The sequence below is a fragment of the Oryctolagus cuniculus genome, chromosome 2 (assembly GCF_051225735.1).
Source record: "Oryctolagus cuniculus isolate XC-2025 breed Fujian yellow rabbit chromosome 2, ASM5122573v1, whole genome shotgun sequence".
NCBI classification, from domain to species: Eukaryota; Metazoa; Chordata; class Mammalia; order Lagomorpha; family Leporidae; genus Oryctolagus; species Oryctolagus cuniculus.
In genome coordinates, this window is record NC_142868.1 from 33457683 (window position 1) to 33572370 (window position 114688).

The 114688-nt window shown below is 45.6% G+C and overlaps 4 protein-coding genes across 10 annotated transcripts; 2 read left to right on the plus strand and 2 right to left on the minus strand.

The window, feature by feature from the left end:
- Window positions 1-2917: 2917 nt before the first annotated feature.
- On the plus strand, window positions 2918-46770 carry KLB (klotho beta). 2 transcript variants are annotated; one of them, XM_002709391.6, is made up of 5 exons: window positions 2933-3827; window positions 28875-29385; window positions 31022-31290; window positions 38313-39456; window positions 43859-46770. In XM_002709391.6, the coding sequence occupies exons 1-5, from the start codon at window positions 3006-3008 to the stop codon at window positions 44245-44247; spliced, it is 3135 nt and encodes a 1044-aa protein (XP_002709437.4). In that variant the 5' UTR covers window positions 2933-3005; the 3' UTR covers window positions 44248-46770. The 2 variants fall into 2 exon arrangements, with proteins under 2 accessions (XP_089181469.1, XP_002709437.4); XM_089325343.1 differs by lacking the exons at window positions 38313-39456; window positions 43859-46770 and adding an exon at window positions 31870-32676 and having other exon boundaries at window positions 2918-3827.
- Window positions 46771-46866: 96 nt separating this feature from the next.
- On the minus strand, window positions 46867-51284 carry RPL9 (ribosomal protein L9). 3 transcript variants are annotated; one of them, XM_002709392.6, is made up of 8 exons: window positions 51209-51284; window positions 50706-50752; window positions 50487-50602; window positions 49883-49978; window positions 49077-49209; window positions 47382-47462; window positions 47154-47270; window positions 46867-46943 (listed from the first exon to the last, which is right to left on the minus strand). In XM_002709392.6, exons 2-7 carry the CDS (start codon window positions 50749-50751, stop codon window positions 47164-47166), a joined length of 579 nt encoding a protein of 192 aa, XP_002709438.1. In that variant the 5' UTR covers window position 50752; window positions 51209-51284; the 3' UTR covers window positions 46867-46943; window positions 47154-47163. The 3 variants fall into 3 exon arrangements, with proteins under 3 accessions (XP_002709438.1, XP_051698434.1, XP_089181472.1); XM_051842474.3 differs by having other exon boundaries at window positions 51050-51231; XM_089325346.1 differs by having other exon boundaries at window positions 50971-51231.
- Window positions 51285-51287: 3 nt separating this feature from the next.
- Window positions 51288-71086, plus strand: LIAS (lipoic acid synthetase). 4 transcript variants are annotated; one of them, XM_002709274.6, is made up of 11 exons: window positions 51288-51489; window positions 52849-53021; window positions 53834-53927; window positions 55187-55267; window positions 56653-56809; window positions 56896-56953; window positions 59009-59137; window positions 62275-62420; window positions 65422-65492; window positions 66255-66366; window positions 69420-71086. In XM_002709274.6, exons 1-11 carry the CDS (start codon window positions 51445-51447, stop codon window positions 69476-69478), a joined length of 1125 nt encoding a protein of 374 aa, XP_002709320.1. In that variant the 5' UTR covers window positions 51288-51444; the 3' UTR covers window positions 69479-71086. The 4 variants fall into 4 exon arrangements, with proteins under 4 accessions (XP_002709320.1, XP_051698430.1, XP_089181471.1 ...); XM_051842470.3 differs by lacking the exon at window positions 59009-59137 and having other exon boundaries at window positions 51312-51489; XM_089325344.1 differs by lacking the exon at window positions 53834-53927 and having other exon boundaries at window positions 51344-51489.
- Window positions 71087-73751: 2665 nt separating this feature from the next.
- UGDH (UDP-glucose 6-dehydrogenase) lies at window positions 73752-100840 on the minus strand. Its single transcript, XM_002709393.6, has 12 exons — window positions 100685-100840; window positions 93110-93278; window positions 88755-88856; window positions 85126-85326; window positions 84815-85012; window positions 84200-84347; window positions 81217-81311; window positions 79718-79848; window positions 78239-78372; window positions 77778-77869; window positions 77565-77675; window positions 73752-74867 (listed from the first exon to the last, which is right to left on the minus strand). The coding sequence occupies exons 2-12, from the start codon at window positions 93269-93271 to the stop codon at window positions 74757-74759; spliced, it is 1485 nt and encodes a 494-aa protein (XP_002709439.1). The 5' UTR covers window positions 93272-93278; window positions 100685-100840; the 3' UTR covers window positions 73752-74756.
- Between the last annotated feature and the right edge of the window lie 13848 nt (window positions 100841-114688).

A 114688-nucleotide genomic window follows, 5' to 3' on the forward strand; every position in this document is an offset into this window, starting at 1 on the left:
CATATTCATGGTCCCTGTTTTGTTATTTAAGAGAGAGATTAGAGTCAAACTGAGGATACATAATTATTGTGATTTATTGTATGATAACAAATAAAACATGGGCTGCCATAGAAATATAGAAAGATTCGGGGCTGGTGTTGTGGCCTGGTTAAGTCTCCACCTGCAATCCCATATCGGCGCTGGTTCGAGTCCTGGCTCCTCCACTTCTGATCCAGCTCCCTGCGGGTATGCTTGGGAAAGCAGTGGAGGATGGCCCAAGTGCTTGGTACACACATGAGAGACCCAGAAGAAGCTCCTGGTTCCTGGCTTCAATCTGGTCCAGCCCTGGCCATTGCAGCCATTTGAGGAGTGAACCAATGGATAGAATATTCTCTCTCTCTCTCTCTCTCTCTCTCTCTCTCTCTCTCTCTCTCCTCCTCTTCCTCCTCCTTCTTTCTCCATAACTCTGCCTTTCAAACAAATAAAAAGTGAATCTTAAAAAAAAAAATAAAGAGATCGATCTAAATCCAAACGGTGGAGTCAGACTTTGCAGAGGAGGCACCAGATTTTAAGACACAGGCACAGGCCAGATGAAAGGAGAAGTACATCCTGTGCAGAGAGCACACACACCCAAGTACAGGTGAGTGAGCAGCGTGTGTCCAACTTGCTAAAAGTTGTTCACTGGGGGTCGGTGTTTGGTACAGTGGTTAAGATGACATTTGGGGTGCCTACACCCCATACCAGAGTGCCTGAGTTCAAGTCCCAGCTCCATTTCAATTCCAGCTTCCTGCTAATGTGCACCCTAGGAGGCAGCAGATGATGGCTGAAACACTTGGGTCCCTGCCACACTTGTAGGAGACCTGCATGGAATTCTGGGCTCCTGGCTTCAGCCTGGCCCAGCCTTGCTATTGCAGGCATTTGGGCAGTGTACCACTGGATGCAAAAATACCTCTTTCTTTCTCATCCTCTCTCTCTGCATTTCAAATGAATCTTTTTAAAAAAAGTGATTTGTTACAGCTGAACAGAAGGATACTATCAGTGATCAGTTGATAAGAAGTGAAGCTAAAGGCCGGCGCCTCGGCTCAATAGGCTAATCCTCCACCTAGTGGCGCCGGCACACCGGGTTCTAGTCCCGGTCGGGGTGCCGGATTCTGTCCCAGTTGCCCCTCTTCCAGTCCAGCTCTCTGCTGTGGCCCGGGAAGGCAGTGGAGGATGGCCCAAGTGCTTGGGCCCTGCACCCCATGGGAGACCAGGAGAAGCACCTGGCTTCTGCCTTTGGATCAGCGTGGTGTGCTGGCCGCAGCATGCCAGCCGTGGCGGCCACTGGAGGGTGAACCAACGGCAAAAAGGAAGACCTTTCTCTCTGTCTCTCTCTCTCACTATCCACTCTGCCTGTCAAAAAAAAAAAAAAAAAAAAAAAAAAGAAGAAGAAAAAGAAAAAAGAAAGAAAGAAATGAAGCTAAAAATGCAGGCAGGAGTCAGAACAAAGTGTCTTTTATGCTATTATGCTAAATCCTACCATCACTTCCTAAATAACGTTTCCCTTATGGATAAAAATAAGAGTAATGTTTACTGAGCACTTGCTTTGTGACAGTCTCTTCATTCTAAGTGCCTTAGATGTAACAATCCTCACAATAATCCATGAAGTGCATACTATTTTTAGCTTCATCATTGTTATTTTGCCTTTTCTTACAGAAGAGGAAACTAAAGTGCAGAAAGGTAACTTGTCCCAAGTCCCATTGCTCCACTTAAACTCAGGCAGTCTGACTTCAGAGGCCACACTACCCAGAGGCCACGCTCTCTTCTCATTGACATACAACACTTCAAATGTTTAAAACATTCAACTTCCAGCTGGCGCCGCGGCTCACTAGGCTAATTCTCCGCCTTGTGGCGCTGGGACCCCGGGTTCTAGTCCCAGTCGAGGTGCCAGATTCTGTCCCGGTTGCCCCTCTTCCAGGCCAGCTCTCTGCTGTGGCCAGGGAGTGCAGTGGAGGATGGCCCAAGTGCTTGGGCCCTGCACCCCATGGGAGACCAGGAGAAGCACCTGGCTCCTGCCATCAGACCAGTGTGGTGCGTTGGCCGCGGCAGCCATTGGAGGGTGAACCAACGGCAAAGGAAGACCTTTCTCTCTGTCTCTCTCTCTCACTGTCCACTCTGCCTGTCCAAAAAAAAAAAAAAAAAAAAAAAATTCAACTTCCAAAGGACGTTAAAAAGTCTGTACAATATTTATTTCTGTTTATTCTTATTCCACAATCATGCTGATTAAGTTGTTGGGCTATTTCTGTCTTAATATCTGAAGATATGCAGTCACTTGTTATTTTCTTTTTCAGGTCTTCTTTCCTTTTGTTCTACTTTATTTTTGTAACTAGTAGCTATTTATTCTTCAAGTGAACTGTCACAATAGTTTTGTCAAACTAAAATTTGGGATTAGAGGTTTTGAGTTAAAAGCTCATTAAGTTCATAAATTAAATTGGAAAATATTCAGTTTCCATTCAGAAAGTGTGCAGTATCTCTTCCTTCAAATCTACCGACACATTTTAATAGCTTTCTTAATACAGGTAACATTTATTAAAATGAATCTCAGGTATGTTGTGATTTTGTGGCCGTGTAGTGTTTTATTTATTATGTTTTTGAATTACTATTGGAATGTAGGAATGTGACTTACTCGGATATTAAATTGTTCTTCCTCACATGTGTGATAATAAAACCACGTCTCAAAAGCTAAAAAACTAAATAAAAAGGAAAATGTGTATACCTGATTCAATAATATTCAGCGGGAGAGGCTACAGAAAAAATTAGCCGTTTTTCTGCACTGTTTCAGTATGTTTGCGATCCATCTTTTTCCCAGAATGAGAGAGGACAGAGGACGGACCGTGCTCGTGGCCGCCCTGGGGCCACCTCCCTCAGATTACGTCGCTAGCCCTGACCCATCCCAAGTCGCCTGGTTCAAGCTAATCATTGACAGAGCTTTACAATCACAAGCTTTTACTGAAGCCGTGATAAGACGGTCCCGCAGTTCGTGGCAAATGAAGCCAGGCTGTGCGGCAGGATCTCCAGGGAATGAATGGGTTTCCTTCTGCACCGATGAAAGAAACAGACGCTGTAGGGAAACGATGTCCAGCGGACGCCTGCGGAGATCTGTCATGCTGTCAGCCTTCATCCTGCTGCGAGCCGTGACTGGGTTCCCCGGAGACGGAAGAGCTGTATGGTCGCAAAATCCTAATTTGAGTCCGGTAAACGAAAGTCAGCTGTTTCTCTATGACACTTTCCCAAAAAACTTTTTCTGGGGTGTGGGGACTGGAGCCTTCCAAGTGGAAGGGAGTTGGAAGAAGGATGGGAAAGGACTCTCTGTATGGGATCATTTCATCGCTACACACCTGAACGTCAGCAGCCGCGATGGCTCCAGTGACAGCTACATCTTTTTGGAGAAAGACTTATCGGCGCTGGATTTTTTAGGAGTCTCTTTTTATCAGTTTTCAATTTCCTGGCCAAGACTGTTCCCGGATGGCACAGTAGCAGTCGCCAATGCAAAAGGTCTCCAGTACTATAATCGGCTCCTGGACTCTCTGCTACTTAGAAACATTGAACCTGTAGTCACTTTATACCATTGGGATCTGCCTTGGGCGCTACAAGAAAAATACGGGGGATGGAAAAACGAGACGTTGATTGATTTATTCAATGACTATGCCACCTACTGTTTCCAGACGTTTGGGGACCGTGTCAAATACTGGATCACCATTCACAATCCCTATCTGGTGGCTTGGCATGGCTACGGGACAGGTCTGCATGCTCCGGGAGAGAAGGGGAATGTGGCAGCTGTCTACACTGTGGGACACAACCTGCTTAAGGTACTGTATGGTTGTCTTCTACTCACTTCAGCAGAAAAGGAGCAGGAGCTCCAAAGAAACAGTGGCTCATTCCCTTTATTGAATTCCGGGCATCTAATTTTAGGCTAAGTTCCAGCTTCCAAATTTATATGTAAAATAGCATGTTTTAATTACCAAAGTGATTATGAGTCAAAGGGGTTCCCTCAAAAGTGGCACTTTGGGACTATTTTTTGACTTACAATTGTGCATTTAAAAAGTATACAATTACAATTGTATACATAAAGTATACAATTATACTTTCATTCTGTGGAAAGCCAGTGCTTTATAAATTTAATTGTTGGGGGCTTTTCTGACAACATGCAAATCATTCCAGAATTACTGAAGGCATAATCATTTCAAATATGTACTTATTAGTATTGCTATTCCCAATGGTATTGATTATACTTACATAAAGAAATTTAACTAACTGATGCATATTAAATATAGAAAATGAAACAAATGCACTTCATGTTGGGTTTTACTTGTGTTCTATGGTAGAATAGATGAGGTTAATTGTAACTGAAGTTCTAGATGCTGTATTGTTTTAAAGCAGTATATTTCAAGATGCTAACATTCATGTTGGGAAATGTTAAAACTTATCAAAAATAGTGCAAATGTAAGCAAAAAATAGCTAAAATGTGTTGAGTGCTTATTAGGTATAGCAGATGCCATTAAGCATTATACCTGCGTTGTCCCAGTTGAGCCTCATGACACCCTTACGAAGCAGGTCCTATGACTTCTCCCTGTTCTGTAGAAGAGGAAGCTCTGTGGGATTAAACAACTTGCCGATGGTTACAGAGGAAAACGCAGCTGTGGTGAAGATGGGCTTTAGCAATGACAACATAATTAAACACCCTCTTTATTAAGAATGTTCTTCTAAAAGGCAGTCTTTCAAGAGATTTAGCCTCCCGTTGAGGCTAACATCCAGAATCGGATTTATCATCTCGAGTCCAGTAGTTTACTTGGGAAAAATAAATTGTCTGAAAACACCTGTTCCATGTTGAAAATGAAAAAAAAAAAAAACTTTCAAGGGGAGGTACCTCACTTTTTAACAATCAAATATTATACAGAGAGAAATAGAAGGAATGTCCAGGAACATAAAACTACTTCCTGGCTAAATTTGTACCAACATATCTGCTAACTCTTCTGTTCTTTAGGAACTTGCATTCTTATTATTTACATATACTGCTTGCAGTCAAAACTGATATTGTAGGAAACAGATTGCATTATGATATCAAGGTAATCTGCACCTATTCGAATAAAGTTGTGAACATATTAATATGTGGGCTTACTGTGATTTAGCAAACTGAGACCTTAAAGGAGTGGAAACTTCCAGCTGGTTAATAGCTATCAAGATTATGCATGTCAGAAAAATATTCTTTTTGTCTAATTCTTTTAATTACTAAAGCAATCTATGCTTAGGTAAATTTAAAAACAGCAGATTGTACCAAAGGACACAACTGAGAAACAGTCCCTCTCCCTCTCCACCTGACCTCTCAACCGTGGAAACCACTCTTCACTCTTTTTAATGATCTCTATGCAAAGGTATGCGTGCGTTATGTTTGTTTCACCTTTGCATAAAGGAAAAATATTCACAGTTGTTGAAAAGTTTGGTTACCTGGAAAAATGTTAATAATTGAAATTTTCATGGAAAACTGTTTTAATGATTGATTTAAAGCCTGCAAAACTTGCTATCTGATCATAAGAATGAGAAAAAGTTTAAACTAATAGATATTGCCTCCAAACTTCACTGATAAAATGCTGTATTTAAGATGGTTTTCATTTTCCTTTAGTTTGAGATAAACTCTGCCTTTAACACACAATTAGCTTCTGATAGTGAGATACATTTCATTGTTTTAAAAACTGAGGGATTAGGTTTTAAGTAACTGCTTGCCAAAAAAAATTTCTCCCATCACCTTAGAATTTCCAAAGCACTGGTCTCCATAAATGGTGCAAGGGGTGCCTTGAAATCACCCAGAAACTAACACACTTTGTGTGACCCGGGGCCTCTGGCACTGGGAGAACTTGCAATGGTCTGGGAGCCTGAGGTGAACTTGTTTTCCCCACATGTCCCCTCCCTGTTCCTACTTTAAATAGAAAAGATTCATGTGATGGTTTATGTTGCAATGAAGTATTTCTTCCTTATGCTCCTGCGATCCAGAAAAAGCATTCTTTAGGATTAGTTTTTGGTCTCTTTAACTTATTGAGTTAAACAAGCCTATTATAAAACTGGATTCATGAGTGGTTGGTTATCGAACACTTTATTCCTCAGTTCTCAAATGTTGAAAAGATTTTGTTGTGGCTAGTGGGATCTTTTGAGTTCTAGAAGGAGCCTAAAAGTTCTTTCTCAGTTTGAAATGTCCTTGTGTGCAGGAAACCTGAATGATCTAGGTCCAAGACTCACCTAGAATCTAGGTGCCACTTTATTACAAATATGGCTATGGCAGGTTAAAAAAATTCCCATAATTACATCTACTAATAGATACTCTACTCCTGAATTTTTAACAGTGCTTGAAACAAAACGGAATGAATTTTTGGGTTTGGCCGTCTTTTAGCATGGTGATCATCACTTTCAATATTATTATAATCTTGGTATCAACTTGCCAGACAACTGTTATTACCCCCACCAAACAGAGTGATATTTCTAATATAAATCATGTTGCTCCCCTGCATAAGGTCAATTAGTGGCTCTCCAAAGGTTTGGGGACAGAGTCCTGACGTTTAACCAAGATCTTTAAGCCACAACCCTGGACCTCCGGGTCAGCTTCCTTCCTGACCACTCTTACCCTACCTCCACCAAATGTGTCCTGGTTTTACTTCACTATCCCTGTCCACTCAGCCTCCACTCTTCGCTCTACCCAGTTAAAATGTTCTTCTTACTCTATTTAACCCATATAACATCTTTCTAGACTCACTTCTGACTGTAGCCATGGCCTCTTTTTTTTTTTTTTTTTTTTTTTTTTGACACGCAGTTAGAGAGAGAGAGACAGACAGACAGAGAGAAAGGTCTTTCTTTTTCCGTTGGTTCACCCCCAAAATGGCTGTCACGGCCGGTGTGCTGCACGGATCCGAAGCCAGGAGCCAGGTGCTTCCTCCTGGTCTCCCAAGTGGGTGCAGGGCCCAAGCACTTGGGCCATCCTCCACTGCACTCCCTGGCCACAGCAGAGAGCTGGCCTGGAAGGAGGGCAACCGGGACAGAATCCGGCGCCCCAACCGGGACTAGAACCCAGGGTGCCGGCACTGAGCCATGGCCTCTTAAGTTATTCTTAACCCTTTAGAGAGCTGTGCCTCTCTGGCAGGTTCCCATAAGATGTGCTTGTTTCTGTTCCAGCACTCACATACCCTATGTACCTTCCTGCCTCCCCAGGGGCACTGAGAGCTCCTAGGAAAGAGAGACACTTTTTCCTGTGTCTTTATATTCCCAGCACCTAGCACAGAGCATCTGATATGTACCGGGTATACACGTTGGTTGAAAGAGTGGTTTGAGAGTTCTATCTTAAATTTTGTTATCAAAAACCAATCTGAAGTTCACTCTTACTACTTCATTGCATTATTGCTAATTCTTGAAATATTGCTAATAAGAATCTAATGGTGGATTAGTCAGGATTCTTTTGGTTGCTAGTGACAGAAATCTAATTCAAGTTGGCTTAAGCAAAAAGCAATTTCCTGATCCAGTAACTGGACCACAGGGACGAATAAACTCAGTATCTTTCTCCCATGTACAGGTTTTCAAATCCCAGGACAGATTTCACCTTTTAGTGCTATCATCTTATTCCTCCTATCAGCAAAATTAGCAAAGGCAATAAAGGTGTCTGATTTCATTCAATAAATGAACATACTACCATAAATGCATGGATTTCCCCCTTCAGATGGGAAACGTTGGGGAAGATGAACTTGCTCATGAGAGTAACTCAGTTTATCATTCCACTAAATATTGGCAGCTTCCATGATAACCTTGAATATTTATTTCATGGTTTTCAAATGTTAGCATTTATAGACAAACACTGTTTGTATAGGACAAGAATTTCTCAACCTTGGCACTATTAATATTGGTGTTTGGTGCCAGATAATTCTTTTTTGTAGGAGTTATTTATTTATTTGAAAATCAGAGTTACAGAGAGAGAGAAGGAGAGGCAGAGAGAGAAAGAGAGAAGTCTTCCATCTGATGGTTCACTCCCCAGATGGACATCACAGCCGGAGCTGCGCCGATACGAAGCCAGGAGTCAGGAGCTTCTTCTAGGTCTTCCCATTTGGGTACAGGAGCCCAAGGACTTGGGCCTTCTTCTACTTCTTTCCCAGGTCATAGCAGAGAGCTGGATCGGAAGTGGAGCAACCAGGACTGGAACCAACACCCATACCGGATGCTGGCACTGCAGAACACGGCTTTACCCACTAGGCCACAGCGCCGGCCCCACAAGATAATTCTTTGTTGGGGGAGAGGGAGGGCTGTCCTGTGAATTGTAGGATGGTTAGCAGCATCCCTGGCCTCTGCCCACTGGTGTCTCCCATGCCCACGCCGATTTCCCAGCCCCCTGCCCCGACTCCTACTTCCAGGGTTCTGACCACCAAAACTGTCCCCAGGCACTGCCAAATGCTCCCTATTCTACCACCCTGGGAAACCACTGACTTAACACCTGTAACAGACAACTGACTAATGGAAGGAACCATGAAAGCCCAAGGGCATTGAAATATAACCAGCAGAGGGGCGGGCGCTGTGGCTTATCAGGTAAAGCTGCCACCTGCGGTGCCAGAAACCCATATGGGCACTGGTTCCAATCCTGGTTGCTCCACTTCCAATCCAGCTCTCTGCTATGGCTTGGGAAAGTGGTGGAAGATGGCCCAGGTCCTTTGGCCCCTGCACCCACGTGGGAGATCCGGAGGAAGCTCCTGGCTCCTGGCTTCGGATTGGCACATCTCCAGCTGTTGTGGCCAACTGGGGAGTGAACCAGCAGATGGAAGACCTCCCTCTCTCTCTCCCTGCCTCTCCTCTCTCTGTGTAACTGACTTTCAAGTAAATAAATCTTTTATAATATATATATATATACACACACATATAACCAGCAGAAAGAGCACAAAATTGATAAGATTCTACAACACTGTCCCCAAGGAGATTTTTGCCAGATCTATAAGCCATGTATATAAAATCAATATAGCCTATTTTGTTTTTAGAGAAGCAACACTGCTTTAAAAATGTTAAAAAGAGGAAATAGGACAGCAATTGGTACAGCGGTTAAGCTGCTGCTTGGGACACCCACATCCTGATTAAAGCAGACCCTCTGCTTCTGATCTGGTTTCCTCCTAATGTGCACCCTGGGAGGCAGCAGGTGATGGTTCAAGTTATTGTGTCCCTGCCACCCAGGTGGGGGACCCAAATGGAGTTCCTGGCTCCTAGCTTCAGCCTGCTCAAAGTCCTGGCTGCTGCAGACATTTGTGGAGTGAGCCAGCTCATGGAAAACTCTTTGCCTGTCTCTGTCTCTTTGCCTTTCAATTAAAAAAAAAAAAAAAAGAAAAAAATTTTTTTTCAAAAAGAGAAAATAAATAATCATCAACATAATTACAACTATTTCAACTTTTCATATGCTGGAAATAATGACTGTCTTTTGGCTTTGCATTATTTGTGAGATACTTGAAAGAGTCGCCCAAACGTTTCTCTCATATTAACCATTAACGATTTATCAGTAAAACACTAAACTTACGTTTAAAAACCTTGTCTCATCTGGGAATGCAGTGGACAATAGCTCAAGTGCTTGGACCCCTGCCACCCGGGTGGGAGACCCAGATGGAGTTCCAGGCCTGGCCCCGCCCTAGTGGTCGCCGCCATTTGGGGAGTAAACCCGTGGATGGAAGACCTTTCTTTGTTTCTTCCTCTTTCTGTAACTGTGCCTTTCAAATACGTAAATAAGTCTTCTAAACCTTTATCTCTTTTTTTTTTTTTTAGAAAGAATTCAAACAAAATGTTAAATAATTTTCACCCATGTTTGATATCAAAAGCTTATGTTTCATAGACTTTGAGCTTTGTGTATCACCTCGTGTTTTTCTGGCTTTTTAGTTTGTAGGCATATTTAAGGATCAGATGTACTGCTACTATTTACTGAAATAATTTTTTAAACATATTTTGAAAGGAAACTCCATATCATACTATAAATGAGGATACAGGTTTTTTGTTTGTTTGTTTTTGTTTTTTTTGGGCAGACAAAGAGAGAAAGGTCTTCCTTTGCCGTTGGTTCACCCTCCAATGGCCGCCGCTGCAGCCAGCGCACCGCGCTGATCCGATGGCAGGAGCCAGGATCCAGGTGCTTTTCCTGGTCTCCCATGGGGTGCAGGGCCCAAGCACCTGGGCCATCCTCCACTGCACTCCCTGGCCATAGCAGAGAGCTGGCCTGGAAGAGGGGCAACCGGGACAGAATCCGGCGCCCCGACCGGGACTAGAACCCGGTGTGCCGGCGCCGCAAGGTGGAGGATTAGCCTATTGAGCCACGGCGCCGGCCCAGGTCTTCCTTTTTCTGTTGGTTCACCCCCCCAATGGCCGCTGCAGCCAGCGCACCGCGCTGATCCGAAGCCAGGAGCCAGGTGCTTCTCCTGGTCTCCCATGGGGTGCAGGGCCCAAGCACTTGGGCCATCCTCCACTGCACTCCCGGGCCACAGCAGAGCTGGACTGGAAGAGGAGCAACTGGGACAGAACCGGCGCCCGACTGGGACTAGAACCCGGTGTGCCGGTGCCGCAAGGTGGAGGATTAGCCTAGTGAGCCGCGGCACCGGCCAGGATACAGTATTTTTAATATACTTAAAACAAACAAAATCTCAGCTTTATTCCACCTAATGTCATCTCCCACACAAAAAGTGGTTGATGTATCAGGTTTGGAAAACACAACTGAATATGTAAATGCTACTCAGCCTTTTAGTGTGCATTTAATATTGAAATCAAACATAGTATGTCATTTTAAAATATGGGTTGAAATGCTTTTTCCTCCATAGCTGAAATAATTCAGATAATGTACATTATTCATTAGAAAGGGAAATCCTAATGTTTATGTCTGTGTATTATGAGCATTTAAAATATTCAGAATTTATTCCATGAATATTTTACAGTTAAGTAAACTTTACCATGCAATCTTTAACAGATCTGTAGGAAATAAAGTAGAGGTCAACCAGTTTTTTGGATACCACACACAAATGATGAAATGATTTTTGAAATTTCTCAGGGGCTCAAGAGATTGCTTAATTGCTGTGGAAGAGGCTTTTGGAACAAGCAAAGTTGGGAAACTATTCTGGGTCAAGGCCTCACCACTTGCTCCTGGACCCTGGGATAAGACTGTTTATCCCTGCTTTTCTACCGCTTTCAGGAATTCTGTCAACATCTCTTGGCCTTGTTTCTTCAGAGGAGCTCACACAATGCTGACATGTGTTAGTTGACAAATAATGAAATCAGTTATATTTCAATATTAAAAAAAATCTGAGGCCAGCAATGTGGTACAGCAAGTTAAGCTGAAGCCTGTGATGCTGGCACCCCATATGAGCGTGGGTTCAAGTCCCAGCTGCTGCAGTTCCAATCCAGCTCCCTGCTAATGTACTTGGGAAGGCAGTAGAAGATCGCCCAAGTACTTGGACCCCTGCCACCCATTTAGGAGACCAAGATGGAGTTTAGGGCTCCTGGCTTTGGCCTGGCTCAGTTCCAGCTATTGCATCCATGTAGGGAGTGAGCCAGCAGAAAGACGATCTCTCTCTCTTTCCCTCTCCCTCTTTTTATAACTCTACCTTTTGAAGAAAATAAATAAATCTTTAAATATATATATATGTAAGGATGATCCACTTTGTCCCAGAAACAGCATTAAAACTTTTTTTTTTAATTTGATTTTCATTTTATTCAAAAAGAAGAGAGATGGAGACAGATAGGGATCCTCCATCCCCTGGTTCACTTCTCAAATGCTTGCAACAGCCAAGGCTGAGCTAGAACAAGGTCAGAAGCTGGGAACTAATTCTATATTTATTTAAGATTCATATATTTTATTTGAAAGACAGAGTTACAGAGAGAGGGAGGGAGAGAGAGAGAGAGAGAGAGAGAGATTGTCTATTTACTGGTTCATTCCCCAAATGGCTGTAACAGCTAGAGGACAGAAACCAGGAGCCAAGAGCTTCTTCCAGGTCTTCCATGTGCATACAGAGGCCCAAGCACTTGGCCCATTTTCTAGTGCTTTCCCAGACCATTAGCTGAGAGCTGGATGGGAAGTGCAGCAGCTGGGAATTGAACCAGTGCCCACATGGATGGCAGCACTTCAGATGGTGGCTTAAGCCACTACACCACAGCGCTGTCCCCAGAAGCAGGAGAAACTCAGTCTAGGTCTTCCACATGCATGGCAGGGACTGAAGTGCTTAAGCCATCACCTGCTACCTCCCAGGGCACACAGTAGCAGGAAGCTGGAATTGGAAGTAGAACCAGTACTTGAATCCAGGCACACATATATGGGATGTGAGCATCGTAAGTGGCATTAGCTGTTATACCAAACATTGACCCCAACAAAGTCTCTACACCTGCAGTGAAATAGAAGTGGATTGCAGACACACACACATTCTCTCTCTCTTTCTCCCCCTCCCTCTCTACCTCCCTTCCTCCTTCATAGGTATAAATGCTATATAATTTTTTCCAAAATATGCAAATCAAACATGTATGCCTATTTTTTATTTTAAAAATTTACATTAGGAGCCGGCGCCGTGGCTCAATAGGCTAATCCTCCACCTTGCGGCGCCGGCACACCGGGTTCTAGTCCCGGTTGGGGCGCCGGATTCTGTCCCGGTTGCCCCTCTTCCAGGCCAGCTCTCTGCTATGGCCAGGGAGTGCAGTGGAGGATGGCCCAGGTGCTTGGGCCCTGCACCCCATGGGAGACCAGGAAAAGCACCTGGCTCCTGGCTCCTGCCAGGATCAGCGCGGTGCGCCGGCTGCAGCGGCGGCCATTGGAGGGTGAACCAGCGGCAAAGGAAGACCTTTCTCTCTCTGTCTCTCTCTCTCACTGTCCACTCTGCCTGTCAAAAAAAAAAAAAAAAAAAAAAAGAAAGTAAAGAAAAATTTACATTAGGTGCCAGCACTGTGGCACAGGTTATCCTCCGTCTGTGGTGCTGGCATCCCATATGGACACTGGTTCTAGTCCCAGCTGCTCCTCTTCCAATCCAGCTCTCTGCTATGGCCTGGGAAAGCACTGGGCCCAAGGCCTTGGGCCCCTGCACCTGTATGGGAGACCTGGAAGAAGCTCCTGGCTCCTGGCTTCAGATCAGCCCAGCTCTGGCTGTCGCAGCCATTTAGGGACTGAACCAGCAGATGGAAGACCTCTCTCTCTCTCCCCCTCTCACTCTACCTGTTAAATAAATAAAATCTTTTAAAATTTTTACATTAAAAACTATCTTGAAACAAATTGCAAAATTTTGATGGCAGTTAAATTTGAGTGATGCGTTCATAAAAGTTCATTATATTATTATTTCTATTTTGGTGTATTATAACAATTTCCAAATGTAAAATTTTAAGATAAAATAAGGTGAGGGGAATATTTTATATTTAAAAGTAAGAGAAAATAAAACAATCATCTCAACATAATTCTCTTCTTAAAGGCTCTGTAGAAATTCTTGAGCAAAATTTAGTAAGAAAACGGCAAAAACAGCTGTGAAAAAGCCAGCACTCACATGATTAATAGCTAAGCTCCTGGGCCAACAGACTGTTGCAATGCTTTCTTGACTATCAGCAAGGTCACAGGGTTTCATAAGCACGTTTAAGAAGACTAAATGTTAAGACTCTTCTGTCCAATCCCACCCCAACGTCTTCCAATTTTGAAATGGAAAAACTAGCAGGAGCCTGTTTAGCTTGTCTTGGTTTTATAGAAGCAAAATCTTCAGAGATCAGAATTGATTTTTTTCTTTTGGTTAAAAAATGCAGAATTTTTAAAAGCCCTCTTTGTTGAAGTCAAACTGCAAGAAAATGGCATACCAAAACTTCCACTATGTAACATAGCGAAATTTCTGCAAAGTCTCCTGGCTAAAGTAATAGCCATGCTTTACTGTTAATAAAGAACACAATAAAGAGAATTAGAAAAATATAAATCTGTTATTTTCCATCACTTTATCCTCCCATAGGCCCCCCCAAATTTAAAAGAATGGTCTTAATTTTTAAAGCCAAACGAAGGATTGAGATACATATTACAGATAACTCTTTGACATTCCATTGTACTATTTTAATTAAATATTATTATAAGAAGACTTTTTTGGTGCATACCTACTACAGTGCTAGAAACATACCAGATATTTATCACCAATCATTCCATTTAATTCTCCCATCAACTGTGCTAGGTAGGTATTCCTAAATCCATTTTACAACTGACGAAACAGAAGCTCAGAGAAATTTGCCCAACGCTCCATAGCTGATAACTGTCAACTTTCAAATTTAATCTGTCTGAATTCGAGCTAGTGCATTTGAATCCCATTCACAGATGTCCAGTTCCTTTCTTTCTTTTTTTTTTCTTTTTTCCTTTTTTTTTTTTTTTTTTTTTTGACACGCAGAGTTAGACAGTGAGAGAGAGACAGAGACAGAGAGAAAGGTGTCTTCCTTCCATTGGTTCACCCCCCAAATGGCCGCTATGGCTGGTGTGCTGCGCCGATCCGAAGCCAGGAGCCAGGTGCTTCCTCCTGGTCTCCCATGGGGTACAGGGCCCAAGCAGTTGGGCCATCCTCCACTGCACTCCCGGGCCACAGCAGAGAGCTGGACTGGAAGAGGAGCAACCGGGACAGAATCTGGTGCCCCAACCGGGACTAGAACCTGGGTGCCAGTGCTGCAGGCAGAGGATTAGCCTAATGAGCCGTGGCACCGGCCCAGATGCCCAGTTTCAATGAAAAAGAACACTCCATAACTGCAAAACCCATGTACGGCACTGGTATTTGTGCTGACTCAGCAGATATTTGACTGTTCAAAGACTAAAACAGTGTGCAGGTTTTATTTGTCTACAAAAATCTATGAACCATTTACAGCAATTCATATATTAAACACAGGATTCTCCATTTGTGCCTAAGATTTTAATTTTAACTTTATTTTTTTAAGATTTATTTATTTATTTGAAAGTCAGAGTTACAGAGAGAGAAAGGCAGAGAGAGAGAGGTCCTCCACCCAATAGTTCATTCCCCAGATGGCCGCAAAGGCTGGAGCTGTGCCGATCCGAAGCCAGGAGCCAGGAGCTTCTTCTCCTATACAGGTGCAGGGGCCCAAGGACTTGGGCCATCTTCTACTTCTTTCTCAGGCCATAGCAGAGAGCTGGACTGGAAGAGGAGCAGCTGGGGTCTCGAACCAGCCAGCGCCCATATGGGATGCCAGTGCTTCAGGCCAGGGCGTTAACCCATTGTGCCACAGCCCTGGTCCCAATTTCAACTTTCTTAAAACGTTGAGTGTTCCATTGCAGTGGTGTTGAGTCACATATATGCTCCCTTGATCCTCTCATTTAGAGTTCAAGTAAATTAGTGATCCCAGTTATTCATGTAATTAGCTAAGGCACAATACCTACCTTATTATTATTAATTTTTTTTTGACAGGCAGAGTGGACAGTGAGAGAGACAGAGACAAAGGTCTTCCTTTGGCCGTTGGTTCACCCTCTAATGGCCGCAGCGGCCGGCGCACTGCGCTGATCCGATGGCAGGAGCCAGGTGCTTCTCCTGGTCTCCCATGGGGTGCAGGGCCCAAGCACTTGGGCCATCCTCCACTGCACTCCCGGGCCACAGCAGAGAGCTGGCCTGGAAGAGGGGCAACCGGGACAGAATCCGGCGCCCCGACCGGGACTAGAACCTGGTGTGCCGGCTCCGCAAGGTGGAGGATTAGCCTAGTGAGCCGCGGCGCTGGCCAATACCTACCTTATAATCCATACCCATCTTCATTAGGACCTGGGATACACCTAACGGGAAAAACAGGATCTCCTGATCAGACAGTTTGAATTAAGTGATGGAAACGGCCATGGAGAAGAAGTGCTAAAGACAGTGTCTACAATCACAACAGCATTGTTGGCTATGAGTCAGGTGAAAACCTATTTATAGGCTACAACTGGTATTCTAAAATCTTCAAGAGAGCAATATTTACTTTTTCCAATCATTAAGCAGAAAAAGTTATACTTAGTGAATGATTAACAGGAGCTTAAATAAATGTAATTATAAATGCTCGTAGAATAATATTGTGATCCTATTTAAACAGCTTGATTTGATAATAAACACTCTCATACATGGAAAATTAGGCCTAAACGGGAGACCAGAAAATATTGTAAAGAATGGAAATGAACTTAGGGAAACTTTATATTCGTTTATGGCATAAAATAAGTCATTTAGTTACATTTATAAATTCTTACAGGGAACACAATATGTAAAAAAAATCTATGAAAGAAAAAAGGTATGATTGACAACAACTCTGATGCTGAGTAGGAGTGCTGAGAATAGATCAGAAACTTCCAACTTATTAGCCAGTAAAGCGTGACTCACAGAATTGAAGAAGCCCTTGGTGACCTAGTGATGTTACTTGACAATGTTTTGGAGGAATCCCGAGGCTGATAAAAGCTAGGATCTTGCAGCATCTGAGGGCTTTCATTGCTGGGTTCTTCTCACTGTTCTGTCGGAGCTTATGTGACTGAGTCTGAGAGCAAGGGCTGGGGCTAACTGGCAGCAGCTCTTCTTTCGTGTGCTTCCTCCTTCCACCTTGGTTTGAACAGCACCATATCACTGAGCAAAAAAAAATAATAATAATAATAATAATCCTTTAATACAGATTGGAGTCCAAGTGACTAATTTTTATAGTCAAGTCCCTATTTTTCCCTTTGGGATTTCTAGTATTTGAGGGAAACTAAAGAGTGATAGCATGGGACAAGAAGTCACTGCCGAAAATTCGCTTTCAACAAGTTCTCTTGACTTTTTAAATAGCAAAATAATGCATTTTTATCGCAAAACATTCAAACGATACAGAAGGACATTAAGCTAAAAACGAAAGGTGTCTTTCCTTACACCTGGTCCCATGCCCTAGAACTACTAACAGCGACTTGTTCAAAGTTCAATTTTCTATGTATACATAAACACATGTGTAATATTTTCATAAAATTTTAATTGTACTATTACAATTCATCTGGGATATTTCTGATTAAGCAAAATATAAAGGAGGCTATTTTTATTTTAATTTTTAATTTTTGTTTATTTGAGAGGCAGAAAGCCAAAGAGAGAGAGAGAGGAAGGTGGGGCTCCCACGCCCTGTTCACTTCCCAAACGCCCGCAATGGCCAGGGCTGGGCTGGAACTCAGTCTGGGGCTCCCATGTGGGTGGCAGGAACCAATCATCTGAGCCACCACTGCTGCCTCCCAGGGTCTGCGTCAGCAGGAAGCTGGAGTCAGCAGCAGAGGCAGGCATCGGCCCGGCACTGTGGTGTGGAATACAGGCATCTTAGCTGCCAGGCCGGCTGGCTTCTGTGGCTCACACAGCATCTCCAGGGCAGAAACTATCATGCTCACCTTTTTTTAGACATGTCTGCTATGGTGCTGTATTTCTTAGCTAAATGTTTCCAGACTTGATTTTAAGTAAATAATCAAAGTAAATGGGTGAAGAGTGAAAAAAGGGATAAAATAATCACCAGAGATTGAAGGAAAGTTAGAAAAATCAAAATGATTTCCCGAGGCAGGCATTTGGCCTAACAGTTAAACCCACCAGCAGGGATGCTTACATCTCTCCTAGCAGAGTGGCTCAGGTCTGAGTCCTGGCTCTGCTGATGTGCGCCCTGGGACGCAGCAGGTGATGGCTCAAGTGGTTGGGTGCCTGTCACCCATAGGAGAGACTTGGACTGAGTTCCTGCTCCTAGCTACGGCCTGGCCCAGTTCTGGCTGTTGCAGATAGAAACCGTCTACATATGTCTACAGTCTCTCTCCCTCTCCTTCTCTCTTTCTCCCCTCTTGCCTCACATATTTAAAATAATAATAAAATAATAATTTATTTATATATTTATGTATAAATAATAATAATAGATAATTTATCTAAACAGTTTTGGCTAACCTGTGTAATGTTCTATAAGGAAAAAACGCAACCGAACAGAAAGTCATGCTGAATTGTCCATTTGGTCAGTACTAGGGTGGCGCTCCAGCTGGTGTGGTGGGGTAAAAGGACAATCAAAACCTCCAATGCCTCCTAAGTGCTTCTTAGAGGCTTTCTCAGGCCACTGTTCCTTGTTCTGGGGCGTCTGTTCCACATCCCTTGTACTTTCACAGTGTGTTCAATCACCTTCATGTCTAAGGTGAAAAGGTGTTTTAAAGGCACGTAATTTAATTTGCATGACATCCTATAAATGACTAATATACTAAGTCCCTGAAGGACTTAACTCTAACTCCACCTTTGCCATCTCCTGACACCTTGAGCAACTCACTTTGGGGGGTGGGGGTGCAGGGTTCAGCCACTCCATCTATAATGGAAATTTTTGTCCCATTGGACAAAATAACCTCTGAGGTCCATCGTCTACTTCTGATTGGCAGGCAAGATCACAGACTGAGGAGCAATGCAGCCTGGGTATAATCCCCCTCTTGAAATTGGACGTGTTCCCTAATCTGTCCACCCCCTCGGCTTCCTCACCTCAGAAGTGGGAAGGGGCCAGTCTCCGGCATAGCAGGTAAAGCCACCACCCACAAACCCAGAATCCCATTTTCTGGTCTCTCATGTGGGTGCAGGAGCCTAAGCAGTTGGCCCATCTTCCACTGCTTTCCCAGGCACATTAGCAGGGAGCTGGATCAGAAGTGGAGCAGCCAGAACTCAAACCGGCACCCATATGGGATACCGGTGCTGCGGGCAGCGGCTTTAACTGCTTCGCTACAGCGCCAGCCCCTATGTTAGTTCTTACTGTTTAGTGTGGGGAGCAACTCGGACTAGACTAAGTTACTGGAATTGGGACTTATTCTATGCATCTGCTCTCCCACAATATGGCGCTGGGAGAGAAGAAAACAGCTTCTACACAGCTGCCTCCAGTTCAGCCAATAAACTGTAGGACCTGCTCCTGATTGGAGGAGAGCAGCGTACTCGGCATGTGGGCAGCCGAGTTGGGATTGGCGGAGGAGGACTATAAAGGAGGAGAGAGACGGCATGTACCAGGAACATCTAAGGGGAACACCTGTGCAGCCCCCGAGAGAGCCGGCCGGCGGTGTGCCGCTCCCCTGCGGAAGTGGGAAAAGTGGCCAGGGGGAACCGCCCTTCCACGGAGGTGGAAGGGACAGTAGCCAACCCGGGAAGAACCAGCAGCAAACCCGGGGAGGGCCGAGCAGACAAAAGAACAGCGCAGGGTCCTGTGTCGCTCCTCCACGAAGAGGGGGAGCGACAGTTTAGATCATTGAATTTCAATGGTTCTGAATTTAACCACCACTATTTTGTATTTGGTCATGAAAGTCTCTCCTCTCTAAGATCCATATAACTATTACTTGAAGGTGGTGCTGCCCTAAATACTATGGGGGCACTGCGCCCCTGCCTTTTCAGTCTGACATTGGCCTTGGAGTGAAGATTACCATCCTCAAGGGAAGAGAGTCAAGTGTAGGGGTGGTGCCTAAGAGATAGTCTCTAACAGCACTGAGGAAAATATCTAATCCCAACGCTACTGGTTAGAAAAAAAGAGGCACAAAGAATTAAACAAAAATGCTGCATGCTGTACTAGACAACTGGACAAATACAATGGTTTTCAAAACATCCCACTGTGCTAGCAGGTCTTCCATGACCTTTCCAGGTAGTTTGGAATTCCATTCATGTGTGGATATTTTTCTCTCGGTATTTAAAAGTGGGATAAGGTGGTAGGCATTGTGGCCCAGCAGGTTAAGCCACTGCGTGGGCCATCTGCATCTGTATCAGAGTCCCTGGGTTCAAGTCCCACCTCTAACCCAGCGGCCTACAAATGCATGCCCTGGGAAGCAGCAGATGATGGCTTAAACACTTGAGTCTCTGCCACCCACATGGGAGACCTGGTTTGAGTTTCTGACTTCTGGCTTCATCTTGGTCCAGCCCTGGCTCTTGCAGGCTTTTGAGAAGTGAACCAGCAAATGGAAGATTTCTTTCTTTCTCTCTCTCTCTTTATTGTTCTGCCTTTCAAATACATTTTTTGAAAGTACGCTCCTTCTAGGACTCTAGATCTCTTAATAACCAAGTACAGCAGAAAGAAAATATAATTTTACAACAGTACCTTGGGGCTCATGTCGAATGGCCTTTCTCCAACAGTTTCAAAATGAGAAATAGCAGCACACTGAGAAAGCGGGATGGTACTGTCAAGTGATTGGAAAGGCCTAGATTCCACTCCTAGCTCTGCCACTCTCTGGCCTCTGTAAACTTCAATGTCTTCTCTAAAATGGGAAGAATAAAGCCTGCTTGCTGAAACTGTACTGCCAACACTGCCTAGCAGGTGGCCAACCAACTGGCTGATCCATTGAGGCCGTTCGTTCAGCAAGTGCTCTACAGCACGAGGCCCTTCCCTTCCCTGTGAGCAAAGAAGACACTGCCCCTGCACTCAAGAAGTTCCTAAGTGGACAGGTGTTTGGCCTAGCAGTGATGCCAGTTGGGATGCCCTCAGGCCACATCGGACTCCTTGGGTTTAATGCCCAGCTCCAGCTCCTGGCTCCAGCTTCCGGCTAAGGGGACCCTGGGAGGCAGTGGTGATGGCTAAGTAATTGGGTCCCTGCCACCCATATGGAAGGTGAGTTCCTGGTTCCTGGATTCAGCCCTGACTTGGCTCCAGCCAAGCCCCAGGCCCAGCCTTTGCAGGTTTGGGGAGTGAACAAATGGATGGGAGCTTTCTCTTCTCCCTGTCTCTCAACTAAATAAGCTCATGGGCCAGGAGTGGATCTACAGTTTGTGGACCTGAAGCTTCTAAAATCTGGAGGCCCTCTTTAAGGAAAAACATACACACTTATGAATGCAGAAGTTGACACAAATGCAAAGATTTAGAATGAGAAAAAAATATCACAAAAAATTACTACAGCCTTTGAAGATTCAGATTCCTATGGCCCTTTTAATGAATTTGCTAGAAATGCTTACCTAGCAATGCTTCCAACAAAACTTGGCTCCCCAGCCTGCCCAAACCATTCAGTGAGGTCCTGGGCCAGTAAGGGACCCGAAGCTTAAGCGCCATTAGGCCAGTGGTAACTCCGCCTTTGCTGTAGGCCCTGAAAGTATAGGTCTCCATTTTAAAATAGTAGGGGCAGGGCTGGCGCTGTGGTGCAGTAGGTTAATCCTCCACCTGTGGTGCTGGCATCTCATATGTGCGCCAATTCTAGTTCCAGCCGCTCCACTTCCAGTCCAACTTTCTACTATGGCTTGGGAAAGCAGTAGAGGATGGCCCAAGTCCTTGGGCCCCTGCACCCACATGGCAGACCAGGAAGAAGCACCTGGCTCCTGGCTTCAGATCAGTTCCAACCATTGTGGCATTTGGGGCGTGAACCAATGGGAGGAAGACCGTTCTCTCTGTTTCTCCCTCTCACTGTCTGTAACTCTACCTCTCAATAAATAAATAAATAAAATCTTTAAAAAAAAAATAGTGGCGGCTTTGCAATGGCCAGGTGGTTCCTACATTGACCTCCCTTAACTCTTTATTCCTGAATCCTGGGCAAAGGCTTCCAGTCACAAGCCCAGGCATTTGAGCTTCAGTTACACCCTAAGGTATGGTCCTTTTGCATGGAAAAATTATAACCAGGACCACTGTTGTTAATAACATAGAGCTCAAAACATCATTCCAACCTCTACAAAGTTGTCCTCAGGCAAAAGAACTTGGGTAACTCAACTATTTACCAATATTGATTTCTTCGAACCTCGCGTCTAAACAGGGAATCCCACAGATGGTCTGTTTAATTTAATTACGAACTATATTCCAGACCTTTAGTCCTTTGGATTGCCAGGTGTAGATTCTGGCTTAACTGTTAGTTAAATTTGGTACTATTACAAGTGGATTTAGAATTCTATACTAAAAGAATCCTTGTTTTGAAGGGACAAATATGTTAGAGGTGAGTTTTTACACGATTTTTATAGGGAAATCTTGAAACAACACAAATTGAAATAAATCAATAGCTTATTAGAATGACTTGAAAATAGGAGGAAAACTTATTTAAGTGTAATTACTGAGTTCAGAGAAAACATGAACATTGGACCACTAACAATGGGATGGGTAAATATTTTCTTTATAAAAGGTGGTAACTTTTGTGAATATTTAAATTCTCCGCTAAGAATAATGAAGGTAAAGTTGTTTCCATAACAACAGTCCCAGAAAACTTTATAAGGAAACAGTAGTTACATGATTTGTAGCAACTGCATACCTTAAACACCCAATAAATACTTGTGGGGTGTGAGACGGAGGCTAATCTGAAAGAACAGTATTGTAGCCAGCATAGAACTTGAACTAACACAAAAAAGTTCTATGTGGCTACAACATGAATCAAACTGAAATTAATCCCAGCCTGAAAGGACAAGGAATACAACTCAATCACCTGCAAATAATCAATGAAGACAAACATATGTAACCAGGACACTGGAGCAGTCAGGGCTTCAGAGCTACCTGCCAAACGCCCTTCATGCCCACACAGACTTTTACCCTCATTTGCACAGCAAGTTAAATTACCTTCTGCTTTCTCTTTCAAAGCACGTCACATCAACATGTGTGTGGTTTCCATGGGGTCTTCACATGCGAAGACTTCAGAGAGCTCATGGAAAATGCACACGATGGAACAAACATGCATGCATTTCAAAGGTTTTTTGCACCAAAATAAGCTTGTATTTTAATTATTCCGTTTTACCACATGCATTTCGAATTACTTTTGTATTGTTTCTTTCCGTCTTCACCATAGTTATCCAAGTGTTTAATGTTTAGCTCAGTAGAGTGAAGGAAGGAACTGAGTTCTCAGGAAGAAAATGATTTGTCCAAGGAGCCAGTGTCAGAACCTAGGTGTCCTGTGCTGAAAGCCAGCGTCATCCCCCTCTAGGGCCATGTGGGTGAGCAGCACCTTGATGTTGTTCTCCAAGGCCATTAACCTGCCAATAGAACTGTGTGATGTCTAAGAAGACTCACACCACAGTACAAATCTGGGAATATTGAAAACAACACGGTCTGTTTCTGGAATAAAAGAAAGGAAACAATTCAAATAAATTTAAAACTATATGTCCAAAGTTAGTTGTTGCAACATTATTTATAACAGGTGGAAAAAAAAGAAAGAAGAAAAAAAGCTTATTTCTAGAAAAGAGAGAGATGATGAAGAACGTCATATTTCGTCAAGTTGGTGCTTTGCAGCACTGTCAGGATCAGTATGAAGACTAAAAACAACATGAAAACCACTTGATTGTAACTAGAAAATGTTATTTGGGAAGGTTGGTGGGGAATGCAGAAATTTGAAAATATTTCATTAAGGTTGTGAGTTATTAAAAAAATTCTCATTCACCTTTTATTCACTACTTTGTTAAAGAGCTTCAATAGTCAACTTTACAGTTCACATGAAGATATTATGTGGTTACAGCAATGACCAATTTGGAAATCTGTTAGCAATGGTTGCAGGCCATCCAAGACCCATGTATGATGCATTAGGTTTGTTCACCTGTCTACAACCCATCCTTCCCACTGGCGGCCAGCGGTGTCTTCCTGACCTCTAACCCTGTCTCCACCTCTGTTTTGAAAGTTGTGCCTGCTATCTTATTTGCTTCCTCTCATGCACCAGAATTTATCTGAGTCTGCATTTCCAAGGGCATCAAAGGGAGCAGCCATGTTAGACTGGAGGGGGAAGAGAATGGGCTACTAGGCCCCCGGCTGTCTCTCGATGACATAGGCCCTGATAGCCAGCTCAACACGAAAAAGCAGCTCATTTCCCCTTTAAGCTATGGAATCTAAGGAACAAAGGTTGAAGCTCCCTTAAATCAATCATTCCAAAGGTTAGATGGCCTTGTACAAGGTAGAGGGTAACCCTGGAAAATGGGAGAATGGCTGTTGTGCAAGGTGGCAGGGCCCAGGTTGCATTGCCTTACCAAGCCCACTTTAGTTTTTTCTCACCAGGCGTCCTTTATGAGCATCAGACCAAAGAACGCCCATAGATAGCGCTGTTTCGTCAAGATTGATGTCAAGTTATAACGATGAGTGCTGTACAACCTCCCCCACATTCCCTACGTGAGAATGGAGAGGCTTTCTTCAGCTCAGAGCAAAGATAACCCTAGATACCTTGATAGCCTAGGCAAACAGCAGGTGACAGAGACCCAGTGGAACATGAAGGTCACCTTGGGGTGTGACAATGCCCGCATGTGTGTAATCCGAAGACTTACTTGAGAAGTATTGCAGAGTCATACCTGTTGTCTTCTAAGATACTACCAGTTCACATTCAAAGGCTGACATCACCAAGACTTTATCACCATTTGGGTTCTCTCTCAATAATCATAGAAATATGCAATAGAACATCTATTCTGAAGATGCCTCCTCCCAGCCCTCGGCCCCCTGCTTGCAGGACTAATGAACTCCCATTAGGACCGGGTTAATACATTTACCCTGATGCCATCTCACTCTCCCTTTAGTGTCTGGGGACCTAGCAAAGCAGCTAGGTCATGGCTCAGAATCTTGCAGGTGCTCAGTGCTTTGCTGGTCCCGCATCAGGGGCATCCAACAGCCCTGACAAGAGATGCCAATCGCTGTGTCTTCTACGGATAGGAGCAAAAGGCTCCCAGGGGTGAAGAGACCCCTAGAATAAAGCAGAGTGCCCCCCCCAACTTTGAATCCCAGCAATGCACAATTGCTTTTGTTTGGAATCAGAAGGTAGAAAAGCAGCTCTCGAGACTTTCCACTGGATAGTCCTGGAAAATTCCAGAATGCGTGGCTGAGACCATTTAAGGCAGAAGCTGCCCGGGGCTGCCCTGTGATTCCTTTCCGCAGCTGTACTCAGGCTGGGGGCAAGGCAGGAGGCCCTGGTAGAGCACTTCTCTGGGAGGAAAGCATTGCTAAGGAGCCTGGGGAACATGTGGGCGCTCAGTGATTCCAGACCCTTCCAGGGAAAAGCAGCAGGGACAGGCAGGTAAAGGTAACACCTCGAGGAGTCTGCCCTGCAGGGAAAGTGTTACGTGAGCTTTTCCGGCATACAGCCGGGCAGCACCAGTTTTGGAATCCTCACCCCTACCATCAACGCCTACCTGCCCCACCCAGACAGGATTCATGGAACACTTTTGGTGTCTGCAAGCTCTCTCAGGTCTGCATTCATTGCCCACATTTGCTTGCTTTTCACCTACAAAAAGGCAGTTTCAGATCAGTTCATTCTGATGCAAAACATTTCCAGTGAGGGGGGGAAAAAAAGCTAAGGAATAAAACTGAAAGCAAACTCTGTTGCTTGAAAATAATTAAGGTTTGGGGCCAGCGCTGTGGTGCATTGAGTAAAGTCACTGCCTGAAGCACCAGCATCCCATATGGGTGCTGGTTCTAGACCCAGCTGCTCCATTTCTGATCCAGCTCTCTGCTGTGGCCTGGGAAAGCAGTAGAAGATGGCCCAAGTCCTTGGGCCTCTGCACCTGTGTGGGAGACTTGGAGGAAGCTCCGGGCTCCTGGTTTTGGACTGGCACAGCTCCCGCCATTGTGGCCATCTGGGGAATGAACCAGCAGATTGAAGACCCCTCTCTCTCTCCCTTTACCTCTCTGTAACACTGCCTTTCAAATAAATCAATACATATTTAAAAAATGATAATTAAGGTTTGTGCATCTGTTTTAGATATAGATACGAAATAGAAAAGCCGGTGGGGTTGGGGGATTTGTTGCTATCAGAAGATTCTTCAAGCAATTTCTGTGTCAACCAATACAGATGTCTGTCTTTCTTCATTTGATGAAGGTCAAGGATCCAAACTTTTCCGAAAAGCTAAAGAGGCACCATTCACCCCCACAGGAATGGGGCAGGTTTTGCAGCAATTGGTGTATGCGGATTATACAAACTGAAGAGCAGGGGAAGTGCTAAAATGTCCCCGCACCGGATCCACATGCCGCACCTGATCTGTATGCACGCGGCAGCTCAGGCTTTGCTGTAGCCTCGAGTGGACTAGTCCATGTTTTAGGGATTCTGGGCGAAACCTAAACCTCAAAGGAAGAGACTGTAGCTTGGCCTTGCTGGAGATGCTTCCATATTCCATCTCATATTGAGGCTCCTTGTCATACTGAAAATAAGTAATTCAAGTAGATTTACACAATAACACATGGTATTTTGAATACTGACTTTTCTTGCAGGCTTGATTTGCCTGGTGACCAAAATATTAGTGACTAATAGGTCATGAAAGGGGAGTCAAGTTAACATAATGTCATATTTTCCACCTGGTGTAAAAATGTCCCCCTTCCAAAGTCCCTGCGATGAACGTAGTCCTAAAGAACTCAGCAGGCCACCCTGGAATTCACTCTCTGTTTGCTGCTGAATGTCCCGTGCTCTGGGTGTTGGGTAAGAGTCCTGTCTACTACCCCAGTTAATTCACTTTTTTTCCGCCTTCCTCATAGACTGGTTGTCTCTTGAAGAACTCTTTTTTGAAAAGTTCATGGAACATAACTTGTAAATCTTCCCACGCCTGAGGGGTGTGTGTGTGTGTGTGTGTGTGTGTGTGTTTAAAGGAAAGCCAGCAAACTTCTAAGACAGCTGCATAGTAGTATTTCAGAATCACACTTGTAAGTGTGAAACTAGTTATGGATTCCAGTTTAGCTCTTTTGCAATTGTAGAATTACATTTTTGCTGTTGTTATACTAGAATAATTTCTAAATGTCATGCTGAAATAGAAGCATGTATTTTAACAGCTGATACAAAGGTAAATTAACACTTTTAAAAATGTGTGCCGTATGTTTTATTTTCTCAGACTCACAAATATGAAAAATCACCTATAGTGGAAGTGATTAATAGTTTATGAGCAAGTTGATTGGTCACACATTATGCACAAATGTTGACATGCTACAGAATACATTATTGTACTTGTGAAATTCTCCTGTGTAACAGTCTGTGGGGATAGCATGGTCTGCATATTGTTATTAAAGCAAGTGAGGGAGCCGGCGCTGTGACCTATCAGGTAAAGCTGCCACCTGCAGTGCTTGCATCTCATATGGGTGCTGGTTCAAGTCCCGGCTGCTCCATTTCCAATCCAGCTCTCTGCTATGACCTGGGAAAGCAGCAAAAGATGGCCCAAGTCCTCAGGCCCCTGCACCCACATGGGAGACCTGGAAGAAGATCCTGGCTCCTGGCCCAGCCCTGGCCATTGTGGCCATCTGGGGAGTGAACCAGTGGATGGAAGACTTCTCTTTCTCTCTGCTGCTGCCTCTCTGTAACTCTGCCTTTCAAATAAGTAAATATATCTTTAAAAAAATAATAAAGTGAACACACTGAAAAAGAAAAAAGAAAAAAAAGGCTCACATAGAGACTGAGAGACCTAGGGGGAGACATCAAGAGACAAGGAAATCCACTGTGAGAGGAAGCACAGTGGCCATGTCACAAGTCCGTGACGGCTGGGACAGACAAGTGACCTTGGCCTAAACTTCTTCATTGCAGTCCTTAGGGTTCATCCCTGCTTTGACTAAGGCTCATGACTCTTTGCTGAACCAGGCCCTCTGTCTTTGAGTTATTTTTTAATTTAATGTCTTATTTCATGCAGCTTTCTCTCACATGTCTCTTCTGCACACTCAGTCTGAGTTTCCCAATAGGGAACTTTCTGAGGTCAAGTTCCTGCGCTATAGATTTCAGTTTCTCAGGGTGGAACAAGCTAAGCATTGAGTAAGTGCTGAGTAAGTACCTGTTAAATCACTGGAAACCATCAAGAGGCTGTGTTACAAGACAGCTCAGTTGGAAATGCAAACTCTGGGAAGAATAATACTATGCATCCATTGGTACATCCATTGGTACTTCTTCCTCTGTGCTCTGGCTGATGCTACATGTTTCATGTATACATAAGCTCCAAATCTGACAAAGGGCATCATCATCATCATTATTATTATTATTATTATGAACCTCATTCTGCAGCTGAAAATACCAAGAGATTTCAGAGAAGCTAAGTGTCTCACCTAAGGCCACACAGTAAGAACTTGAGCTTCAAGTCCAGGCGAGCTGACTCTACACCTCAACTCTACACACTGTTTTTCCACTTTGGGCAGGGCCTGCCACCTTTGCAAAGCATTGCAATAATAGCTAAGGCTTGTGTGGCGTTTTCCCTGGGCTCAGCACTGTTCTGAGCTGGTTACGTATGTTAATTTATACAAACCTCACAACAAGCCTAGGAGGTGGGCTCTATTATTCATTTACAAGCTGTGGAGCCTGAGTTGTCTTAGACTTCTGAGTGAGGATCAAAGAGAGATTCTGTAGAACAGGAAAGAACACCACTCTGTGTCTTTTCAAGTGGAGGAGGAAATCCTATAATCCACCTGGTATCTCACCTGCACCCTGCCCCAGGAGAGCTCAGGAAGGGAGCGAGCAGAGAAGCGAGACAGAGCCTGCACTAGGGACTAGGGCCCTTTACCGACTCCTCAGCAACCAACCAGGAGAAGCTGAGGCTGGAAGCACGGGAGAAATGAACACAGAGCAGCCTTTGTGGGCAGCCGGGGTGCTCGGCAGCTTCCTCCGAGTCCCCCTGTGCCTTGTTACTTTTGTCCGTGCAAAGACCCTCTCCCTGCCACGTTACAACCTTCGTCAAGACAATAAAGGGGCCGACGCCATGGCTCAACAGGCTAATCCTCCGCCTAGCGGCACCGGCACACCAGGTTCTAGTCCTGGTCGGGGCGCCGGATTCTGTCCCGGTTGCCCCTCTTCCAGGCCAGCTCTCTGCTGTGGCCAGGGAGTGCAGTGGAGGATGGCCCAAGTGCTTGGGCCCTGCACCCCATGAGAGACCAGGATAAGTACCTGGCTCCTGCCATCAGATCAGTGTGATGCGCTGGCTGCGGCGGCCATTGGAGGGTGAACCAACGGCAAAAGGAAGACCTTTCTGTCTCTCTCACTGTCCACTCTGCCTCTCAAAAAAAAAAAAAAAAAAAAGACAATAAAGGTTAATGGTTTTGTTCTTTCTTATTAGGCTCATTCAAAAGTCTGGCACAACTACAACAGGAATTTCCGTCCGCATCAGAAAGGCTGGCTGTCGATCACGCTGGGATCCCACTGGATTGAGCCAAACAGAGCGGAAAGCATCGTGGACATACTCAAGTGCCAGCAGTCCATGGTCTCGGTGCTGGGCTGGTTTGCCAACCCGATCCACGGGGACGGGGACTACCCAGAGGTGATGACAAAGAAGCTGCTCTCCGTCCTGCCCGCTTTCTCAGAAGCAGAGAAGAACGAGGTACGAGGCACCGCAGACTTCTTTGCCTTTTCGTTTGGACCCAACAACTTCAAGCCCTTAAACACCATGGCTAAAATGGGGCAGAATGTGTCACTCAATCTAAGACAGGTGCTGAACTGGATTAAACTGGAATATGGCAACCCTCGAATCCTGATCGCTGAGAACGGCTGGTTCACAGACAGTTACGTGCAAACAGAAGACACCACAGCCATCTACATGATGAAGAATTTCCTCAACCAGGTTCTTCAAGGTTGGTGACGCACTAGCTCAAGTTTTTAAAAGCTTTTTTCAAAAGATTTATTTATTTATTTGAAATGCAGAGTTATGAAGAGAGAGGGAAAGAGACAGAGAGCACTTCCATCTGCTGGTTCACTCCCCAAGTGGCCACAAAGTCAAGAGACAGGTGCTTTTTCCAGGTCTCCCACGTGGGGGCAGGGGCCCAAGCACATGGGCCATCCTCCACTGCTTTCCCAGGCGCATCAGCAGGGAGCTGGATCAGAGGTGGAGCAGCCAGGACTCAAACCAGATCCCACGTGGGATGCTGGCTCCGCAGGTGATGGCTTAACCCGCTATGCCATGTGGCTGGCCCAGAGAGAGAGGTTTAAAGTTTCCTGACAGTGGTACTTTATCCTAAGATGCAGGAAGCTTATCTTGAAATCGCGTGACTGGAGAGCTCTGACCCCTGCTTATCTCCTCTTCCCTTCCCCATTACCCGAGCAGTGGCATCTCCAGGGGGCTGCCCCAAATAGTGGCACACCCAACAAGCTCCGGTTGGGATGGAAGCCAAGGGGATTCTCTGTGTGTCCTTCAATGCTGTGGCTCTCTCTAGAACTCATGAGTCCACAGGAAAATTCCCCCCTTTTGCAGAGAAATCCTCAGGGAGGTCAAGACCCTGCTGCCCCAAATTCCATGAAAGGAGCGGCATGAAACAAAGCCTTGGCAGCCACAGGACACGTGCACTTGGGGCCTCCAGGGCAGAGGGCATGGCCCACAGAGCCTGGGTTGAATGCTACACACGTGGCCAGCATGGCATCCACTCCTGAGGGTTACCACTCTGCCTCTTCTCCGGACCCTACAGCACAAGGGCTAGAAACCAGGCCTGTTGAAATGTGCGTATCTTCTTAGAGTCTCTTGGTCTGGATTTTCCACCAAAATCCAGGAAAAAAGAATTGTCAGGGATAAAACCCCGAAAAGGCACAAATGAGGCACGCCGAGCAGGGAAATGAAAGCTTTAAGAAAAATGATTTGGTTCTTGTTTTCACTGCTGCCGTTGATTTTCATTTCATTTTTAAACTACGAGCTCTTGAGCCAGCATTTTAACGTGAGGCTGCTCCTGCAAAGGCTGATTTTCCAGTCCTGTCCGTCTGTGAATGAGGAAGCTGAGGCCACGAAGCTTGCAAGTCCTGGGCCCTTTGTCTTCAGCACGGCCAGCTCTCCACCGCTCTGCCTCTTTGCCCTCCTTTTAGACCCACATTCGCTGATGTTAATTCTAAGAGCCAATTTTGGTCCCTGTACGATCGTTTCCTACAATGGACAGTTTGTCCACAAACTGGAATCCATCCAAACTTGAAAGGAGAACTCCTGGGTCCTGAGCAGACATCTGCATTGGTCCCGAAGGATTCCAGAAACGAGCACGCCGCAGGACCCCGATTTGCACACTGAATCTTGAGAATATTTTATGTTTGATCCTTTGACTGTGACAGTCATTTCTCAGGAGGGGAGTTGGCGGGGGTGCCATTTTGGTGGAAAATAATTGCATTTTCTGTTTGATAGAACACATAGGCTAACAAGAAAAAAAAAAAAAAAGTCGGTTACACAATAGGCAGTCCCCTGGCAGGAGCTGGTGTTGAGACCTCTGACCATCCTGGTTTCCTTTCTCTGTGCAGCAATAAGGTTGGATGGAGTCCGAGTATTTGGCTACACTGCCTGGTCTCTCCTGGATGGCTTCGAATGGCAGGACGCTTACAACACCCGCCGTGGACTGTTTTATGTGGACTTCAACAGCGAACAGAGAGAAAGAAGGCCCAAGTCCTCGGCGCATTACTATAAACAGGTCATAGGAGAAAACGGCTTCATGCTCACAGAGTCCACCCCGGATCTGCAGGGGCAGTTTCCCTGTGACTTCTCCTGGGGCGTCACCGAGTCTGTTCTTAAGGTGAGTGTCCGCTTCTACACTGACCACTAAGTGGGGCACACAGCACCCAGGACTTCCTTTGATTTGCTCAGGGACAGTGGAGACTCGGTCATCGTGGTTATCTGGAGAAAGAAGGAGAGTGAGGTAGAAGGACACAGATGCTCACAGGAGCCCTCTGTGGGCCAGGACTCACACTCATGAGAAAGACAAACAGGCCGCCCTCAAGGAGTGTGGCCCAGAGGGCTCTCACAGCCATTCCTGTGAGGCATTGGCTCACGGTGTCAACATTATAGGGAAATTTTTTTTTTAAATTTTTTGGGGGGTTTTTGCCAATAGCACACTTTTTTTAAAAACAACCTTTACTTAAGTAATTAGTAGATTCGGGTCAGGACTTCCCAGTGGAGCCTCCCGACATGTGTCATTCGTCACCTCCTTCAGATGTTTTCTTGAACATCACCCTCCCATAAGGCCCCTCTCCACTTCCAGAATCATAACCCCGTCCCTCTCACCCCCATCCCTCTCTCCTGCCTCGTTTTCCCTCTCCACTGTGCATCACCACTTGAACCTTTTTCTTACTTATCACCCGTCTTCCCCTACTAGAACACAAGTTGTAGAGGGAAGAGCCCTTTGACACTTTGATGCCTGCTGTATGCCTTCAAGAGCAGCCCTGAGCACAGAGCAGCTCCTCACCCTTCAGAGCCAAAAGGAGATGAGCTCTCAGCACCAGTGAGGCCTCCCGCTACACGAGAGGAAAGAGACCAGTCAACTTGCCCAGGACAACACCAACCCATGAAGGGCAGTCCTCGGGCCGCCAGATCACAGACGCTCTTTCCGAAATAACAACTAATTTAAAGTTCTTCCGTGATGCCAAGCATCTCTCTACTTTGGCTTAAAACCCCCTTGTGGTCGTTAAAGGGACTGAGGATTTGGGAGGCTACATCACGTGCCCAGGCTACCTAGGTCTGTCTCGGGACCACTGTGCTACGGGACCTCACAGCACCACACAATCGCCTATGGAAAGGCATCCAGGTGTACAAGGGATGGGGCCAGACAAAACGGTCCAAACCGTGAGCAGGCAAAGTTCATAGGTTGTGAATCTCCACCTCTGTGGCTATTTAAACAAGCTCTAAGTAAAGGGTCAGAGGTGATAGAAGTTAGAGGCGCAGCATAAACACAGTGACTCAGCTTCGGCGCGCGCCCCCTGCAGAGAAAATGACTGCAGTTCCTACCTCCTCCTGCAGGAGGCAGACACAAGCTCCTGTTTCCTGCTACTGCCAATGGGTTCATAGTTTTCACTGCTTTGCTTTGCTCTTATTCTCTTTTAAATGTTTATTTATTTGAAAGGCAGAGTTATAGAGACAGGGGAAGAGAGAAAGAGAAAGAGAGAGAGAGAGAGAGAGAGAGAGAGAGAGAAAGAGAAATATGAGATCGTCCATTCATTAGTTTACCATTCATTGGTTTTACCATTGGTTACCATTCCCACACAGCTAGTGCTGGGCCAGGAGCTTCCTCCAGGTCTCCCATGTGGGTGCAGGGGCTAAAGCCCTTGGAACATCTTTCACTGCTTTCTCAGGCCATAGCAGAGAGCTGGATCAGAAGTAGAGCAGTCGGAACATGAACAGGTGCCCATATGGGATGCCAGGCATGGCAGGAAGTGCTTCACCCACTACACCACATCACAAGCCCTGCTCCTCCAATTCTTTTTTTTTTTTTTTTTTTTTACAGATAGAGTTAGACAGTGAGGAAGAGAGACAGAAAGGTCTTCCTTCCGTTGGTTCATCCCCCAAATGGCCGCTACGGCTGGAGCTACACCGATCTGGTCTCCTATGTGGGTGCAGGGCCCAAACACTTGGGCCATCCTCCACTGCCTTCCTGGGCCACAGCAGAGAGCTGGACTGGAAGAGAAGCAACCGGGACAGAATCTGGCGCCCCAACCAGAACTAGAACCTGGGGTGCCGGCGCCGCAGGCAGAGGATTAGCCAAGTGAGCCGTGGCGCCAGCCCCCCTCCAATTCTTTATTTTGAAAAATTCAAACTTGTACAGCAAATACACATATTCCCTTCATCAAGACTGAGCAAGTGCTGGCATGTCGTCACACTTGCTTTATCTCAGCCTCTCTCTTTCATGAACCACTGGTAAGTTAAAGACATTATTGAGGCGGTCAGTGCTGTGGTGTAGAGGGTGAGGCTGCCACCTGCAGTGCCGGCATCCCATGTGGGCACCTGTTGGAGACTCAGCTGCTCCACTTCTGTTCCAGCTCTCTGTTGTGGCCTGGGAGGGTAGTGGAGGATGGCCTGGGTCCTTGGGCCCCTGCATCTGCATGGGAAGACCCAGGGGAGGCTCCAGGCTCCTGGCTCCTAGCTTCTGGCTTTGGATCGGCACAGCTCCAACTGTTGCGGCCATCTGGGCAGTAAGCTGGTGGGTGGAAGACCTCTCTCTCTCTCTCTCTGCTTCTCCTCTCTCTGTGTGACCCTGACTTTCAAGTGAATGGATGAATCTTTAAAAGAAAAAAAAAAAGACATCACTGACACCCTACCCTCAAACATCTCAGCATCTTCTGTATCATGATATTATCATTATGATACTCAAGAAATGCAACATCAATTCAGTATTATCTAACATAGAATTGATAGTATATAGCATAGAACTCACAAATTTCCCTAAATGCTTCAAAAATGTCTTTTTATAGGTTACAAAATTCCTCTGCATCAAGAATGCAAAGATCCCACACTGGCTGACAACTATCTGTAGCCTCCTAAATTCAGAGTGATCCCCTAAGCCCGTGGTGCTGACATTTAAGAGTCCAGGCTAGTGGAGTGTAGAATGGCTCATGCTCTACGTTGCTCTGAAGGTTTCTTTATTAGACTCCATTTCTGCAGAGAATTCCACATCAGGGACATTGCATTTCTCAGTGCATCACGTCAGGAGGTACATGACGTCAATTTGCCTCATTACTAAAGATGTTAATGTTGTTCAAGTAGCATAATCAAATTCCATGGTTAAGATGGCATTTAACAGACCTCTTAAGCACACAGCACCTTTTCCATTTTTTTTAAAAGATATATTTGAAAGGCAGAGTTATACAGAGAGGCAGAGGGAGAGACAGAGAGAGAGAGATAAATCTTCCACCTGCTGGTTCACTCCACAAATGGCTCTAACGACTGGGGCTGGGCCAGGCCACAGCTAGGAACTTCTTCCAGGTCTCCTACGTAGGTGCAGGTGCCCAAGCACTTGTACCATTTTCTGCTGCTTTCCCAGGCCATTACCAGGGAGCTGGATTGGAAATGGAGCACCTGGGACACAAACTGGCACCCAGATGGGATGCTGGTGTTGCAGGCCGGCCTTGTAATGTGCATTAAAAAAAAAAAAAAAAGATTTTATTGGGTCAGCACCGCGGCTCACTAGGCTAATCCTCTGCCTGCGGCGCCAGCACCCCGGGTTCCAGTCCTGGTCGGGGCGCCGGATTCTGTCCCGGTTGCTCCTCTTCCAGTCCAGCTCTCTGCTGTGGCCCAGGAAGGCAGTGGAGGATGGCCCAGGTCCTTGGGCCCTGCACCCGCATGGGAGACCAGGAGGAAGCACCTGGCTCCTGGCTTCGGATCGGCACAGCGCACCAGCTGCAACACGCCGGCCGTAGCGGCCACCTGGGGGGGTGAACCAACGGAAAAAGGAGACCTTTCTCTCTGTCTCTCTCTCTCTAACTCTGCCTGTAAAAAATAAATAAATTTTTAAAAAAGATTTTATTTATTTGGAGGTAGAGTTATAGACAGAGAGATGGAGAGACAGACAGAAAGGTCTTCCATCCACTGGTTCACTCCCCAGATGGCTGCAAAGGCCAGAGCTAGGCCAATCTGAAGGCAGGAGCCAGGTGCTTCTTTTGAGTCTCCCACATGGTACAGGGACCCAAGCACGTTAGCAGAGATCTGGATTGGAAGTGGAGCAGCTGGAACTCGAACCAGCGATGCCCACACTGCAGGTGGCTATACCTGCTACACCACAGAGTCCCAGCTGTTCTGTTTTTAATTAAGTCATTATCAATGATACTTGGAGACTATATGTACATAATGTTTCCCAATAACAATTCACTCAATGGTATTAATATTCATTTATGGTCCCTGCCTTAAATATTACTTTAAAGATTGCAAGATGAGGGGGCTGGCACATGGTGTAGTGAGTTAAAACTGCTGCCTGCAGTGCCGGCATTCCATATGGGCACTGGTTCGAAACCCAGCTGCTCAACTTCTGATCCAGCTCTCTGATCTGGCCTGCAAAAGCAGTAGAAGATGGTCCAAGTGCTTGGGCCCCTGCATCCTTGTGAGAAACCTGGAAGAAGCTCCTGGCTGTAGATCAGCCCAACTCTGGCCATTGTGGCCATTTGGGGAGTGAACCAGTGGATGGAGAATCTCTCTCAGCCTCTGCCTCTATGTAACTCCGTCTTTCAAATAAATAAATCTTAAAAACAAAAACCACACACACACACACACACACACACAAATTGAGGGGCCAGCGCTGTGCACAGCAGCTTAAAGCCCCGGCCTGCAGTGCCAGCATCCCATATGGGCACTGGTTCAAGTTCCAGCTGCTCCACTTCCCATCCGGTTCCCTGCTAATGCACCTGGGAAAGCAGTGCAAGATGGCCTAAGTGCTTGGGCCCCAACACCCATGTGGGAGACCCAGAGGAAGCTTCTGGCTCCTGGCTTTGGATCAGCTCAGCTCTGGTTGTTGCAGCCATTTGGGGAATGAACAGTGGATGGAAGACCTCTCTCTGTCTCTCTTTACCTCTCTATAATTTGTCTTTCAAATAAGTAATACATTAATAATAAAAACATTTCAAGATGAGGAAATTTCTAGAGTGTTCCTTTTCCATTTATTGGCTGAATTCTTCAAGTTCAATGTTTTATAATTCATTATTGTCATTACATTATTCCTTTTGAAGTTCAAGTTGTTTCATAGTCAGTGGTCCTCCTTTAAGCTGCTCCCATGTCTTTTGACATTTCCCTTACTTCCTCATTCTCTGACACAGTGGGGCCCAACATGAAAAACAGAGGCAGGCATTTAGTGTAGGGGTTAGGATGCCACATGGGATACCCTCTTCTCAGAGTGCCTGTGTTTGATTCCTGGCTCCACTCCCGATTTGAGTTTTCTGCTGATGCACACCCCTAGAAGCAGCAGGTAATGGTTCAAATAGTTGAGCCCCTGCCACCCATGTGAGAGAACCGAAGCTGATTTGAAGCCAGGAACCAGGAGCCTCTTCCAGGTCTCCCATGTGGTGCAGGGGCCCAAGGACTTGGGTCATCTTCTACTGCTTTCCCAGGCCATAGCAGAGGGCTGGATCGGAAGTGGAGCAGCCAGGACTCAAACTGGAGCCCAATGGGATGCTGGCATTGCAGGTGGTGGCTTTACCTGCTTTGCCATAGTGCCAGCCCCCACCTCATTCTTTTTCTGCTGCAAACTTGGAAAAAGTCATTCTCCAAGAAGCCCAGTCCCTGTAGTGGGGAATGGAGTTTTAGCAACAAGCTTGGGGAGCTAGAGCTGGGCTTGGGGGCTCTCAATCACACCCACTTGCCACCTAAGACTAATGTTTTCTGAAGGCTTTTCTAATATAGGATTTTTTTTCCCTTTTCTGTCTCATGCAAGATTGTCTTTTGCAAGCTCCCCTTTGATACCACAATGTTCTGGCTTTCAAAACACTGAAACTGCTCACCTGCGCTAGGGGGATTTTACTCAATTAATTTTATACAGATTTAACTTCATGCTCACATGGTCAATGTTCTCTCGGTTTAATGTTCTAGATAAATGGATGGCAGATGGCAAGTGGGCAGTGATATGGTTTTGTAATTAGACTACGAAAGATGACACATAGGAAAACAACTAGGGCGAAAATATTTACCAAAGGTTTATTACCATTTTTCCTGGTGCATTTAAATTGTGATGAGATGAAAAAGTACTTTAAAACAAGTAGAGAACTGTGCCTTTTCCTTATTAATCTTGAATTTGGAAATGTTTTTCCTAAAGTTCCTGTTTTAGTTTAGACTCAGGAACCTAACAGGCATTTATGGCAACCAGGGAAACCCAGGCCCATGTCACGACCACCTCATGTTTGTGTAGTGCTTTGGTGACACAGGACACTTTCCCAGAGTCACTGCACCCTCACCACACACCTGCGGGGGTGGGGGGCTGAGACGGCTCCATCACTATACAGCTTCCATGCCTGAGTATCAAAGGGGCCGAAGAGCAAAGGAGCCCAAGGCTCTCTGCTTTTTGGAGAGGCCAGGAACAACGCCATCTGCTCCAAGAGTCAACTGCAGGGGTTTTGGGGTGGTGGTGGTGGTGGTGGTATTTTATGGTCCTTTCCACTCCTGACCCAAGTTCATCGCATGGACAAAGTGTCCAGCATTCTACTGGATGGATAACTCTGTGATCTCACAGGCACACAGGTGGTTGAGACAGAGTAGATGCAACTGGGATACAGCCTGGGCTTCTCACACAGGAGGGAGGGAACTGCATTCTCACATGCAAGCAGTCATTGCCTGTGCCATCCCTCCAGCCTCTTTCAGAAACTGTGGCCGGAGTCCACCAGCCTCCTCCAACCCCAAGTTCTGATCTCAGTGGAATCCTCTTCGGCTGAAATTTTCATGCTGTCTTCAATTTATGGCAGAATTTATAACCCATGTTTCACAATGGCTTTTAACTGAGGGTACCATGGCAACGTCCTGATGTGCCGGAACAGAATCCCTGAGACCCCAGTCTATGACCTGGGTTTTCCGGTCAAGCCAACTGGAAAATGGCTTCTCCGGTGTTTCTCGAGCTCATTTTCCAAGCCAAGCCCTGGGTGTGGTTCCTTGCCTGTGATTTCTGGTCTCCCTGGGAGACTCCCGGGCTGGGAGGGGGGAAGATCACTCAGGCCTTCGCTAAGAAAGCAGCAGGACAGCCGGAACCATGGGCTGTTAGGAAGAACCTGTGCACCACTTATCTTCCCTTTTCTTCCTGTTTGCTCGCGGCCTCTGCCTATGCACGCTTCACCCCAACGCTCTTGTGTCCCACAGCCCGAGTCGGTGGCTTCCTCGCCACAGTTCAGCGACCCTCACCTCTACGTGTGGAACGCCACTGGCAACCGAATGCTTCACCGGGTGGAAGGGGTGAGGCTGAAAACACGGCCCGCTCAGTGCACAGATTTCATCACCATCAAGAAACAACTCGAGATGTTGGCAAGAATGAAAGTCACCCACTTCCGGTTTGCTCTGGACTGGGCCTCGGTCCTTCCCACGGGCAACCTGTCCGAGGTGAACCGACAAGCCCTGAGGTACTACAGGTGTGTGGTCACCGAGGGGCTGAAGCTCAACATCTCGCCCATGGTCACCTTGTACTACCCGACCCATGCCCACCTGGGCCTGCCCGCGCCGCTGCTGCACAGCGGGGGGTGGCTGGACCCATCCACGGCCAAGGCCTTCCGCGACTACGCAGGGCTGTGCTTCCGGGAGCTGGGGGACCTGGTGAAGCTCTGGATCACCATCAACGAGCCCAACCGGCTGAGCGACGTCTACAACCGCACCAGCAACGACACCTACCAGGCCGCCCACAACCTGCTGATCGCGCACGCGCTCGTGTGGCACCTGTACGACCGCCAGTACCGGCCGTCGCAGCGCGGGGCGCTGTCGCTGTCCCTGCACTCGGACTGGGCCGAGCCCGCCAACCCCTACGTGGCCTCGCACTGGCAGGCGGCCGAGCGCTTCCTGCAGTTCGAGATCGCGTGGTTCGCCGAGCCCCTGTTCAAGACCGGGGACTACCCGGTGGCCATGAGGGAGTACATCGCCTCCAAGACCCGGCGCGGGCTCTCCAGCTCCGTGCTGCCCCGCTTCAGCGACGCCGAGCGGCGGCTGGTCAAGGGCGCCGCCGACTTCTACGCCCTCAACCACTTCACCACCAGGTTCGTGATGCACGAGCAGCAGAACGGCAGCCGCTACGACTCGGACAGGGACGTGCAGTTCCTGCAGGACATCACCCGCCTGGCCTCGCCCAGCCGCCTGGCCGTGATGCCCTGGGGCGAGGGCAAGCTGCTGCGGTGGATGCGGAACAACTACGGAGACCTGGACGTCTACATCACGGCCAATGGCATCGACGACCAGGCCCTGCAGAACGACCAGCTCCGCCAGTACTACCTAGAGAAGTACGTCCAGGAGGCTCTGAAAGGTGAGCTCGGGGCTCAGCGCGCTCGGGCGCTTCTGTAAACTGATCCGATCGGGGAGCCGAGCAGGTTCTTTTTTTTTTTTTTTTTTTTTTTTTAATTTTTGACAGAAGCAGAGTGGACAGTGAGAGAGAGAGACAGAGAGAGAAAGGTCTTCCTTTGCCGTTGGTTCACCCTCCAATGGCCGCCGCTGCAGCTGGCGCACCGCGCTGATCCGTTGGCAGGAGCCAGGATCCAGGTGCTTCTCCTGGTCTCCCATGGGGTGCAGGGCCCAAGCACCTGGGCCATCCTCCACTGCACTCCCTGGCCATAGCAGAGAGGTGGCCTGGAAGAGGGGCAACCGGGACAGAATCCGGCGCCCCAACCGGGACTAGAACCCGGTGTGCCGGCGCCACAAGGTGGAGGATTAGCCTATTGAGCCACGGCGCCGGCCCCCAAGCAGGTTCTTTAGCCACGGGCTCAGCCTGGTGGCACGAAGTCCTGTCAACGGGACTTTGTCCTAAAAACTGGACTTCTGGAAACAACTTTTCATTTTTTATTTTTTTTAAACTTATTTGACAGGTAGAGTTATAGACAGAAAGGTCTTCCTTCCGTTGGTTCACTCCCCAAATGGCCACAACAGGAACTGTGCCGATCTGAAGCCAGGAGCCAGGTGCTTCCTCCTGGTCTCCCATGTGGGTGCAGGGCCCAAGCACTTGGGCCATCCTCCACTGCCTTCCCGGGCCTCAGCAGAGAGCTGGACTGGAAGAGCAACCGGGACTAAAACCTGATGCCCACATGGGATGCCTGCGCCACAGGCGGAAGATTAACCAAGTGAGCCAGGCACTGGTGGAAATAACTTTTAATTATGAAAGTAATATTAGCTCATTATGGAAAATGTAGATGTATTTAAAATTACCTGAAGACAAGCACTGTCAGTATTTTTGGATGAATTCCTTCCAGTGTGCTTGCTACCCATCTTCAATACAATTGAGCTCACGGTATTAGTCTTTTTCCTTTAAAAAAAAAAAAAAAATGAGCAGAGAGTGAGCTCCTAACCTGCTGGCTCATTCTCCAGATGACCATCACGGCTGGCTCCCAGGTGCCTGTCAGGAGTGGAGCCAGCGGTGGAGCCAGGAGCTAGAGCTGGGTACTCCAATGTAGGGCACAGGTGACTTTCCCACTGTGCCTCTGTGGATAGCCTTGTTGCTACTAAGAAGCACCTTTGTATAGAAATCGTTCATTTCTGATTCCTTCAGGATGAACTGCCAATATGGAATTAGTAGGTCCAATGTTGTAAGCTGCAGCGTATCAGTCCTTATCTCAGCATCCTTCCTCGTATTATTATTTTTCTAAAGCTTATTTTTAAATGTTCATGATTCATTCAAACAGTAAAGTGACCAATACTTGTTGAGCACTTAATATGGACAAAGACTGTTCTAGTCACAGGACTACCTCTGGACAAAATAAAGATCGCTGTCCTCACAGGGCTTCTATTTCCATAAAGATCAACAAGAAAGACATAACATATTAGAGGTAAAAAGTTTTATGAAAATGGGGCCGGCGCTGTGGCGTAGTCAGTACAGCTGCCGCCTGCAGTGCTGCCATCTGACATGGGCGCCGGTTCGACTCCCAGCTGCTTCTTTGCTCTTTGCTATTGCCTGGAAAGGCAGTAGAAGATGGACCAAGTGCTTGGGCCCCAGTGGGAGACCAGGAAGAAACTTCTGGCTCCTGGCTTCGCATCGGCCCAACTCCGGCCATTTGGGGAGTGAATCAGTGTATGGAAGACTCTCTCTGCCCCTATGTAATTCTGCTAAAAAAATGTAAGTTCTATGAAGAAAAACAAATCAAAGAGGGTGCTGGGGTGGGGTATGACACAGGGGTTACAACTCTAAATAGGGTAGACAAGGAGGTGCTCAAAGATCTGGAGAGGCCAGAGGATCCAGAGAGAGCAAATGCAAAACCCTACCGTCAGGGCAGACCTGGTCTGTGTGAGGAGCAGGAATGGGGTCCAAACAGCTGGAGGATAGGAAATGGGGTGACAAAAGATGAGGTAATGAGATAAGAGGCAGACTGTGCAGGGCTCAGAAGGCCAGTCTAAGAATTATGGCTCTTACAGAGACAGGAAGGTACAAAAGGTAAATCTTCTTAAGATTTATTTGATAGGCAGAACGGGAGAGAAGGGAAGAAGAGAGGGAGATCAATCTTTCCATCCATGGAGTCCCTCCCCAAACAGCCGCAACAGCCAGGCTGAAGCTGAGAGCTTGAATCGCCATCTGGGTTCCACAGGTGGACGGCAGAGGCCTGAGTACTCAAGTCCTCCTCTACTGCTTTCCCAGGCACATTAGTGGGGAGCTGGACTGGAAGCAGAGCAGCCAGAACTGGAACTGGCGCTCCTAACTGATGCTGGCGTCACAAGCTGCAGCTTAACCTGCTGTGCCACACCACCTTGGACTGCAAGGTTTCCAATGCAAAGGTGACATGACCGAAATCAGGGCTGGGCCACCTAAAGCCTGCAGAATCACCTGGTCTGGCAATGCCAAAGCAACCACAGGTCTAATTCAAAATTCAGTCCATCTATACCAGGCTAATTTCTTTTTTTTTTTTTTATTTTTATTTTTTTACAGGCAGAGTGGACAGTGAGAGAGAGACAGAGAGAAAGGTCTTCCTTTGCCATTGGTTCACCCTCCAATGGCCGCCACGGCCGGCGCACCGCACTGATCCGATGGCAGGAGCCAGGTACTTACCCTGGTCTCCCATGGGTGCAGGGCCCAAGCACTTGGGTCATCCTCCACTGCACTCTCTGGCCACAGCAGGGAGCTGGCCTGGAAGAGGGGCAACCGGGACAGAATCCTGCACCCCAACCGGGACTAGAACCCGGTGTGCCGGCGCTGCAAGGCGGAGAATTAGCCTAGTGAGCCGCGGCGCCGGCCTAATTTATCTTTTAAAGATTCATTTATTTGAAAGGCAGAGTTAGAGATCTTCCATCTGCTGGTTCACTCCCCAAGTGGCCACAATGCCAGCTCTGAGACCCAGATGGAATTCCAGCATCTGGCTCCTGCCTTGACCAGCTCTAGCTGTTGTGGCGATTTGGAGAGTGAACGAACAGAAGATTCTCTATGACTGTCTTTCAAATAAATAAGGCTGGATGAAATCACTCAGAGACCACGCACAGAGAAGTAAGCCTGGAGTAATTCAATATTCAGAAGCAATAATGGTTAAGACACCTGTATCCCAGCACCACGGTTCAATGCTTGCCTTTGGCTAACGACGCCAGCTTCCTGCTAACACACAGACCCTGGGAGGCAGCAGTAATGGCTTAGCTGGGTCCCTGCCACTCACTTGGTAGATCTACAACGAGTTTCAGGCTCCCAACTTCAGCCTTAGCATTTGGGGAATGAGCCAGTGGATCAGAGCTCTTTCTGTCTCTCAAATTAAAAATAATTAAACAGAGACCAGAGAGATGAGAAGTCAGTAAAAAACTGAAAAGTTCCAGTGCTGTAACACAGCCAGAGACATGCAATCAAGGGTTTTTTGTTTTTATTAAGATAGCAGATCTTGGTACTGTTGCCTGTGGCATCAGCATCCCATATGGGTGCCAGGTGGAGTCCCAGCTGCTTCACTTTCCATCCAGCTCCCTGCTAATGCACCTGAGAAAGCAGCTGAGATGGCACAAGCACTTGGGCAACTGCATCCGTATGGGAAACCAGGGAGAAGCTCCTGGCTTCTGATCGGCCTAGCTCTGGTTGGTGGGGCCATTTGAGGAAAGACCAGCAGATGGAAGCGCTCTCTCTGCTTCTATTTCTTGCCTTTCAAAACAAACAAACAAAAACAAAAAAACAGATCTTTATATCCAAATGCCTCAGTAGTCAGGAAAAGTTACTGCATGAGGGATGAGGGGAAAATAGGTGAGAGTGATGTCCTTGAGGTAACACAAGAAAATGCCAGGTGGGGAGAAGTGACTGTGGGAGATGGAAGGTGTCCTAGGGCCAACTCAACTTTTCAGTGAAGGAAGCAATGTCATCATCTCAAAGCAAGGATGACAGACTTAAGTCTAAGGAGAGAAGAAAGGGGTGAAAATGGTCCCCTAAGAGTAAGAGGAACCAAGTGTGGTTACCAGGGCACGCAAACAATCCGAGACCAGGAATCGGCCCTCCCTGTGACCCTTTGAACAAGTGCCAGCACTTTTACCTTCATGGCTCTGCTTCTTAAATTTTGCCATTTTGAACTACAGATCCTAGTTTTACTTCAAATATATTTACAAACCTAAGTTAGCACACACATTTCACTTCTTTACATAGCTCTTGAATCACTACCTTTTTTATGGCATGGCATGAATCTAGCTTGTTTCAAAGAAAACTAAATTCTTTCTCAAGGATTGTCTACAGTTCATCTGTGACTAACAATTTCATTTCTGGTATTTTTCAGCATATCTGATAGATAAAATAAAAATCAAAGGCTATTATGCATTCAAACTGACTGAAGAAAAATCTAAACCCAGGTTTGGATTCTTCACCTCTGATTTCAAAGCCAAGTCTTCAATACAGTTTTACAACAAACTAATTACCAGCAACGGCTTCCCGTCTGAGAACGGCGGTCCTAGATGCAATCAGACTCAAGGAAATCCCGAGTGCACCGTCTGCTTACTCCTCCTGCAGAAGAAGCCGCTGATATTCTTTAGCTGCTGCTTCTTCTGCACCCTGGTTCTACTCTCATCAATTACCATCTTTCACAGACGGAAGAGAAGAAAATTTTGGAAAGCAAAGGACTTACAACACATACCATTAAAGAAAGGCCACAAGAGAGTCCTTAGCTAAAGTGAACTTATTTCTCTCTGAAGAGTTTAGAAATTCACTCCAGTTCCATATGCTGGTAACACAAAAGACATACCCGTATTGTACACAGAGTATTTGAGATACTGTGCTAACCAAGGCGATGACAATCAAAACCTCTGCCACGTGGTTGAATGCATTTTCCCTTAAGTGGTGACAATCAGCGAACTCAGTTCTTGGTTCTAAAGGAGGCTTCGCACTGCCACTAGGCTATGAGTATTACCTGACGCATTGCTTTGTCAAGTTTGATGAGCTGTTTCGCATCATTCTCTAGCTTTCTTTAGATACCAATAGCTACTATGGTAAAAGTTGTTTTTAAAAGTCAAACTCTGTAAGGCTTCACAGCAGATTTAAAACTATTCTTTACACTGGATCTGTGATTTTGTCACTCGTAGCAAGGTGCTTTCCCCTTTTGGTCCTAGTGGCTCTCAAATAGAAAGCAAACACATCTTAGGGTAATCTACTTATCTATAGCCAATCACAGCACTGACCCACAACTACACAAATCCTTTAGCTCTTCTCCATAAAACACCTAATTTTGTGATCTTTTAAGTAATCTGAAATGTAAAAGTATGACTTCCGTAACCCATCTCATGGAAAGATCACTAATCGCACCGTACTGCAACTTCCTCCTTTAGAGCAGGCATTCCTTACCATTTTTGCAAGATGACATGATTTAGCATCTAGAACCCCTATCTGCAGTTTCTTTCTTTGGCTTACCTACATTTCAAGAATATTTAACGGAAAATTTCAGAAAGATTTCTAAGTTTTAAATTGTGTACTAGCATTAGTGCATGATGAAATCTTTTTCTTTGCTCCATCCTGCACAGGATGTGAAACATCCCTCTGTCCAGCATGTCCAAGCTACCTATATTACTCACTTGATAGTCACCATGGTTATCCAGCTGTTATTACTTGCTCGTACCCAGGTAACCCTTTATTTTAATAGAGCTCCAAAGTATAAGACTAGTGATGAAAAGGAGGCAAGTCATCAAATATGGAAGGACAGATTAACTCTGGCACTAAGTGGGAATGCTGCAGGGTATACAGGAAAATAAAATTCAGAAGTCAGTGGTTTAAAGCATCCTCTGAGGTACCTGGGGCACAATCTCCACAGATAAGGGGAAAGAGCACTGACAAAGACTAAACATCCTAAAAAGATGCAATGTTCTACTTACTGGCCATCAGAATAATGGCCAAAGGACCCTATTCTTGCTTGCTCTCTTGCCAAGTTTCGCTGCACATAGGTGTGGAATGCAGCGACTGACCCTGGATGCGATTCAGAATGCTGATGATCTGAGTGAACTAGTTTTTTATACAGCACTTTTTAAAGCCTAGAATTCCTACATCTTAACTTGGGAGTTTTGACTTTTTTGAAATTAATTGTGCTTAAGATTTATTCAGTGATTCTAAACACTGGAGGTAGAAAACTGTATACCCATTATGCCTAATAATTTTTCTTGGTTAGCCAACATTTAAATAACCACAAAGTGGCCATTGTCTTTCCCTTTCAGGAATTTAAGTCAAAGGATGCTGCTGCCTGCGATGCTGGCACCTCATAGGGGTGACAGTTTGTGTCCCTGCGGTTCCACTTCCTATCCAGCTCCCTGCTAATGGCTTGGGAGAGCCCTGCACCCACATGGGAGACCCAAAAGCAGATCTGCTGCTTTCAGCCTGCTGTGGCCACTTGCAGTATGAACCAGTGGATGGAAGATCAATGTCTCTCCCAACAATTCTTTGAATAAATTTCTTCAAAAGTCAAAATAAAATTCTCCAGCTCAAAAAGCTTTAGTAGAAAACGATCCTACATTAAGGCGGTTGTGATTGTATCCCAAGTGCATCTACGTTACAAACCAAATTGAGTATGCAATTCAGGATGCTACTAGACTATAAGGAGAAAACAGCCAATTCAAACAAAATGCAAAAGTGATGTGCAGTTAATTTGCTTTCTGGCTGGCCAAATGTTTTTTTTTTCTCTTCTTGCCACCACTGTTTTACATGTACTTTAGAAGAAATTTTGAATTTTTGCTTCCTTTGAGAAATCACTATTATCAAAAGCAATTCATAATTACAAGTGGTCCATTGTCTTAAGAGCTCAAGATTATAGCCCTTCTTCAAACTTGCCAAACTCCTCAAATAGTGAAGCTCCTAACGAAGGGTTTACAACATCCTGTTCCTTAGGGGTTATATTTTTAAGTGACTGTAATTTACCTAACAAATTTAATCTGGCTATCTATTGGTAATACATGTAATATTCAGGTTTATCATAAACCCACTTAAAAACTAAAGGTTAAGTGGAAGTTGCTGCTTTTCAAAGTAACAGGCTTCTCAGGGGAAAATATCACCTTAGCGTCCACCTTGTACTACATCTCGTGTATTCACTGTAACCCATCTTTCCGAACATGTCTGATATATATGGAAACAGCACTAGTGCTTAGCCTCTGGAAATGAGGCCAGGATTTGGTGATTAAATGTCTAATTTATTCCAAATAAACTGATTTACGCCAATAATGTGTTCCTGCTGTATTTTCTTAGCATATCATAGTTTATGCCTAAGTTATTTACTTTATAAGTGGCTGGAAAAGATAATCAGCTACAGAAGTCTCAAATCAATAATCTTTTATTGCATTATTAAAATACCACAAGACACAATCTGGGTTCTTGTTTCTGCAGCCGGATAACTGTAAAAAGAAATGAAAACATCTGTAAATCTCTTGACCAGATAAATATTATGCTAAATAAATCTAAGCCATATTAAGATTATGACCATGATTCATAGTTAGATGTAAGCCCAGTAAAAAGCATGTTCATTCAATCTCTTATTCTGCCACATTTACTGTGTCCCAGTAATTATATTTAGTAAATCAGGATCCCCAAACACAATAACCTACCTTTTAGGTCTTATTCATCAGCCTGTTGAACTGTTCCTTTTTCAGAGACATAGATACCATCCAAAAATTTTCTGATATCTTTATTTTTAACTGTTGTTGCCTGCTGAATCAAAGCAGCTAAAGGGGTAAAAAAAAAAAAAAAAAAAAGGCAATTCCAAATGAAACAAAATACCACAGATCCAATTCAGACAAAAACTTTATAGGCATAATTAGAGAAAATATACAAACCTGAATTTGAAACAAGTTCAATGTCATTTCCTTCAAGCACTAATTCATCTTTCTGGGCTTGAGACACTGAACAGGCAACACCTAAAAGGCAAGGGGGCATTTGCTTGGTATCAACATAAAATCAAATCTGTTATTATTTCTTCCCCTTAAAATTTCATTCAGCAAATGAACCTTGAGATTTTGGTTTATAGACTAACTTTTATGGGTCCCAATCTAATTTTGTGTTTCTGCTTGAATCAGTCCGTTCTTTTAGTAATTCAATACAGTCAAATACAGCAATTTAGTTATACAAAGGTTTGTACCAAGTCTTATTTCTGCTAAATGTATTTTTAATCCTTTATAAAGTTGTTGCTTTTTAACAAAAGGGATCTCATTTAATGATGCTGACCACAGAGTATTTTTGCAAAGTTGGTACTTAGAATATTTCTTCTTCCCATCCCAACAGATTTAAAAAAGCACTCAGCACTAAGCTTCCAAGACACAGAGGCCTTCTATCCGCTGGTTCACTCCCCAGTGCCAACAACCCTGGCCGGGTCAAGTCAAAGCCAGGAGCTGAGGGCCACCATCTACAATGCTGGCATCCTGCAGGTTCATGTTCTACCTGCTCCACTTCCAATCCAGCTTCCTGCTAATGGCCTGGGAAAGCAGCAGACAGCCCAAGTGCTTATTCACTTGGGAGACCCAGTTAAAGTCCTTGTTTTCTGGCTCAGCTTTGGCTGTTGCAGCCACTTGGGGAGGGAATCAGAGGATGGAAGATCAGTAAAAGTCTGGTAACTCTTTCAAAAAAAACAAAAAAAAACCACAAACCAAACCAAACCACCAGAGTCAAAGCATCCACGTTTCCCACATGAGTGGTAGGGATTGCTGCCTTCCAGAATTTTATTAGCAGGAAGCTGGATCAGAAGCTGAAAGTGGAGGCAGACTCAATTCCAGGCCCTCCAATATGCGTTGTGCGCATCCCAACCCACCTCAAGCTTTAAAATGTTCAATAACTCCAGTGTTTACTGTGTATTAGGCAAGCACTAATGAAAGCACCTGTTAATGTGCACCTGCAGCAGATGGTGGCGAGTACTGGGATCCTTGTAAGCCATGGGAGACCCAAGTTGAGTTCCAGGTTCCCGGCACTGGCCTGGCCCAGCATCAGCTATTGTGGGCACCTGGGAAGCCAGTGGATGGAAGATCTGCCTCTCCAACTTTCAAGTAAGCTTTTTTTGGGGGGCCATTGCTGACAGGTTAAACCTCTGCTGGCACTGCCAGCATTCCATATGGGTGCCAGTTCAAGTCCCAGCTGCTCCACTTCCAATCCAGCTCCCTGCTCATGGCCTGGACAAGCAGCGGAAGATGGCCCAAGTGTTTGGGCCCCTGAACCCACAAAGAAGACCCAGGAGCTCCTGGCTCCAGCCTGACCCAGCCCTATCCGATGCAGCCAAGCAGATGGAAGATCTCTCTTTCAAATAAATAAACCTTTTCCATTTTGCAGCTACCATGCACTGCTAACTACTCTCAAGTATACCCGTTCAGGAACTACAACTGGGACAAGGAAGACAGAATCACTGAACACCAGCAACTATTTTTAAGTATACTCAAAACACAATTCTGAAATAAATCTGACTTTAGTCATGGCCACCCCAAAACACTAGCCTTCAAAAGTCTAAAGAAAATATTTCTGAATCATATCTCAAGATATGCACATACCTGGCCTCATCCGAACCCTTCGGATGTACTTTTCACCCAAGAAATTTCTAATTTCAACAAGAGACCCATTCTCTTGAATAACCACGTTGATGGGGAAGTGAGCATACACTGACCTCATCTTGTATCGGAAGCCCTAAGAAACAAACAAGCCGTTAACATCAAGGAAAGCTAACTTTTAAATTCTTAAAAAATGCTTAGGTTATAATTTAACTTAAAAAACCCAACACAGCTCTCGTTGTCCAAGTATTCTAATGACTGTCACTGGTACCAATCCTTTTCAGTCAACATCCCTAGAACTTGCATCCACAGACCTAAGATGTAACAACACAACCTCATCAGAAGTCCCAAACCCCACTCTTCGGCATGCTGCTGACATCTGCTGAGTTACTACTGTATGCCTGAAGGCAAGAATTGAGGCTACTAAGGAACTCAGTCTGGGCGCAAGGATAAACAAGTGAAAAGTGATTCAACAGGAGTTCAGGGTGCCACTATCAGGTATATACTAGACGGGTTGAGTTTTCTAGCAAACCAAGCTAACTGGCATGAACTTTTATCTGGGGAGACTTAATGGGAATAAGAGTGATGTGTGACATGCATTTAGGGAAATATGGAGTCCAAGAATTTTACCTTTCCATCTTTTTAAAGACTGCATCCATCTGATTTTTTATTTAATCTTCTAAAACCCAGAGATGCCTATTTGCCACATTCATGTATAACCCATTCTCTGCAGTAGATATTTAGTTGTGTATACAAACTACAGCTGAAAACCCTCCCCTACCAAAAACAAGTTTGGTCACGTTGCTTACCAGTGTAACCCCCTTGATCATATTCTGTACGTGACTACAGATCGTGCGAACAGTTGCCAGTTCCTTTCTATTTCCCCACCATTTGTCAACCCGGAGCTGTTAACAGATAAAAGCATTTTAGCGGTCTTTTCAGAAACAAGTAGGACCAAAATGGCAGTCCATTTATTCACCGAATTACTCTAGCTTCTGGAATGGAAAACCCAATCACACACACACCTCCGGCAGTGAAGCGTTTTCATTACTATACAACACAGGTACACAATTTCACAAAGGAATGACAGCCCCAAGTGACAACACAATTTCACAAAGGAATGACAGCCCCAAGTGACCACAAACTTCACTTTCGGAAAGCGAATCCCAGATTCTTACAAAGCCATCATAAAACTAGGCTTAATTTCTAAGCACTAACACCACTGAGCTTTAAAAATCCGCTGTCTTCACAACCTGGTTTTCCAATTTCACTAAAGCAATTCTAAGCTATGTTTCTAGATGTCACATTCTAAAGCTAACACACTGAACCTCCAAACCTGGTGCCTTTGGAAGCCACTACCTTCCAAACAAGCGACCCAAGCGTCCCCCGGCCACCCGCTGCCCCAGGACTCACCCTCTTCTTTTTCTTTCCCAGGAGACTGAGTTCCACATTGATGTGGTTGAAGTCCCTCCGCAGGGTTCCTCTGGGCCCCTTCACAATGACTGTGCGCCCCTTCAGACTGATGTCGACTGCACGGAGAACGTATTGATTCGTTAAGGCCACGGAATTAAAGGCTTGGGACACATACAGCAAATAATGCAGGAGGAAAATACACACACTCAAATCTCATACCATTTTCTGGGATGTCGACCGTCTGATTGCTGAGAATGGTCTTCATTCTGAAACATAAACACGGGCGGTAAGAAGGCAAGCGCAGGGCCCGAGTGCCACCGAACCACAACGCACGACAGCTCCACGTCCACCGGAACTGCCCGGCAGAAATCCCCAGAACATAAGAAAACGCAGCCTGACAGCGGGCCCCAAAGCGTCCAGGCCCGAAAAGAACGGTCACAAAGTGCGTGTTGTGAGGCCCAGCGGGCGAACTCCCCGCTCAGACCAGTTCTGGAAGTTCCGTCCGGGCGGCGCCATGCCAGTAAGGGTGAGGAACGGGTAGGGGGGGAGGCCTAAAAGCCTACAATATGACTGGTATCCTGGCGCCTCCAGGTCCATATTGCGCTCGTCGCGCTGAGGGACAAACAGCATACGAGTTCCGAGGCTCGGACCCGCGCCGCTGGCTTTCCTAGAGGCGATGGTTTCAGATTCCCAGGGCCCATCGGATACAGAAACATCCTCACCTCGCAGTAGATGCGGCAAAGAGAGAGCGTCTGTCGTCATCACGTACTTGTAGTGCGTAAGGGCCCTGCGTATTGCGTCATGAATGTGCGACGCCACCGAAAACTAAAGCAGCCAATCGCGGAGCAGCTCATGTTGCTCTGGCTCAAGTGCTTCGTCATAAGCCGAGCGACGGAGTGTCGACCTGTCCTTTCTGTGTTTTTTGTGATCCTCCCATCCTGTTAAGGCTAAAAAGGGGATGTCTCTACGCTGCGGGGACGCCGCCCGCACCCTGGGGCCCCGGGTGAGCGGTGGGGCGAATAGGGTTCGGGTGCGGGGTGTGGGGCTCCCATCCCTTCAGCTCGCAATGATAAAGGCCAATGCTTGTTGATCGATCACTTTTTTTTTTTTAACATTCATTTTATTTATTTGAAAGGCAGAGTTACAGAGACAGAAGGAGACAGAGAGACACAGACAGAGGTCTTCCATATGCTGGTTCACTCCCTAATTTGCCGCAATAGCGGCTGCGCCTGTCGGAAGCCAGGAGCCAGGAGCTTCTTCCGGGTCTCCCACGTGGGTGCAGGGGCCGGAGAAGTTGGACCATCCTCTTCTGGTTTCCCAGGCCAAGGCCGAGAGCTGGAGCGGAAGTAGTGTAGTGGGGACTCCAAGGAGCGCCCCATTGGGATGCCAACGTAGCAGGCGGCGACTTTACTCGCTATGCCACGATGCCGGCCCCCACCCGTGACTACTGGAAACATTTTTCATGTCAACTTTTTTAATGCCCCCTACTATCCTGTGAGGTAGATTCTCTGGTATTGGTTGGTTTGAGGGTCTCTCTGGGCTGGCACCTAGAGCTTCTTTCTGCTTAGAGTGGTTTGCACCCTCTATTGGAGCATTGCAAAGGAACATCCCAAGTAGCTGCTGATATTGGGATCATCCCGTGTGTTACACGCCATTCCAGCTGCTAGGAACCCAGAGGAAACTACCCTCCAAAACTGCAGGCACGGACTAGTGCAGTACCACGGGCGCTATCTGTGGAATTCACTGTGCTTTGTAGGGTGTTAGGTATCCTGTGCAAAAATGGGTCAGATCTGGAAGCCAATTACCATGGTTTCCGATACTCAACAAATGCCCCCGGCTGCTGCTTTTCCGATTCAGCTCTCTGCTGTGGCATGGGAAAGCAGTGGAGGATGGCCCAAGTCCTTGGGCCCCTGCGCCCGCGTGGGAGACCTGGAAGAAGCTCCTGGCTCCTGGTTTTGGATCAGGCACAGCTCTGGCCATTGAAGCCATCTGGGGAGTGAACCAGCGGATGGAAGTCCTTTCTCTCTGTCTCTCCCTCTCACTGTCTATAACTCTACCTCTCAAATAAATAGATAAAAAATCTTAAAAAAAAGACACACCTGTACTACCTGTTAAGTACATAAAAATGTGACGTATTAGGCACAGGTTTCTTAAGTTATTCCAAAAGAAAGTTAATTTCTGTTTCCTTTAGGTTTGGTTCCCTGTAGAGTCATCTTGAATCTTGGATTCTGATCTCCTGGGCAGTTGGAGCCCCTAAATAATTTGACACAATCCCCAATCAGTTCTTTAACTTTCCCTTTCAGGTTAAAACAAAGTATTCCAGAACCCAGTGAATGAGTGTCATTAATGACTTTTTCTTTAGGTTTTTGGAAGATATTTATGCAGCCCAGTCAGAACATTAAGTTCTTTGCCAGATAAAAAGAAAGAATTTCTACAGAATGGACCAGACCTTCAAGATTTTCTCTCTGGGGATCTTGCAGATAAGAGCACCTGGGATGAATACAAAGGAAACTTAAAACGCCAGAAAGGAGAACGGTAACTGAAATGATTTTACTGTCCCATTCCTTCTTTGTGCATTATTTGTAGCTATATTTAAGTAAAAATCTTTAGAAAGAAGTGATGTGTGAGTTTAGTGACTGGAATCTTTTTCTTTTCTCGGTGGCCTGTAACATTTTTCCTTCAACTTTTCTAGGCTCTACCCATCTTGCACTCCCACCTCACTGTTTTCTTCCCAGCATTGGCTTTCTTTAGAAAGTGAAGGTTATCACCTTGCTACTAATTTATTAGACTTTGATAAACTTTAAATTGTTATTGGATATTGATTTAACTTGTTGCTTCTCCCAATTTACACGGGACCTGTGAATTTCTAATTTAAAAGGATGGTGAGGGAATTCCGTGTAGAGGGCAAACTGTTGTGGCAAACACTTCCACTGGTAGTCCAGGGCAAGCTACAGATACACAGCCCCACTCCAAATTTTAGATTTTTTTTAAAAATAAATACCATAAAATCTAGAATGTGGCAAATAAGGCACAGTTGGCATCCCTTCTCACTCTGAATATGTGTAGTACTTTTGGGGGGTAATATTCGTTGGGAATGAGATATTCAAAATCTTTCCCATTCTTTGTGCCTTTGTAAAAGAGACATAAACCTGTTATGGGTATTTTCTAGAATGGTTTGAGGAAGCCTAAATTTGATTCTTTGTTCTTGTTGCTATGAGAGAAATTAGAACGTTACTCCAGGATTATGGAAAGCAGTTTTAACTAGGAATTCTAATAGAGCAAAGTAACCTCAGTGATGAGTAAGTGGCAGCATATTTATTAATAGAATGATGTTTGGCTTCCCTTAGGTTAAGACTGCCTCCCTGGCTAAAGACAGAGATTCCCATAGGGAAAAATTACAATAAACTGAAAAATACACTGCGGAATTTAAATCTCCATACAGTAAGTTACCAAAGCTTTAACTTCCTCTACTAAAGCCATATCATTCATTCTTATTTGTATCTTAAAAATAATAAGTATATAAATTACAGCAAGGAAAGTGAGTAAAAGGTGTTAAGTGAACATTACCACCAGTAGTGGAAATTCATTTAAAATAATTTTTTCCTGCAAGAGAGATGAAAGGTAGTTGTATTTTTTGTTATATTTAGTAGTACAAAAAAAACCAAAGACTTCCTTGAAACTTGGGGACCAAGAATTTTTTGTTTTATGTTACAAATTAAGTATGTGTTGGGAAAAGTATAAAATTAAAGTGAAAATGTATCATAAACACAATCCAAATATTAACCTCCCCACTTTAACTGTTCAATACATATCTTTTTTTTATTTAAAGATTTATTTATTTATTTGAAAGTCAGAGTTACACACAGAGAGGAGAGGCAGAGAGATGTCTTCCATCTGCTGGTTCACTCCCCAACTGGCTACAACAGCTGGAGCTGTGCCAATCCGAAGCCAGGAGCCAGGAGCTTCTTCTGGGTCTCCCACATAGGTGCAGGGCCCAAGGACTTGGGCCATCTTCTACTGCTTTCCCAGGCCATAGCAGAGAGCTGTATCGGAAGTGGAGCAGCCAGGACTCGAACCAATGTCAATATGGGATGTGAGCTGAATTGGAAATGGAGCAGCCAGGACTTGAACCAGTGCCAATATGGAATGCCAGGACTTTGGGCAGCGGCTTTACCTGCTACGCCACAGCACCGGCCCCTCAATACATATCTTTTCATATTTTTCATTACGGTTTTCAATTTTGAGATGGGATCCTAATGCAGTTTGACATTTTAAAATAGGTTGTCAACAACGGGCAGTTGAAACTGTAATCAAGGGGTTGGTGTTGTGGTACAACAGGTTGGGCCTCTGCTTGAGGCACTCACATCCCTCTCATCTCAGAGCGCCTGGTTGGAGCCCCAGCTTCCCAACCAGGTGATGCAGTCCAGAGAGAGCAGATGATGGCTCAAGTATTGGGCTCCTGCCACCCACATGAGAGGCTGGATGGAGCTCCAGGCTCCTGGCTTCAGTCTGGCTCAGCCCTGGCTTTTGCGGGCATTTGGGGAGTGAATCAGTGGATAGAAAATCTCTGGCTCATTCTCTCTATGTTACTCTGCTTTTCAAATAAATAATTTTTTTTTCTAGATGTGTAATCATTAACTGTTCTGTTCAATTGATGGATATTTCCAACCTGATTGTGTTCTGCTCCCTTTTACCCACAGGTATGTGAGGAAGCCCGCTGTCCCAACATTGGAGAGTGTTGGGGAGGTGGCGAGTATGCCACTGCCACAGCCACAATCATGGTGAGGCCAGCCTCAACTCAAAGCTTTCGTTTGGAAACTGGAAGGGAATATTTTCTATCTTTCTTCTAAAAATGCACATTAGGAATCTCTGGTTGGACATTACATATCACATAAGAGTTTGTTAAAACTGTGAAGAAAAAAGTCTGACAGAGGGGCCAGTGTTGTGGTACTTTGGGTTAAACCAATGCCTGCAATGCTGGCATCCCATATGAGCACTGGTTCAAGTCCTGGCTGCTCCACTTCTGAACTAGCTCTCTACTAATGTGCCTGGGAAAGCAGCAGAAGATGGCCTAAGTCCTTGGGCCCCTGCACCCATGTGGGAGACTAGATGAAGTGCCTCACTCCTGGCTTCCTCCAAGCCCATTCCTAGCCAGCGTGGTCATTTGGGAGTGAACCAGCGGATGGAAGATCTTTGTCTCTTCCTCTGTCTGTAATTTGTTTTTCAAAAAAATTAATTAATTAAAAAAGAAAAATCTGACAGAATAATACCAAATGTTGAGGCCTTAGCCTTCTCTTAATAAATCTAGTATTGATTCTTCGTCTGTCTTATAGTTGATCATGTGCTGCCTTCCGCTCACTCTCCTATTAATTTTGGAAATATTTTTATTGTTTAGTATTTTATGTTTCTGTTCCATCTATTTAATAAGAAAGAACTGTGCTTTCTGCTTAACTCCCAGAGACCTGCACATGGATGGGTTAATTGAGTATTTTATGTCTCTTTAAATCCAATGTATTAAGCAGATGCAAAGGAATCTTTATAACCTATTTTATGTTATAAGCTATGACAATACTCACCTCCAGTTTGAGAATAGAATTTAACAGTACCTTTCAATCTCGATGTCTACTCACCAAACTGTATTAGAATGTCATTTTTATTACTTTTGATTTTTATTTATTTGAGAGAGATCAGACAGATCTCCCGCCCATTGGGTCACTCCCCAAACACCTGGGGTTCTGGCAGGCTGAAGCTAGGAGCTGAGGACTCAATCCATGTCTCCCACATGGGTGTCAGGGAGCTGAGTACTTGAGTCATCACCCACAAGTTCACAGGGTGCACATTAACAGAAAGCTGGACTTGGAAGTGGAAACAGGACCTGAACCCAGGCACTCTGATAGGCGATGTGGGTGTCCCAAGTGGCATCTTCACCACTGCGCCAAACACCCGCCCCAGGATCCCATTTTTAAACGTAAATTATATCCCTTATCCCCCCACCATTTCCTCTTCCCTTAATACTATTCTTAAATCTGAGTTTATTTTTGCCCTTTTTTTCTAGTTTTACTACATGTATTTGTATTCAATTGTATGCATTCTTAGCGATTTGCTTTATTCTGTCAACCCTATTTTGATGAAGGTGATCTATTTGGCTGTAACATCTCTATTCTAGTTGATGGGTGACACGTGTACCAGAGGTTGCAGATTTTGTTCTGTTAAGACTGCAAGAAACCCCCCTCCACTGGATGCCAATGAGCCCTACAATACTGCAAAGGCCATTGCAGAGTGGGGTCTGGATTATGTTGTCCTGACATCTGTGGATCGCGATGGTTAGTGTGACATCATGCCTCCCCTGGAAACTGGCTTTTACTAAATTGTCAAATAGCCTTGAGTGGAAGATTCTTTTCTTTTCCAGATATGCCTGATGGGGGAGCAGAACACATTGCAAAGACTGTATCATACATTAAAGAAAGGTACTTGTTTTTTGCTTTTGTCAATGTAAGCTTAGGACCTTCTTGGACCCATATAAATTCAGTTTGTCTCAAGTTTTACCTTAAAGCAGTGGTTTCTAACCTCCCAGTAATCTCTGCTCCCTTCTCCAGAAAAAGCACGTCTGTGTGCTCAGATGGGCAATTGCAGAAGCTTCTAGCGAATCAGTGGCACAGGCGTAGCTATTCCCAATAGTCCACTGGACCCTGCTTCATATTTAAGTAGTAGTTTAAACTTTGAGTGATTTCCTTTAAGAAGTTCAAAACTGCAGTGTTCTTAGCATTGATTTTTAAGAACTCTTCATCTGAAAATAGTTAGAATGAGATAAGCTCCAACATTATTCAAATTTAAAAGTTCTGATATAGATTTTATCCCTTGGGAGTTTTCCCCATAATCCATGTTTGCATTTATATTTGAATTCCATGCTTTTGAAAAAGAGCCATGCTCACTTCCCACAGCTCAGTGCTTGTTGGTAATTCCTAAATAAATTTAATTTCTGGTTTTAATAGGTCATTTAAAAAAACTGCTGTAGCCTACTCAGTTTATTTTTTTTATTTATTTTTATTTATTTGAAAGGCAGAGTTAAAGATAGCGATAGAGCCAGAGAGAGAGGGAGAGAGAGAGGTCTTCCATCCACTGGTTCACTCCCCAAATGGCTGCAACGACCAGAGCTGAGCTGATCCGAAGCCAGGAGCCAGGAGCTTCTTCTGTGTCTCCCACGTGGGTGCAGGGGAACAAGGACTTGGGCCATCTTCCACTGCTTTCCCAGGCTATAGCAGAAAGCTGTATTGGAAGTGGAATAGCCAGGACTCGAACTGGTGCCCATATGGGATGCCAGCACTACAGGCTGGGGCTTTAACCCTCTGCACAACAGCACCAGCCCCTACTCAGTTTATTTCAAAAGGCACTAAGGAGTCTCAATTTGCAGTTAAAAAACTGAGTCATGTAATGATACGTTCTTTCTCATCTCTTCTGTTGGTGAGAGGCCTACCCACTCTTTCTATCTGTTCTCTCCCAGCAGCTCCAGACACTTTGTCACTGGGCTTGTGCAAAAATCGCCAGCTGTCCCAATCATTTCTGTTAGCTTCAAAGGGAAGAGCTCTGTGACCTAGTTCACATTATACTGCTTGGATGGAGAGAGAGAGCCACAATATGAATAGAAGATTAATGTTTAGCTTGTGTGTCATTTAAGCAAAGCCCCATGACTCAGCAAGCCTGAAAAATAGTTGTAAAACCTACAGCAGTTGTGAAATATTTGCCTTAAAAAGGGAGGAGGGTGCCATTTGATGACTTGTAAAAGAAATCAAAGTTGAAACAAATAATACTTAGATTTACACGTTAAATGTCCCGATTCACTTGATAATTTGTTTAATGTTTTAATATTTCATCTTAACTTTTTGAAACAAGGTCATTGTTTAAAAGCATACATTAGACTTAGAAGTCCAGATAATCTCCAGTTTTATTCTGATCATTATTTGCATGCAGATGTGTTTTAAACACGACGTTCATATCATTTGATGTTCTGGAGTTTTGGTTTGGTTTTCATATAATGGTTCACACACGAACATTTTTGTGTTTTCTTGGCAAAGTCCCAGTATTACTGTGTTGAAACTGATCCTGGGCCAGTGCCGCGGCTCACTAGGCTAATCCTCTGCCTTGCGGCGCCGGCACACCGGGTTCTAGTCCCGGTCGGGACGCCGGATTCTGTCCCGGTTGCCCCTCTTCCAGGCCAGCTCTCTGCTGTGGCCCGGGAGTGCAGTGGAGGATGGCCCAAGTGCTTGGGCCCTGCACCCCATGGGAGACCAGGAGAAGTACCTGGCTCCTGCCATCGGATCAGCGCGGTGCGCAGGCCACGGCAGCCATTGAATGGTGAACCAACGGCAAAGGAAGACCTTTCTCTCTGTCTCTCTCTCACTGTCCACTCTGCCTGTCCAAAAAAAAAAAAAGCTGATCCTGAATGGGTGTTGATAATTTCTGTTGGGAGCAACAGTTCTGGCCATTCTTTTCCTCATTTTGATACTTATCTTTTTCCCTCCTAGGAATCCAAAAATTCTCGTGGAGTGTCTCACCCCTGATTTCCGAGGAGATCTGAAAGCAATAGAGAAAGTTGCTCTGTCGGGACTAGATGTGTACGCACATAACGTAGAAACAGTTCCAGAATTACAGAGGTGATTATGTGTACAGAGGAATTGGGGAAGTTAAAGAGTCAGGAGAGTCTATTTTTCTCATTCTCATTTTTTTTTTCAGTGGCAAACATTGCATTTGACTTTTACAAAGTGAGCTCTTGTTTTTAAACAGACCCCAATGAATGTCAGAAAAATCAGAAAGTATAGCCAATGAAAAGTGTGAACACCACCCCTGCTTCTACCCAGTAATATCACTTATTCACATCTTAGTGTTTATGTTTCTGGGTATGTGTAAATATATACAATAAGGCATGAGTAACAGATATCATCAGGTTACTATGTGTCTATGTATGGTTTTTTAAAATTTTATTTATTTATTTACATTTTTATTTGAAAGGTAAAGAGACAGAGAAAGACATAGAGAGAGATCTTTCATCTGCTGATCCCTCCCCAAATACGTGCAACAGCTGGGCTGGGTCAGGCCAAAGCCAGGAGCCTAGAACTCAATCTGGGTCTCCTGTGTAGGTAACAGGGACCCAATTACTTGAGCCATTATATGCTGCCTCCTGGGGTGCATGTTAAAGAAAGCTAGAATCAGAAGCAGAACTGGTAGCTGAACCTAGGCACTCTAGTGTGAAATGTAGAAATCTCAAGCTGTGTCTTCCTTTTTTTTTTTTTTTTTTTTTTTAAGATTTATTTATTTATTTGAAAGGCAGAGTTAGAGACAGAAAAGGGGAGATCTTCCATCTGCTGGGTCACTACCCAAATGGCCACAACAGCTAGGGGTGGGCCAGGCCGAAGCCAGGAACAGGGAGCTTCGTTGGAGTCTCCCAGTTGGGTGGCAGGGGCTGAACCACTCATGCCATCTCCCTTTTCTTTCCCAGGCCACTTGGTAGGGACGTAGATTGGAAGTGGAGCACCTGGGACAGGAACCGGCACCCATATGTGCCAGCATCTCAGGCAGCTGCTTAATCCACTACACCACAATGCCGACCCTCCCCAAACAATGCCTTAAAGCCCACTCCACTGGGGCTGGCGCTGTGGCATAGTGGGTGAAGCTGCCCCCTGCAATGCCAGTATCCCATATGGGTGCCAGTTGAGTCCTGGCTGCTCCACTTCTGATCCAGCTCTCTGCTATGGCCTGGGAAAGCAGCAGAAGATGGCTCAAGTTCTTGGGCCTGGGCACCCATGTGGGAGACCTGGAAGAAGCCTCTGCCTCCTGCCTTTGGATAGGTGCAGCTCCGGCCGTTTTGGCCAACTGGGGAGTGAACCAGCGGTTGGAAGGTCTCTCTCCCTCTCTGTGTAACTCTGACTTTCAAATAAATAAATAAATCTAAAAAAAGTGCACTCCACTAAGTATGGATTTTTCTTTAATATATGTTTTAATATACATATGCGCATCTTTTTTCTTTTTGAATAAATAGTATGTTGCAAATGCCAGTATTATTTTTTTCAAAGAAGAGTTTGGAAGAGTGAAAAATTACCCTGGAGCAATTGCTTTGGCTATAATTTGAAAGAAAAGACCTTAAAAATATATTTGATGCCAGTATGAGGGAATCTCAAAAAGTCTGTGGAAAAATGGAATTAAAAGATAAATTTGTTTTAGTGTGAGAAATTTTTGAAAGCCAGAGTGAGCATTTAGCCTGGCAGAGAAGACACATGCATCCCACACTAGAGCACCTGGGTTTGGTGCCTGGCTCCACTCCTGATTGCAGCTTCCTGCTATTGTGCATCCTTCGAGGCACCCTAGGATGGCTCAAGTAGCTGGGTCCCTGCCACCCACATGGGAGATCCAGATTGAGTTTCATGCTCCTGCCTCCTGTTCTAGGCAAAGTGAACTGGCAGATGGAAGCTCTCTGTTTGTCTCCTACCATGTCTCTGCCTCTCCAAAAAAAAAAAAAAATTGAAATCACTTATTGTTTTGTCATATGTATTTGTCATGAACTTTTTGAAGACACCCTGTATGCATGAATTTCAAAAATTTTTTGCCAAAACATTTTCCAGAAACTTTTTGAAGTATCCTTATATGTGCAATAATGGTGCAGAAGCATCGCTCACCTGCATTTTTAAACCCTTTTTAAAATGTGGACACTATTTACATTGCCTAATGATTTTAGTAGGTAGGTATAATTAAGACTATTTCACATGATGAATGTATTCAAATTTCAGGAAAAATGAAAATTATTTTACATTTCAGGCAAGATTAATATTGTTTAACTTTAGTAAACTATTTAGCAGTGATTTTGTTTGATTGTACACATTATTCTACATCATAGAACTTACAGAAATTACAGTAAACAACCAATATTTCCATGAAGTCCTAAATATGCAGGTGCATAACTTAAATTCAAAGGAAAAATCCTTTAAAATAGGACTGTAACTGAGTTTTTTGGTTATTTTAAAATTCACAAGTGTGCTTCTTTTGTACCCTGTGAACTAATCTCTGATTAAAATAAACAAACAGATCAATTACAGAAAATAAAGCTGCTTTCTAATTCAAATGAATGCTCCGTTAACATCAACAGCTTTGGGCCTTTGGGCTTTCTTGCTATTTAAGCCATGGTTTGGCCTTCACTGAAGTCCAGCAAGGAGCCAGGGCCAACCTTGTCATGATGTCACCAGCAGTGGGTGCCAATTTCCCTGGTTTCAGTCAAGAAACATTATCCTTTCCAGTGAAAATTCCAGAATCATGCATTTCTTTACCCAAGAGAAGGCAGTGTCGTGTACCTGCCAGCAGAGGGCAGTTTAGGAAGGAATTGAACATAAAAGTTTCAGCCCTCTAACTATGGGTTCAGATTAGTTTTTTTCTTTGTTCAGGGTCGAAATTGTCTTTCTTCTGCTCTTTTCCCCTTCTCTTTTGATTACCCCTTATGATCATTAATTTTTAGCCACAGAATTCTGGTTTGTAAGTACATAAACCCAAAATGATTTTTTCCTTTCTAGTTTTCTCCTGCCCAGCTTGTGAGGGCTTAAAAACTGACAGACCTAGGGAGCCCACCGAGGCCTCGTTTTCTCCCCCAAGTCAGCAGTTAGGCATACGTGCACAAATGTTGCCGCTGAACCCTATGATGTAACATAATGTCCGCCATGTACTTTCCTGCTCTCTCCAGTTGTTTGCATAACTGTGTTCTTGGTTGAACTTGTCATTCTTGCTGACAACACCCCTGCTCTTTTCCAAGGAAAGTTCGGGATCCCCGAGCGAATTTTGACCAGTCGCTACGTGTCCTGAAACACGCCAAGGAGGTTCAGCCTGATGTTATTTCTAAAACGTCTATAATGTTGGGTTTAGGCGAGAATGATGAGCAAGTATATGCAACAATGAAAGGTAAAGAAACTGAAAAGCAAAAACTCTTTCCCATTTATTTAAGCAGGGGTGGGGCAACATGCAGGCCACAGGAGCTATTAGACCCATGGAGCCGTTTGGTCTGATCCTGCCAAGGCAACCACATGTAGGGCTAGATATTCAGTAAATCCATAGCTGGCTAATTTTTTTGTTTTAAAAAGATTTATGTATTTATTTGAAAGGCAGAGTTACGGTGAAGGAAAGACAGGGAAATTCTTCCATCTGCTGGTTCATTCCCCAAATGGCTACAACCACTGGAGCCAGCACTAGAGGCAGGAGCCAGGAGCTTCTTCCAGGTCTCCCACAGGGGTTCAGGGGCCCAAGCACTTAGGCCATCTGCTGCTTTTCTAGGCACATTAGAGGGAGCTGAATCAGAAATAGAGCAGCTGGGACTCAAACTGGCACCTGTATGGGATGTAGGCACTGCAGGCCGTGGCTTTACCCACTATGCTGCCGTGCCATCCTGTAGCAGGCTAATTTTAAGTTGATAATTTTGTATGGCCTGTGGATGATGTTATAAATACCCAAATAGCCTGTGACAGGAAAGGTCCCCACTCCTGATTTAACATAACAGCAGGAAGTCCACTTTGAAGACCCTGATAAATCGACCCTTCCTCTATGGTCTCTGTGCAAGTGCTAAGAGCACGGTATGTAGTGAACAGCAGCATGAAAAGGAAAGGAAGTAGATTTTCTTAGAACTTCACGGAATGTCACACGTGGAGACAACGTGCATCCCATTGATTCCCCCATCCAGTGACCGTGGTTTCATCCGTCTCTCTTGTTCTGTCATTTGACTGTTTTTGAGAGCCAGACATTAACAATGCATAAATAATTAACACCAACCCAGGCCTGGTGAGGAGAACTTGCTTGTGAACTTGACATGTAACATGGTGTGCTTTGGATTTAGCTGAACTTTAGTCCCACAAGTCCATTTGCTTTGTGATTCTTGCACTTTTTTAACCCTTTAAATGTAAAAAGTTTTTATTTTACATGAGGGTCCTTGGCCTACTTGCAGTTATGAAAGGTCTACAAAAAGTTAATGGAAAATGCGTATTGTGAAAAAATATGAATGCCTTTGAAAACTTTCTTAGTTTATTTATTTGAAAGTTAAAGAGACAGAAATCAATCTCTTATCTCTGGTTTCCTCCCCAAATATCCACAACTGGTGAGGCTGGCCCAGGAACCAGGAGCCAGAAGGCAAGAACTCAGTCTGGGTCTCTCAGATGGGTGGCAGAGACTCAACTTCATGAGTCATCATTGGCTGTCTTCTAGAGGGTGCATTAGCAGGAAGCTGAAATTGGGAATACAGCCAGGCTCAAACCCAGCACTCCAATATGGGCTGCAGATGTCCCAAGTAGCATCTTAATTATTATGCCAGTTGCTAGCACTATAGATTTATCTTTTTTTTTAACTTTTATTAAATAAATATAAATTTCCGAAGTACAACTTTTGGATTATAGTGGCTTTTTCCCCCCATAACCACTCTGCCACCTGCAACCATCCCATCTCCCACTCCCTCTCCTATCACATTCTTCATCAAGATTCATTTTCAATTATCTTTATATACAGAAGATCAATTTAGTATATACTAAGTAAAGATTTCAACAGTTTGCACCCACACAGAAACACAAAGTATAAAGTACTGTTTGAATACTAGTTATGATTTATCTTTTTTTAATACTTATTTTTTATTTATTTGAAAGAGAAAGGTCTTCCATCCGCTGGTTCACTCCCCAAATGACAGCAATGGCAGGAGATTGGCCTATCCGAAGACAGAAGACAGAAGACAGGAATGTCTTCTGGGTCTCACATAACGGTGCAGGGGCCCAAGAACTTGGTCCATCTTCTACTGCTTTCCCAGGCCATAGCAGAGAGCTGGATCGGAAGTGGTGCAGCTGGGACTCAAACCAGTGCTCATATGGGATGCCAGCATTGCAGGTGGCAGCTTTACCTGCTATGCCACAGTGTTGGCACCAGATTTATCTTTTAATTTCATTTTTTTCCACTAACTTACCCTTGTATTTAGTGATTCAAAGAGTAATAAGTTCAAATAGTAAATAAAATGTTTATGTTATCAATGCATACAGTTTATTATTAGAAAGATTCCAGGGCCAACGCTGTGGTATAGAAGGCTAAGCCTCTGCCTGCAGTGCCAGCATCTCATATGGGCACCGGCTGGAGTCCTGGCTGCTTCACTTCCAATCCAGCTCCCTGCTAACGTGCCTGGAAAAGCAGCAGAGAATGGCCCAAGTTCTTGGGCTCCTGTACCCATGTGGAAGACCCAGAAGAAGCTCCTGGCTCTTGGCTTGGGCCTGGCCCAGCCACTGCCATCGTGGCCAATTATGGAGTGAACCAGCAGATGGAAGATCTCTCTCTCTCTTTTTCTCAGCCTCTCTTTCTCTCTGTATCTCTGCCTTTCAGATAAATAAATAAATTGTTATTTAAAAAAAAAGATTCTGATATTTCAGAGGCCTAATCCCATGCCTCCCACCCAGCACATCTTTTTTTTTTTTTTTTTTTTACAGGCAGAGTGGACAGTGAGAGAGAGACAGAGAGAAAGGTCTTCTTTTTCCGTTGGTTCACCCCCGCAGTGGCCACTGTGTCCAGCGCACCGCACCGATCCGAAGGCAGGAGCCAGGTGCTTCTCCTGGTCTCCTATGCGGGTGCAGGGCCCAAGCACTTGGGCCATCCTCCACTGCCTTCCTGGGCCACAGCAGAGAGCTGGCCTGGAAGAAGAGCAACTGGGACAGAATCCGGCGCTACAGGCAGAGGATTAGCCTATTGAGCCGTGGCGCTGGCCCCAGCACATCTTACATATTGAATAAAAGCCTAATATAGCATGTTTGGCCCAGCTCAGGCTATTATTGCCATTTGGGGAGGTGAACCAGCAGATGGAAGACCTCTCTCTGTAACTCTGTCTCTCAAATAAATAAATCTTTTTTTAAAAAATGCTTGCTAATATAATATGTGCTTTTTCCCCTAGCACTTCGTGAAGCAGATGTGGACTGTTTAACTTTAGGGCAATATATGCAACCAACAAAGCGTCACCTTAAGGTACCTTATCTCAAATTGATAAATACTTCTTGGCAATATTAATTAAATCTTCATCGCCCACAGGTATTCAGAAACTGGGGGCTTTTTAGTATAATGTTCCATGTATATTTGTAAGTCCCAGTTTCCATTTTATTATCTACAGAGAGCAGCTACTCTGGTGCTTCTTTGCTGGCCCCCAGATTGTACAGTTGAAGTGAAGCAATAGAAAAAGCATTAAAAAGTTGGAACATTGTACTCGGTCACGCTCGGTGATCCGGTGATTTGCCTTAGAGTTACGTGAGAGCCAGCCATGAAGTAAGAAAACCAGTCTTTCTGTTTCTGTAGTGGACATTCATGCATTCATTCAGGCAGTTTGTGCTGAGTGTGACTGTGTGCCAGTCACAAGGCTAGGCAGGAAGTATCAGATGAGTGAGATAGTTTTGTCCTCAGGAATCCTATGGGCATGACTAATTCTTGATTATGCCTATTAATCAATGAAGGGAAAACATAATCTCATTTTCTCCCTCTGTCCTTTGAATAGCTAATGTAGTACACGATAGGTTTCCCCTCTCTCATTCCCTGTAAGCCCCTTCTGATAGAAAGGCCAACTAGTAACCAGTAGAACTGGGTCAGAGAAGAGGGAGGGGCAGAAGGCCCAGGGGAGGGGCCTGCATAAGGGAAGGAGTGGAAAGCATTGTGAGTCGGTGGGGATGGGGTTTCCATAGAACCCGAATTATTTAGGGCAATTCTGGCATCTGATCGGAAGTACTCATTTCAATCTAGGTTGAAGAATATATTACTCCTGAGAAGTTCAAATACTGGGAAAAAGTAGGAAATGAACTTGGATTTCATTATACTGCAAGTGGCCCTTTGGTGCGTTCTTCATATAAAGCAGGTATGTTAGAGCACAGGAGATGGTTTTATTGAGGCCGCTAGCTTTCCACGCTAAGTTCCACCCAAACCACCAGCCCTCTCAGGCAGATTCTGTGAACGTAGCTGTCGTGCGGGGGGCATGGAGGGAGGTGTTTGTGACATCTCTAGGAGCTTTGCTCCTTCAGGGTCCTATTAGAATATTATGGGGAAGTTTCTCCTAAACCTCATCTGTTCACAAAACTAACTCCTGCTCCTGATACAACTCAACAACTATGCAAAAGCAGAAACAATAAGTTCATTATTTTATTTTGGGTGAGTTTCAGTTGTAGTTTATTCAGAAATGACAAAGCATGTCAGGCATATAATGATTCTCTGAAAAATGTAGATTCATTTGAAAATAATGCCATCTGCAACTCCAGTCTCCCTGATTTCCAATCAGTTTAAGCACTGAAAAGAATTTGATAACACTGCTGCTTGCACCATTAATTTCTTTGTATTTTTCCCCTCAGAGGCAACAAAAAAGAATCCATATTACCATTTTTTCTTATGGAAATTTTTAGTGGTTTCACCAGATACAGTGTGATTTTTCACCTTTGAAATTTCAGTTCTTATTTTGATCAGTTGCTTGAGCTAATTTATTAAAATAAGAGCATTTTCCAAGGGATTAAAAAGTCACTTGATAATGGCCTTCAGGTCATAAGAACACACTCAGTTTAATCTAAAAATGTTTCTGGCGGGGCAGACATTTGGGGCGCAGTTGCACTGCTGCTGGGGGACCTGTGCCCACAGAAGAGGGCCTGGGTCTGGGTCCCAGCTCTGCTTCTGATCCCAGCTTTTCTGCTAATGCTGTCCCTGGAAGGCAGCAGGTAATGGCTCAATTAGTTGGGTCCCTGCAAGCCATGTGGGAGACCTGGATTGAATTCCAGGCTCCTGGCTTTAGCATGGCCTGGCCCTGGCTGTTGCAGGAATTTGGGGAGTGAACCAACGATAGAAGATTTCTGCCTGAGTCTCTGCCTTTCAAATGAATAAATAAAAATCTAAAAAATTAATAAAGTATGTTCTTGTCCCTGTCAGTTGGACTTAACACTTAAGTGATTGTTAGGAATAAGCGGCTAGGTATTTTTAGATATGTCTAAAGTATGTCATTATAATCTTTTAAAGATCGCCTTAGATATTGGAATTTGAATCATAGGTATGTTTAAATTTGGCATGAATTCCATTTGAACAAATTAATGCTCAAGTATTAGTAACATTCAGAGTGATCCTATAAGGAAATCTAAGACATTTTAATGAACTAGCAACTTATCCTGGTTGTAAAGCCCAAGAATTTGATTCCACATCTACTGCCAGGGCATGGGGTCTTTGAACACCAGTGATTCCTGGTGATTTAGTCATTACACAGTCCTGCTGGCATGTTAAAAACACCTGTAAAGATGAAAACCGATATCGGCTGCAAGAGTGGATGTTTTTGTTTTCTCCCTCTCTTTTTTTTTTTTTTAAGGAAAATCTGTCTAACATTATCTAGGCAGTGCATGATGGCCCTTTTTTTTTTTTTTTGAGATTTATTTTATTTGAAATCAGAATTACACAGAGAGAGGAGGGGGGGGGGGAGAGAGAGAGGGGGAGAGAGAGAGAGAGAGAGAGAGGTCTTCCATCCGATGGTTCACTCCCCAGTTGGCCACAACGGCCAGAGCTGTGCCAATTTGAAGCCAGGAGCCAGGAGCTTCCTCCACATCTCCCATGCAGGTGCAGGGGCCCAAGGACTTGGGCCATCTTCTACTGCATTCCCAGGCCATAGCAGAGAGCTGGATACGATGGACTTTTTAATGATTTTTTTTTTTTACTCCAATAAAGATTGGATTCATGTATGTGGGGCATTAGCCTCAGATGATGAACTACATGTTGGTTTTACTCCCACCAGATTGGTATGAGGTGTTGGAGCTGCACGGGTGACGTGGCTGAGTTATCAGCCTTGGGCATTCTTGGTGATGGTGCATAGGTATCGTCATCACCGTTCTATTCCTGTGTGGAAGCTGACGAAGAGAAGTTAATCAGAGTCCTCATAAACTCAGGCCTCCTGGGCCGCGATCTGCCAATTAGCACTGAGCTGGAACAGGATGGACCGAATGGAACCCTGATGGCCTGAAAAGTAACGGTGCCCCTCTGAGCAGCTCATGTGCCGCGCAGGGCACAGCTCAGGCAGTGAGAGAAAGCCCATTAGAAGCGAAAGCTCTGGCTTCCCTGGAGGGGATGAGCTACAGAGATCCCGTCAGATGAGTCTGCTCAGCTGCGACAAGCCTGTTTTATAAACATCATGTCCTGGCTAATAACGCTGCACAGTTGTTCTCTCAAATGAATTTTGCCAACAGCAATACTTTGTCGGTGATGAGGAATTGATAGTGCACATAAAATAGGAAAAGATGTGCAGAAGCATGCCATTGATACAAGAGGGTGGCCCTTTATAATACTGGGTTACCAGAAAGAATAGTGGTAGAGACCACAGTGATAAATAATTTTTAAAAACAGTGACTAATTGTATAGGAAAATATTAGAATGATTAGGAAATAATCTTTTAAGTATAGGAAATTTTAGAAAAATGTTAGCCTTCATATTTAAAAAAAAATTTCTTTATTTGAAAGGCAGAGTTACAGGGGTGGGGGAGGAACAGAGAGACAGAGACAGATCCTGCATTCACTGGTTCACTCCTCAAATGGTTGCCATGATGGGTTGAACCAAGCCAAAGCCAGGAGCCAGGTGCTCCTTTCTGGTCTTTCCTGTGGTTGGCAGGGTCCTAAGCACTTGAACCATCCTCTGCTGCCCTCCCAGGCACATTAGCAGGGAAGTGGACTGGAAGTGAAGTAGCTGGGACTCGAACTGGTACCCACATATGGGACACTGATGTTACAAATGCAGCCCAACTTGCTGTGCCACAATACCAGCCCCTACCACTCATTTGAGAAAAGAGAAATGCCAGTAAAAATAAGTCTTCCCTAGAAGGAAAACACAAATGTAATATTGAAATAGTCTTATATATTTTTTTGAAATTGATAGTATGTTTTCATTGTTCCTAAATAGGTGAATTTTTCCTGAAAAATCTAGTGGCTAAAAGAAAACAAAAGCCCTCTAAACCTTAAAGAAGACCTTCAGGATCAAGGAAATTTTAAAAATTTGCTTCCAGGTGGTGCCAAATGTGGTGCCAGAATGCCTAGCCTTCAGTGGATGTACTCCAACTCTTTCTGCTTTAAGGAAACTATCAGTAAGCTGTGTGTATTTCATTATGATCGTTCATTTGACTTGTAGAACATCTTTTTTGTCCCAATAAGCAGTTGCTTGCTGTGATATAGTCATAAAACATTTTTATGACTTTGCTGTTAGCATAATAATTTAGAAATACATTAAAAACTTCCAGATTTTTTAAGCCACTTTTATTTATGCATCATCATCATAGTTTATTTAGGAAAAATGTAAAAGCAAAGTCTCCTGTGTTACAGCGATGAGCAGCATGGATGAGCCTGTGATCAGTTCACGTAGGATGAACCTACAACATCATCGGGGTAATTTGAAAAGGCTTGGGATTTTGAATGTTGATTCTTTACATGGGTGCAACAGCTTCAGGCCCTGCAAAATAGCTTTACACTACTCATTTAGTGCCTGTGTGAAACAGGACACTGGAGCTTGTCAAAGGCACAGAAATGTAACCCACGTCATCGTAACCCTTGTTTGTCTAGTAGCTTGCTAAATCCACATGTACTATCCCAGTGATTCCTCTTCTTCCTAAACTACTTTGGAGAAGCAATTGTATTTCAGGTAATAACCTGAAGAAGGTATTTCTTTCCAACAAATTAATACTCAAATTTATCTTCTGACTCTGAATCCTGTTTTTCTGCTCATTCTACATTTCTCAAAGGAAAATTGTAGATTGCTATATTGTAAGATATATAGGTAGCCAAGGTTTTTTGGGGGCACTTTTAAAGAAAAGTACCAGTGTTTGTTATAAAAGTAATATATAGCTTTGGAAATTAGTTACATTTTAATTTAACCTAGAGAAGGATTTATATGCTTGCCTTAGAGATCCTAATAAATTTTACTGCATGATTTTAACCCCATCAACTTTAAACACTACAGAGACCTAAAAACTTACTCCCCAGGAAAAACTGGCTTGCTTTCCAGACTCCGGCTGTATAACATAATCTCAACGCTTCCTCACAGTTAGGCCTTTGGCAGAGTGTACGCTGATAGTAATGAAATATTTTTAGCAGGAGATTCACTTTGTCAAATGAAATGATAAAACTCCAGTATGAAATATTTAAATAACATTTTATTAGCACAAATGTATGTTAACATTGCAGATTTATAATTTTTATTTATTCTGTATATAAAAGTAGTGAATCATAAAATGAAGCTATGAACAGCAGGGGATGTTGGTTTTTGAAGTTGAATCACAAATAATGACATCCTGACTTGTTACTCATTCGCCCATTACTGCATAACTGACCGTTATATCCTGACTGGAACGTGTATGAGCAAGTGTCTGGTCTCGCTGGCCCCCTAAGTGTGGCGAGCATCTGCTGGACAGCGTCCTCCCTCGCACAGCTGTCCAAGAGTAGACAGACTTGACTTTTAAAAGGACAGGTCAGAGATGTTTAAATGCACAGATAGGGCAGGAAGTATATATGAACATCGGACAGTGCAAGTTAAAACATCAGTGGTCTCCAATGTATTAAAATTTGGTATGTAATATACTTCAATGTGTGTGTGATCTTTTTCTTGTGTAGCACAAATGGCATTTGGTTTTAAAAAATGAAAGCTATAAAGGCACATAATTTTTTAAAAAATAGGGTACAGAGCAGTAACATTCCTTGCCCTTGTTCTCTCCAAGCAGTTCTTTAGAGAAAAACACCCCTACCCTGCCTTATTTTAAACTCTCAGGCAAAGAGACAGACTGGCGTGGGTAAACACAAGGCTGCCCTGCAGTCCACCTCTGGGTGGGATGAGATTATTCAAGCGGAAGACCTACAGTGAGGACCTGGTTTCTCTTCCACCTCCTTTGAGGCGGAGCCTCTGCTGTTATGCTGGGTGGGGCCAGAAATTTCTTGAAATCTCTGTCTTGACCAGTCATGGCCCCTCCTAGTCTCTTAGTTTTATTGCATCCTGTTTTTCCCCTCCCTGTGATCTAATGTAATGGGGTCCTCAGAGGGAGAGGATTTAAATGCCATATTGTCCAAGAACGCTGCTTGGGTTTTTTTTTCTCATGACTAGTTATTTTCTGTTTTCATTACTATTTTCTCTTTCATTAGTACATAAAAGTACATATTTATAGAGTACAATGTAATATTTCAACACATTTAATGGTGTGCACTGATCAAACTGGGATAATTAGCATTTCCATCTCCTTATAATTTATATCTAGAGCCTTTAAGCTCCTGTCGTCTACTTCATAAAATGTCCAACAGGCACTGTGAACTGCAGTCACCCTGTGTCATGAGACGCTAGGATTTATTTCTTCTACCTCCCTGGGTTTTGGGACCCATTATCCATCAGTGCCCTGTCTTCCTGCTCACCTGCCCTTCCCAGACACTAGTACTAGTCTACTCTTCTTTGAGATCAGCTGTTATAGCTTCCACACCTGAGAGAGACGTGTGGCATTTTTCCTTCTGTGTCTGGCTTATTTTATGTAACATAATATGCAGCTTTGTAGATAGTTTTATATGTATACTCTATGTATATGTGTGTGTGTGTATATACTTAAATATATCTATATATTTATATATACATAAACCATTCATTTGCATGATCCCTGGAACACCTCTGTAGATATTTAGGCCATAGTTTGAAAACCATTGGTAGCAGGGCCGGCGCTGTGGTGTAGTGGATAAAGCTACCGCCTTCAATACCAGCACCCCATATGGATGCTAATGCACCTGGGAAAGCAGCAGAAGATAGCTCAAGTCTTTAGGAGACCTGGAAGAAACTCCTGGCTCCTGGCTTTGGAGTGGCACAGCTCTGGCCATTGCAGAGCAAACCATCTGGGGAGCGAACCAGTGGATGGAAGATCTGTTTCTTTGTCTCTTCCTCTCCCTTGGTCTCTGTTAAATATGTCTTTCAAATAAATAAATCTTTTTTTTTTTTTTTTTTTTGACAGGCAGAGTGGACAGTGAGAGAGAGAGAGAGAGAGAGAAAGGTCTTCCCTTGCCGTTGGATCACCCTCCAATGGCCGCCGCTGCAGCCGGCGCACCGCGCTGATCCGATGGCAGGAGCCAGGATCCAGGTGCTTTTCCTGGTCTCCCATGGGGTGCAGGGCCCAAGCACCTGGGCCATCCTCCACTGCACTCCCTGGCCATAGCAGAGAGCTGGCCTGGAAGAGGGGCAACCGGGACAGAATCCGGCGCCCCAACCGGGACTAGAACCCGGTGTGCCGGCGCCACAAGGTGGAGGATTAGCCTAGTGAGCCACGGCGCCGGCTTCAAATAAATAAATCTTTAACAACAAAAGAAAAGAAAATTCTTGGAAGAGAACGAGTTAACATGTAATTTTCACTTGACACTTCTGTGTTTTGCCATCGTGCAGGCTTGGTCATTAGTCTTAGGAAAACTAACATATCTAGCTGTTTTCTAAGTTTAGTGTTAATAAATAAAATATATCACCTACTTCTGTGTTTCCAAAAGTCTAATCACTCTTGTACAACCTTCATAATTTTTGCCCTATCTGGATGGGAACTATAGTTGTGTGTACATACAATATAACAATAAACTGACCTTTTTTGTCTTTGTAAGATTATTTGAAAGGCAGTTACACAGATAAAGAAGGAGAGGCAGAGAGAAAGAGGTCTTCCATCCTCTGGTTCAATCCACAGATGGCTGCAATGGTTGGAGTTGTGCTGATCTGAAGCCAGGAGCCAGGGGCTTCTTCTGGGTCTCCCATGTGGGTGCAGGGGCCCAAGGACTTGGGCCATCTTCTGTTGCTTTCCCAGACCATAGCAGAGAACTGGATTGGAAGTGGAGCAGCCAGGACTTGAACCGGCACCCATATGGGATGCCAGCACTGCAGGCATAGGCTTTACCCACTACACCACAGTGCCAGCCCCAATGGACTGAACTTTAAAACTTAAATCCTTTTGAAATGAAACCTTGTATCTTTACCACGATGGAGAAATTGTCAACAATAGCAGTGAAAATCTAGTGACCCAGTGGATGGAAGATCTCTCTGTTGCTCTGCCCTCCAAATAAATGAATAAGCTTGAAAAAAAAAAAAAACAACAACAAAGTCCCTCTCTTTCTTAAAGCATTTGAAGTAATGGCATAATACCCCTTTCTCTAATAAGTGGAGTCATTTCTTCCCCACCTAATGTCAGACTGCCATGACTCACTAGTTACTTGTACCATGACAAAGATTACACCTACACAGTCGTTGGTGCAGAATATTTTATTTATGTGTTAATTATACAGGTGTCTGTGTCTCATCTTTATGCACATCTCTTACTGGACAGCAACAGTTCCTAAAGAACGAGACCTGCATCTGTTAAACCCAGACTGTATGCTCAGCAGAGCACAAGCATAAAATGGACATCTGACATATTCCAGCAATGATCAAACACAAGCAAAAACCATCACTACAAATACAAATACAGAAGTCAACAAGACATAAGAAAAAAGCAGATGGAAATACAAAATTTCTTATTTTAGAATGATGTTATATGTAATTTATAACATCTACTTTAAGCTTATGTTGAGATTACATTGGTTTTCTAAAGAAAAGGAAGAAATCCTAACTACAAATAGAAATAAAAAATGCAAAACCTAGGTAACAAATGTTTTTGGCTTTTGCACTACAAATATAGTGATGACTGAGGAAAATAAGAAACAAAGGGGAGAGAAACAGACAATGCTATGGATGTTCTCTTCACGTTACAAAAGACGGAGAACACTTTTCACGTTAAAGAGTAACTGGAATTGAACTGCGATGGTTTTGGGGCTTAAAGTGAAAGACATGATCTCATGAAAACAGAGGGACTGTAGCCAGAGCATACTACACTGCAGAGGCTGTTTAGCACAGTAATTTCATGGCTTCAAAATACAGAGTGCCTTTCCCTGTACAGTATGATACTAAAGTGCTACCGATGGATTTGCAAAGGAAAAAGTATTACGTTTGTATTTTACAAAATTGACACCATTAAAACCAACATGATTGTTTACCACTCATCCAATATCTGAGCTAATAATATAAAAATATGTAAAAAATATCCTAAATTCATAATTATCAGATATGCTGATATCCATATAGCTGGTATAAATTTGATGATTAAAAAAATAATTTTGTTTCCTTAAAAACACTAGGTTCATTTGCCATTTCTATCAGATAGATATTTGCTATCCTAAAGTACCAAAAAAAAAAAACCAACAAAAATGGCAATGTCTAGACTTTAGGTTTCTTGTTAGGTGGATCCTGAAGACTGAACTTCGGAATTTCACCAGAAGCAGCATATGGAATTCTCTTTGAAGACACCTTTTTGCCAATTGTTTCGATCTGAAGGGGGGAGAAAAACAGGTTTTAAAATGAGAAAATTAATAATTACAATACATAAATCTAAGATCTATATTATGTGGTATAATAGAGGGAAAACAGATTATTTTTCTTTTTAAAAGGAGAAAAAGTTCCTCAAGTTGTCCGAGTTGCTGTGAGAGGCCTCTGGATTCTACTTTTTGTTTCTAGCATCAGCATACCTTCCACTTTTCATACTTGGATCTAGTCACACTCATACCTGCCATTCCCCACACCAGACCCCTCAAATACCAGTCGAGAATCCTGTGTCACTGCTGGCTTAGTAGCAATCGTGAGAAAAACAGACAGACGGATTCCAGTGAGTTCAGATTCTCTCTCAACTCCATTCTTGTTTCCACTGCCTTTACACTATAAAACTAGCAGAAGCCGTAATAGCATAGTTTCTGAGGGTTTAGGCTTCAGTCTGAACAGCCCCAATCAGAATCCTGACAGACACTTGCTACATGACTGAAACTGTCTAGGTCCTTTGTCACGTGGTATTACCGCCACCTACCTCAAGGGGCAGTGGTAAAGATTAAGTTAGGTAAAGTGCTTATCATATAACAAGTCAGCTTTTAATACATGATAGTTTTTACTTTGCACATCTTTCATTGTTACAAAACCATCAATGTTATCATTAAAGACATGATTTCTTTAATAGAAGTTTAACTCCCCTCTACAGCAGAGATAAATATATTACTGAATTTTCATATGGCTTTTGAATTAAAAATTAATATTTAATTCTGACTCATACCTCAAAAAAAGACTTCTGTCTTATTAAGTGACTAAAAAATGTGTATCTTCCCTTAGACGAGTAAAACAGGAATGGGAGAAAATGTGTCTATGCTTCACAAATAACCTTTTTTTTTTTTTTTTGATAGGCAGAGTGGATAGTGAGAGAGAGAGACAGAGAGAAAGGTCCTCCTTTTGCCATTGATTCACCCTCCAATGGCCACCACGGCTGGCGCGCTGCGGCTGGTGCACCGTGCTGATCCGAAGGCAGGAGCCAGGTACTTCTCCTGGTCTCCCATGGGGTGCAGGGCCCAAGCACCTGGGCCATCCTCCACTGCACTCCCTGGCCACAGTAGAGAGCTGGCCTGGAAGAGGGGCAACCGGGAAAGAATCCAGCGCCCTGGCCGGGACTAGAACCCGGTGTGCTGGCGCCGCAAGGCGGAGGATTAGCCTATTGAGCCGCGGCACCGGCCCACAAATAACCTTTCAAAAATAACATTCCTGGGGCCGGCACTGTGGCATAGCAGGTGAAGCTGCCACCTGCAGTGCTGGCATCCCATACAAGCACCAGTTCGAATCCTGGCTGCTTCACTTCCAATCCAGCTCTCCAGTAATGGCCTGGGAAAGCGGTACAAGATGGCCCAAGTCCTTGGGCCCCTGCGCCCATGTGGGAGAGCTGGAAGAAGCTCCTGGCTCTTGGCTTCGGCCTGGCCCAGCACTGGCCACTTACAGCCTTATGGGGAGTGAACCAGTGGATGGAAGATCTCTCTGTCTCTCCCTCTCTCTGTGACTCTGACTTTCAAATAAATAAATAAATACATCTTTTTAAAAAACACAGCATTGCTGAGTTGAAGTTGCAACTGGGAAAAACAGTCATGCTGTTACAAGGAAGGGGTGGGACAGAAGAGTCACCAGGGTCCTAGATGGGAGGATTGACAGACAAGGATGCAACCGAGTTCTCGCTGCAAGTAAGTCTCTCACGATCGAGAAACGGGCACTGAACTGCAAATACAGAGGACCCTCAGCAAGTTAGTGAGAGGTCTGACTAGCAGCGGAGGCCTCGCTAGTACCTCCTCAAGACAGCTGGTGCGAAGGAAGCGCACGGCCAGCTCTCCACTGCTGCCTCTGCTCCGCTCTGCTCGCCCCACCCACCTCCGCGCCTAGTTCTTTATCCTCGAATCCATCCAGCCTCCCCAGCCTCCCCCACCACGTACACACTGCTCTGAGCAAATGGAAAGTGGCCCCTTTGTAACACCTTGGGGACTCCTGTAGCAGAACTGAAGTAGACGTATCGTGCAAACGGGTGGTTCTGGGCAGGGGTTTCTGCTCAGCTTCCCAAACGTCCCAGGGCTGACCAGTTTGGAGAGAAGAGGGCCAGCAGCCTGCAGCTCCCTTCCTCCACATCAGGCCTCTCACAGCACAGGCAGAGCTGAGCACTCAGAGGCGCAGGGTGAGCGTTCGCTGACGGCTCCAGGCCCTGTCTGTCTCTGTCTGTCTCTCTATCTGGTTACCCCATGCTGGGGATGGTGGCTCCTCCCCCATGGGGATGCCAGGGACTTCCTCAGTCACCACCACAATCCCACCCTGTCCCTTGCCTCTGGGTAAGAGAAGACACGAGGGATGTAGGGCAGCTGAGAATAATGATCTACAACAACATCAGTGCCAACACATGACAACCATATTCCATTTTACGGTCTTCAGAATGCTCATGTAGTATCCGACTTGCTCTTTGTGATACGAGGCAAGGCAGGGCACCTTCTCCTCCTGTAGGACAGGGAACCGATGGCCTCCTAGATGCTACTTTAAGGGAAACCCACCTTTAGATAACGAGTTTAGGGAGGGAGTACAGTAGCTCTAAAAACGCCAGTGACACGTTGCCCCACGAACATTCTCAAACCCACACAGAGGGTTTAAAAAGAAAACGAGTGAACAGTCCAGCATCGTGATCACCTGGAAGCCGATGGCTTGCAGTTCGTCATGCAGCCCGTCCAGGACCCGTCGTCCATCAAAGATAAAGGCGGGCTTCAGCATTTTCTTATGAATGCGTTCGTAATCCAGTTCCTATAAAGACATCCCAAAGGAAATAAAGGAACACACACACATGAGCACAATGATACGAGAACACTTCTAGAATTTTCTCTAATACCATTTCTGCCGCCTCACCTTAAACATGTCCCACTCAGTGCAAATAACAACCGCGTGGGCACCATCACACGCTTCATACGGGTCCTTGGAAATGGTCACGAGTCGGGTCACTGTGACAGCAGCAACAGAAACAAGAAAGGAATCACTGGAAAGCACTGGTTTTCACTAAGGACTCGGGCTTCTGGTTGAAGTGTGGTTGGTGGGCCTGGGACACCCACAAACCTTGCTGCAGAGGCATCTTCTGGAAACATCTCTTGGGGGTTTTGTAGAACATGTTGGGGAAAATCACTAGAATGACCCAGTCACTGCTTACATCAAATCAGAGTTGAGGACGGTAGACTTTCATTTTAGAGAAATGAGGTTGAAAAAAGGGCATACCAGTGATGTAAGTGATATAAACCAGACAACCAAAGGTGTCAACAGAACAAACAAGTTTTGGGGTGTGTGCTCACAATGATGCAGGAGACACAAAGACTTACCTTGGTCATCTTCTGAGACGCCAGGATGAGAAAGATCCACAACTATCTGTTCCCTGGGTACTTTTGGGTCATATATGTGGAGGTGTGCACCTTCATCCATCAAATATTTGCTAATATATATACTGGAGGATTCTCTGAAGGAAAGACAAAAATCAGTAATGTCTAACTTTAAATGGCGTTATATTGTAATACCAGGCAGTTTAAAACATAGGTAAGTTTCTAAAGCTGGCTGAGCATGTGGAGGTAAGTTTATTTTTATCCTCTGTATGTATTCTTTTTTTTTGACCGGCAGAATGGACAGTAAGAGAGAGAGAGACAGAGAGAAAGGTCTTCCTTTTGCTGTTGGTTCACCCTCAATGGCCGCCGTGGCCGGCACGCTGCAGCTGGCGCATCACGCTGATCCGAAGCCAGGAGCCAGGTGCTTCTGGTCTCCCATGTGGGGTGCAAGGCCCAAACACTTGGGCCATCCTCCACTGCACTCCCTGGCCACAGCAGAGAGCTGGCCTGGAAGAGGGGCAACCAGGACAGAATCCAGCGCCCCGACCAGGACTAGAACCCAGTGTGCCAGCGCTGCAAGGTGGAGGATTAGCCTAGTGAGCCTCGGCGCCGGCCATATATGTATTCTTTATAATATATATATGTGTATATATATATATGTTTACACATGTATATATAAATGTGTGTTCACATTTCTTTTTAAAAATTATTGGAGGGGCCAGCGCTGTGGCGTAGCTGGTAAAGTTGCCACCTGCAGTGCTGGCATCCCATATGGGTGCCAGTTTGAGTCCTGGCTGCTCCACTTCTGATCCAGCTCTCTGCTATGGCCTGGGAAAGCAGTAGAAGATAGACCAAGTCCTTGGGCCTCTGCACCCGTGTGGGAGACCCAGAAGAAGCTCCTGCTCCTGGCTTCGGATCAGCACAGCTCCAGCTTTTGCAGCCAACTGGGGAGTAAACCATTGGATGGAAGACCTCTCTCTCTCTCTCTCTCTCTCTCTGCCTCTCCTCTCTCTGTGTAACTGAATTTCAAATAAATAAATAAATATTAAAAAAAATTATTTATTGGAGAGGCAGAGAGACAGAGACAGACAGAGAGCCAGCATCTGCTGGTTCATTCCCCAAATGCCTGCAACAGCTGAGGCTGGGCCAAGCTGAAGCCACCAGCCCAGAATTCAATCTGGGTCTCCCATGTGGGCGGCAGGGACCTAACTACGAATCACCTGCCGCCTCCCAGGATGCTCAATAGCAGGAAGCCTGAACTGGAAGCAGAGCCAGGACTCAAACCCAGGGGTTGCAATATGGGATGTGATTGTCCCAAACAGCATCTTAAACACTGACTCAAACTCCTGCCCCTCAACCAGCCTGCCCCAACATATTCTCTCTCTCTCTCTCTACACCCCCCGCCCCCAGTCAAAAGCATCAGCATAGGATGATGAGCTAACATACTCTCAAAGGGCTTGAGACAGTTTAAAGAGCGGATACCTGGTATCGCCAGTGTCCTTCTTGAATGCAAATCCCAAAATAGCTATCTTCTTGTCAGTGACTGTGTTGAACAGACTGTCTATGATCCGGGATGCAAAGCGCCTCCTCTGGTAGTCATTCATGTCTATGACCTGAAATTCCAGGGCCAATGGCACAATGAGTAGTTGCAAGAGGCACAGCCTGTGACACACTTCGCTCAAAGTTTTATGGGGAGTGCTACTGCGTGAATACAGGCTTACATATTAACAAGAAAAAGAAGACAAAGAAACAAAGAAAACCTCTCCAGCCCTTTCTTTAAAGCCTTCCCAATTTTCCAAGCGTCAGGCTGGGAGGGATGCAAAGACGGAGGACAGAGTTGAGTTTTAACTCTAAGAGCATCTGAGGTCCAGCTGTGAGGTCAGCCTTATTTAAACAGGGCACATAGAAAGCAACATTGCCTTAGCTGACTTTTCTAAACCTTGCGGAAGCAAGGCTTTATGCACGCCTCCGTCTCTCACCCAAACTCAGTTTGAGTAGAAAGAAGAAAGGAACAGTCAATGTGCCAAGTTCTAGCTACCTCTGGAAAAACCGTAACACCACAAATATTTCAAGGTCTAACACTGCATCTGCTGTAGGAGGAAGCATCTCTAATCGCCTAACCCGTTGAGCTGAGACTGGTGAACAAGTGAGCACAAGGGGAGATTCTTGTTTTAAAGACTCTAAGCTGCTAGGGACAGTCACGAACCTTGACAATTTGGGGAAACAAGCCCAAATTACTGGAGACCCAAGACCATCTGCATCATTCACTCCGTGAATGATAATGCAAAGCTATCATGCTGGATTTAGTGGGATGGCACTAAACAAGGTATGCATTCCCTCAAAGGAAAAAAAAAAGTGCCTATCCTTTCCTTAGATTCCCTCCCATAGCTATTGCTGAAATAGAAAAAAAATATAAACACTGGGGGGACATATTTGGGAAAGTCCCTTGGGTAAATTACTTATCATCTCCAAGCACCAGTTCCCTCCACTAGAAATGACGAATTGTGTTAATGATGAAGATTAACTGAGATAATGCGCATACAGTGCCCAGAGTGTACCCCGCAGAGGGTAAACCCGCAGTAAACGTTAACCCCCTTGCTCAGAGCTCAGTTCTGACTTTAGCTCTGTGAATACCTGGCAGGGACATGAGGATCAAAAGACACAACCCATCACAAAGCCTCACACACGGGCTCCTCCTGTACTTGACTGTTTGCCTTTGAAAACAGAGAAGATTTCTAACTAAGGCTAACAGCTGTCTGGGAGCAAATTTAGTTACAATAGTAAAAGAAATATTGCTTATCAGAAACTTCTCCTGAAACTTATTAGCAAAAAATAAATAAGTAAATAAACCTAAAATGAGCAAAGTGCATCTACGGGATGGGTTCCTGGAATAAATCCATTTTATCAAAAACGTTTCCCAGACAAGGCGGACACGTTTCATTAGCAGCTAGCCAGAAGCTACTGTCTGTAAAGACCAGTACCTGCTGCCAGTAACGCGCTACTTCGGGCAAATTCAGGGCCTCACAGAGGTACACCAAATTCAGAACATCTTTCTGGAAACAGCTCCCGCCAAAACCTGAGGGAAGAAAACATCAATGACATTTTTACACAAGAACCAGACAACTGAATCCCGTGACAGACGAATTTGTTTCTGCTGAGTCTGTACTAAAATCTTTAATAAAAACTCAGGGGTTAGGCCTGCTCCGCGGCTCACTAGGCTAATCCTCCGCCTAGCGGCGCCGGCATACCGGGTTCTAGTCCCGGTCGGGGCATCGGATCCTGTCCCGGTTGCCCCTCTTCCAGGCCAGCTCTCTGCTGTGGCCCGGGAGTGCAGTGGAGGATGGCCCAAGTCCTTGGGCCCTGCACCCCATGGGAGACCAGGAGAAGCACCTGGCTCCTGCCATCGGATCAGTGTGGTGCGCCGGCCGCAGCGCGCCAGCCGTGGCGGCCATTGGAGGGTGAACCAACGGCAAAGGAAGACCTTTCTCTGTCTCTCTCTCTCTCTCACTGTCCACTCTGCCTGTTTAAAAAAAAAAAAAAAAAAAAAAAAAACACCTCAGGGGTTAGAAAAAGTGATTTATAAATTACCTAAACTTGACAGGCAACCAATCAACTCCCTAATTTTCAAGTAATTTTCTAGCTAAAGTTTTGTTAGGGCTCCGTTTGACTTTTTTTTCTTCTATTTTTTCCTCAGAAACAGTCTATTCAATACAGCCATTGATAACAGGCTAATTATTTGGGGGTTTGCATTCAAAAAAAGATGCCAGGGATACAAGGTATCAGTTTTTAAAAACATTTTTTAAAAAGATTTATTTATTTATTTTGAAAGAATTAGAGAGAGGGAGAATCAGAGAGGGAGCACTTCCATGTGGAGGTCCATTCCCCAATGACCATAATGGCCAGCACTGGGCCAGCCTGAAGCCAAGAGCCCGGAGCTTCATCTGGGTCTCCCACGTGGGTGGCAGGGACCCAGACACTTGGGTCATTCTCCACAGGGAACTGGAGGGGAAGTGGAACAGCCGGGACATGAACCAGTGTTCATCCGGGATCCCAGCATTGCAGGCGGCAGCTTTGCGAGCTACGCCATAGCGCCGGCCTCTCTTTCAAACATTTCATCAGTATGACTGCTCGCGTCTTGTAGTCTAGCATAGGGTCATCCAACTTTCACAGCGAAGGGCCTCAAAGTAAACATTTCATCTTCTGTGGGCCAGTCTCTGTGGCAACTGTTGAAGTTGGCTATTGTACCTCAAAAGCAGCTGTGGACAATATGTAACCAAATATGTGTTCCGGAAGACTTACTTACAAAAACAAAATGTGGGCTGGATTTGGCCTGAGGGCCACGGTTTGCCACCCTCACTTTAGCGCAATGCAGTGTGCAGTGAGGGATGTATGGGCTCTGGAGCCAGAAACACCTGGCCACTCCTAGCTGTCTGGCTTTGAGCAAGTTGCAAAAATTACCCTGCACCCGAATCATCTCTCAGAAGGAAAAAACAGTACCTTCCTATAGCTTTACAAGGATTAAATAAGCTGTACTATTACATAGTGCTGGAATAGCACCTGGCACGTGATAGGCCTTCAGTAAACAGTAGCAGTGCTCAGCTAGCGCCGTGGCTCAACAAGCTAATCCTCCGCCTAGCGGTGCCGGCACACCGGGTTCTAGTCCCGGTCGGGGCGCCGGATTCTGTCCCGGTTGCCCCTCTTCCAGGCCAGCTCTCTGCTGTGGCCAGGGAGTGCAGTGGAGGATGGCCCAAGTCCTTGGGCCCTGCACCCCATGGGAGACCAGGAGAAGCACCTGGCTCCTGCCTTCGGATCAGCACGGTGTGCCAGCCACAGCGCGCCAGCTGTGGCGGCCACTGGAGGTGAACCAACGGCAAAAGGAAGACCTTTCTCTCTGTCTCTCTCTCTCACTGTCCACTCTGCCTGTCAAAAAAAAAAAAAAAAAATAGTAGCAGTGCTTATTAAATGACAGCTTGAAGAAAGACGTCAAAGGGAGAACAGGGAAACCAGTATTAGGAAAGACATACAGCCTCAGAAATACTTGAATGTTGCCTGTGGCCTGATCTGTAAAAGATCTATTGAGTTTTCTAACCAAAAACATGGCCAATTCTCATCATTTGTGGTAGTTACGCTCTGAAAAGTAACTGTGAACCCTGACCTGGACAATACTGAAGCATTGCTCCTAAGCAAAAAACAAGGTAAGTTCCCACAAGCTTCTGCTCACAGCTTTTTTTTTTTTTTTTTTTAAGATTTATGTGTGTATGGATGCGTGCCTGTATCTATTTATTTGAAAAGCAGAATGACAGAGAGAGAGAGAGGAGAAGACAGATCTTCCATCTACCGTGTACTCCCCAAACAGCTGCAACAAGTGGTTGGATCAGGCTGGAGACAGGTCTCCCGGGGGGCGGCAGGGGCCCAGCACGTTGGGCCATCTTCTGCTGCACATGAGCAGAAAGCTGGATCGGAAACGGAGCAGCTGGGATTCAAACCAACGCTCTGATATGGGCTATGTTGCAAGTAGTGGCTTAACCTGCTGCACCACAATGCTGGCCTCTTAGCTGGTAATTATTAAGCAATATTAAGTAATTATTGCCTCACTTAGAAAGTCCTCATGGGGCCAGCGCTGTGACGTAGCGGGTTAAGCCGTTGCCTGCAGCTCTGGCATCCTATATGGATACAGGTTTGAGTTCCAGCGGATGGAACTTCCGATCCAGCTCCCTGCTAATGTGCCTGGGAAAGCAGTGAAAGACGGTTCAGCTCCTTGGGCCCCTGCACCCACATGGGAGACCTGGAAGAAGCTCCGGGCTCCCGGCTTCAGATTGGCTTAGCTCCAGCCATTGCGGCTATTTGGGGAGTGAACCAGCGGATGGAAGACGTCTCTCTCTGTCTCTACCTCTCTCTCTAACTCTGCCTTTTAAATAAATAAAATAAATATTTAAGGAAAAAAAAAGAATAATTTTAATTTACCAACGCTGGCTTTTAGAAATTTATTTCCAATTCTCTGGTCCATTCCAATGGCTGTGGCCACCTCTTCTACGTCAGCTCCTGTTGCTTCACACAGGGCACTTATGGAGTTAATGCTGCTGATTCTCTGGGCAAGGAAAGCATTTGCTGCCTTCAAAGAAAAAAGGAGGCGTACAGTGAGTCAAAATAGCAGCGTTACGTACCAGTATTGTATTTCATTGAGTTCATGCAAATTACTGAGGAAGATATAAAAGAAACTGATATTGCGCAATTGGAAGAGAGAATGCTTTGGTAAAGGAAAATGTTTCCAACAGAAAAAGACAGATAATTAAGAAAAAGGTCAGAATCAGGGAAAGAGTTGTAAAAAAAAAAATCCGCATTGTAATGTGTCCTCTACGTTATCTTACATTTGATTAAAACTTAGGAATTTTCCAGAATATTTTATACCCTGACATTTGATCCCCTTTGTAAAAAATTATTTCATAATTTGAATGTGCAAAAATATTATCCTGAAAAGCATAATCTTTATTAATACTGAGAAAGTACCTAGTTAGCAGGTTTAAGAGAAATAAATACTTGGCTTTAAATTCAATGGAGAGTTGAGTGCTGTGTTCTCACCAGTTTGGAAAGTTCCGAAGACCAAGTGTTGGTGGTGAGGATCTTCTCCCGGGGAACCCAGTGTTCGTACACAGCACACAGCGCCTGCACAGCTCTCTGGCCCTCTGGGGTTTCATCCCCTCCAATCAGCACCCGGTCTGGGTTCTTCAGGTCCTTGATAGCTGTTCCCTCTGCCAAAAACTCAGGGTTGGACAGCACCTAGAATCCAAGGCAAAGGACAGTGTTTGTTCAGCTAGAATGAATAGCAGGTCATTTTCACGCATCCATATGGATATCAGAACAAGACTCAAATGCTTCACGCTTTCTCATACCTGTAAGTTCAGGTTGGGTTTTGTGTTCGCGTCGAATATGCGCCGAATGCTTTCTGCTGCCCGCACTGGGACTGTGCTTTTCTCAGTCACAATTTTGTACCCATTTGAGTTCTGCACAATGCGTCTAGCACAAGCTTCGATGTACTTTAGATCTGCCGCCCGGCCTTTCCCCATTCCATAGGTTTTTGTTGGAGTGTTCACCTGGGAAAGTATGTGAGACAAAGAATGGTGTAGCCAGGAGATATTCAGTGACTGCAAAATGCAACCCGGACTAATCCCTTAACCAGTCAACTGCATAGCTGACTACCTTCCGTAGCCCTGATTCAACCCTGTATCAGTGAACTCATGTAAATAAAGATTTCACAGGCATAACCACCAGCAGAAGTAGCCTGAAGCATCTGAGGAACTCATTCTATAAATTTTTGTTGAGACACTGCTACATATGTGCCAACTATCATGGCAGACAGGTTCAAAGCTAACCCCTGGAGATATACGTGAATAAGGATCATTCATCAATAATTTTTGATCTAGCTCGTTATTGCTAGATACTTCAGGATACAGAATACTATGTGGAAATAAAAGACACCCTAAGTCCAAAATCTACATGCTTAGTTTTGGTTCAGCTGTAGGGTGTTGCCTTGGGAAAGAGGTTGCCTCTGCCTCAGTGACCTCATTGGAAAGCAGGGATAATAAATTCTCTAAAAGCGAACCCCAGGGGTGTCATATGCTGTAACAACAATTCAAGTGCTCTGCAAAAATTTAAACCTCAACAAGAATGGGAATTATTTTTGAACCAATAGTATTTAACACCAATTCCCTTTTCTTGCTGAGTGCGTGGGAAACTCAATAAAGGAACCAAGTCCAAGTAAATTAAAACTAGAAGATTGAGTTGAGGTGTGAAAATAAGAACAAGTTGTTCACAGGCATGGAATGACTTAGGACAAGGCCCAGCTGAAGCTAGGGTGTGACGGAACACGGAGAGCAAACACAGGGAACGGGCAAAGGTGAGACCCACTGGAGACAGGAGAGATCAGATGGCTTTCCCTGGTGAAGGAGCTCTGAAGATAACGACTGCTAACTGATTTCTACTGAGCAATTCCTGCCTGGAATTTGCTTTAAAATAATCTGGGGCAGGGAGCAGAAGTAAACAGAGCAAGACTGGAAAAAGAGTAAATGTGAGGGCCAGTGCTGTGGCGTAGCGGGTAAAGCCGCTGCCTGCAGTACTGGCATCTCACAGGGGCGCTGGTTCAAGTCCCGGCTGCTCCTCTTCTGATCCAGCTCTCTGCTATGGCCTGGGAAAGCAGTGGAAGATGGCTCAAGTGCACCAGTGTGGGAGACCTAGAGGAAGTTCCTGGCTTCTGATCGGCTCAGCTCCTGCCACTGCAGCCATTTGGGGAATGAACCTCTCCCTCTCCCCCCCCCCCCCAATAACTCTAGACTTTCAAGTTTTCAAGTAAATAAATAAAATCTTAAAAAAAAAAAAAAGTGAGGCATTATCTCATTGTCTTCATTTTTTTGGTGTAAATTTGGAATTTTGCATGATGAACAGTATGCAACAAGAAAACAAAAAAGTGACCCAGAAACTAGGTGGTAAGTTGTGAGTTACACAAATAAACCTGAAAAGCATACAAAATAATAGCTTGGAAAGATTCAGGGCAATCAGGCTGGGTCAGCAGAGAGGCAGGTGTGAAATCAACAGAACATACATAAAGGTACAATTCTACTGCCTGAGAACAAATAATTTTTTTAAACAATTTTTTTTGGCCTACTGTTTATTTTTTTTATTATTTTTATTTTTATTTTTTTGACAGGCAGAGTGGACAGTGAGAGAGAGACAGAGAGAAAGGTCTTCCTTTTTGCCGTTGGTTCACCCTCCAATGGCTGCCACGGTCAGCGCGCTGCGGCCGGCGCACCGCGCTGATCCGAAGCCAGGAGCCAGGAGCCAGGTGCTTTTCCTGGTCTCCTATGCGGGTGCAGGGCCCAAGTACTTGGGCCATCCTCCACTGCACTCCCTGGCCACAGCAGAGAGCTGGCCTGGAAGAGGGGCAACCAGGACAGAATCCGGCGCCCAGACCGGGACTAGAACCCGGTGTGCCGGCGTCGCAAGGCAGAGGATTAGCCTAGTGAGCCGTGACGCCGGCTTTAAGAACAAATAATTTTTAAATGTCATTTTTATAGGAAATTCCCTATTCCCACTCCTTTTTTAACAGAAGATTCCCTGATTCCCACTGGAGGTTATGGTCATCTAAACCTAGGACTATGGTAACTTCTAGATTTTCTCTAGTACCTAGATACTCAAAATATTTCCTCATTTTTTTTTATGCCCCTATCCTAACTTTCTGGGAGTTTAAATGGAGGACGAGTGGGTGAGTTACAGACACTGCGTCAGTTTCTCTGCAGTGACTGAGGGGGCCTAATGAGAGGCGGAGTCCCTAACACAGTTCTGCCAATGCCTTCGGGATCCCTCCCAGCATTTCACGTATCCTCGCGATACTGCTTTTGTCTCGCCATTCACAAAACAACCTCTTATGGAACAATGTATAATCATTAACGATACACACAGTAAGTTCAACGGCATCTACCTCCACGGACTCCAGAGTGTTTCTTGTCCAAGTTCACACCACTGACTTGCACCTTCTCCCCTATGGCCATAAAGATCCTGAGTTATAAAACACCCTAGCTCAGCTACCAGACGGCGACAACTGAACCACCTTACACAAAATGAGTAGATGGTTACCAGGACAGCAAGAAATAAGTTACCTTAGTTCAAACACTGCATTCCTAGAGTTTAATTCCAAGTGTTGGTTCTGTTTTTTTGAATGAAAGTACAACTCAGCCAAATTATGGTTTGAAGCTGTCTGTGTTAGCCTGATAGTCTAGCCAGCATATGCCAGGTTCCAAACAATTTCAAATGACTACTGGAACATAATTCATTTAGACAGAAGATGCCTGTATATTTGCAAATTGATTATTTTTCTTCACGTCTGCTAACCAGCGGAAACAAGAAATGATGAAATGTATATGAAATATATATGCCATCACTACATGGGCCCAGACGCTGCTAGTATATGCTAGTTTTATATCTCAAATTAGACCTTTCTGAGTTAACTTGTTTGGCATCTTGAAATGATATATTTGATCAGATGATTACAGGGTTTGGTAAACTGCTGGACAAAGTGACAATCAAAATTCAACAGGAGTTTTGGGCATTTGGCCTGGTGGTTAAGATACTGGTTGGGACGCCCATATCCCATGTTGGAGTGGCCTGGGTTCAAGCCCTGGCTCTGCTCCCAATCCCAGCTTCCTGCTAATGTGCACCATGGGAAGCAGCAGGTGATGGTTTTAAGTAGGCGGGTTTCTGCTACCCAAGTGGCAGACCTGTACTGAATACCTAGCTCCTGATTTTGGCTTGGTCCAGTCCCAGCGGTTCCAGGCATTTGAGCAGTAAACCGGGAAATGGGAGATCTCTTTCTCTCTCTCTCTCTCTCATTCTCTGTTTCTGTTTCTCTCTCTCTCAGCCTCTTTTTAAAAATTCAACTGGACAATCCTTTACACATCAATGATGTGGATTAATTTGATAGATTTATAATTAAAGTATACTTTTACACACAGCAAAGGAAAATACTTACAGAAATAAATACAAGATCGGCTTCTCTGATGGCATCATCAATGTTGGTAGAAAAAAACAGATTTTTTCCTCGACAAGATTCTACCACTTCTTTTAGTCCTGGCTAGAAAGAAAAAAGGAAGAGTTGTACAGACGATTTACCAGTCACGTGAGATAACTGAATAGCATGGAATTATATGTGCCAAAGGGGAAGACTATATTGTAACTTAAAGGCCTAGATTTGCTCTCAAATAACAGCTTTGTAGACAGCTCAAAGATCATATGCCAGGAGTGAACATTATATAACCTCACTGAATAAACCAAAATCAAGCTTGCACAATACAGCAGCAGCTCATTTTAATGCTTTGTCATTGTTTACCAGGGATCTGACTGTTTCATAAGTTAACCATTAATGTATCAACCCAAATTCAAACCCTTCTGCGATTCCAAGCAAATTGTGCACTGTCATTATGAACGTGAATTTTTTTTATTCTCACTAATTCAGGCCATATATCAGGTTATAAGCGTCAGTATCTCTCTCCACTTTTTTGTTTTTAATGATTTATTTTTATCTATTTGAAAGACAGAGTTTCAGAAACAAAGAGAGAGAGGAAGGGAGATACTGAGAGACAGAGATCTTCCATCCACTGGTTCACTCCACAAATGGCCTTAACTGCTAGAACTGGGCCAGACCAAAGTCAGGAACCAGGAGCTTTATCTGGTCTCCCATGTGGGTGCAGGGGCCCACGGACTTGAGCCATCTTCCGCTGCTCCAGGCTCCTGGCTTCAGATTGGCCCAGTTTTGGTCCTTGCAGCCATTTGTGGAGATAACCAGTGGATGAAAGACTTCTCTCTCTCTCCCTCCCCCCCAACTCTGCCTTTCAAGTAAATAAAATAAATCTTTAAAAAAATATTTAGAAGGTATATGGCAATTTTTATGGAAGAACTGAAATTCTTTCAGGGGTAAAATTATCTCCCATTTTACTGAAAGAAAGGCCAAACTATCTTTTTTTTAAGATTTATTTATTTGAAAGTCAGAGTTACACACAGAGAGAAGGAGTGGCAGAGAGGCAGAGAGAGGGCAGGGGAGAGAGAGAGAGAAAGAGAGAGGTCTTCCATCCGCTGGTTCACTCCCCAATTGGCTGCAACGTCTGGAGCTACACCGATCTGAAGCCAGGAGCCAGGAGCTTCTTCTAGGTCACCCACGCAGGTGCAGGGGTCCAAAGACTTGGGCCATCTGTTACTGCTTTCCCAGGCCACAGCAGAGAGCTGAGTCTGAAGTGGAGCAGCCAGGACTAGAACCGGCACCCACATGGGATGCCGGCGCTTTAGGACAGGGCATTAACCTGCTGCGCCACAGCGCTGGCCCCAGGACAAACTATCTTAAAGTAGTTACTGGGGCCAGCACTGTGGCTCATTTGGTTAATCCTTAGCCTGTGGCGCCAGCATCCTATATGGGTGCCGGGTTCTAGTCCTGGTTGCTCCTCTTCCAGTCCAGCTCTCTGCTGTGGCACGGGAAGGCAGTGGAGGATGGCCCAAGGGCTTGGGCCCTGCACCCACATGGGATACCAGGAAGAAGCACCTGGCTCCTGGCTTCGGATCAGCGTAGCTCCAGCCATAGTGGCCATTTGGGGGGTGAACCAATGGAAGGAAGACCTTTCTCTCTGTCTCTCTCTCACTGTCTAACTCTACCTGTCAAATAAATTAAAAAGAAAAAGTAGTTACTGCCTTTTTTTTTTTTTTTTTTTAGAGGCAGAGAAAAAGACAAATTGACAGAGAAAAAGAAAGCAAGGCAGAGAGAGGTCCTATCTGCTGGTGCACTCTTCAAATGCCTGCAACAGCATTAATAGGGAGTTAGAGTCAGGAATCAAATCCAAGCATCCCAACCAGGGTCCTGACCACTAAACTAAACATGTGCCCCAGTCAGGCATTTGCTTTAGCTTTTTTTAAAAGATTGATTTGGAAGGCAAAGTGATAAAAGTGGGGGAGGGGAGGAGACAAAGAGAGAGAGATCTTCCAGTCACTGGTTCACGCCCCAAATACCCACAATGCTGGGCCTGGACAAGGTAGAAGCCAGAAGCCAGGACAGCCAATTAGGTTGCTTCTTACATTTCTGCATTTCTGCTGGGTAGGAATCAAAGAGTGGAAATGCTGGGCCATAGATTATACATCCTCTCAGCAATGGATAAGACTCCATCTACAGCATGGATAACACCTGATAGTATCAGTAATATTAATTTTACCCATTCTGATTGTTTTATTTATGTTACTTATTTGAAAGGTAGAGTTACAGAGGGGAGAGGAGGAGAGGGAGAGAAAGAGAGAGAGAATGAATCTTCCATCTGCTAATTTACTCCCCAAATGGCCACAATGGGCAGGGCTAGGCTGGGCCAAAGCCAGGAGTCTGGAACTGTATCCAGGTCTCCCATATGAGTGGCAGGGGCCCAAGTACTTGGGCCATCTTCTGCTATTTTGCAGGTGCATTAGCAGGGAACTGAGGCAGTGGGGCAGCCAGGAGCTGAACCCGCGCTCATATAAGATGCCGGTGTTTTAGGCAGCAGCTTAACCCAGTGTTCCTCACTGCCGGCCAAGTGTCCTTCCTTTCTGAAGACTAAAGTACACTGCTGGCAGAATTACTGAAAAAAAAAATTTTCCCAAACCAAATACAGTAGTAATGTTCTACCAGGAAATGAAACACTGTAACACAGAGAATAGTATTTAAAGAACTTGGAGTGGCCGGTGCTGCGGCTCAATAGGCTGGCTAATCCTCCGTCTGCAGCAGCAGCACACCGGGTTCTGGTCCCAGTCGGGGCGCCAGATTCTGTCCCAGTTGCTCCTCTTCCAGTCCAGCTCTCTGCTGTGGCCCAGGAAGGCAGTGGAGGATGGCCCAAGTGATTGGGCCCTGCACCCGCATGGGAAAGCAGGAGGAAGCACCTGGCTCCTGGCTTCGGATCAGCACAGCGCGCCGGCCGCAGTGGCCACTTTGGGGGTGAACCAATGGAAAAAGGAAGACCTTTCTCTCTCTCTCTCACTGTCTAACTCTGCCTGTCAAAAAAAAAAAAAAAAAGGAACTTGGGGTCGGCACCATGGCGTAGCAGGTGAAGCCACTGCCTGTAGTGCCAGCATCCCATATGGGCCCTGGTTTGAGTTGAGTTGGCTGCTCCACTTCCAGTCCAGCTCTCTGCTATGGCCTGGGAAAGCAGCAGAAGGTAGCCCAAGTCCTTGGGCCCCTGCACCTGTGTGGGAGACCTGGAAGAAGCTCCTGGCTCCTGGCTTTGGACCGGTACAGCTCCAGCCTTTGCAGCCAAATTGGGGAGTGAACCAGCTGATGGAAGATCTCTCTCTCAGTCTCTCTCTCTCTCTCTCTCTCTCTCTCTCTCTTTGCCTCTCCTTCTCTCTATGTATAATATAACTCTGACTTTCAAATAAATAAATAAATATATTTTTAAAAAAGAACTAAAATGGGCAGACCATCTGGTAAAACAAAGAGCAAAGCACAAAAGAGAGGGTAAAGGGAAAAGATAACAAGGTTTCCTTTAGTTCTAAATGATTCAGATATGAGTAAGTCTGTAAGACTGAATGCCACTACTCTTTATGGTTTTTCATGGATTCCTTTATCACATATGCCTATACATAGCAGGTAGACTTATCTGACAAACAAAACTAGGTTGACACTTCCCTCCAAAGTCTAACAAAACTAGACCGTGCTTGATAACACATGAATAAGCAAGCTTTTCTGGGGTGTAAAAGAAATATATTAATGGTAGGTAAAGAAAATTCTACCATCAAATTTTCAAATGCTTTCTTGTTGGGTTTCAAACATATAATATCATAAACTCATTTTATAGTGAAATAATAAAAAAAGGACCTACATGGTTCAAGGAAAGTTAAAAGCATATTTTTCTAATTATAAATTTCCTAAATTTCCCCAACATTTTGAAATTCCAGTTAAATAACTTCATGGTACAAACTTCAAAGAGGCAAGACACCATTTATCCATCTAAAGTTTACTTGATATAAGTAAAATAATCCAAAAATGAGATCTATGTAAATATTAAAAACAATTTCACTTTTACAAACTACTACCTTTAATTTTATTGTTATCATATGGTAACTATATTAAACAGAAAAAATAGGGAATAAGATTACCCACAATCTCACTGCACTAATACAACCATTACTGATATTCTGATAGAATTCCTTCTAGTTGATTTCCTCGACATATTTGTAATTTTAATGTCGATAACACTTGTATCTAGATTGTATTCATTGAGTTACTTAGTTGCAATCATAAATTTTAAGATTACCATATAAATTATTTAACAAAGATGGTAAGAAAACAAAGAGCATAAGCACAAATAGCTGTAATCTGCTTACCTCATAAATAGGAAGTGTCGGAGAATTCCATGCATTGATTCTTGATTCATTGACATCAACAACTGTCACCCTGATCTCAGGGCACATATGAGCGATGACACTGCATGTGGGTCCTCCCACATAGCCCGCACCAATGCAACAGATTTTCTTAATTTCAAACATGGTTGTCCTAGAAGAAAAACAGTAGGGCTGCTCTAGTATAAAGAAATCACTCTGCACATTCATCACACATTATAAAGAGCATCCAGGTGTCAGAAGACTAGAAAGACTTCATATATTCACCCATAGGAACTGTGAAAATACTGAAAATAATAACATTTCAATGGATTGACCTAGCCTGTCTGGGCTACAATAGCATGAAACATATGGAAGAAATTATTTATAGTAGGTCATATTACTAAATAAAAATTATAATGACATAATATTTATTTTTTTAATTTTAGAAAAATTACTCATGGGCTGACATTGTGGCAGAGTGGGTAAAGCACTACCTGTGACGCTGGCATCCCTAATGGGTACTGGTTTGAGACCCAGCTGCTCCACTTCTGATCCAGCTCCCTGCTAATGCACCTGGGAAAGCAGAAGATGGCCCAACTGCATAGGTCCCTGCACCCATGTGGGAGACTGGGAAGAAGCTCCTAGCTCCTGGCTCTGCCCAGGCCCAGCACCATCTGTTGCAGCCATTTGGGAAGTGAACCAACAGATGGAAGACCTCTCTCTCTCTTTCAAATAAATAAAATAAACCTTTTTTAAAAATACTTATTGATATGACAAGCAGAGAAAGACCTCCCATCCACTAGTTCATTCTCCAAATGCCCTCAGTGGCTGGGGTTGGGCTAAAACTAAATTGGAGTCCCCTACATGGGTGGCAGGAACCCAAACAGCTGAGCCATCACTGTTGCAGGAGACAGAGCCAGGCGTCAGACGCAGTTGCTCCCATACGGGATGCAGGCATTTCAGTTGACGTCTTAACTGCTAGGCCAAATGTCTGCTCTATAACTTAATATTCAGAAAGTCAAGAAGCAAAATAAAACTTACTTAAGCTTCTAATACGCTAGGACAACTTTCACAGCTGAGAGCCAGTTACAGGATAAATGCATCTTATTTCAATAAATGTTACTGTACAAAGATGAAAGTTACAATATGTTTAGACTGATGGACCAGATGTGAAGACTGGTTCCCCAGAACTGGCCTCTTGGCTTAAACTCCCTGCTACGAATGACTCCCCAAAAGTGCATCTTTGGAGCTGAATCTCCAATGTAGCAGTGTTGGGAAGTGGGACCGGATGGGGCTGTTTAGGTCATGAGGACTCCACCCTCATGAATTAATTAAGGCTGATTAGAAAAGAGCTTGAGGCTACAGGTTCACTGCATGCTCTCTCCTGGCCTCCCTTCGCCCTTCTGTCATGACATGACAAAGCCAGTTTCTTTTCATACAATTTGTTGAACTCAGTATAGAGTTAATTGTAATGTGTGTAAAGTTAATTGAAAAGAGATCTTAGTAAAAAAAAAATAAGAATGGGAATAGGAGAGGAAGGAGGAACGGGGTGGGAGTATGGTGGACACGGTGGGAAGAATCACTATATTCCTAAAGTTGTAGTTATGAAAAAAAGAATTTGTTAGTATACAGCTGCATGGGTCAGAGAAGTCACTCTGGAAGGCTGGCCTAACTACAATGCCTGGCAAGAATATCCTCATGATGGAAAAAGATACACAAAGCACATAATTAAGATTACTGGTCTGCATCTGTATTTTTTTTTTAAAGATGTATTTATTTGAAAGTCAGAGTTAGACAGAGAGAGAGAGAGAGAGAGACATCATCCATCCGCTGGTTTACTCCTCAAATGGCTACAACAGCCAGGGCTGAGCCAGGCCAAAGCAAGTTGCCAGGAGCTTCTTCTGGGTCTCCCATGTGGGTGCAGGGGCCCAAGCAAACGTGGACCATCTTTCTTTGCTTTCTCAGGTGCATTAGCAGGGAACTGGATAAGAAGAGCAGCCAGGACTTGAACCAGTGCCCATATGGGATACCAACTCTGCAGGCAGTGGTTTAACCTGCTGCACCACAGCACTAGCCCCTAGCCCCTATTTTTTTTTTTTTTTAATATAAAATAAGATACTGCCTGGGACACCCACATCCCATATTGGAGTGCCTGGTTCAAGTCCTGGCTCCTCTTCCAATCCAGCTTCCTGCTAACGTGCAGTTGGGAAGCATCAGTGATGGTGCGAGTAAGTTGGGTTCCTGTCACCCACATTGGAGATCCAGATGAGGTCCTCGGTTCTTGGCTTTGGCCTTGCCCAGCCCCAGCTATTGTGGGCATTTGAGGAGCAAATCAGCAGCAGGAAGAACTGTCTCTCTCAAATAAGTGATTTTTTTTTTTTTTTTTTTTTAGAAAAACGAAGGGAATAAAGACACACACAGAGAAGTGTGTCCAGAGGAGAGAGATCTCTCCAGCTGAACAAAAAAGTAGGCAGTGAGTCGTGAGAGGTAATAACTGCTTCCTAGGGTGGAACCAAATTTTAAGTGCGTCTTAAATGACTCACTCAGAAAAGCATGACCATTACAACCCATGATGCAATGATTTAATGACATTAAGACAGCACAGCTGAAAGTAACCATAATAATCAGTGGCATGAATTCAGCTAAAATCTAATCAACTGCACTGGTGAAGGAGAGTGGGAAAGGTCCCAAAAAGGGGAATTATAAGGTTGGAGACTGGAAAGGCGGGATACAGAGCAAAAGTGGTGCAGCATTTGACATAATTATTTTAGTACTGTCCAAAGAGTGGTTTCAGAGAAATGGGGGGCCGGAATGGGCTTTTCCATTCTTGGGCGACACATTACCCAAAGATGTTCTGTTCTGACTGCACTCTGCCCTAGGAATTGGGGTTCCCAGAACCTATCCTGCTGGAAGGGGACAGCCTGGATTGGAGACAAAAGGACAGTCGGCCCTCTGTAACCATGGATTGCAAATCTATAGTCAACCAACTGCAGATTAAACATATTTGAGGAAAAAGAGGTTGTGTCTCATTCACATGTACAGACTTTTTCCCTTGTCATTGTTCTCTACGTGATAAAGTTCAGCCATTATTGACATAGCATTTACATTGTATTAATATTATAAGTGCTTTAGAAATGATTTAAAGCATACAGCAAGGTATTACAGGGTATATGCAAATATTATGCCAGTTTATATAAGGGACTTAAGCATCCTCAGAGTTTGGGTCCTGGAACAAATGTCTTGTGGATTCTGAGGGACTATTGTATTCCAGGCACTGCAACAAAATTTCCCCACTAGTAGTAGGAAACAGTCAAGTTCTATTCTCGTCTATCCACCAGTCTCTTATAAATGTGACCTAAAGGCTGATTATCTCAGGGTTCATGGGGCAGAAGGAGGAGGACTCTACCTTCCAGATCTGCAAGGTCAAAGGTCAGCATCTGCACTGTGATAAGCCTGAAGAACTACTATACTATGAGCTCCTCACCGGGCAACGAACCAGCCTCCCTCTCCGACCAAAACTGGCAAGGTCATTTCGGAGCTGAGGACCACGCAGGGTGACTACTTTCTTCCACAGCCAACAGGTTATGAGGGCTATGAAATCAGTCTATGCCCTCAATCTCAGTAAGGCCCAGTTCTGATAACATTCATATATCAAACATGGATTGCATGACCACATGATGCAATCCCTGGACTTCAGCAGTTCAAAGTGCACTGAGGATAACTATCCTCAGTGCCTAGAACAGTAGCCTCTCAATGAATGTTAACTGAATGAAGGCGTGATCTCCACAGAGATTTTTTAAGAATATTTTTTAAGAATTATTTATTTGAAAGAGTTACAGAGAGAGGTAGAGAAAGAGAGAGAGGTCTTCCATCTGCTGGTTCACTCCCCAGATGGCCACAATGGCTGGAGCTGAGCTGATCCAAAGCCAGGAGCCAGGAGCTTCCTCCGGATCTCCCATGTGGGTGCAGGGACCCAAGGACTTGGGCCATCTTCTGCTGCTTTCCCAGGCCATAGCAGAAAGCTGGATCAGAAAAGGAGCAGCCGGGACTAGAACCGGCACCCATAAGGGATACCGGCACTTCAGGCCAGGGCTGTAACCCGCTGCACCACAGCGCCGGCCCCAAGCCTCTCTTCTTGAGATGAAGATAACCTGTCTAGGTGGCATTTGCTCCGATGGTGGATCCTGCTATTTCAGTGATTAACCAAGATGCTATCACTGTGCGCATGCTCTCTTTCCTGTAGCTACTCAAGAACTTCAACAAGTTGCCCCAGGGTTACTTCTTATCTAGCTCCAATGTGAGCCCTTACTTCAGCTTACCTGACATACAGCAGCTGGGGCAGACTACTGATATGGCAGGTGGGTCTACATGATAGAACTGGCTGCCCTGTAGGATTTCATTTTCTTTTTTTGGGCGGGGGGGGGGGGGGGGGACAGGCACAGTGGACAGTGAGAGAGAGAGAGAGACAGAGAGAAAGGTCTTCCTTTACCGTTGGTTCACCCTCCAATGGCTGCTGCGGCCGGCACACTGCGCTGATCCGAAGCCAGGAGCCAGCTGCTTCTCCTGGTCTCCCATGCAGGTGCAGGGCCCAAGCACTTGGGCCATCCTCCTTGCACTCCCGGGCCACAGCAGAGAGCTGGCCTGGAAGAGGGCCAACCGGGCCAGAATCTGGCGCCCCAATTGGGACTAGAACCTGGTGTGCCGGCGCCGCAAGGCAGAGGATTAGCCTATTGAGTCGCGGTGCCGGCCAGGATTTCATTTTCCTTGTCTTGCTATTTTAAAATGTATTGGCCCAAGTGCTTGGGCCCTGTACTCGCATGGGAGACCAGGAGAAGCACCTGGCTCCTGCCATTGGATCAGCGGGGTGCGCCAGCCGCAGAGCGCCGGCCGCGGTGGCCATTGGAGGGTGAACTAATGGCAAAAAGGAAGACCTTTCTCTCTGTCTCTCTCTCTCTCACTGTCCACTCTGCCTGTCAAAAAAAAAAAAAAATGTATTTATTTCCACTTTGTTGAAAGGCAGAGAGATCAACAGAGAGAAATCTGTCATCCACTGGTTCGCTCCCCAAATGCCTGTGACAGATATGACAAAACAGCCTGAAGCCAAGAATCTGGAATTCCATGGGAATCTCCCACTGGATAGCAGGGATCTAAGTACTTGAGCTATCATCTGCTGCCTCCCAGGGTGTGCATCAGCAGGAAGCTGGATTGGAATGTAGTAGTCAGGACTTGAGTCAGGCATTCTGATACAGGATGTGGGTATCCCAAGAGGCAACGTAAGCACCACTATGCCAAATTCCCGCCCCTTACCTTACAATTCCCTATGAAACTTGGCTTGTAAATGACAATGAGAAAATGACTGAAGCTGGATGTATGATATGTGTACGCGCAAATAAATGACTACTTGGAAGTTTCAGTAAAATTCTCCATATACTTTAACAAGGAGTTTGACGCAGTGATACTATTTGCATATCACGTTCCATGTTTATTTCTCAGAAAAAGATTTATTTATTTGAAAGGCAGAGAGACAGAAAGAGGGAGAGGGAGACAAAGAAAGAAAGAGAGAGACAGAGAAAGAGAGAGAGAAAGGGAATCTTCCACCTACTGGTTCACTCCCCAGATAGCTGCAACAGCCAGGGATGGATGGGTCAGGTCACAGCCAGGAGCCAGGAACTCCATCATGGTCCCCCACATGGGTGGCAGGTGCCCATAACCCACTGCCTTCCCAGGTGCATTAGCAGGAAGCTGGATCAGAAGCAGAGTAGCCAGGACTGGAACTGGCTCTCCAATATGGAATGCCAGAGTCCTGAGCAGCAGCTAAATTCGCTGTGCTTCAAATGTGGGCCCCTCCACTTCGACTTTGATGGACCCACTGATCCACTATTTCCAACAGAAATGGGAATGTTTACTTGCTACAACAAATAGGCCATTTTAAAATGAAAAAAAAAAATTTTTTTTTGACAGGCAGAGTGGACAATGAGAGAGAGAGGGAGAAAGGTGTTCCTTTACCGTTGGTTCACCCCCCAATGGCCACCACATATGGTGCACCACGCTGATCCGAAGGCAGGAGCCAGGTGCTTCTCCTGGTCTCCCATGGGGTGCAGGGCCCAAGTACTTGAGCCATCCTCCACTGCACTCCCGGGCCACAGCAGAGAGCTGGCCTGGAAGAGGGGCAACCGGGACAGAATCCGGCACCCCGACCGGGACTAGAACCCGGTGTGCCGGCGCCGCAAGGCGGAGGATTAGCCTAGTGAGCCGCAGCACTGGCTGAAATGAACTTTTACCCCTGAATTTTGAGATAGTCACAACATACCAACCTATTCTGAAGCTACTTTTCATGTAAAACTTCAGAAACTCAGGTAAACATTTCAACCTAGAAGATGCCGCTGTGCTACACGGAAGACATTCCCTGCACCTCCACTCCCCCAGAGACACTCTTCACAGGTACCCCAAAACTAAACAATCCGCATTATAGCTGGATACCTCAACTTCACACCTCATGGTAGTCATTTCCAGCGATGCAATACTAAAGACGCCTGTCTCAAGAAATATACTTAAGCAGTGAGAAGGGCAGTGTTAACATTGTATCTAAAGGGCATGATCTAAAGCTACAGAAACAGCAGGAGTAGAGGATGATCAGCCATAGATTGTAAGTCAAAGACAGGAGCATAGCTTTGGGAGAAGAAATGCGTACCTTTCCACCCGGGTCGTCTACCACTTCCCTAAAACTAGACGCTGGGAATTCACAAACACATCTCAGAGCAGACAGTCCAGCTCTTTCATTTCCAAACCCTCCCTGAAGCAACACACCAGACTACTGTCCTCCATTTCTTAGGGGATTTTAAGAAACTCAAAGACTCACTGTGTCTTAGATTGAGGTCAGACGTTAAGGGACAGCTACTTCTCTGTCTGTGCCTGAATAGCTCCCTACCAGCGAACGCCTCTCTCCTAAACCAGAACTCGCAATCCTACTAGATGCTCGTCCTAGAAACAGGGTGTCTGATTCTTCAAGGTGTCGCAGAAACCCGGTCTCCGGACGCACCCAAGAAAGGCCTTCGCTGATAGAAAACAGAGCAATCAGGCCCCAGGGCGGCCCACGGAGAAGTCACCAGCGAGCGACTAAGGGCGTGCAGGCTTCCTCTCTCTCCGGTTTCCTAAGAGGGGCGGCCAGAGACGAGCGGCGGCCTCCCAGGTGGGCACTCTCTAAATCCAAACAAAAGACTGTGACTGCGGGATCTCAACGACGTCGCCAAGAGGAGGAGCGCTTGCTCTCCTCGGCGGGTGCTCGGCTGCGGAGAAAGTCAGAAAGTGGGGTAAAAGGCGTCAAGAGCAGAGGCTCCAAGACTCCTGGGTCCTCAATGAAAAGCCCAGGCTTATCCCACCTCCAGGGCAGCGGATGCACAAAGCGAGTCCTGTCCTGAGGCCACAAGAGGATCCGGGGCGCCGTGGACGTGCAGCCCGGCACCCCACGCGGGGAGCGCCCGGCCACAGCGTGCGCCCCCGCCCCGCTCCCTCCACGTCCCGCCAGGACCTGGGAGCATCCCGACCCCGCGGCGGGGCCCTCCGGGAAGAGGCGCTTACCCGCTTCCAAGCACCGGGCGCTGCGGCCGCTCCTGTCCCGTACACTCGGACTGCACCCTCCTCCGGTCCGCGCCGCCTTAGCCTCTGCGCCCGCGCCCTGCTCCGCCCGGTCTTCCTCACCGCACGCCCCTCCCTCAGGCTGCCCAGCGCCGCACCCCGAGTCCCGGGCCCGAGCCCGTATTTAAAGGCTGCTGCCCGAGAAGGCGGAGGCTTCATTCCCCCGCAGCCAGGCCCTCCTGGACTCTGCCCGCAGCCGCTTCCCTGCTCCACCTCCCGCTGCACAAGGCCGGGGCTGGGCCTCTATTTCCTCCTCGGCCCGGGGGCGGGGCGGAGGGGCGGGGCTGGCCGCGGCGTCCACGCCCCTGACCAAGCTGGACAAATCTGCGTGGGCCAGCTCAGAGGCCCCGCCCCTGCCGCGAGCGGCGCTGGGCGGGGCTGAGTGCGCGGCGGGTCCGCTAGGCCCGGAGCTGAGGCGCCCAGCTGGACCTGGGCCTCTCCGGGGCTTCCTGGTAGCCCTGGCGCGCCGCGCTCCCTCCTTCCCTGCAGCCCCCTCCCCAGGACGGGGAGGGGGCGCGTGCGCGCCACGTCAGCCAGGCTCTCCAGTGGCGGGTTTGGGGCGGGTTGCGGGTAGAGGCGACCGGAAGGTCCTGGCCCCTTTCCGGTCTCCCCTGCGGCTGGGAGCGCCGGCCTCGGAGGGCCTGTGACTCGCGTCCCACACCCTCCGTGCCCCTGGGTCTGCCGCGCCCTCCGGGCCCTGCCCGAGGTTTAGTCACGTCGCGCCCGAGACGCCGATTCCGGGAAGGAGGCAGGCGCCTTGCGTCAGGAGGATGCCGAGTTCCATCCTGACTGGGCTGGCCCGCGTTCCCGCCCTGGTCCCTGGGTGGGACTAGTGGGACACCCACGCCCTCCCGACGTACTTTCAAATATGCTGTGCATCAATTCCATTAGTAGCATGGTGTTCGTCATCTCACTTAACGGAATCAGTCAAAGAATTTGCCAGCCAGTCGTAAGATTCAGGCGTTTATCAGAAACTGCTTGGATTACTGGGGCCAATCTATTAAACCTGCTGCCCAGAGATTTACAAAGATGTAGGACAAAGCCAATCTTAGTCATTTTTGTAGGTGGCCATCATAGTGGTGCAGCGGTTAAACCGCCACCTGCGATGCTGGCATCGCATATTGGAGTGCCGGTTCAAGCACCCTTGAGCTGACCGCTCTGCTTCCAATCCAGTTCCCTGCTAATAATGCGCCTGAGAACGCACTGAAGGATGGCCCAAATGCTTGGACGCCTGCCAGCCCACGAGGGCGACCCAGATGGAGCCCTGGGCTGCTGACTTCAGCCTGGATCAACCCGTGGCTGTTGTGGCCATTTGCAGAGTGAACCAGCAGATGGGAGGCATCTCTCTCTCTCTCTCTCTCCCCTTCAAATAAATAAATAAATATTTTAAAAATAATTTTTATTTGAAAATAAACAATTGTATCGCTTCTCAGCCTTTTGGCTAAGACCAAGTGAAAATAGATAATTGTGCATAAAAATGTTACTTATGTTGGCATGCAATGGATTTATTAGTTTTTCATAACTTACCAGTTTTCATCTTTAAAATGGTGAATACCAAGAGGTAATCCATGCAAAACACCTTTTGGAGTCTTCAATTTTTAAATTTGTGAAAGGGTCCTGAGACCAAATTTTGAGAACTGCTGATGTAGGTCAATATTTTCAAATCACGTTTCATGGAGCCCTAGATTTTCCTGGTGCTGTGTCAGAATCAGAAAAGAGAACGAATGGGGCCAGCATTGTGGTGTAGCAGGTAAAGTTGCCACCTGCAACACCCACACCCCATATTGGCACTGGTTTGAATCTCGGCTGCTCTACTTCTGATCCAGCTCCCTGCTAATGTGCTTGGGAAACCAGCAGAAGATGAACCAAATTCTTGGGCCTCCTGTAGGAGACCCGGAAGAAGCTCCTGGATTCCGGCTTTGAATCAGCCCAGCTCCAGCTGTTGCGGCCATTTGGGGAGTGAACCAGCAGATGGAAGACCTCTTCCTCTATCCCTCTCTGTCTATAACTCTGCCTCTTAATAAAAAAAAAAAATTTTTTTTGACAGGCAGAGTGGACACTGAGAGAGAGAGAGACAGAGAGAAAGGTCTTCCTTTGCCGTTGGTTCACCCTCCAATGGCCGCCGCGGCCGGCGCACCGCACTGATCCGATGGCAGGAGCCAGGTACTTCTCCTGGTCTCCCTTGGGGTGCAGGGCCCAAGGACTTGGGCCATCCTCCTCTGCACTCCTGGGCCACAGCAGAGAGCTGGCCTGGAAGAGGGGCAACCGGGACAGAATCCGGTGTCCCAACCAGGACTAGAACCCAGTGTGCTGGCGCCGCAAGGCGGAGGATTAGCCTAGTGAGCCACAGCGCCGGCCTTAGTAAAAATCTTTTTAAAAAGATTTTTGTGAAAGGCAAGTGATTGAGAGAGAAAGAAGGAAAAAAAGATCTTCTAGCTGCTGGTTCACTCCTCACAGGAACCAAGCAGGCAGGGGTGGGCCCAGCCTGGAATTCCATCCAGGTCTCCCATATGGGTGTCAGGGGCCCAGGTACTTGGGTCATCTCTTGCTGCTTTCCCAGGCACGTTTGCAGGGAGGCGTGTCTGAAGCAGAGCATCTGGGACTCAAACTGGTGCTCCAATCTGGGATGCTGGCATCACGGGCAGTGACTTAACCTGCTGCGCCATGATGCCCGGTCCCTGCACAGCACAGCTTTACTCTCACAAGTGTTTGAGAGGCCACATACATGTACAAAACACTGTTATTCTTCAAGCCTAAGTTGTTAGTTTCCCCCTTTTGCTCCTTCCCTGAGGATGCTTTAACCCTTATCTCAACCTCTCTTGCAGGCAGCCAGAACTGACCATCCCCGTTGGGATAGGCTGAATTTCTCCACCTGCCGGCCTCCTTAAGCACTCAGGCTCAATTTTGTGGCTGACTGGTTTGGGCCCTTATTGCAGCTGTCTTTTTTTTTTTTTTTTTTTTTTTTTTTTTGGACAGGCAGAGTGGACAGTGAGAGAGAGAGAGAGAAAGGTCTTCCTTTTGCCGTTGGTTCACCCTCCAATGGCCGCTGCGGCTGGCGCACTGTGCTGATCTGAAGGCAGGAGCCAGGTGCTTCTCCTGGTCTCCCATGGGGTGCAGGGCCCAAGGACTTGGGCCATCCTCCACTGCACTCCCGGGCCACAGCAGAGAGCTGGCCTGGAAGAGGGGTAACCGGGACAGAATCCGGCGCCCCGACCGGGACTAGAACCCTGTGTGCCAGCGCCGCAAGGTGGAGGATTAGCCTAGTGAGCCATGGCGCCGGCCGCAGCTGTCCTTAAGATGCTGTTCCTTCCCGCATCTACTGCAAAACCAGCCTCTTCTTGACGGCTTCAATAAACACTGCAGACTGTCCTCACCAAGCAGGGAGGTAGTTCTTCACACTCGAGTCTGCTACCTCTGCATCCAGCAGATCAGACTTTCTCTCCTCGACTTCAAACGTTGTCCTTGTTGATTCGGCACCAGGGACAGGGACCCAGCTTTTGGTTACACTAGAACTATGATTCTCAAAATGTGAACTGGGGCCACTGAACGGTTCCTTAAGCCCTTCCAGGGAAACCATGAGGTCAAACTATTTTCATTATAGTACTAGTATGTTATTTTCCCCCACTATTGTCTCTCTACAAGTATATGGTGAAATTTTCCAGAGGCTACAATGTGATATTGTAACATGTCATGCAGAGGCAGACAGGAGAATCCAGCTGTCTTTTGTCAGGTGTGTGTATATATATGTGTATATATATACATATATATATTTAATTTTTTTTGACAGGTCGAGTTACAGACAGTGAGAGGGAGAGACAGAGAGAAAGGTCTTCCTTCTGTTGGTTCACCCCCTAAATGGCCGCTACAGCCGGAGCTACGCTGATCCGAAGCCAGGAGCCAGGTGCTTCCTCCTGGTCTCCCATGCGGGTGCAGGGCCCAATCACTTGGGCCATCCTCCACTGCCCTCCTGGGCCACAGCAGAGAGCTGGACTGGAAGAGGAGCAACCGGGACTAGTATCCGGCACCCATATGGGATTCCAGCGCCGAAGGCAGAGGATTAGCCAAATGAGCTAAGCCACCGGCCCTGTCAGGTATATTTGTGAGATATTGATCCATTCCCTCTACATGTCTTTCTCCCAGGTGTTTACTGAATGATAGGATTGTGCTAGTCACTGGGACTGTAAGTGTGTATAAAGAAGGACACCTTCCCTGCCTTTGTAAATTGTATCCTCTGGAGGAACACAAAACAATCATGTAGATAAGTGAAAAGTTATCATTTTATTAAGGAAAAATGTAGAGGCTTTTAAAAAAAGATTTATTTATGTATTTATTTGAAAGGCAAGGTTACAGAGAGAGAGGCAGAGAGAGGTCTTCTGTCTACTGGTTCACTCCCCAAATGGCCTCATGGTCAGGGCTGGCCCAAGTGGAAGCCAGGACCCAGGAGCTTCATCTGGGTCTCCCAGGTGGATGCAGGGGCCGAAGTACTTGAGCCATCTTCCACTGCTTTCCTAGGTGCATTAGCAGGGAGCTGGATGGGAAGTGGAGCATCCAGGACTCGAACCACTGCCCATATGGGATGCTGGCACTGCAGGCAGCAGCTTATGCCACAACATTGGCCCCCAAATATAGAGTCTTACAAGAATATACACAGTAGGTCACAGATGCTTCCTCAAGTTATAGTTTAGTTCCTAAAGGAAATATAGGCATTAACTAGAAGAAATGGAGAGAATAGTTAGCGGAATAAGACGAGGGAATGTGGGGAGGTCAATCCAGAGGTTAAATAAGCAGTCATCTGGAATTGAAACTGGCAAGTCCAAGATAGTAGCCAAATTGGTTCAGAGAAATGAGCAGATTCAGGAGATACGTGGGGAATTAAAGTGGGAAGACTTTGGTAATAAATCCCTCCCTCCCCTACTTCACCCCAACCACACCAAGAATGACACCATGCTGATTTTTGACATAGAGGCTGGTTTGGCTTTGGACAGATAAGGAAGTCAATTCCAGGTTCTCACATTCCACAGGTGCCCTTTCCTCAAATGAATCTTCCTGAGCAGAGTCCGTTTTACACAAGGTTTACCTTTCACCCAGAGCCTCACTGTGGTCAGTTACCAGGGTGTAAAATTCTGGATGCCAAAGGGATAGAATGAATTCTGGCTTATCATTATTTATTTATTTTATTCCATTTATTTGAAAGGGGAGGGAGGGAGGGAGAGAGGGAGGGAGGGAGGGAGAGAGAGAGAGAGAGAGAGAAATATCTCTCACCTGCCATTCGTTCCCCCAAATGCCTGCAACAGTTGGGGCTGCTCCAGGACAAAATCAGGAGCCAGAAACTCAAACCTGGTCTCCCCCACTGGGGACAGGAACCCAAGCACTTGGGCCTTCACCTGCTGCCTCCTAGGATGTGGATCAGCAGGAAGCTGAAATCTAGAATAGAACCAGAACTTGAACTCATGGCCAGGCACTCCAGGATGGGACTGTGGGTGTCCCAAGCAGCATCTTAGCTGCTGAACCCAACACCTGCCCCAAGGCTGATTATCGTAGGGAAATACTGGGTGTAGGCAGAAGGCAGGAAGGTGGCTGTGAGGGAGCTTGGCAAGAACAAGATCTGATGGGGCCAGTGCTGTATCGTAGCAGGCTGAGCCTCCACCTGTGGCACCGGCATCCCATATGGGCACCAGTTCGAGTTCCAGCTTCCAGTCCAGCTCCCTGCTAATGCACCTGGTAAAGCAGTGGAAGATGGCTCAAGTCCTTGGACTCCTGAATCCAGGTGGGAGACCCGGAAGAAACTCCTGGTTCCTGGCTTCGGATTGGCTCAGCTCTGGCCATTACAGCCTTTTAGGGAGTGATCCAGTTGATGGAGGGCCTCTCTCTCTTTCTCTCTCTCTCTCCTTCCTCTTATCAAATAAATATTTAAAAGGAAAGGAAGGAAGAATAAGATGTGAGAACATTTGGTCCCCCTGACACACTGTGGTGGTGCTCAGGTCAGCGAAGTGCTCACTGCAGGGAGGACGGGGGCTCTGTGGTGTCCTCTGGCAACTTTGCAGCTATTTGCATCTTCCATCTTAAACACTAACAGTAAAAGGGCCCCCTGCTTCCCCTAGACCCACAGCCTACTCAAGTGACCACCCTCACTTCTCTGCTCCCACTCATTGTTAAACTTTTCCAAAGAGTGGCTTAAACTATTGCTCCTTCCTCACCCCCAATTCCTCCATAACTAATCCAGCTGGATTTTCAGTCCCACCACATATTTTTATGGTCACCAGTAAACCCTTTCCACCAAAAGACTCAACTCTCTGTCCCCTTGATTTTCTAATTCTAATGTCAATGTTGTAATTGGTATTGCCAAGACTGTAACTGGTATTATTATGATTGTAATTGATATTAGTCTAAGTATCGACCTTAAGTCATAAATCATATGTGGGACATAGACAAATTACAATCTTAACATTAATCCAGGTGCAGCCTGTTTTAAACTTGAGCAATCATGCTAGGGAGTTTCTACGTTCTGCCAAGTGGTCTGTTATTGTCTGAGTTTTAGATCATTGTTTCAGACCAGAGTCTTACAGTAGTGGGTGCTTTCTCAAGATGGAGTCTCGGGTGCTCTAAAATGGAGTCCCAATCGTCAAGGTGTCACTTCAATAAGATTAACGAAAGTCCACACTTCGTTCAGATATTCTTGCTCTTTTACCTGACGCCTATCCCATGCCTGGATTCCAATATATCACCTGACACACAGGAGTCACGTCTCCCGGGGCTGCTCACAGCTGAAACAGTCCTCAGACTTACCTTGCTGGCAAGGACCTCAATGTTTGGACGAGTCCAGGTCAGATGTTTTGTGGGATGCCCCTCAACTGGGAACTGTCTGATATTCTCACGAAGAGCAGAGTCGTGGTGTCAGGGAAGACCATTATCCCACCGCAACAAGTGTGCGCACCAGCAACATGCCTTAACACGGTTTATGTCATCTTGATCATCTGGCAGATGCAGTATTTGTCAGGTTTCTCCCTTCCCATATTGTATGCACTCTGTGGGAGGGAGTCACCGTCTTCCTGTAGAGTGCACCTTATAACACCACCCTGTGGGTAGAGTATCTACAGAAATTATTTGGTGCGTTACTGCATAGGAGCCTTCTAGCCTCTCCCCATTAATTTATTTATCTGAAAGGCAGTTACAGAGAGGGAGACACACACACACCCCGACAGGAGGGGGGAATTTCCTATCTGCTGGTTTACTTCGCAAATGCCCACAATGGGCATTAACCTGCTTCACCATAACGCCAGCCCCCCCCCCCATTTATTAATTAACTATGGACCCATGGATACTTATTTTATGCTTTGGGTTATAACCTATGCTGCTATGTTTTGCTGCTCACATTGTTCCAGCTTTGGCCATTAGCAGCTCTTTTGTTGGCTCCTATCTCCCTCTGACATACTCCCACCAACACTGGGTCTTTTGAAAATTTTTTTCCTGAGCATTTCCTGAATTTCTGTCACTGCAAAATATTCCAGGATCATCTTGCATTATTTCCTGACCCAGTCCTTGGGTTAGCTATTTTGCAAATAGCCCTGGTTGCTTTTATCAGAGAACTGTGTTGGAAGCCAAGATCTGGGTGTGATGTTGAATCTGTATTTTGATAACCACTGCTGGGTATCTGGTTTAGCCAGAGTCCAGCTTCAGCTGCATTTGTCCACCACAGCTTTCGGTGACCCTTCTTTCTGGAAGCTTCAGTGGCTGGTGAGACATTTTTACTCCTCCAAGCAGGAGGTATTCTCGGTAGGGTCAAGACTAAAACGAAATCCTCAGTGATGAACACAATTGGGGTCTAAATTTTGTAAGAAGTGGAATTTTTGAGAGAAGATACTTCATGCAAGATTGGAGATGATCAGGAAACATCACTGAACTATGTTAAGGCAGACAGGATATAGCTAAAGAATTACACTTTTTTTTTTTTTTAAGATTTAGTTATTTATTTGAAAGTCAGAAGGACAGCCAGGGGCAGAGAGACAGACAGATTCATCTTCCATCTGCTGGTTCACTCCCCAAATGGCCTCAACAACTGGGGCTGGGCCAGGAGCTTCTTCCAAGTCTCCCATGTTGGTGCAGCGGCCCAAGGACTTGGGTCACCTGTTGCTGCTTTCCTAGGGAACTGGATAGAAAGCAGGAGTAGCTGGGATTTGAACTGGCTCCTCCGCCTGTGGCGCCAGCACCCTGGGTTCTAGTCCCAGTTAGGGCACTGAATTCTGTCCCGGTTGCTCCTCTTCCAGTGGCCTAGGAGTGCAGTGGAGGATGGCCCAAGTGCTTGGGCCCTGCACCCGCATGGGAAACCAGGAGAAGCACCTGGCTCCTGGCTTTGGATAAGTGCGGTGCACCGGCCGCAGCAGCCATTAGGGGGTGAACCAACGGAAAAGGAAGACCTTTCTCTCTCTCTCTCTCACTCTGTTAAAAAAAAAAAAAAGAATTATAAGTTATCTATAGGGGCCAGTGTTGTGGTACGGCAGGTTAAGCTTCTGCCTGTGATGCTGTCATCCCATATGGGCGCAGGTTTGTGTGCTAGCTGCTCCACTTCAGATCCAAGCTCCCTGCTAATGCACCTGGGAAATCAGTGGAAGGTGGCCCAAGACCCTGGGCCCCTGCATTCGCATGGGAGACCCAGAAGAATCTCCTGGTTCTTGGCTTCATCCTGGCCCAGCCCTAGCTGATGTGGCCACTGGGGAGTCAGTCAGCAGATGGAAAATCTGACTCTTTCTAATCTGCCTTTCAAATAAATTTTTTTTTTTTTAATTGTCTGTTGGGGCCGGCACTGTGGCTCACTAGGTTAATCCTCCGCCTGCCGTGCCAGCATCCCATGTGGGCACTGGTTCTGTCCCAGTTGCTCTTCTTCCAGTCCAGCTCTCTGCTGCGGCCCAGGAAGGCAGTGGAGGATGGCCCAAGTGCTTCGGCCCTGCACCCCATGGGAGACCAGGAGGAAGCACCTGGCTCCTGCCTTCAGATCAGCACAGCTCCGGCCATTGCGGCCACTTGGGGGGTGAACCAGCGGAGGGAAGACCTTTTTCTCTCTATCTAAATCTGCCTTTCAAATAAATTAAATTAAAAAAATTGTCTGTAATTTGAAAACTGATGTTGATTCAGCCACAGGATACAATAGTATCATTTTCTCAGTTCTTTGAATTTCTTACCTTCTGGTTCACTGAGTTATGCAGACTCCAAATATTGGCCTGTTTAATTTTATAAGACAGTATGGGCTACATTAGTCTGTGCAAAAGTATTTACTATACATACCACTGACCTAAAGGCGCCATTGTTCATTCCTGGTAAGGTGAATTCCTCCCAATGGGAACTCAATGGAATTGTATTCAGTTCAGTTTCTATACAACTTGGGCTTTTTAAATTAAAAGAAAGGCAGAGAGATTTTCCATCTACTGATTTACTCCCCAAATGCTTGCAACAGCTGGGACTGGGCCAGGTCAAAGGCAGGAGCCTGGAACTCAGTCCTGGTCTCCCACGAGGGTGGCAGCGACCCAACTGCTGAGTCGGCACATGCTGCCTCTCAGGGTACGCAATAGCAGGAAGCTGGAACAGGAAGCAGGGGTGGGACGTGTGCCCAGACACTCTAATGGGGGATGATGCAGGTGTCCCAAGAAGCATCCTTTTTTTTTTTTTTTTAAATTTTTTGACAGGCAGAGTGGACAGTGAGAGAGAGAGAGAGAAAGGTCTTCCTTTTGCCGTTGGTTCACCCTCCAATGGCCGCCGCAGCTGGTGCGCTGCGGCCAGCGCACCGCGCTGATCCGATGGCAGGAGCCAGGTACTTATCCTGGTCTCCCATGGTTGGGCCATCCGCCACTGCACTCCCTGGCCACAGCAGAGAGCTGGCCTGGAAGAGGGGCAACCAGGACAGAATCCAGCGCCCTGACTGCGACTAGAACCTGGTGTGCCGGCGCCGCTAGGCGGAGGATTAGCCTAGTGAGCCGCGGCGCCGGCCCCAAGAAGCATCTTAACAACTGCACCAAATGCCCATCCCCAGTGTGGGTTTTGAAGAGGGAGGCAGTGCGTACTCTGTTGGGATGGTAGAGGCTTTTCTGTAACAGTATTTACGTAGGGCACTGTGAAGCACTTTTACAGACACTTGCTTTTCACTTTAGCAGTGCTGTAACAGATGTTGCTCAAGGGTCGCATCACCTGAGTTTCTTTCTTTAATTTATTTGAAAGACAGAGTTACAGAGAGGCAGAGACACAGAGAGGTCTTCCATTTGCTGGTTCACTCCTCAGATGGCTGCAATGGCCAGAGCCATGCAGATCCGAAGTCAGGAGCCGGGAGCTTCTTCCGGGTCTCCCACACCGGTTCAGGGGCACAGCGACTTGGGCCATCTTCTACTGCTTTCTCAGGCCACAGCAGAGTTGGACTGGAAGAGGAGCAGCTGAGACTAGAACCGGCGTCCATATGAGATGCCGGTGCTTCAGGCCAGGGCCTTAACCTGCTGCACCACAGCGCTGGCCTCGCCTGAGTTTCTGAATCAAGGCATAGCTGCTTGAAATACCATTAGTCTGCTAGCTATTGAAAACTAACATTTACATAGTTTCATAAGGGAACACACTGCAACCGATTGAATGCAGAAGTGGAAATGATAATCCAGTTGTTCTCTATTAAGTCAGACACTAAAGAGATTTGTAAAAATGTTTTATTAACCATGCCACTTCACTTTAGAAATTATTTCTCATAAAATGTATATTAAACATTTGCAGTTTTTTTTTTTTTTTTTTTTTTTTTTTTTTTTTTTTTTTTTTTTTTGACAGGCTGAGTGGACAGTGAGAGAGAGAGACAGAGAGAGAAAGGTCTTCCTTTTGCCGTTGGTTCACCCTCCAATGGCCGCCGCTGCAGCCGGCGCACCGCGCTGATCCTGGCAGGAGCCAGGAGCCAGGTGCTTTTCCTGGTCTCCCATGGGGTGCAGGGCCCAAGCACCTGGGCCATCCTCCACTGCACTCCCTGGCCATAGCAGAGAGCTGGCCTGGAAGAGGGGCAACCGGGACAGAATCCGGCGCCCCAACCGGGACTAGAACCCGGTGTGCCGGCGCCGCAAGGTGGAGGATTAGCCTATTGAGCCACGGCGCCGGCTCACATTTGCAGTTTTGACTATGGTAAATATTGATAGGAATAACCCAAGTTAACCAAAACTCTTTGGGGGACGGACAATGTGGTGCAGTTTAGGCAAATGCTTGGGACACCCACATTCCATATCAGAGTGCTGGTTTGAGTCCCAGCTACTCTGCTTCTAATCCAGTTTCCTGCTAATCCCACACTAGGGCCAGCTGATAATGGCTCAAGCACTTGGGTCCCTGCCACCCACATGGGAGATCCTGAGGGATTCTGGGCTCCTGGTTTCAGCCTGGGCATTTGGGGAGTGAACCCACTGGATGGGAAATTTCTCTGTCTCTCCCTGTCACTAGGCCTTTCAAATAAATAAATAAAAACAACTGTTTAGTCACTAGAAAATCTGAAATTATGAATGAATTGTTTACCTTGACAATGAAGCCTACAGAGCTTTTCTCCTAAGGACAAACACTACAGACAATACTAACCATTTTTAACGCACATAAGATCACTAAAATGAAAACAGACATTTGAAAAGTGGATAGAGAATTGATTATGGGGACTATGAGTCATCATATCAGGGCTTTTGTTATGAAAATTACAGCATATCAATCACCAGCCATCTTTCTTCAACCAAAACCTCTTTGAATATCTTTAATGGTTTCAGAGATTAGAAATTAGAATTCAAGAGGGCACAAGGAACTGAACTTTAACTGCTGCCAGTGGACACTTATCTGTGTGACTCTGGGTTCTTGATTTTGTGACACAAAGAAAATGTTCCTTGAATGTTGTGGAGGGAGAAAGTTGTAAGTACTACCCATTTTCTAATGGAGAAATGGATTTAAAAAAAAAAGTTTTTATTTATTCCAACATACTTGAAAAGCAGAGAGAGAGGGAGGGAGGGAGAGAGGGTATCATCCATCATCTGGCTCACTTCCCTAACAGTAAGAGCTTGGCAGGCCAAGGCCAGGAGCCTGGAACTTCATCCAGGTCTCCCACATGGGTGGCAAGGACCCAAGTAGAATTATATACAGTGAGAGAGAGACAGAGAGAAAGGTTTTCCTCCCGTTGGTTCACTTCCCCAATGGCCGCCACAGCCGGTGCTGCACTGATCCAAAGCCAGGAGCCAGGTACTTCCTCCTGATCTCCCATGCAGGAGCAGGGCCCAAGCACTTGGGCCATCCTCCGCTGCTCTCCCGGGCCACCGCAGAGAGCTGGACTGGAAGAGGAGCAGCCAGGACTAGAACCCGGTGCCCCAACCAGGACTAGAACCTGGGGCCCCGGCACCGCAGGCAGAGGATTAGCTAAGTGAGCCACGGCGCTGGCCAGGAACCAAGTACTTGAACCATCATTAGTTGCCTCCCAGGGTACATTGCCAGGAAGTTGGATCAGAAGCAGAGGAGCCAGGGGTCGAATCAGCTCTTGGATATGGAATGCAGGCATCCCAAGCTATGGCTTAATCTGTTGCACCATGATCCCATTCCTACACTTTTTAATTACTTAAGATTTCCTTAAGCTTTATGTTTCTGACTTAGCTTTTGCTGAGAGAACCATGCTTATAGCTTGAGACTGCCCAACTTCCAACAAGCAATTGGTAATGAAACTGGGACGAAGGAAAGCTGCTGACAAGTATAATGTGAAACAGAACAGAGTGAAATACAGCCGTCAGAAAAAAGTGAAAACTGACATTTTAAGGATATAAATCTTAACCCGGTTGTTTGGGGGTACAGGCTCTGGTGTCAAATTTACCTCTGTCCTGTACCTTATAATCACAATATTGTCCTGGCTAGACTAATTTTAAGGAACTATCTTTAAGATATGTAGACTTCCAAAGCTTAATGTTTACATGCTAATTTGTTGTCATGGAAGGCTGCATTCTGTCCAGGGTCTATGACTTTCATTTATAAAGAACCTCTCCCTCTGGCACTAAGTGCATGGCAGGTTCATTCCTTTTAGAGACTTGGGCTATAATGCTGAATATGCTGTGTGGTATGTGCTCTTTCATTCTACACAACTCTTCAAAACTGACAGAGGCAGTGCAATTCAGAACCATGAATCATCAAGACACAGCTCGAGTGTGGGCAATTAGCAGTAGAGGATAAAATACTTAGGAGGTACAAGCGGGGCCGGTGCCATGGCTCACTTGGTTAATCCTCTGCCTTCGGCACCAGCATCCCATACAGGAGCCGGGTTCTAGTCCCAGTTGCTCATCTTCCAGTCTAGCTCTCTGCTTTGGCCTGGGAAGGCAGTGGAGGATGGCCCAAGTGCTTGGGCTCCTGCTCCTGTTTCGGAGACCAGGAAGAAGCACCTGGCTCCTGGCTTCGGATCGGCATAGCTCCAGCTGTAATGGCCATAATGGGGGGAGAACCAACGGAAGGAAGACCTTTCTGTCTCTCTCCCTCACTGTCTATAACTCTACCTGTCAAATTAAAAAAAAAAAAAAAAAAAAAAGAGGTAAAGGCTCTGGGATGTCTGGGTTTAGTCCTAGCTCCCTTTCTGATTCCAGCTTCCTGCTAACATGCAGAAAATGGCTCAAGTACTTTGGTCCCAGTCTCCTGTGTGGAGACCTGGATTGAGTTCCAGGATCCTGGCTTCAGCCTGGCCCAGCCTGGCCCAGCCCTGACTATTGCGGGCATTTGGGGAGTGAACCAGTAGATGAAAGAGTGATTTCTGGGGCCAGCGCTGTGGCACAGCAGGTTAACACCCTGGCCTGAAGCGTAGGCATCCCATATGGGCACCGGTTCGAGACACGGCTGCTCCACTTCCAATCCAGCTCTCTGTTATGGCCTGGGAAAGCAGTAGAGAATGGCCAAAGTCCTTGGGCTCCTGGCTTCGGATCGGCACAGCTCCAGCTGTTGCGG

Coding starts and splice junctions, on each gene's coding strand:
- UGDH (XM_002709393.6), bottom strand. CDS start 93,271: ATGTTTGAAATTAAGAAAATCTGTTGCATTGGTGCGGGCTATGTGGGA. Junction 85,327..88,754: donor CCGATCTTGTATTTATTTCT/GTAAGTATTTTC, acceptor ATACTTTCCCAG/GTGAACACTCCAACAAAAAC. Junction 84,348..84,814: donor CTTCGGAACTTTCCAAACTG/GTGAGAACACAG, acceptor TTTTCTTTGAAG/GCAGCAAATGCTTTCCTTGC.
- KLB (XM_002709391.6), top strand. CDS start 3,006: ATGAAGCCAGGCTGTGCGGCAGGATCTCCAGGGAATGAATGGGTTTCC. Junction 3,828..28,874: donor TGGGACACAACCTGCTTAAG/GTACTGTATGGT, acceptor CTTTCTTATTAG/GCTCATTCAAAAGTCTGGCA. Junction 39,457..43,858: donor CGTCCAGGAGGCTCTGAAAG/GTGAGCTCGGGG, acceptor GGTATTTTTCAG/CATATCTGATAGATAAAATA.
- LIAS (XM_002709274.6), top strand. CDS start 51,445: ATGTCTCTACGCTGCGGGGACGCCGCCCGCACCCTGGGGCCCCGG. Junction 55,268..56,652: donor CTGCCACAGCCACAATCATG/GTGAGGCCAGCC, acceptor TCTCTATTCTAG/TTGATGGGTGACACGTGTAC. Junction 65,493..66,254: donor CAACAAAGCGTCACCTTAAG/GTACCTTATCTC, acceptor ATTTCAATCTAG/GTTGAAGAATATATTACTCC.
- RPL9 (XM_002709392.6), bottom strand. CDS start 50,751: ATGAAGACCATTCTCAGCAATCAGACGGTCGACATCCCAGAAAATG. Junction 47,463..49,076: donor AAGGGTTCGGATGAGGCCAG/GTATGTGCATAT, acceptor CTTGCCTTTTAG/GTGTTGCCTGTTCAGTGTCT. Junction 47,271..47,381: donor TGAACTTGTTTCAAATTCAG/GTTTGTATATTT, acceptor TTACCCCTTTAG/CTGCTTTGATTCAGCAGGCA.